This window comes from Pleurodeles waltl, chromosome 8 (genome assembly GCF_031143425.1).
Source record: "Pleurodeles waltl isolate 20211129_DDA chromosome 8, aPleWal1.hap1.20221129, whole genome shotgun sequence".
NCBI lineage: Eukaryota > Metazoa > Chordata > Amphibia > Caudata > Salamandridae > Pleurodeles > Pleurodeles waltl.
In genome coordinates, this window is record NC_090447.1 from 1407482861 (window position 1) to 1407627039 (window position 144179).

A 144179-nucleotide genomic window follows, 5' to 3' on the forward strand; every position below is an offset into this window, starting at 1 on the left:
GGTACTTGACATCTGCCAAGCGGCAACGTGGGCCTTGTTGCACACGTTTGCGAGACACTACTGCCTGAATAGCCAGGTGAAGAGAGAGGGGCATTTTGCCTGCTCGGTCCTGCAGGACTTCCTGGTATGAAATATATCCTCAAGACCCACCACCAGGAGTTATAGCTTGGCTATCTATTCTAAGGTAAGGAATCTGCTGCTAGAAGTCTATCAGATGAACAAGTTACTTACCTTTGTTAACAAATTATTTGGGATAGACAATCTAGCTGCAGATTTCTTACACCCACCCAAGCCTTCCCGCTCTGCGGATGGATATATATAAATAAATATAATTTTTTTTTTTGGGGGGGGTATTTTTTGCCTTTAAGGGCATGTCTTTTCCTTCAAACAATCAAGTGAAAAAACTAAATGCTGTTGGTTCTTCCATGACTGTGCTTCTGGCGTGGAAAGTTGTGGAAAAAGAACGGACGTACACGCGCCGAGGTGGCATCTATATAGACAACCGTGACATCAGACGGCTCCAACGACGCCACGCGATGGCGCGCGCAGGATACTGGCCAGCAGAAAAATTCCGGATTCTTAGCGGACACCAGGGAGTTCTAAGGTAAGGAATCTGCAGCTAGATAGAGTCTCTACCAGATAATTTGTTACCAAAGGTGAGTAACTTGTTCATTGTGTGCATGAAGGAGAGAAATGTGACGATCAAGAAAATATTATTGAATTGGAGAATGGTAATATTTTGAACAATGAAAAAAATAAGGATTGGGTCAGTAAAGTTATTGATAGTGTTGGAATATACACTGATCCTTATGTTCCACCAGAATGTGAAATTTCTATTAATGGAAAACATGTAAGGGTTATGGCAGATTCAGGCTCACCATATACCATATTATCAGATCTGTTTTTTTTTTTTCTTTCCAAAAAGTGAAATGACAAAAAATTGGAACCCCGTGATGTCAAAGTATATGGTTTTTGTGGTAAAGCAATGGTTATGCTTGGATTTTTGATAGCAAAGATTACATTTCAAAATATATCTATAATTTGGAAAGTGTATATTCTAATAGATGGATTACAAGTTATAGGTTGGCGTCATCAAGGAAAGATGGGAATGCTTTTTAATCCTAATGTTAAGAACCTTGTTTACATTGCTGAAAACATACAACTTGGGCAGCATGATAGTGATGGTTATGATCGATTAGAAACTTTATTAGAAAAACACACATTTGTTTTGCAAAGAATTGGGTAAAGTATTGGGATTCTCTCATCATATTCAAGTTAAAGACAATGCTGTCCCAATGAAGCACTAGTTAAGACATGCACCCTTATCTGTTAGTAAAGAGTTATCCGAGATATTGATGGATATGTGCAAAGAAGGTGTGTTAGAAGCAGTAGATGCTGCTGAATGGTTATCTCTCCTATTGTTTTGGTTAATTAAAAAAAAAAAAAAAAAAAACACAATTTGGTGGATTGTCATCCTTTGTCATATATTCAAGAGTTGTTTACCAAATTGGATGGATCACATTTTTTTTCTCATAGATTTAAAGGCGGCATATCATCAGGTGGAGTTAACTCCAGAATCTCGTCACATTACCACTTTTGTCACACTTGATAGCAGTCACGGCTCGTAGCGCTAAAAAGAGGCGGGCGAGTGCAGCACAAAGGCGGGGGGGGAGAATGGGGTACATTTCATTATTTAAAAAAAAAAAATACAAACTCTCCTTTCCATCGTTGCTGCAGGCACAGGTTCCCAGCCTGCCCTGCGGCCAATCCTGACGCTGCTCAGTGCAGCGTCAGGATTGGCTGGGAGTGCCCAGCCAGGGCACTCCCAGGCAGACTGGGAGCCTGTGCAGGCTCTCTCCAGCCCGGCTGGCCAAACACACATGCACGGGGGGAGGGAAATGCTGTGCACTCCCCCTCACTGCTAGTCGCCCCCATGGCCCGCCCCTTTCAGAACAAAAGGATAATAAACATAGTTTATTATCCTTTCGTTCTCAAAGGTTTGCAGCTTCTGCTGCGGGGGAGGGGGGAGGAGGGGCGACACTCCTCTGCCCTAACGAAGGAGCGGCCCCTGCTTGATGGTGCTTTTCATTACACACGTATGTCCTTTGGATTGGCATCCGCCATCTCGGTATTCCAAAAGCTTATGTTTTGTTGTAATAGGAATATGAAAAATGTGGTGGCATTTGAAGATGACATTTTGATACATTCAGATTCAGAGGAAGAACACTATAAAACTTTGGATAAAGTAACGTCAGTATTGAATGACAAAGGAATGACAATTTGTGTGGTTAAATGTACATTTCTTGCAAAAGAAATAGATTATTTAGGTTACCGGATTTCCAAAAAGGGTATTGCACCGAAAAATAATTCTCTAACTACAATTCAAAATATTGTGGAGCTGAAAAACAAAGATCAGATCTGCTCATTTTTAGGATTGTGCGAGTACTATTCGAGCTTTGTAAATATTTTTTATGAAATAGCCATGCCATTACGCTTGTTACTAAAAAAAAAGGGGTGAAATTTACATAGTCCCATGAACATGTCAATGCATTCAACAGGTTAATAAAATGAAATTATAGAATCGAAACCAGTATCATGTTTTTCTAGTGACACCCTAAGCAGTCTCAGTGGATGCAAGTTCAACAGGGTTAGGTGCAGTTTTAAGTCAGACCAAAGAAAATGTAGAACATACTATTGCTTTTGCATCCAGACCCTTAACTGAAGCGGACAGTAAATATTCAACCATTGAACATGAGGCTCTAGCTTGGGTGTGTTCTGTTCAGCATTTCAAAATGTACTGGGGGAGGGGGACAGGGGGGGAGTGGGAAAATTAACTTGAGAACAGATCACAATCCGCTCATTGCTTTGTTACCTAAAAATGGAATGGGTAAGGCATTTTCGAGGCAGATACAGATTTTGGCAAAATTTTAGGAGTACAATTTTAGTGTAAGATATTTACCAGGTGCAAGTGATGTAAGAGCAGATTGCTTGTCAAGATTAACTGGTAATGATGATGTCACAAAAAATGGAGGATTTTGATGAATGTGTAGTGGCTAGTGTGAAATATGTGTTATCAGTAGAAGTGATTTCTGAAGTTGATTGGTTGACAGCGTCTAGTAATGATGAAACACTGACAACAGTTAAGGAGTATGTTATGAATGGTTGGCCACTGGAAAAATTTCTGACCAAAGTTTTTTGGAAAGTTAAAAATGAATTATCCATAGAAAAATGACATTTTGTTGAAAGGTGAATGCTTTGTACCCCCTATGGACGTAAATTAATTTCTGTAGCTCTTATTGGACACATGGGTCTGTCAGGTACCATCAAAAAGTTGAGATGTTTTTTTGGTTGCTGAAGTTGTAATGTATATCAAAAGTTGTACTTTGTGTTGCAGAAAGGTGAGGTCATTATGAAAAGTTTGCCTGAACAACCATGGAAAGAATTAGCTATAGATTTGTTGGGTCCGTATGAAGGAATTTGGTCAGGAAAAATTGAATATGTTGGTTGTTATTGATCATTTTTCAAAATGGGTAGAATATAAGTGGATTGTACGACCTAGCACTGATGAAGTGATTAGGTTTCTGAATTAATGTTTCCTAATAACATTACTTCTGATAATGAAGCACAGTTTACCTCATCTAAATTTCAGAATTTCCACAAGTGTGGGTGTTAAGCATAGACTTACAGCATTCTATTGACCGAATATGAATGGATTAGTAGAAAGGTTCAAGAATACTTTGGTAGAAGCAATACAATTGGCAATTAAAGCATAAATTGATGTAAAAACTGTCAAACTGATTTGGTCTTTCCATTGTACACCTAATTGTACCACTAAATTGTCAACATTTCTCTTTTTAAAAGGGAGCAAACCTAGACAAGTTCTAAATCAGAGTTGGTTACAAAGTAAGTCTCCTAATGTTGACATGAATAAAATTTACATGGAAGCAAGGAAAAATGCATTTATAAAAAACAAAGTGACAGGCATTAAAAGTAAACAAAAGTTGCATAGTTTATGCGAGGGAGATTGGGTTAAGATCAAGTTATAGTGTAATATTCTGAAAGGAAATTCAAAATTCTCAAAGCCTTGGAGAATAGTCAAGATTGGCAGAACATCCAATTACCATTAAATAATGAGTCATGGTGGAATTGTTCTAGGTTAGCACGAGTTAACAACAATATTTCTTCTGATCCCTTTAATGTGTGTAATCCTGATTTAGCAAGTGAGTCAATTGGAAAACAGGTTGTCAACAGAACAAGGAATTATAATGAACAATTATCCATGCATAAGAAAACAATTCAACTTTCTACAATGTGTGTATTTTACACTAGAGCTACTAGAACTGTAAATCTGCCAAAGAAATATGATGATTTTCTAATGTATTATTTTAATTTTTAATTTTTTGAGTCTCATTAGTTTTTACTTACCTTTCATTCAATCAATCAGTAATTTTTTAAAGCGCGCTACTCACCCGGAAGGGTCTCAAGGTGCTGGGGGGAAAAGGGGGTTGCTACTGTTCGAAGAGCCAGGTCTTGAGGCGCTTCCTGAAGGTCAGGAGGTCCTGGGTCATACGTAGGTTGACTGGGAGGGAGTTCCAGGTTTTGGCGGCAAGGTGGGAGAAGGATCTGCCGCCGGTTGTAGTATGGTGAATGCGGGGGACGGATGCAAGGGCGAAGTGGGCGGAGCAGAGCTGGCGTGTCGGGACATGGCAGTTGAAACGTTCGTTGAGGTAGGCCGGTCCGGCGGCGTGGAGAGCTTTGTGGGCGTGGATTAGGTGTTTGAAGACGATCCTTTTGTTGACGGGTAGCCAGTGGAGGTCCTTGAGGTGGGCTGAGATGTATGCATGGCGAGGGAGGTTAAGGATGAGTCATGCTGAGGCGTTCTGAATGCGCTGGAGTTTCTTCTGGAGCTTGGCCGTTGTTCCCGCGTAGAGGGCGTTGCCGTAGTCCAGTCTGCTGCTGACGAGGGGATGGGTGACCGTTCTGATTTCTACGGGAATCCATCTGAAGGTCTTGGGAAGCATTCGAAGGGTGTTGAAGCATGAGGATGAAATGGCGTTGACTTGTTGGGTCATAGAGAGCGAAGAGTCCAGTATGAAGCAGAGGTTGCGTGCGTGAGTGGTTGGCGTTGGGGCTGACCCTAGAGTGGCAGGCCACCATGAGTCGTCCCATGCTGATCTGTTGGGGCCGAAGATGATGACCTCAGTCTTCTCAGAGTTCAGCTTGAGGCGGCTTGCTTTTATCCAGTTGGCAATGACATTTTGTGTTAAAGCATTATTGTGATCATTTATCTTCTAAATATAACAATCATTTACAATGCAATTGGTCTAGTGTTTGCTTGAGTTAGAGCTAATGGCGTTGTAAATGGATGACTGGACTTTTCTTGCCACATAATTCGAGTGGCCTTGTATATAACCAAAGGGCTAGCAGCACTGGAAAAGTCAATAGGTCTACGTTGGCTACCAGAAAAATTGTTTTGTCAATGCTGATTTTTTGATGTTTTTTGCAAATTTATTGTAGGGGGAAACTGCTTGGCACCTCAGTCAAAACAAGCAATGAGATTATCAAGGATCAGAAACACAGAGGGCCCTGAAGCACATTTTGAATGCAGTGAGTTCCTGCTGCACTGGAGTCCTCATAGATGGATTCCATTGTGGTAGCGTCATAAGATAGTTGCAAAAGGGAATGAGTGCAACACGTTCGAACGAGGCTGGAGACGCCCCAAACTCGCTCCACATAGAGGAGCAAAATGCACTGTGATTGAATATGGAAGAAAAGCGATCACCAACAAATAAGCAGATGGTGGCAATTACAAAGTCTACACCAACCCAAATAGATGCCTAAGTCATTATGCAGAGATAAAAATATTTGCCTGATTATGCACACCAAGAAAAGAAAAAGGTTGTAACTGAGCATCGGAAAATATCCCTCAAAAATATAGGGTGGTTTTGTTAACATAAACACAATGTAATTGTCACACGAGAGACATCTATATCACACAAAAAGCATGCTTTACAAACCCACGCACCAAAAAAATAAACCTACATCCCCTGATTCAGAATGAATAGTATAGAAGCTAAAGGGGTGAAGAAAGTGTTTAATATGAGCAATGTACATACAAAACTTGAGACATGCTATGAATAATTATTTCAAACACGGGAGCAGCGCACCCTGGATCTTAAATGGCAATGTGTGACCTTCCACAGCGTGAAACAGACTACTGGAAAAGTCTCGACATTCAGCTGCAGTTGATGCAGACACTCATATGTGAGCATCAGCACAGAGAGCAGGCATCAGACAAGAAAGGCCCTGAAAATAGCAGCACCCTCTGGACAATGAGCAGGATGAGTTCAGCAGGTCATCAAGATAGGGTGCACATAACGTTTCCTTTCCAAACACTTCAGAAAACATGTTAAAATGCCCTGCTATGACAGCCAAAAACTCACTGCGTGCATTCCTGCTCTAACTAGCGCTGTTCTATGTTAATTTGTTCCATAATGACCTCAAAATGCTTCCAGCAGGTAACTTTTTTTTTTTTTTTTTAAATCGTAAACACAAAATGAACTGTCAATCTCCTATTTTTAAAGCACCGTGCAGCACAGAGCTAATATGTCAACCTGAGGCATAAACAATGCGCATGCAGTACGTTCCATTACCATATTGCCACTGTAAGTGTTTGAGCAACTTGTCAAAGATGAGGGCAATCCTGTTACTGGAGTTATGGTAGTGTTCCTGCGAACACACCACCCGATTCTGAATGGGAGTGATCGGAATGTGAAGAGACTGGGGAAGAAACTGTTCATAAAAATAAGAAAAAATTAAGCATTTCGGCTCTTCTGCCGCCATGGAGCGCGAAGGGGAGAGACAAAAGAAAGAAGTGGTGTTTGAGCAACTCGTCAAAGATGAGGGCGCTCCTGTTACTGGAGTTACGATAGTGTTCCTGCAAACATGCCGTCCGCCTCTGATTCTGGATGGGAGTTACCAGAATGTGGAGAGACTCTGGGGGAGAAACTGTTAATTAAAAAAAAAAATAATAATAATAAAAAAATTTTTTTTTTTTAAAAACACACCACACAAAGCAAAGCATTTTGGCTATCCCGTCGTCACGAAGCATGAAGGGGAGGGACAAAAGAAGTGGTTCTCATGCAAAGCGCTCCAATACCGCAGATGGAGTTCAAGGTGTATGAAACTTCAAAGCTCCCTAAAGCGCGAAGGGGACGGACAAAAGAAAAAAGTTGTTTGCCCACACGAAAACATATCGGCAAACGTGCAGTTATCCATGTAACAGGGTCAGTCTGCAGGGCAGGACAAACGTAAAGCATTTACCAATGACATCAAGATATTTTTGCAAGGCAATTCCAGAGACAAATGAAAGCGATGGACGTGGTTAAAGCCCAGAATAGATTACAACACATTGGAAAAGCAGCACTTGCGCTCAGTTATGCTCAACCTAAAAAGGGGAGGTGTGTTATAGTTTCATATTACTGTACTTATTTCTGGAATAGCCTGGAAGTTTCAATCTAATGTGCTGCAAATGTTATTGCTCACATTCCATGTTAACTGATTTGATAGAGTATAAACGTAGTTAAGGTTTGAGTCTGTTGGAGCTAGAGGGTACAAGTGCTTCAATAAACCTAAGCTGAATTTTACTTCTCTCAGTACTGTTTTATTATTACAACATGCTGGTTATTCAATCAACTGAAGTACAAAGCTCTCCTTTGACAGAATGCAATCTTTTTTTTTTTTTTTTTAAAGATTGATTTATTGGTTTATCAGTGGTATCCGAGACATTACATAGTAGCACGAAATACGGAAATCAATCACTGCCACAAGCAGCGCCAATCTGTATACATCAAAGCAGAGTGTAATTGATATTCTTTCAAAGGCAGTCTCAAGGAACAAGCGTGCAGTCATCATTGTCAAACAATTAACGGTTATGCATAAATCAAGAAGCTCATGGATCTAGTGAGTTGTGGAGGGATGGGTCATCTGTGATTAAGGAATGTGCCTGGGCCAGGGATTTCAAAGGGCATGAGGGTTAAGCCGAAGCAGAGTACCCGAAGAGAAGTACTAATCTTCAGAGTAAAGTGAAGCAGTTATCCTAGAGTGTCCCCTCTTTCATGGAGGGTGGAGATCGTTTTTGGCCTCTACATCTAATACCAGGAGCTCCCAGCAGTCCCCATCGTGACTGATAATTCTGCGTGTCCGCAGCCATTGAATGTAGTGTGCTTCCGCCTGTGCCAAAGTTAGCAGGTCTCATAGCCACTGCTGAATAGCTGGGGACACCGGAGATTTCCATTCAATGGCTATCCTATGTTTGAGTAACACGAAAGCAAGATCAATGAATCTATGTAGATATTTGTTTCCTTTTTTGCGAGGGCAAAGACCCAATAGGTGGGTGTGAGGGGAAAGGGGTATGTAGTCAATTCTGTTACAATCTCTGTGACCTTCCATGTACACCAGGTACTCCCATATCATATGATAAAAACCTGCTTAGGGCAAGGTGCATCGTGGGCATCCAGGGGTCAGTAAAGGAAACATGCGTTGAATGCGATGAGGATCCAGATAGGCCAGATGTACATAGTTGAATTGTGTAAATCTAAATCTAGGATTCCATGATATCCACTTTACTAGCTGTAAAGCTCTGGCCCATTCTGTGTCAGCGGCTGTGGCCACACTGCATCCAATTTAGCACGTGTCGTCACCATGAGAGCTGGCCCTGGTGTGTGGAGCGCTGTATATAGGGTAGTGATGGCGTGTCGTGTGCCCTCATCCAGAAGTATGGTGTGTAACACCTGTGATGTGGGCGGTTCCCTTTCCGCAGTGCCCCAGGAAACCCACATGGCATGCAGCAATGTATAATAGGTGAGAAATTGCCCGGGCGCCATTGCATACGTTTCGGTGACGCCCTAGAATGTCATAAGTGGGCTTTCTAAGTATAGATCTCCCACTCGGGTGACCCCTGTATCTATCCACCTGTCACAATCAATAGCTCGTGTCTTTTCCCTTATCTTAGGTAAATCCCATATGGGAATCTCCGGTGAAAATGGAATGTGGGGCCCTTTAGAATGTATAAAGTGGCGTCCGTATATGTGAGCCACTCATCTGTTGTGAAACTTTGTTTGTAAGGACCAAGGGAGTCCGATAGCCAAGTGTACACCTTAACTCTCCCTAGCCTCACCTGGACAGAGGGCAGTCAGACGAAGATAATTAGGCCAACGGCCATTGCAATTGTGCTGCCGCATAGTACAATTCAAAATTTGGAGCTCCCAGCCCGCCCACTGTTATCGGTCTCTGGAGCTTGTACAGGGCCACCCTATGGCATCCATCACGCCAAATAAGTTTGAGGAGCAGGCAGTCGAGCATCTGAAAGAAGGCTCGTGACACCACTATGGGTAGCTGTTAGAAATAGGGTCTCTAGTTGGAAGTCAATTTTAACCCTGTCCAAGTAGGATCCCTCACTCTAGTCAGGATAAGGGATATACCCACTCAGATAACCCCTACTCACCCCCTTGGTAGCTTGGCACGAGCAGTCAGGCTTATCGCAGAAGCAATGTGTAAAGCATCTGCACATATTACACAGTAATACAGTGAAAACACTACAAAAGGACACCACACCAGTTTTAGAAAAATAGCCAATATTTATCTGTGTAAAACAAGAAAAATCCAACATACAGTGCTAAAGATATGAATTTTATAAGATTTAACTGAAAAATAAAATTCCTTAAAATCAATAGCTCCACCTGGGGCTATCACGGCGTCGTAATCAACAAAACCAACAGTTCAGGCTTGCCGCGGCATCACAGGCCAGCTACGGTGTCGGAAAGACCCGCAAACAGTACCTGGGATTTGCAAGGAGTTGTGATTCTCGCGGTGAGCTCCGGAGAGTGGCGTCGCAGTGTCAGTTCTGGAGTCAGTGCGGTGCCCACAGGTCTCGGTGACAGTCATCCAGTGGCGGTGAGAACAGGGCTGCGGCATGAAGCGGGGTAGTGCGACGTACGGTGTCACCAGGTCACGGTGCAGGCAGCGCGGTCGTCATAAGGCCCAAGATGACAGTGCGGCGTGGGACGGCTCCGGGCGGCGGTGCAGACCGGGGACGTCTGGTGATGACACTTGAGTCGATGGTGCTGGCGTCTGCGGACCGGGGCTGCAGTGCGGGACCCAGTTGACCAATAACCCAGAGGCATCCCCAAAGGTCTCTAGAAGTTGCATATGGTCAGGGAGTGTGACACGCACATCACGAAGATATATAAGGGCATCATCTGCATTCAGAGAAATGACAAGGGAATATCCCAGTTCTGGGACTCCAAGCCCCAGCACTTCGCGCAGGTAGCAAGCAAGCAGTTCCATTGCCAAAGCAAAGAGAATCGGTGACCATGGACACCCCTGGTGTGTCCCTCTGTGGAAAGAGGAGCTGTCTGATATCACCTGACCCGTTTTTACTCTGGCCAATGGTTCTGCGTACAGTATTTGAACCCATCACAGAAATTAAGGCCCAAATCACCTGGCCTTGAAGGCCGAGAATAGGAAATCCCAGCCCAAAGGCTTTCTCAATGTCCAGTGACACTGCCACCTGGTCAAGGGCGTCCAGTGGGGAGTTGTGGATTAGCCGCAACAGGCATACAGATGCAATCTTATATAGCTTTGATCTTCTGTTGGAACTTCCAGCCTGGCCTACATCCTTGTTTTCATGCCATGCATACTGAAATGTAGATACAACTCGTGGGTGAGCAGATAGTAGTGGGCAGCACACAGTCCTTAAAGTGTATGGTCTCATTGATAGTGGTGTTTAGAGGGTGTTGGTGCGATTCCATCGGGGGCGTCTCATTGCTATATTGATATCCGCGGCTTGAGATGGGGCTGGCAGTCCAGTAGTTCATCAATGAAATCTATTTTCGTTTTTTTTTTCTTCACAACAGAATATCTATGAAGCAGCCTTGTTTTCACTAATTACTTCAGCAGAACCTCTAGTCAATCTAGTTGGATTGCAAGTAGCTTTGTTTGTACAACGATTATTTTGAAGTAGCGTAAACAAATGCAATAGCTTTGTCATTTTAAGATCGATAGCGTTAACATGGTCTATGCCGGTTGTTCAGGTATGTAGCATTGTAACAAAAAACAAAGCTGACTGAACTACATCCCATTATGCCCGCCTCCTCACCCAAAGAAAAAAGTAAGCGTTCCTTTGTGCCACTTCACAAATCACGTGAAATATATATATATTTTTACACACACACACACACAGAAAACAAAAAGGTACAAGGGCGTTATAGTTAAGAAATAGAATTTTTAAAAACATAGAAATTCACTTAAAAAACAAATGTTACAGGAACATTATAGTTGGGTTCTGAATTTACACACAAAACCATAGAAATTCAGCAGTTATGGGTATCTGTAGTAACTAACTTGTGCCCTCGCCATGCACAGTTTTCTCCTCAATTTTACTGCAAATATTACATCAATATTATCAATAATGTTGTCAAAGATGTCCTGAGTGTTGTAATATGTGGGGTAATTAGCAATGCATGGTGAGGGCGCAAGTTATAGTTACCTTAGGGTAACTGCAGTAGCTATCAATGGTGCAGCACGTGCAGTGGCATGGGGCCCAGAGGTGGGTGGGGTAGCTTTGAACCTTAAATATTGCTGTAATTTACTATCCAAAGAGAAAATAGGGGCCTGTTTTATTATATTGCACTGGGATCCATGACACCTTTGCTACGCCTCTGCAGGTATCACCTCTACTGTTATGTCACTCAGTTCAGGGTACATGTGCAACGGACAGTGAAGGCAGCACAATCGCCCTCTCTCCCCGTGCCACCCACATCAGTGTCTCTGTGCAGCAATCATCAGTGGGGGTAGCTGCCAGCTCCAATGCATGTGTCCCTTCCTGAGGGGGCATCACTCAGTACAGCTGTCACCCCTGTCCCCTATGTTCCCCGCCTAGGGGTAATTGTAAGGCAGGCTTCACCTTGCATAGCGGCTACCAACCATTTCCCCATGTGTTCCCTGCCTCGAGGTAACTGCACTGCAGGTATTAGTGCAGACATCCACAGCTTCTGCCCCCAAACCCACCCCCTGCCACCAGTTCACTGTTACTTTCCTTACAACTTTAGAATGCCAAGAAAATGGAGGGAGTGAGTGGCTGCCAGCACCCCTCTGATCCCCCTCAGCTGGCTGTCTAGGAGTGCATGCAGGTTTGCACTCTACTGAACAGACACTTGCAGGAGTGCCTTCTAATCTGCCTCCTAGTCAGTCTGATTCTGGGCAAATCTTGTTTTTTTTGTTTGTTTAACAGAATTGTGTCACTTTATTCTTGTGCTCAGAATTGGAACTGTCCAGTATTTATATCTAGTATTTGGGCATAAGAATGCCATTGGCGGGGGCCCTGGGTTTTGCTTTTTATACTGAGCATGCCCCCAGGACCTGGCCCACCTTGGAGCTACATTACGAACAAGCGCAGCGGACTGTGTTTGTTGTTTTAGTTTTTTTTTTTGGGGGGGGGGGGGGGGGGGGGAAATTTGCTGTTCCTCCCCAAATTTCACTGAAAAGGCCAGGGTGTTAAAGGTATTTCTACCCTACTCCATTTTCTTTTTGCATTTTTTTGGTGACTAGGCTGCAGCAGAGTCTCAAAATGGCTGCCAACACTTCCTAGTTGAAGTGTTGGCAGCCAATCAGATCTCAGCCTGAGATATTCGGATCCTTGGAGCCTCCACGTTCCTATATATCTATATTTCTTTTCCCTTTAATATCTGTAAAACTACTGAAGGGATTTACACCAAATCACTAAAAAGCACGCTCTCTGAACCAAGAACATGTTCAAAATCCCTATGGGAATTAACATGGGAAATAAACTCCTCCTCCCTCCCCCACCCCTTTTTTTTCCCCTCAGCCCCCACTTGATGAATCACCCTGAAAATTAACAGGTACAATAAAGGTGCAATAAGACACTTTTTTGGGAAAGTTGTGTGAAGATTTGTCATACGGCGACAAAGTTCTAGGCAAATAAAAAAAAAAAAAAACACAACACTCTTTTCCTATTGAAACTAGGTCCTAACTATAACTACCTAGTGGTGACGGCCAGTAGGTAGTATGTATAAATTATTTTGTATATTTATTTTTATTATGTGCTCAAGGTACTTTATAACACAAATCAGATCCAGGTGAGTAGCAAAGCCCTTTCTATTTTGGTAATTGAGAGTTACATTTTCAACCAAAAATATAAAATGAACACAGATAAACGAGATAACTTTTTCTGTTGTGGGGGTTAAAAATCAGAACATATAATGTCATTGATTATTCTGTACATTTAGAATCCATTACATCAGTCATTGGGACCGCTCACAATATCTGGTGCCAGTGTGCAGGTTATAAGGATAAGTGACATACAGATATTTCAGTTCTTTATGAAAGGGTTGATGGTACAATCAGAAAAATAAGTGACTGAGAAACAAACATTTTCGCTCTTGAAGAATGTGTAGGATTGGTTGGTTCTGGAAGCTTGTGCAATGGAGTTCTATGCCTTGGACATACTCTCAGCAAAAGGCTGCTTAGGTGTTTTTTTCCTTTCTGCAGAATGGTTATTGAAGCTTTGAAGTTGATGCTCTATTACAAGGGCAGAGGCTTATGACAAATTCAGTGTAAACTACAGAAACATGAGAAATAGTTTTAATATAGAATGATGTAAAGTTAGATTTAAGACTAGTCTAATGCTTTTATAATACACGATTCAGCAATCCCTGTATTAAAACACCAGTCTCTAATTTCTTTATAATCGTCGACTTGTGACACACCCACTCATCGATTATAAAGAAAAGATGTCAGAACTTGACTATTGTAAGTTAATACAGCCTGATATCACAATGCCTGCTGCCAGAGCCAGCTGCCGAGGTAAAAGGCAGGTCAGATCACATTTCAGAATTGAAACAGCTGTTTAAAGCAACAATAACAGAACATTGCTTTTCTTTCTCGCTTGCAATGACAACCAAAGGGAACATGCTTATTTTTTGCTCACCTTAGATAGTTAGAGAAAAGCTAGAATCTTTCTGCATGCTTCTATTCATTGAGCTACTGCAGTCGTTTTGTAAAAAAAAAAAAAAAAAAAAAAAAAAAGAAATGACTTGCATTGAATCATGTCTAATATCTGTTTGCCACAATTATCTAACAGGTGTTTGAGGTGTTTAATGTTGCACAAGGTTTTATTTTTATTCTTCATATTTACAAACATGCTTGCTCTTTCATATGAAAGAGCTATACACCATAGCTTTAATTGGTTTGTGAGAAAGGTGATGGTGTGACCTAATATTATATGGGATGAAGTACCCCCTGGCATATATGATGGGGATATTGCAAGCCACCTCGGAGTTTCATACCTTATAAAGGAACTGGCTTTCAGCTTCATTCCTCTACATGTTTATGGAACTGCTGTGTGGCTTGCAATATCCTTATAGTGCACGGCAGGGAGCATTTTATCCCTTATATGATATCCACAAGACATCCAGAGAAGGGAAAGGCTTGGGTCTCCACAGCTTTTCTAATAAAATGGGCTTCAAATATAAATCCCAAATTTGTTCCTAATCCATCAGTACCACCTTTCCAGTGTGGCATAAGAAACAGGCATAAACGCCTTCTTTAAAGATTAAAAACGGAGAAGTCAAACAAGGACGGAAAGCAGCAATCTGTGCTTCTTGATACCTTAAAAGTATCACACAGTCTTCTATAACTTGGGTATAATACCAAAGTAGATAATATATACATATATAAAAGTAAGCCCCACTTTAGAGAAAGATCGGTTACCAACATCAAGGATTTAGACATCAGTAACTCTGCAGTTGAAAATTAGACACAGTAGCATTATTGTGCTAAACTTTGCTTTAAAGAAAGATACTAGTTGTCCTGCCAATTCAAAAGACGATCCAGGATCAACTTGATATCCAGTAGATCAGAGTAGGCTTGTAAGGTACCTCCAGGTGGATAAAATGTAGGGCTGTACACACCAGAAAACGACTAACGTTTAACAAGAATGCCATCAGCTGAAATAGCAGACCTGAATGCATTGATAGTTTTATAGACCTTGCTGCTTGAACACAGCAAAACAATTTTCACACTCAACTGGAGACACAGAAATAGGATTAATATGATTTTCTATACACCAGCTAACCTAGACTGACCAACCATACAAGTAATTAGATCTACCATACAAGTAATTTGATCTAGCTGATAGGATCCATGAGTTTCTGATAACCCACCGTGCTTCTTGCAAAAGTCCTCGGACACTCTAGGAACAATTGAAATCCTCAAGGCCCCATCAGTTGAAGAAGTCCCTCAAACATAAGCTTTTGAGGGTCTCCTGTTGTACTGAACAGAAGTGGAGGAAACCATGAAAAGCCATGGAAAATTAAGTTAGAGTTCTAGCACTTGATGGTCCATACCCAACCCAAACAGTGCTATAATACCCGTTTGACCTTGCCCCCACAACCCCCGATATGCACCAAGGTAATGAGAATGCTGACAAATGGAGAACATCCATACCCTTGAAAAGATCGCTGCATTTGGAGAAAATCATAAAATGGCTCCAACAGAAAAATTGAGGAACTTTGCGATTCAGCCTGGAAGTAAAATAGACCTATCCAGAACAGATCCCTAAGAGTGTTGCGATAATGGAACACAGCTGGGTCCAGAATACAGTTGCTCAGATCCTGTACAAACCTGAAGCCCCAATCCACCACTAAATTGGCTAAGCCCAGATGATAGGCTGCTTGAACCATAATTCCTCTGCCCAGGCAGAAGTGCCAGACCTCTTTGGCCAAGCCTGCTAAAGCAAGACACTCCTAGGTTGTTTATACACCTGACCACTGAAATAGTGTCAATGTACAACAGTATACAATGGTTTATCTTGTCCTATGCTAAACATTTTCCTGCAACTTGCCTCCTGTCAAAACATCCTTGCATTTTGCTCCGCAACCTTAGTGCTGGCACCGGACTCTAACTTATTAGAACTAGACCAAAATTAGAACACCCATTTCATGTCTCCATCTGGGTGAGCCATCATCCCACTTCCTCCCTTGAATCAGACGAGAGGTAAACTAAGGCTGAGTACATAAGCCTGGTGTTTAAATGCAGGGTTTTTAAAGGCTGGAGTCCTGGAATGAAGAACAACAGGAAAAAATTGCCCGAATGGATGAGGGCAATAGTCAGGTAATCCAGGCCTGGTCAATCTTCACACAGAAAACCTTTCTACCTTAAGCACAGATCAAACTTCCCCCTTTATTGCTTTGATCTTTGAGATGGAAAGAAAGAGCTAATCTCTCAAATTTGACAAAACCCAAGAACACAATCCTTTGGATGGAACCAATGTTTTTTCTGATCCATCACAAAACCCAAATCCAGTAAAAAGGAGTCATTCTTTTCTGATCCTCTAACAAAGCCTTGTTAATTGTTTCTCAAACGTGTTGTCCAGATACCACCATCTGCAGACCGAGAGACCTCAGCAACACACCTATGCCATTCTTTAAGTGTCTGTACATTACATAACAATGTAATAGCTTGAGCTCGACTACTGGTCAGAACCTCTATCCGTTTTCTGACCAAAAATAGATTGATCAGAAAGCTTTGAATATATGATTCAGCACCCACACTATTGCCCCCTTGAGCAACAATTCCTGAATTTCCTCCCTTTGCACACGCCTCTCTAACTTTGAAGAAAAAAACACACCGGCTCAGAAGGAGCTAAGAGAATTAGTGGAGAGTAGAACTCTATTTAGAAACCCTTAACCATTTCAAAAACCAAAGGAACTGATGTAATCATTGTCCACCTCTTCAGAAAGAGAGCAGGTCTGTTGCGCAACTTTCTTGGAGGAGAGAAAAAATCAGGTCTCACTGCCAATCGGAGCTGATCTCGAACCTGGCCTCAATACACCCCGAATTTCAAGGTCTATTGGTTGACAATGTTGCAAGTGGAGGCCTTTTGGGAGACCATTCTGCATATTTTCAGCACGTTACCAGTTCCCTCTAGTGCACCTTTGGGCCCCCAGGATCCACATGGCTTTCAGTTGAACTTCCGTTGGCTGGTCTAGCCTCACTGCAGTCTGTACACCTCAAACTTGCTTCTCGTTCAGCACCGGCACCACCCTCTGTGCCCGGTTGCACTCAATGTCGAGGCTTTAGTAGCTACAATTGCAATTTTACTGACTACTTGCTATCAAATTTCATGTTGGCTCATCAGTCTCCACTAAAACCAATCACAGTTTGTCACAGGTATCAGGGAGTGGGCAGAGATAACCAGTTGCCTTTCACAGCTAGCCCATAGAAAATATCAAATATATCATACTCAACCTGAGTACTTATTGCAATATAGGCAACTTACAAATCCATTTTACCCTTTTTTTTCAGTCTCAATGATCATCTTTAAATCAGCGGCGACCTTCAATTAGTGAGGCATGACAGCCATGTACAATAGTGTTGAGCAAAAGTATTAACAGACCTGTCAATCACAGCATCCATATGCAAGGTGATCTCGGTCCCCCCCTTGTAAGCAGGGCAGGCTGCTGCCTACCCTAGGAAATATAGATTGGCTGCTTCAAACAATTCGCTGCCCTAGGGCAAGTACCAGTTCATGGCTGCCAAAAGGGCAGCTCATTATCTTCCCGGTAATCGCTTGGCGAACCTAGTTGAAGTTGTGCCCCTGTACAAACAGGGAGAGGCTACTTATGTGCAATATAGCCCTAACAAGAAGAGTGTAGTAATCCGAAGGAGGAGTGAATATCATAACAGTGGTATGCTCATTATATAGAGTTGCTGTTAATTTTGTGGTCACCATTGTGAAACAAAAAGGGCAATCTATGGCAGTTTATCTGCATAACCAGAAAGATCCAGCAAGAGGACTTTCCAGTCCTGATCATAACAGGTTTCATGCAGAAGGGAGATTACCCTCCCATGAACTAAAATCAGTTTTTATGTACTAGTCCTGGGCAGTATTTCAATTGCACAGTAGTAATCAAAATAACTTTGGTAATTCCGCTGTACTCTTTGATGCACAATTAACGATATCATAATCATGCCGGCTCGCGTAATTAACAGTAAAAAAATTTTTTTGGGGGGGGGGGACTACATTGAGAGCACATTTAGTGAATGGCTGCTTGCACTGCTGTTCATGTTCTGATGCATTTAGCACCATTTTCTTAGCGCAGAATGCATCATTGCTTCCATTTTAGTGATGCGCTAAAAATAGTGCTAAATGCTTGGGAATTCATTTGGTTGAAAAATCGTACCCCAAATGCACATTTAGCGAGCACAAGTAGCTCTCCCTGCTCATGTTCCATTTTATTTAGCGCTATTTCGTAGCGCTAAATGCATCACATGAAAGGGCATTAGTGCTAAGTGCAGAATTGCTCTTCTCGCGGTCCTGGAAACCTTGCAGAATATTTAGGTAATTCAGCGTGATGACACTACATAGTATTTCACGATTTTATTACAAGACAGGAGGCTTGTATTATGCTTTTCTTTTCATGCTTTATTTAAACAGCAGCCAAGAACTACAAATCCCAGAATCCCTGGGGAAAAAACTCCAAAACTGCGTCACAATTGGGCCAACCAATCACACAACAAGCCCCATAATAACAATCTTGACTGAGAGCACCAAGCCCTCTTTTCTTGCTGCTCGCAGTCAAGATAAGTACCCTGCTCGCCAATTATATATTTCTATTTGATAGTGTTATTACAGATATTTATCTGTGTAGTACGTTGTAGTTATATATATTTTATGTGTATATTGTTGGTCCTATCGTGCTTTGTGTTTTCCTTTTATGCGCGCTCGCGCCTCCTCATTTGCACTTTCGCACGCAAGGCCAGCTGTCAGAACGTTCTTATCAACGTTCTGAGAGCCGCGCCTGAGTTCTTCTCACCTCGCTCCAATTCACACGCTCGGCTTGGTTCAAGCGGGTTTTCTTCAGTTCAGTCACACGCTCGGCTGCATTTAAAGCGTGTTTACCCTCCGCTTCGGTTCAGCAAGGGTTTTTCCCTTTCGTTCAGAGGTTAGTGGCACGCCCACTACACACCCCCGGCCAGCCTTTCCAAGGCAGTCACTCCCCCTTTTCACAACCAGCATTTTAACCCCTTCCTCACTGGTTTCCTCACGTTTAACAGGATTGCAGCCTGTTTCTCCACTTTTACATTCGTTTTTACCCATTTTTTCCTCTCAAATACTAAATTTTTCCCCCCATTATGTCAGAGGATGATCAAACCCAATCCATTAAGGATAATTTGAAATCCTTTATTAAGGATTCAGTCCAACACGCTGTTTCAGTGTCTATGTTGGACATTTCAAAAAAATTGGAAGCCTCCATTTCTAAAATGCTTCATGCACCTAAGGCTAAACCTCCTTTGAGAGGTAAGAAACGTGTGTCTCATTCACATGAGCTTTCAAAAGGCGTTTCTAACAAGTTTAGGCCTCCAACCCGAGAGGCGAATTCTTCAGGGCTCCCTTCCTCCCCTCTTAATATTCTTCATTTACGGGACACGGACAGTGATGGGGACGATGTCTTACAAGACGCACTAAATGATGACTTATGATGGGCCTCCGGAGAAAAGGCGTAACATTTCTCCTCAGGATAATTCCACTCACTTAGTACCCGAAGATCTTGTTGATCCTGATGGTGACCCCATGTTTGACCCTACTTCCATCCATCATCCCAATTCCTCAGAGTGGTTTCCCTCCTACCATGTTTCGGATTATGTTTCCTTCTATCTCCGCCATCCTCTTGACAAGTCATCCAGAAACAAATTAAAGTCTGAATGTCCCAGACCCTTCCTTCCTTGTAAAGTTACAGACACCCCCGCCATTGACCCTAATAGGTTACTCTTCTTTACTAAATTTGGAAAGGACCCTAAAAAAAACAAATTTTTAAAAAAGGAGTTGACCGGGCCTGGTCAAATGGTCAGGACAGACTTCTAGACCTGGTGGGTCCCCTCACCAGGATTTTTGACCTTGCTGAGGAAGCAAAAATAGAAGGCTCACAAGTGGATCCGGATATCCTTTCCAACTGGGCCCAACGGGCGATTTGTATGCTGGGCAATGCAAACTCCTACATTTCGCAAGAACGTCGCAAAAGCCTTTTCCTTAGGATTAATCCTAAGCTCAGCTCTCTTGCTGGTCTTAATGCTGATGGTCTTTTTGGAGACTCTTTTATAAAGGAGATAAGTAAGTACGTCTCTACCTTCAATTCCTTGGATAAAGCCCATTCCTCTATGAAAATAATTTTTTCCAAACGGGTTTTTGGAAGGGCTGGTAAAGGAAGGAGTCATTTTGCCGGCCGCTTCTCAGCAAGAGGACAATCCCTCAACAGAGGCTCCTACTCCCAAACCAACCAACTCGACGTCTACCAAGGGTACAAACCCCAATTCTATCCCCGCAGGTTCCGCGGTGGCCGCAACAGGGGTTACAAATCCAAAGGAGAACAACTTGCAGGTAAGAACTTTCAGTTCTGGCCTTCCTCCGGTAGGAGGCAGACTAGCTTTGCGTTTAAACGTTTGGTTGTCGATAAATTCTGACCCTTGGGTAATTCAGACCGTCCAAGGTTATTGCATAGATCTTTATCAAACCCCTTGTCAGCCCTTTCTTCCTCGTCCTCTCCTTTTTTCTCGCAATCAGTCTCGCCTCATTCAGGACGAGATACAAGCTTTACTATCAAAACAGGCTAACGAGGAAGTGGTCCTCGATCCTTCCGGTTTTCTCAGCAATATCTTTTTGGTTCAAAAGAAGAACAAAAAACATCGCCCTGTCAAACTTAAAGGAGTTCAACAATTTCGTAGTTTATCACCATTTCAAGATGGAAACTATCCTCCATCTCAGGGATCTCCTCCTTCACAACGACTGGTTAGTTCGCATAGATCTTCAGGACGCCTATCTCTCAGTGCCTGTCCATCCCTCTTTCAGAAAATTTCTTCAATTCCAGTGGGAGAATACTTTCTTTCAATTAAAAAAACTTTTCCCTTCGGTCTTTCCTCCGCCCCTTGGTGTTTCACCAAGATACTCAAACCTGTGGTAGCCTTCCTCAGGGCTCAGACTTATCGTCTATCTCGACGCCTTCCTTATTATGGCTCAGGACAAGTCTTCCCTTGTAACTCAACTAAATCCTTGTAAAGACCTTTTTTCTCGACTGGGCTTCCTTATAAATCTCCAAAAGTCTCCTCTAATTCCTTCACGAACTCTCAAGTTCCTGGGGTTCCTATTCAACACTACAGAGTCGATTCTCCAGCTTCCTCAATACAAAGTCTCCTTAATAAAGAAAACAAATTCGTCATGCCTTGTCTCTCCCTTGTTCTTCCCTCAGAGCACTGGCTCGTCTCGTAGGCCTCCTTTCTTCTTCCATCCAGGCCATTTTCCCAGGCCCTCTTCATTACAGAGCCCTCCAGAGGCTCAAGATCCGTCATCTTCAACAAGGTCTGTCGTATTCAGATCAGGTTGTCCTAGATGCAGAGTCCAGGGAAGAACTCACATGGTGGATGAGTAATTTAGACACCTGGAACGGGAGAACAATTTTCTCTGCCGCCCCAGATCTGGTCTTAGAGTCAGATGCAAGTCTGACAGGTTGGGGCGCAAGATGTGGTCCACACTCGACTGGGGGACCATGGCCCGTTCAGGAGTCGTCAATGCACAAACTATTTAGAGATGCTTGCAGGTTCCTTTGCCATCCAGTCCTTTACAAAAGACAGAGTAAAATGCTCCATTCTTCTCAGAATGGACAATTTATCTGCCGTAACATACATAAATCGCCTGGGCGGAACAAGGGCCAAACCTTTGGCTCTCTTGGCCAAGAGTCTCTGGGAGTTTTGTCTTCACAAAAACATTTCAGTCAGGGCAGAATACCTCCCAGGCAATCTGAATGTATTGGCAGATTGGTTCTCAAGACACTCCCAGGATTCAAGCGATTGGCAGCTTCACCCTTCCATATTCAATCGACTTTCTTCTATCTTCGGTACGATGTCCATGGACCTTTTTGCCTCAAGGCTCAACTCCCAACTTCCGAACTTCTTCAGTTGGAGATCAGATCCTTTGGCTTTGGCTACCAACGCCTTTCTTCAAGTGTGGCCTCCTTCCCTTCTGTATGCCTTTCCCCCCTTCCTTTTTATTGCTCGGGTCCTGGCACACGTTCACCGACAATGTTCTTCTCTAGTTCTAGTCACCCCATTCTGGCAGTCTCAACCTTGGTATCCGACCCTCTTAGAACTCTCGTCAGATCTTCCAGTCCTGATCCCTCCTTTCCCCGATCTTCTTTTGAATCCCCAGGGTCTTCCCCACAATCTCGTATTACAAGGTTCCCTGTATCTCATAGCTTGGAGGATTTCGGGGCTTCCTGGAGAACCCCAGGAATTTCGGAACAGGCTGACCAATTCATCCAACAATCCTGGGCTCCAGGTATTTCAAGGGTCTACCGTTCCGTCTAGTCAGTATGGTGTAGCTGGTGTGTGGACAGGAATTCCAATCCCGTTTCAGCTGACGTTACCTTAGTTGTAAAATTCCTAGCTTCTCAAGGCAAAGCTTACCGTACTGTCAATACCTATAGGTCCGCAATCTCTTCAGAACATGTCAAGGTGGATGGTAGACCAGTAGGAGAACACCCTTAAGTTTGTCGTCTTCTAAAAGGAGTACGTTTTTCCAAACCTCCAGCCCCCAAATACAATTCTATGTGGGATGTGAACTCCGTCCTTCGTCTTCTTATTTCTTGGCCCGATAATCCTGATCTATCTTTGAAATATTTGTCTGCTAAGCTCACTATGCTCCTCTGTCTTGTTTCTATAAAACGTGTTTCAGATGTAAAGGCTCTGGATGTTTCCTACTTTCATTTTTCCACCTTAGGTGTGCGTTTCAATGTATCTAGACGTACCAAGACCAATTTGTCTTCTGTCCTTTATCCCTTTTTTCCCTCTCAACCCACATTGTGTGTTGGTAATTGCTTGAAAACTTAGGTTTCACGAACTGCAGATCTCAGGGTTCCTTCCTCATCTCAGTTGTTGATTACCTTTCAGAAGCCCCACAAACCTGTCTCATCTCCCACTTTGGCTCGTTGGGTTAAGTGGCTGATGTCTTTGGCTGGGGTCCCTACCAATATTTATGGCGCCCATTCCGTTAGAGGAGCTACGGCTTCTCATGCCTTTTGGTCTGGTGCTAGTTTGCATGATATCCTTAGATCTGCAGATTGGTCTAACGTTAGTACATTTAGAACCTTCTATTGTAAACCTGTTGATCATCCTTTGCACACGGTTTTTTCATTGCTTTGAACAAGCATAATACGAGCCTCCTGTCTTGTAATAAAATTTAGATTTTCCTAGCCTTGGTGTCAGAAAGGCTAGATTTTATTAAAGACAAGGAGGCGAGTATTATCCCTCCTCATCTAACCCTCCCTGTTCTTTTTTTCCAGTTGCCTCAACCAGCAACACAGCTTCTGGCTGACCACTTTCCATCGGCTCCTCGTTCTGGACCTTCACCTGAATCATCCGGATCTACAGTGGTTTATCCTTTCCTTAAGGCCTTCTGCAAAGACTTCCTCTCTGCCCTTTTGACTCTATGGTTTATTATGGCTTTATTCAAATTACTCCATTGACTGACATTCACAAAAAAAGAGGGCTTGGTGCTCTCAGTCAAGATTGTTATTATGGGGCTCGTTGTGTGATTGGTTGGCCCCATTGTGATGCAGTTTTGTAGTTTTTTTTCCCGGGGATTCTGGGATTTGTAGTTCTTGGCTGCTGTTTAAATAAAGCATGAAAAGAAAAGCATAATACTCGCCTTCTTGTCTTTAATAAAATCTAGCCTTTCTGCCACCAAGGCTAGGAAAATCTCAATTTACGGCCACCCCTAATATGTACCTGTAGCTGAACCATACATCCTGGCTCTGTTGAGACTCGATTACATTTTGCTGAATATTTTTTTCCGACTCAAGGACCTTTTACAGGGTGAATTAGTTGGATTCTGCTAATCATCCCAATGTAAGGATCATAGGAAGTGTATAAACCTTTGCTCCTTTAGGTCTGTAAATAGTTGGTTTATGGTACTGAAGAAACAAAGATAAGGGCTAATAAAACTCCAGTCTTTCTCCCAACAGTGACTTCCTCTCAGTTATGACTCTACACAAACTTACATGTGAAAGCCTCCTTACACTAAGCAGTTATTGCCCTCCAAATTCATGGAGAAGTTGGCGACAGCACAGAAACCGAACATGCCGACAAGAAGGATCTACTGGATTTCTAGCAATTCAGGATTTAAACCAAGCATAGTATGGTGTGTATGATGTTTTGGCAATTGCATTCCTGCGTCTTCCATTACGCTCATAGTAACGGATCCATTGGCTCCCTTCAACATGGTAGCTCACGGTACCCTATTGTGGAGTTGGTTGCCGAGACAACAGGACATATTTTTCAACCTTCTCATAAACAGAGAGGGAAGAGCATGGCTTTTCATCACCCCTGAAGTAGCTGCGGGTGGTGGGAGCTGCGGGTGGTGGGGGTGGGGTTGGGGTAACAGCCTCCTCTTATGTTCAGTATCTACATTAATCCAGGCACATTGATGTCAAAGGTGTGTTCTAAAGAATATCAAACTAGTATATATGGTAGGAAGGTGCATGGTCATAAAGATGTGAAGAGATTGGTGTCGAGTGTGAGGGCCTGTCATGACATTATGGCTGATCATGCAGGTGGGAAATATAGGTGTATTAGATAGCACAGGAGATGCACTTTGTGGTCAACCTGGAATGACGCCTAGCAAATGAGTGCAGAGAAGGCTACAGTATTCCTTGGTCAATGAATAGGCAGATCACAAGTTCCAAATGCCTGAAATTGCCCTACTGCAGAACTAAACCATCCCACTGATACATAATCACATCTTCCTTTGCACCACACCTCAGCGATAGCAATGCTATCCAGGCCATCCTCTGGCATCAGCGTCCCCCGATAAGGGTATGCATTACCCAGGTGCTTAAATAACACTGTAAAATAGGTATTTCCATTGGAAACCGCCTTTCTTTTCTGTCCTTTGCTACCTTCTTCGTTCTGGTTGTTATCAGTGACAGGACTGGATTCGGACCATCAGTGAACGGAGGGCCATAAACTGAATATACCTGCAACCAACATCAATGTTAGGCGTTTAACCCCAGAAAAAAAAAAATCACTGCAGAATCAAAAAGGTTTTGAAGAACACGGTTGATGCAGTATCAAAGTTTGCGGCCAAAAGCGCACACCGATGGCTCCTCGCTTTGCACCTGAAATCTGGACCGATGGCACAGCAGACTAATGCTGCAGAGGCCACTGTGTAACCAAAGGGTCACACACTGATTGCCAGAGGGTCTGCTCAGCCTCTCATCTACTCGAAATTGATAAAATGAGCACCAGTGATTTGGGAAACAACCCTCTTAACAAAAAGAAGTCCCTGCATGGAGTTGTATTTGAGCTAACCATATCAATCAATCAATCAATCAATCAGTCATTTGTAAAGCGCGCTACTCACCCGGAGGGTCTCAAGGCACTGGGGGAGGGGGGGACCGCTACTGCTCGAACAGCCAGGTCTTGAGTTGCTTCCTGAAGGAGAGGTGGTCTTGGGTCAGACGGAGGTGGATGGGGAGGGAGTTCCAAGTCTTGGCTGCCAGGCAGGAGAAGGATCTTCCTCCCGCGGTGGCTTTCCTGATGCGTGGAACGGCGGCGAGGGCGCGGCTGATCGATCGTAGCTGGCGGGTGGGAGTGTAGAAGGTCAGGCGGTTGTTGAGGTACCTGGGGCCCATGTCGTGGAGGGCCTTGTGTGCGTTGGTGAGGAGACGGAACGTGATTCTCTTGCTGACGGGGAGCCAGTGCAGGTCTCAGGTGTCTGGAGATGTGGCTGTGTCGAGGGATGTTGAGGATGAGGCGTGCGGAGGCGTTCTGGATGCGTTGGAGTCTTTTCTGTAGTTTGGCCGTGGTTCCGGTGTAAAGGGTGTTTCCGTAGTCCAGTCGACTGGTGACGAGTGCCTGGGTGACCGTCTTCCTGGTTTCGGTGGGGATCCATCAGAAGATCTTTCGGAGCATGCGTAGGATGTTGAAGCATGATGATGAAACAGCGTTGACTTGTTTGGTCATCGAGAGGGAGGAGTCCAGGATGAAGCCCAGGTTGCGTGCGTGGTCCGTTGGTTTGGGTGCGCTGCCCAGTGCAGGGGGCCACCAGGAGTAGTCCCAGGCAGAGGGTGATGATCCCAGGATGAGGACTTCCGTCTTGTCTGCGTTCAGCTTCAGGCGGCTATTCATCATCCACTCGGCTACGTCTTTCATCCCTTCGTGCAGATTGGTTCTGGCGGTGGCTGGGTCATTGGTGAGGGAGAGGATCAGCTGGGTGTCGTCGGAGTAGGAGATGATGTTGAGGTTGTGTTGGCGTGTGATGGCTGCGAGGGGGCTCATGTAGACGTTGAATAGGGTGGGGCTGAGTGACGATCCTTGTGGTACGCCGCAGAGGACTTTGGTGGCCTCGGAACTGAACGGGGGAGGCGGACTCTCTGGGTTCTTCCGGTGAGGAACGAGATGATCCACTCTAGTGCCTTCTCTTGGATTCCGATGTTGCTGAGGCGTTGCACTAGGGTGTGGTGGCAGACAGTGTTGAACGCTGCGGAGAGGTCCAGGAGGATGAGTGCCGCTGTTTCCCCGTTGTCGAGCAGGGCTCGGATGTCGTCAGTGGCTGCGATGAGGGCGGTCTCGGTGCTGTGGTTGGCACGGAAGCCGGACTGCGAGTGGTCGAGGGATCCGTTAGTCTCGAGGAAGGTGGCTAGCTGTCTGTTGACGGTCTTCTCGATGACTTTGGCAGGGAACGGGAGGAGCGAGATGGGGCGGTAGTTCTTGAGGTCGGTGGGGTCGGCTGCGGGTTTCTTCAGGAGGGCGCTGAGTTCGGCATGCTTCCAGCTCTCCGGGAAGGTGGCGGTGTTGAAGGAGCAGTTAATGATGTCCCGGAGATGGGGTGCGATGATGCAGTCGGCCTTGTTGAAGACGTGGTGGGGGCATGGGTCGGTCGGAGATCCGGAATGGATGGTGTTCATCGTGTGGATAGTGTCTTCGGTGCTGACCGGGGTCCAGGCACGGAGGGTGGTGTTGGGGGGGCGTTGGTTTGGTGGTTGGGTGCGTGGTCTGGGCGCCGAGGCTGTTGTGTATGTCGGCTATCTTGTGGTGAAAGAACGAGGCGAGTGAGTCGCAGAGGTCTTGTGAGGGCATGATGTCGTTGTTTCGGGCGCTGGGGTTGGAGAGCTCTTTGACGATGTTGAAGAGTTCCTTGCTGTTGTGTGCGTTGTCGTCTAGTCGTTCTTTGAATGCTGTCTTCTTGGTGGTGCGGATCAGCTGGTGGTGTTTGCGGAAGGCGTGCTTGAGGGCGGTCATGTTGTCTGTAGTTGTTTTTTTTTCGCCAGGTTTTCTCGAGGGTGCGGCAGTTCTTCTTGGAGTTCTTGAGGTCGCTGTTGAACCAGGGGGCTTTCTTGTTGTTGGGTCTGGTGGGATGGCTTTTCAGCGGTGCAAGGTGGTTGGCGCAGTTGGTGATCCACTGTGTGAGGTTGTTGGCTGCTTGGTTGGGGTCCGTTGAGCTGCCGGGGGGGTTCAGGCTCAGTGATGTGGAGAGCTGGTTGGTGGTGATCTTGTTCCAGTTCCTGCGGGGGGCCTGTTGTGGGTGGTGGTGAGTCGTGGTTCTTCTGAAGCTGAAGTGGACACAGCTGTGGTCTGTCCAGTGGAGTCCGGTGGAGTGGCTGAAGGAGATTTACTTGCTGGAGGTGAAGACTGGGTCCAGCGTGTGTCTGGCGTAGTGGGTGGGGGTGTTCACCAGTTGCTTGAGTCAGAGGTTGGTGAGGTTGTCCAGCAGGGTGGTGGTGGTGTTGTTGTCGTTGTTGTTCTCCAGGTGGAAGTTGAGGTCCCCTAGGAGGATGTAGTCAGCGGAGAGGAGGGCGTGTGGGCTGATGAAGTCTGCGAGGTCTTCGCTGAATTGTGTGCGGGGTCCTGGGGGTCTGTAGATGAGAGTGCCTCTGAGTGTGGTCTTGGGGTCGGTGTGTATCTGGAAGTGAAGGTGTTCGGCGGCTGTGAGGGTGTCGTCGGAATTGGTCGTGATGCGGATGGTGTTCTTGTGGACGATGGCGATGCCTCCTCCTGTTTGGTTGACGCGGTCCCTCCGGGTGATCTTGTATCCGTCCGGGATGGCGATGTCGGGCGCTGAGGAGGCGTTCATCCAGGTTTCTGTGAGGAAGGCGACGTCTGGAGATGTGGTGTCGAGCAAGTTCCAGAGTTCCACGGCGTGTCTGTGGACGGAGCGGGTGTTGAGCAGGATGCACTTCAGATGGTTGCTGCTGGTGCTTGGTTTGGCGGGTGCGGTGCGGGTTTGGATGCAGGAGAACTTGCAGGATTGGCAGGTGAAGGGTCCATGGATGCGTGTTGGGGCGGCTCGGCAGCACCCAGGGATCCGGCCGGTGTTGAGTGCGATGAGGGTGGCGGCTTCGTAGGTCCGGCGGGTAGGCTCGCAGCGGAGGGGGCCAGGGGGTCTGGCGCTGGGCACGGTCCAGGCGCAGACGGGCTTGCCTTTGGCGCGCCAGCGGCGCGGCCGCTGCGCGGCCTCCATATGAGGGGAAGAGGGAGGGAGGAGCAGGTGGGAGCGGGGCGGCCAATGGGGAGCAAGGGGGCAGAGCTACCGGAGTGTAGCGGTGGGAAAAAAACGGGCGGCGATGGGGTGACGCGGCGAGGCTGGAAGAAAAAAGAACACAGTAAGGGCAAAAAGGTAAAATGTACAGTGGAACAATACCAGGGGCACAGGCACTCGGGGTACAGAAGAAAGAGCGGACATAGGCACTCGGGCACAAAACGAAGAGGACGCTGGCGCTAGGTCACTGGAGGCGGGAAAAGGCAGTCAGGGCACAGGAGCGAGAGCGGTCACACAGGAGGCTGCGTGGCGGTGAGGGGAGCGACCTGCCTGAGAACCAGGGTCAGAGGTCGCGCTCTCTATCGCTGCGCGGCCTCCATATGAGGGGAAGAGGGAGGGAGGAGCAGCTGGGAGGTGGGAGCGGGGCGGCCAATGGGGAGCAAGGGGGCGGAGCTACCGGAGTGTAGCGGCGGGGAAAAAAAACGGGCGGCGATGGGGTGACGCGACGAGGCTGGAAGAAAAAAGAACACAGTAAGGGCAAAAAGGTAAAATGTACAGTGGAACAATACCAGGGGCACAGGCACTCTGGGTACAGAAGAAAGAGCGGACACAGGCACAAAACGAAGAGGACGCTGGCGCTAGGTCACTGGAGGCGGGAAAAGGCAGTCAGGGCACAGGAGCGAGAGCGGTCACACTGGAGGCTGCGTGGCGGTGAGGGGAGCGACCTGCCTGAGAACCAGGGTCAGAGGTCGCTCTCTCTATCGCTGCGCGGCCTCCATATGAGGGGAAGAGGGAGGGAGGAGCAGCTGGGAGGTGGGAGCGGGGCAGCCATTGGGGAGCAAGGGGGCGGAGCTACCGGAGTGTAGTGGCGGGAAAAAAACGGGCGGCGATGGGGTGACGCGGCGAGGCTGGAAGAAAAAAGAACACAGTAAGGGCAAAAAGGTAAAATGTACAGTGGAACAATACCAGGGGCACAGGCACTCGGGGTACAGAAGAAAGAGTGGACACAGGCACTCGGGCACAAAACGAAGAGGACGCTGGCGCTAGGTCACTGGAGGCGGGAAAAGGCAGTCAGGGCACAGGAGCGAGAGCGGTCACACTGGAGGCTGCGTGGCGGTGAGGGGAGCGACCTGCCTGAGAACCAGGGTCAGAGGAACTGTGAGCAGAACTGTGTCACTGTCAGTCGCATACATTAGTTTTAAAATACAAAAGGCTTTTCGAAATGTGTATTTAGTCAAAATGGTAGACTTCTGTGTATTTATACACTTCAGTTGTTCTTGTTGTACCAAAATTGCAAAGGAACGTGTATATGGTGATCTAAGAAAACAGAAAATATAGATTGTTTAAAAAAACAGTACAAGAGTGGAGCACATCCATCAGTGATGCCTTACACTGAAGTACGTGCACATTAGAGTATCATACACTTATTTCTACCTTCTAGTTCACCTCTGGCAGAAATGACCTCCGATATATTGTAATAGGTTATATTTCCATCTAAAAATTAAAAGGCAGGTGAATAAGTGAGAAACGTGTTATTCATACCCATGGTGTGACAGGAGCACAGGTTTCTTCCTTGGAGAAAGAAGAACGGACTAGCAGGAGCAGCTGCATGTAGGTTTGTGCTGGTGAAACAGCCGAAATCTATTAGAAAAAACAGGTATGTGATTTCTGTACAGAGGCAGGTATGCTGCGGAAAGGAAGACACATATTTCTATTTAGAGAAGAGAGCCTTCCATGTCCTGAAGTGGTCTCCCTAATGGTTTAGTGCAATTATATGGTAGCTTTATAAAAGGTCCAGGCTGAGGAGTCGAACACAAACTGTAAAAGGGATTGATGTGTGGACACCATTTGTTCCCAGACAAGGGTGGTCGTGAACTACAAGCGAGCTCCCTCGAGGGAAAGCGGAGTGCGCTGAATGACTGAGCACGTTAGAATCAAGGTGATTACTGCAGACTGACTTGATTAGGAGCCACTGAAGAGTGATTGAGTTCCAGGTCAACTGAGATTGGATCATGGCTCACAGCAGGTCAATCTCACTAGCTGTACAAACTTTAAAAGTAATGACCTGGCTAATGTATGCTTTTTGACTATAAAACGAATTTAAATCCTTTAAAAATTGCGTAAAATAGTAAATTGCTTTTATGGAAACGGTGTTTATTTTGTAAACCAATAAATAAAGTAAGTCTGGAGATCACGGCTGCCTAGAAGATCTACCCCTTTTTGTTGTCCTGCCAGAGTGACAGAGGTACACGCATGATTGTCACTGACCATCAGATAACCCAATCCCAGCCCCACCAAATGCCATCACACCCCTTCACAGATCAAAAGGAGAAAAGCTAGAAAAAAGCTTTCCACCAGAAAGAGGCCCTCGTGGCCATTCCACCAAGTAGGATTGAGCCCGGATGAAGAGACACCTTCTCTTTACTCAGACAGTGTTCTGTCTGCCCTCACTTCACAGCCTGCAACCTCAACATCTCTGAAAGAAACCACACCTCCAGATCTCAAAGGGAGATGTGTCAGAGGTACAGAGTAGAGACTGTCACTCCTCCAAGCAGTGTTGAGCCAGTGACTTCAGATCACAAAAGGTCCTCCTCCCCTTTAACACCTGCACTAAACCTGGCATCATATATCACCAGAACTGCACTTGTGGGCAGCCTGCCAACACTGTCCTGGAGACCGACTTTACTCCAAGTTTTCTACCAGGAAACACGAGCTTCTCTTGCTCCACAGAACTCTAACAACATAGTTTGAATTTATTGAATTTATTAGCATTTATTTATATTGGTTAATTGTGATACAGCATTTTATAAGCTCTGTGTCATTTGGTTTCTTTTTTTTAAGTGGTAGAAGTGCTTAGGAACTTTGATAGTTTCACTGAGTAAGTGTTCATTCACTCCCTCTCTTAGCAGGCCACACAAAGACATCTCCAAAATTTCCTCTATTATACTAAGTACAGCTGCATCAGGGTGTAATGAAAACATTCTTCGCTCTGCACAGGAGCCAAAAGTCTATGAACATTTCTAAAAATTAGATGTTTGTGCATCACGTGCATTGTAGAAAAACAAATAACTGTAAAGAGTGAAATCATGTAAAATTGAACTTGTGGCACAAAAATGTAAAGTGATGGTGTATGCAATCGTACTACTACTCCTCAAGCGTGTGACTAACGACAATGGGAGTACACCACTGTGGTTGGATGGCTACAGTAAAATACACTCTAAAGTGTCCAAATCACCATGTGAGTTCAGTGAGACCTTCTACACCAGTGATTTAGTACTGCTGTCCGGGCTGTATAAGAGAGTTCTCATGTTTACGCTGGAGATCGGAGTACTGGTGCCTTGGCTGAGTTGGTTGGGTTCCATGAACGTAAAGACAGCATCCGACCCATTTCCAGAGTGAACCGGTGGAGAACTGGCAAACATGGAGAAGGTATCACACGATGATGGGGAGCTAACTGGTAGAGAACTGCTGCATTCCATATTCTCCAGTGCTTTCGCCATTTGCTGAACCAAGGTTGTATCCTGATGCTCTGCTTTGACATTATAAACCATGAAGACGTGGTCATCCGGCTTGTTTTCCAACATAGTATTCAGTGTCATTAATGTCTTTAGGATAATAAAAATCCCAATCAGTCCAAAGACATACAGCCCATCGCCAATGAATGCCTGTATTGGATATTTAATGCCAGTCTGGTTCTTCGAGACAGTGGAAACCCTCTGGTTAAAGCAACTCAAGAGTGTGGGAGTCAAAGTGGTTTTATTCTTTGCATCCATCTTCCAAAAGCATCTAAATCCCAAGCTGAAAAGAGAGATAGAAGTAAACTATTATATTACTTACTTGCTATGCAAAAGGTTTACTGGTGGCATTTTATAGGCAGGTGTTTTTTTTTTTTTTTTTTTTTTTTTTTAAACGAAAAGCATCTTTAGCAAATGAAACGATTATTGACAATGCCAATGGGTCTTGCCTATAAAATACCTGTTGGGTTTGTTAATGTTTTTTTTAACTGTGTTGCACGGCAGAGTGGCAGCTGACCAACACAGCTGAAAGTTAAACAAAACAAAAAAAAAATGAAAAAGTATGAAGCAGTCAACACTTGCCACATCATAGTGATTTTTTAATTTTTTTTTAACTTTCAGCCATGTTGCAGTGTGGCCACGCTGCTATATCAACTTGATGAGAAAATATTGAAAAAGACAATAGATCTTGTATAGGTTAGACCTTTTGAATTTGCCAATGCGTGTTTACCTTTCCCCCAATCCTCCCAACCTTTTGAGGTGACTTGAAGAGTGCAAAAAGCACTGCATAATATCATATGAACATGTACAAACACTACACTTATCACAGAATCTCAGCAATGCCACCAAAACTGGACTGTCCCAAGTCTACAACTGTTTGACATCAGAATACCGAAAATGAGTGAAGTACACACAGCATTTATATGCAATTCATAAACAAGCATTTGCAATGCAATAGGTCTCGCATTTTCTTGAGTTATAGCTATTGGCACTGTAAATTCACAACTGGACTTTTCTGGCTACATAAATTAGTCAACCCTGCCTCATAATTTCTTCTTTTCCTACCACATAATTCCAGTGGCCTAGCATATAACTAAAGCACTTCCATTTACCTTCTTCCTCTATCTCCAGCAAAAATTGAAAATGTTGCTATTTAGCAGCGTTTAATTGGGCAGAGCTTAATTGAAGCACGCTAACGTGTTTACTGAAGGCAAACATGCGCTTACAAAATACAGGATTTCCACTTGAACACTTATCAACCCACGGAACACATTGGCCTCACGGAAAACAAATACGATTTTTTTTTAAAGCTATTGCCTGCATATTAATACAATTGTGTCTTAATATTTATGTTTACATATTGCTTTACTGGTGTGTGCCATGTGGTGTCAGGCTGCAATTTACACTGTGTAGGGGCAATTCACTCAGCTTCTGATAACTTTGCTTCTGTCTACAGAGCAATCCAGCAAGCCAGTCTCTTACACTCTTTCATGCGGCTGATGGTGTCCTTTCAGGAACACTTGCTAATGTTTCTGCTGAGACAGTTTATGTTCATTTTCTGTATTTCACAGAGTTTATGAGTAAAGAGTAATTCACATCCTGGTCTTCAAAAATGTTTTCTACAACATGACAACATCTCGCTGTTTAAACTTCCAGCCTGGGAGCTTGTTTATAGTTTGGAGCGTAAGCACATTTTCACATGTTGGAGTTTGCATTCCTAATAAAGGATTGTTTTTGCCCACAGTAAATGCTCAGACAGAAAAGCAACAACTGATTGCTCTTCAACAAAAATTGTTTGGGCCCTGCATCTTAACACACTTTCTCAAATTAAGCACTGCAAATGTAAAATATACTCTAATTTAGTAGACTGGTCTGCACGCAGGAGAGCTACTTGCAGGTAGCTGGAGAGCTACAGTAGCACACGAGGTACCCATTGTGAAGCCTGACAGTGTGTCTACTTCGTAAAACATCAACAAAAAACGGTACGATATTTGGGTGCTCCCTTTCTATATTTGAGAACTGGTAAAATTAAAGAAACCTACATTTGCTACTGGATGAATAGACTAATCGGCAGACTTTGTGATACTTGCGGATAAAATGCAGAGTTGTTTCCCTTGGTCATTCAGTAACTGACTATAACAGTCATTCCATTAGTGGAAACGATAGGAACTTGAGACATCCTGACGAATTCTGTGTGCTATGAAAAACAAGTTATCACATCACAACTCGTCTCACTCTGGAAAGCCAGTATTACACTTACGGATACCTTCTTATTCATAATTTTCAATTATAACAACGTCATGTTTTATATTTTGACTGCCACTGTTCTTTTTTGTTCGAAGATGTACTAAATAACTTCTTAAAAGTTTAATCCTTTGAGTAAATGAAGAAATGCTGCTTAAATATTACCACTTTGCATTTCATTTACCAGACATTTCTTATTATAACTTAATTTAGATCCAGACAGCTGGATGTGTATATTATTGCCTTTTCCTACCTGCTTGCTGCCTAAGCTTCAGCTCATTTCACAATTCCCTTCTGGACCCCTCAGTTTAGACTAAACTTTAGTGCCCTTCTCGTTTTAAAAAAACGCTGGTCCTCATCCCCAGCCGCCTCACCTACCCAATGTATGTTTTAGCCTGCAAAGTCAAAAAGACCCCCAAGCAGCCATAAAGAAACCAGTCACAAACAGCGCGCTAGGGCAACTCTGGATTACGTTTAAGAGCAAAGTTGAGATCTGGATAAACGGCGTGAGAAAGAGGATATCCACATTTCAAATTCATTTTTTTTTTTTTTTAATCTGACAAGCAATGTGAAACACGGAAAGAAGTTAGGGTTGGGAGACTGCCACGAACACTGGCAGGGGCAGAGCTAGGAATGATAAACAGCAACCGAGCAGCTCTCCTTCAGGGCATTGTGCAAAGGGTCATGGACAGTCACAGCTTGTGCAATGCCGCCCCCTAAAGGGTGTCCAAGAATTGGGGATGGGGAGCGAAGGCTACTCCATGTATATAGTTAAAACTCAGGCTTCCGCTGAGACATAGGTACCGCCGTGACCATGAAACTAGAAGCCCACCTGACAGTATACAGCCTCCATTTAAGAGCCAGAAGGGAACATTCTCCAATTTCACTACCCTGCGCTTCCGACATCTTGTTCCCTGCCGCTCTCACTCAGAAGATGAATAGACAAGTGATAACCGGCCTGCTCTGCAGTCGGCTGGAAGGGGACGCCATGCCGTGAGCTCGGGTACCCTGGAAAACAGAGCTCTAACTCCAGTACTCTGCCAGCGACTGTCGCCGTCACCAAGAAACCGCTCACAGGCTCAGGCAGGCTCCGCAACATTCAGCAGTTTCCGGAAGAGACAACCTAAACACATAACTAGGGCAATACTGCATGAAAAGACACACAAAACACATGTAATTCCGTCAAAAATGTACAAAACAAACCCCACTGGACTTTTCTTGCGACACAAACTGAAAATAATAAGTAAAACAGCTGATATAAGCAAGCCGATTTAAAGTGCCACAGCTGCTGTGAGCGTGTTTGCGACGGAGAGACGGGAAAGGAAAACGAGTTAGAGCTGTTCGCATTGTAAAGAAAAAAACCGCAGCGATCGCGCTATGTAAAATGCAGCGCGATTGCACTGCGTGGAAAGTAAGCAGATAAAGAAATCCGGACCCCAGGCTGAAAACATCGAGCCTCATGTGTTTACAGTAGTTTACCGGTGCTGTGTAGGCGGGCTAAACACCGGAAAAGGCATGACGTATGCATGCCTTTCACAAATGAAAGCAAGCGGATTTTAAAAGGCACGCCCACGAACCAATGTAAGTGACTGACGTGACATGGGCGTGGTTTGAAGCCCAAAGAGAGATTACAGAATGGACGGAGCGCTTTGCGCTCGCCCATAAAAATAAGACAAGGGCACAGCCTATGGGGAGGTAGCTCCCCGCCCCCACGTCACAAATGAAAGCAGATGCAGGCAATGTGCATTACAAAAATTACGGTAATTTGTTCATCCCAGTTTCTGTTGCAACTTTAAAAAGTTGTGAGAGCGATGTAACTGAGCATAAGATACTGTTATTGTTTGGTTTCCTGTGAGATGAATACGATAGCGGTTTGGCAATCCCGTGCATGGGCTCGCCTGCAGTGCCCCTCCTATGCAAATGGAAAACAGCAGCCGCAGTAGGGGACTGCTGGTGGCTGCACACCAAAGCAACTGGGCTTTGAGAGCCAGTGCTGCGAAAACACATCCAAACCCCCGCCATGAAACTACAAAACCTGCCCCGCTCTCAGCTAAATTCTTCCACATTGAAGACACTGCAAAAGCCAACCTGGATGTCTGTATTACTACTCAGTGTGCAGAAATGCGCCCTAACGCCCACATTTTCCTTCTACCAATCACAGGCAGAACGGACAGCAGATGCATTCTAGGCGTGGGGGTTATTTTAGTTATTCCATGCACAATCCCACTTGGGGGGGGGGGGGGGTAATGCACGTTTCTGCTGACAGGGATAAGGCAGTGCATACAGGCAAACTTTTTTTTTGTTTCTGTAATTGGCTCGCTCTTTTCTAAATTGAGTAAAACGACTCATCTTGTAAAAACAGACGAGCCCACAAGAGCACCGCAGTCAATGCAGACGTGTGTATTTATTGTTAAAAATAAACTGTGAATGCTGTGTGTGTTCTCCAAATAATCACTGGCAAGAGATGCATTCAAGGCGTGGGGCTTACATCAGTTATTCTCTGCACAATACCACTGGGGAAAGATAATGCACGCTTCTGCTGATGGAGATAAGGTGGTCTATATCGGGAAACGTGTTTTTTTTTTTTTTTTTTTACAAATATATATATACACATACATACATATATACACACACACACACACACACACACACACACACACACACTGTTGTAAAATGGAGTGAAATGACTCACCTTGTAAGCCTTAGGGAGAACAGCAGTGAATGCACACTTGTGTATTTAATGTTAAAAAATGCTGTGAATGTCAGCAAAGCACATTTGTTTCTACAAGACAAAAGACAACATTCTGAAAACCTGAGCCACGGCAGGAAAAAAAAAAAAAAAGAAAGTAGTGCATGAAAGTTACTTAAATGACCAGAAGCGAAATGAGACATGTAACAAGGCAAGTCGCATGGGAGGAAACAACACACCCAAAGAAGGGACAAATAGCACTGACGGACCACTAAAAAGCAAATAATTTCTAAAGGCGCATGAAGAAACAAATGAAGAGGTGGTAAGGGTGAAAGCCCACAGATATAAAACAGCATGTCTCGAAGACAGGTGAGACCTACAAATGAAACATGTTCCCCAACATCACCACCACAATGATCATAAAAAGCAGCACAGACTTTCCCGCTAGTGTGCATTTATGAAAACCTTTTTGTCCACTGCATGATTTGATGCAACTACTAGAGCAGAAATATTTATTTTAAGGCATAGAAAACAGTAACGTTTAAGGTTTTCTTTAAAAAAAAAGAAGAAAAATCCACTCTCTCAAAATTTGTATTGAAGTTGTAGGTTCTATTCACTAAAGCCACGTTACTTCCTGTAGCATTGTCTATGCACTGAAAATAAAACCATTAGAAGGTATAATCAAGCTACAGAAGACAAAAGTGGGTAGTTTGGAGTCAGTTTTGTGGCTCGAAATTAGCCCAACTGAGGCAAAAGGGTTACACTCCCATTTTTTGACTGATTGTAAACAGTTATTGAGAGTTGAGGATCTTTGGGCTAATAATCTATCAAAGTCACTTTTTAAATTTGGTATTAAAAAGAGTGTTCAACATTGGTCATTCCATTCGGATCGAGCTCTCCTTGCCAAACAAACATGCCTGGGCGATAATCAAAATGTTTCAGCTAGCCACCCCAGCAGCCACCATAGCTGGTGATTGGGCTTTCTAGAAGCCTTTACCCACTTGGCTGCTCAACCCTGGGGAGGCTGTAATGTGTAGGGGTTGTGGTAGCTGGGAAGAATCTTTTGAACACGTAGTTTATCCGTGTTCAGCTTTGCAGAAGGAGCTTAGATCCTTGCCTCAGAACAAGTCGAATGAATTGGTGGTCCGCTTCTGCCGGCAGGCAGTCATTAATTACAGAATAATTACAAATGCATGCATGTTGACAGCCCAAAAAGGAGTAACTGAAGAGACAATAATAATGGCTATGAGCCTGAAGAAACGGTCTCCTACATAAAGATGGTCAAAAGCTAAATTCTAAAAGATGGAGAGAAAGGTTTTATGACTGAGAAACTGTCCTAATATCCATGTTAGATCCGACAGCCTTAGGGTGGATTCCTCCATTTTTGTGCCTGCCTCGCTCCATTTTTCTGACCTGGTTTTAGGACTTTGTGCACTTTAAAGTGCTTGTGTTCTCTACCCTAAACATGCCAATATTGTCTCAAACCCAATTGGCATATTTAATGTACTTTTAAGTCCCTAGAAAATTGCACTACATGTGCCCAGGGCCTGTAAATTAAATGCTACTAGTGGGCCTGCAGCACTATTTGTGCCATCCACATAAATAGCCCCTTAACCAAGACTCAGTCCGACCATTGCAGGGCCTGTGCATGCAGTTTACTTGCACTTTGACTTTGCATTTAAAACCCTTGCCAAGTCTTACACTCACCTTTTCTTACATAAAAGTCACCCCTAAGGTGGGGTGCTATGTAGCTAAATGTAGGACATGTACATTCAAGATTTGCATGTCCTGGTAGTGAAAAACTCAGTCATTTTATTACTACTGTGAGGCCTGCTCCTCTCCTAGGTTCACATTGGGAATTCCTTAATGCACTTTTAAGTGTTAATTCCTGATTGAGAAGGAGTAGCTATGTTGTGCTTCATGTCTTTGGAATGGTGATGACAAATCCTCTTTACTAGTAAAGTCAGATTTAACATTACTATTTTAGAAATGCCGCTTTTAGAAAGTGGACATGTCTCTGCTCTTATAGCGCTGTGTGCCTGCAACCTGTTTCCTATACACGTCTGGGATAGGTAATAGCTACACTTTGTGCATTCCCCCTTAGATAGCCACAAACACAGGACAATTAGATGCATCCGAGTACATGTCTGCATTCTGATAGCCCTTCATGAGCAGTAGGGGATGACAGACCTCAATAGGCAGTACCTGTCCCCACACAAAGGGCCGGTTACTACCCCACCCAAGTCTGGAGCCAGTACTGGAAAGAAAGGGCCTCCATGCACTTCAGCGACTCTTCTTTGAAGTCTCCGCTACTTCAAAGGCACAACTGCGTATACGTTCTGGGTTTCTGACCCCACCAAATCAGACAATTCTGGACCTACAACTGGACTCAGTCAGGAGAACTGCTGTGCTGCAACAATGACTGCTACTGTGCTGGACTGCTGACCAGGAAGAACCACTGTACTGCCCCTCTTCTCTCTGACCATGCTGAGAGAGAGTTTGAATCTGTCTTGCATCACAAGTGATCTCCAAGGGTGTGCTGGCTTGCCTCCTGTTGCTTGAGACTCAGAGATATCAAAGTCTCTACCCCTGCTTCTGCATCTCGTTCACTAGAATTGGACCCAGATATTTGCTTCTCAGAAATAGAAACTTCTCTTGTCTGCATGTAGCAGAACCAGTGCATCGCCCTGGTTGCAGGAGCACAATTTGCACATCCCTCTTGAATCCAACAAATTACCTTGAGACCCCGATTAAAGGGAACTGCGATTTGCCGCCACAGTTGACTACACGAAAAAACCCTGCACATGTCACTTCGGAACGAATGCATCACGGCTCCAGAGATTCTTTTCAGAACAGATGCATTGCTATCAGTGCAATGGACAGATCCACTCATCACCATATCTGAGAAGACCCGATAAACAACTCACCATGCATCTCGCTGTTGAGACCAGAAAAGGTACTTTGTTCCCAAGGCCTGCATGGGTCCTGCAGCCAGCATGCACTTCATTGCAGTTGGCACAAACTAACTTTGCCGCAGTCCAGCACCACCTAAATCCCCTAAAAGCGCTATTTGCTTTGAAGCGCTATTTTGCATTTATTCTTTAAAAAGTCATCGCTTGACATCTACACATCAGATTTGTCATTCTAGTTTTATTTTATTCATGAAATCATAATCTATTTTTCTAACCTGGTGTGCAGCCTTTTGTGGTGTTTTCACTGTATTACTGTACGAGTTATTGTCATAAAATAACTTACACATTGCCTTGTAAGTTAATCCTGCCTGCTCTGTGCCAAACTACCAGAGACTAAGCACAGGATAATTTAGGTTGTGCTGTGACTTACCCTGACTAAGATTGGGATTCCTACTTGGACAGAGTGCATATCTCTGCAACTAGAAACTCAATTTCTAACAGTCCTCTAAAATGTCATAATAGCCGTACCCTGTAGTCTATGTACAGAATCTGCATAAACTGCTCCACAAGAAATTAGAGTACCATGGTAATACCTGTGAAAGGGATTCCATCCCTGGAAGGATTCCACTGCTGAAAAACGACTAAAGATCTGTCAGATTCCATTGCTGATAACTGATTAAATGCAATCTATAGCTCTCAGGAGAGTCATGGACTTGAAAGATCCACCCTAGTAAGATAGTCCTGAATGTTTATGGAGAGGAGAAACCAAGTAAGCAAGGGAACCTCTGCTCTTACAGAACCAACATCAGTCTCAGCTATAAGTGTCTCAAAGCATCATTACAGTAAGCATCAGGCGGTCCTCGGCAGAAGAGGACTCAAAAAACAAAGTCGCGTGAGCTTCATTGGTCCTAGTGCCAGGATCTCAGTGGGAGGGAACACAATCAATACAATAATCAGATTGGGGGTTGCACACACCTCTGACAACTACTAGTAGTTGGATGGCATCTGTTGCCTATGTAGTAATATCACAGAACTATTTAGCACCCTAGTAGTGCCATCACTCCCAGACCTCACAGATCCATTGCAATGAAGATGCAAGGAGAGTGTAATGAAAGAAAATCTGCAACAGGAAGAACCCAGTGTAGGGGAAGCAGCAATATTTGCCAGATACAATGCTTTCATTCGAAGAACTGGAAGAGTTCGGCTAAGTTGCATTTGAAGCAAATTTAGTGTTGGAGACCCAACAAGGTTGTTCAACAAAGAAGGTTTTGTCTCCTAGTTGATAAGAAAAACTGTGCAAAAGTCAAAAGTATCTCTTCAAGCCGTGATTAACAGTGAACAGTGTGGATCAGAAGGCATGTGGAAATATGCAGACACACTTGAACTATTCTGCAGGTAAATCCCAAGCAAAGAAACAACTTGTGTTAGACAAGTACTCTTATTGTATGTCCTAACTCCGACTCATGCTAACGAACCATCTTATTTTAAGGTCTAGAGGGTATAATAATGTATATCAACACCAGAACACAAAGGGGTATTGAAGCACTCCAAACACAGGGATATAAAAAAGGTAAAACTATTTTCCAAGAATTCAGAGTTAATACCACACACTGTATTCCAGTACGGAGCCCACCCTGTCAAACATCTTTGTAGTCAGACTGTTAACCGTAATAGAGTCAAAGCCTCAATGGTCCTAGGAAATAGGTAAAATTAATTATGTAACATAGCGATCAAATGCCTTCAATGCAGAAGACAAGAAAAAAAAAAAAAAAAAAAAAAAAAAAACTTTGCTCAGTAACTGACAGAACATCACAACAGCCAATGCCCTAAAAGCAACAGCATGGGCACCCTTAGAAATAGGACTTTAACATGGTTAAAGGACAAGATGTACTGATGGTCGTCTGGCAACATGCTCTGAAAGTTTTAAAATGCTTTGGATCACAAAAGGGAATACTCAAAATAATGCACCTATATTTACTGTTGAAAGAGCAGGAACAAGGCACCAAACTGCAGGCATTGGTTGTAGAAAGAGCCATGGGCGCTGGAAGTATGGATGCCTTTAATTTTGTTGCCTGGTCACGCTTGCTATGCATTCAAAGGCAAAGGTCAAATTTCAGGGCATGTCCTCAGACAAATCCCTGTTCATTCATTTAACATGGGGCTTAGTGTTTACTTTTCTTTCACCAGCTACAAAGTAAGAGGATTTTGTAAAGGGGACTATGTGAAAATCATGCTGGAGTACAGAGTATGAAGGGAAATGCTGTAGGGCGTCACTTTTTTTATTTTTAAGAACACAAAGTTTTGAATTCCTGTAAATGAAGTGTACCAACGTTTCAGAATATATCAGCAGGTACAAAAGCATTTTGGGGGTGGGGTGGTGAAAGTTAAGATCATTGGCAGAACTAGCAAAACATTCTGGGAGTTTTGCATACAAAGGAAACTCTGGCCAAGTGCAATACTGTCCAGGCAACCTAAGCACAATTGCGGATTGGTGCTCCAGACACATTCAAGATTTGAGCGATTGGCGTCTTCACCCTTCAATTTTCAGAAAGCTTTCTTCCAGGTAGGGTCCCTTTTCAATTGACCTCTTTGCCTTTTGTTTATACACCCACCCACCTTTCTTTTACAGTTGGAGTCCAGACCCTCGGGCAATAGGCAATTTTCTCCAAGACTGGTTCATCCCAGAAGCCTCATTAGTGCTTTCGACCCATATATGGCAAGCCCAACCTACCATTCTGGAGCAGTCAATTCACCAGTACTAATCCTATCTTTTCTTAGTCTACCTCTGTAGACATAGAGGCAATTTTATAAAATGATCCTCAGTCAGTCCATAGTTTTGGCAGCTTGGAACATTTTGGGTCCACCTGGAGAACCCCAGGATCCTCTAACCATGGGGCCTGGACACAATCAAAGCCGATCAATCCACTTGGATTGTATGGAATAGCCGGTGTCTGGACAGGGGTTCAGGTCCCTTTTCAGCAGATGTAATTGTGATTTTTTTTAGCCTCTTGTTACCCAAGCGAAGGAATACAGGCCCATAAATACCTACAAGTCAAGCATTTCTGCAGAACGCGAGAGTGGATGGTAGACTGGACGGAGGAGATTTTCCAATTTCCTCAAGAGGCGCTATGGCTACTAAATAATTTTGTGCTTGAGCTGGTTTAGACAACATTCTCTGATCAGTGAACTGGTCTAATGTTTCAACTTTCATGACATTTTACTGTAAAGCTATTTGTCACGTAGCCAAGTCTGTTGTGGCTATGCTTTAAAACTAGCATAATAGGAGTCTCTGGTCTTGTAATAAAATGGACATGTTCCTAGCTTTAGGAAAGTCTTGATTTTGTTAAAGCCACAGAAGTGAGTATTATACCACCTCTGTTTGTATTTTGTTAATGAGCTCTCTTTGTTCTTTTAGTGCTTTCCATAACTACTCCCTAATCGGTTTGATGCAAGATTCCACCTAATAACTTAGAGCTATCTTGGTGTTGTAGGGAGAGATGTTCCTCTTCAAAGAAACTACCTCACGGCTTGACTCACACCATCAGAGAACTACATTAATGGCCTGTTATTTGGATCTCGCTAAAGACCTCTTTCCTTTATTGATAGCTTTGCAATTGTTTGGTTACACTCAAGTGAGGCACAAATATGCCAACCTCTTTGAAAAGGTTTTGAATGCGCGTGCAGTGAATGCCTTGCCACTCCTGCCTCAGTGTTGCAAAAGCTGAGGGCTGACACTGAGAACCGAGGACTTGCACTGCTCTTCCGAATTTCCTAAAACCAGTCAAGGCAATATAGAAGAAGTGTTGGTACTCATTGTCCCCACTACCTTTCAGCTGTTGAGAAGAGCCAGTACTCTCACCTCTATTTTAAAGAAGTGGAAGTATTGAGTACCTGGCAATCACTGCTCATTTAAAGCATTGGATAAAACGGACTTGCAGAGCACCCAGTATGAAAGATGTACGAAGGTCTGTTCTCTTAAAGTGCATATATGCAGATCTCCAGTTATGAATGGCTGCTATGCTTACTGAGCAGGCAGCACTGGAGAAGGAGGGCCTCGAAGACGCGAGTCAGAGTGGTGGACAACATATTGGCCCTTCACCACCTGTGTCCCATACCCCTCCCCAGGACCTACTTAATGGTGGCTGCAGCGCGGGTCTATTCCGTGGGCGCGCTGCTGGGATGCCAAAGGCAAGCCCATCTGAACTCATCCGCATCCAGTGCCAGGAACCCTGCTCCTCCCAAACTAAATGCTACCCTGCTGCGTACAACCCCTGCCACCACTCACTGCAGCTATGCTGAAGGAGCATTCACATGTGCCTCTTGCAAGTTCTTATGCACTCTCCCACACCCTACACCCACCATTCCTGTACCTACAGCACCCGATTCGCTCCCACAAGCCAGCCACCCGTTCAAGCTCACACAGATTAACACCCACACAACACTCCACACTCGCAGGCATGCTACTCAACGCCGGCTTGCCCACCAAATCCACCACGGAGATATGGGAACTATTTCACAACCACACTCCGGATCTGCTCTTCCTCATGGAAGCATGGCTAAACCAAAGCCACCCCCATGCAGTTGTGTTTGGGACATGGAAACCTCACTCGAGTCCCAGTCAGCGTGATGCTCTCCAAATTTTAATTTTTCCTTTTTGTAGTTTTATATAGCGCAAACTTGGAATGTGGGCACTACAGCTCTCTACATGAGTACCAGAAAATGTTAAACAATACATATTAAGCTTTTTTTTTTTTTGTAGGCATAGGGAAATTAAGTGATTTTCCAAGATTCACAGCACAGTGACCAAAGGATGGAGGTGGGATTCAAAACGAATTCCCCAGTTCCCAAGGTCATTTCTACACTCACCAGAAACAGCAAGAAAGTCAGCACCAACCCTCAGGATAAGATTTGTTTAAGGCAAATTAAAAACAAAAACCTTGCACCATAAACGAGATGCTGAGAGAAAACAGAACATGGCTGGTTCCTCCTACAATGGCTCAAGACAGAGACCAAGTCAAGTTATACACACAAATATAACAGTACTAGAGGGTTTCCTCGCAGCTAAAAAATACATATTTTTATAAAAATTGTTGTTAAATGTTTTTGTATTTACTCTAGCACTGAGGCACCTACACAAAACAGATATAGTGTCGTTTCCTTATGCAGTGGCGTAACGAAAATGAAGAACTCCCCTACCCCTGACACAAAATGGAGGGGGCCCCCTCCGAACTCACTCAGGCCAGGTGCTGTCCTGAGGGTCCCCTCCTCAGCAATGCGGGGGCTGCCGGGGCCTTCGTTGCGTTCCTGTCCTTATGATGTGGGCAAAGGCTGCAATGAGGTCGTTCTTACACGTGATTTGCCCATCGCCTCCTTAAGTCTTTTGTTGGCCACAACAGGAACATTTCTCGTTGATGCTCAGCCATTTTGAGTATTGTTTTAACACCAAAGACATGCCAGATCTCTGCCAGGCAGCGACTTTTTTATCGACTTTTTTTTTAATTACCTAGAATACCCCAAACCTTAATGGGAAAAACAATAGGAGCATTTTATTGGAACAACCTATAAGAATTGTATACATATTCGTTATGTTTTTAAATTACCTGAACAATACATTTGTCATTCGTGGATTCACTCAGGGCCAGAGTCTGCCATCTCCACGCCCACTTACAACTCGCACAGTAACCTGGTCCGGTAGTGACCAGAAACATTAACTGTGAAAATCCACAAACATTACGTAGAGAATAGGAGCTACTGCCAGAGCAGGTGAGCAACGATATCAAAGCAGATGGCGCCACCATGTGGTTAGCCGAGTCCAAGCAATGGCGTTCATATGTGTGAGCTGGAGCGCTTAAGTAGTACCAGACTAGGACCGGACATACACAGGCACAATTGCGACGTGATGTCTTTCTCAGACATGTGCCTCAGGGTCATCCTGTTATTCAGTAAAAGTTCCACACAAGCTCAATTTTCCACTGTTGTCAAGAGCAGTGCAATGCATAAATGCAGTAGCAGTTCTACCATACTGGTTTCTTGTTAATCTGGTGTACTGTTTAAATCATCTATATTCCATTTACACACATCTGAAGTTGATCAACTGCTTCGAGGGGAAACAACACACAGACGGATTTAAGAAATTAGAAGTGCGGAATTACTGAAATTACTCCGGTGGAATTGTCATGTTTTCTCCAACCCTTTTACCTAGTCCACAGGCAGGCAGAATTTCAGCAAAGGCCAGGGCAGCTCTTCTCGCTTTTTCTTAGCAGGTGAAGCAGATAGGTTCCTCCTGTCTTGGCTTCTACTGAGGAGAAGTCCGTGCAGAATGAGATTTTAAAGAAGATATGAACCAGGGGGGCTGCAGCCCCAACACTTTATTGAAAACCCAGCAAAATGCAACAATTGACCCATTATAGAACCTCTAAATCAAGTTTTCAGTGTGTGTTGACTATTATGGAAACTCGGTATTATAGAAAACGGCAAAGTCTACTATGTGTGGAGCTCTGCAGACGTACATGTTCTAGCAGGGTACTTTAGAAACGTGTAAAGTGCTCCCTCTGCAGATGCAATTACAAGACAATACAGTGTCCTGCCTCGGGCACTAGGGGACTTTGGCAAGAGTACGAACGAGGGACATTATGGAAGCTTCCAAGGAAGAATATCACACGCATCATGAAAACCTGTACCTTGAAAGTTGTACCAACATTGGTTTGTGGCCCCGCGCTTCTGCCAATTTGGACTAATTTGGCCTATTTGTGCAACGATGGGTTAACAATGTTTGAACCTAAACGCACCGACTCCATTTATGGTATACAATGCTCTCGGCACTCTTGAAGATCTGTTACCAATGCTCTGCTCTATCTGCGGACCTTGTGATGACCTTTTCATTGTTTTTACTTGTGGTAATTCTGATGTACTCTTTGAAAAACACTGGTTTGCGGCATCCCTACTTGCTAAAGCCGTCATTCTTGGTCTCGTGGCCAAGCTCTTGGATTTGAAACCAGGATAATGTGATTCAAACGGCAGTTACGGAGTTTGACTGGGATTAGTGTGATACTGGCCAAAACACAATCTCTCTGCCTAAAAATTTAAATTTGTGAATTGTAGTTCAATTCAAAATGTGAAATGTAAAACATTAGCGGACCCCTCCCCCAAACATTCCTTGTACCCAGAATTCAGGGGTTAACGCTTTTTTGCAATGTTAATGACAAAATGACACTTGGAAAGCATCATTTGTGGCTACATTTCCTAAAGAAACAATTGAGCGATGTCACATTCCCTTTTAGTAATTAGTCTCTAAACCTGTTCATTTTTCACCCAGTTACTGATCTATTGTGCTTCAAAACCAGATTGTGGTAAAACGTATTCCAGGATCTTAGGAGGAGAACCCCAAATCTTCAAAGCCTGACATATTTTGCCCTTTTAGGCCTTAACATGTACAAATTGCCATAATTTTACAAACACCCAGTTAATAATAACTTTGGCCCCTGTCAGATTGATTTTGAAGTCAAATTTCAAATCAATCAGTGTTCCTGTTCTGCACTATATTTAAACAAAAAAAAGAATGTTGTACTGTATTATAAGTAAAATGTTGCCATTGTTTCAATCATTTACCAGTTTTGTTGTGGTTCAGTTTTTGCTCATCATTACATTTCACACTCAAAAGTCACTAATCACCTAACAAAGGTTGGAGTCCCTGGTATACTGATAATCTGTTTTTTGAGGGTGGGTGAAAACCAGTCGTAAGAGCTAAACAAAAGTCGCTTTATCCATTAGAAGGAATGTTACATAAAATAAATAAACTTTCTCTTTTTATAGCTTCACCTATTTAAAGTCTTCAATCGTCGAATTCTAAATGACGCTCAATTCCAAGTTTCCCCAGCCACCTACTTCTTTCAGTCCTAAAATTTAAATATAAGATGTGTCAGTAGAACCTTCGGGGTAGAATGGACTTTTTTTTTTTTTTTTTTTGCAATAAACTTGCTCCTTTTAGATAATTGTGAGCTGTGGCCGCTCCTCCGATATGGCTGAGGAGCGTTGCATCCCCGACCCCTGCAAGCAGCAGAAGCTCCAAAGCTTTCTCAACAAAGGGACAATAAACTATTTATCCCCTTGTTGAAAGTGGGGGCGGCGCGCACCAAGAAGAGTGCGCTGTGCACTCCCCACAGAGCACATGTGTGTTTGGCCAGCCATTTTAGGCTGGCCAAACACACATGCGCAGTGTGCTCTCTCCAGCCTGGCCAGGGCACTCCCAGCCAATCCTGATGCTGCTCTGAGCAGCGTCAGGATTGGCCACAGGGTAGGCTGTGAGCCTGCACTACAAGACTGAGGAGCGGCGGCGCAGGAGCAGCGGAGGTAAGTTTTTATTTTAAAGTTTATTTAAATTTCTTCACTCCATCCCCCTGCATGTGCCCCACCCCCTGTAACCCTTGCCAGCTGCAACTGATTGTGAGAGAACCTTCCCTTTTCAGCTTCTGCATCAAGCTGAAAACCCAGTTACTTTCCAGTTTTGATAAGCAGGCACTTCTCTGAGATGGATTGGTTTATCTGCCTCAGTCTTATCATTAAGGGCTTATTCTATTGCACCAAGAGACTCCTGGCTGTACTAAGTTATATGCCATAATAAATAAATAGGCAGATGTTCTTTGGACCGCTTGAAATTCCATATATTGATAACCTCGCCAGAATAACATTTCGAGAAGCTCATAGAATAATTTTATAGCTTGAGAAAGAACTCTACTTTTGGTAAAAAGCTCAAACCAACATCATTTAAAATTAATCACCATATGAGCTTTAGTAAATTCATGCACACCATTCACAAAAGGGTGTGCACACAGATGCATTTGTCCAGCATCTTTTCAACTCGTGTTAGTACTTTGGTCGCAAACAATCTATGTAAGAGTATGGATACAGAACAAGAGTAATCATTTCCATTACTGGCTGTTTTTGGAATAAAGGATATAAAAGTATCTTCTCATTATAAACTTATCACTACCATGACGTCAATCACACTCCAAGGTCATCATAAAGTTCAAACTGAAAGCTATGGAGGCCTCGTGACTTGCTGGTACTCGACAACATGACTGACTCAACTTTTTCACTTTGTGTTACTAACACATTCTTGTCAAATCTGGTCTCTTCCTGTTCCCTGGGTAAAGCAAAGTCACATCAATATTTCCAAAATCTGCAACGTGTGTATTACCTCAATCTCAATGAAGTGATTAATATCCTTATCAATTTTCATACCAACACTGTTGTCTTTTCCACGCTACAATTATTGCTCGGCAAGTTAAAACCCTACTAGTTATGCCATCTATTTCCAGTAAGTTTGGCTTACTCACAGGGAAAGGACAGCTTTGCCTCCCAGTTAAAGCTTTGACTAACATTCAAGTTCTTCTAAGAGCCTGCCTGACCATGACTGGCTGTACAGTTCTCACAAATCTGGGCTTTGTGAATGATACTTTTAGGTATGTGTTCTTGAATGCATCTCTTTTTTACAACACACTGTTTTTGCTGATGCCAACCTACATTCCTATTTCTCACACTTCCGTGGGCTCACATAGCACAGTGCAAGTATCCACTTAACTTATATTCCTTTGTTTTTTATTTTATCTATGCCCTCATTATTATTTCACGAAGATATTAAATGTTCTCATGTGTTCTGCTTGGTTAACCATGCAAGAGTACATCTAAACATCTATATATGCATGACAGGAAACAACTATACTATCAATATTTGATTCTCGTCAATTCAGAATCAATGTCTTCTAAATGAAAATCCAAGCTATCCTCATTATGAAATACCCTGAGGAACATAAAATATCTTCTAAACTCTAATGTTCTGTTAGCATAGGAAATCCATCTATAAAATAGTAATCTCGCCCTAAATGACTTTGCCCTATGTTAAGAAGTCACCTCACAAACCTGTGGTGTCTAGTTTATACTAGAGCTTGATGTAAATCCTAAACAAACATCTTTATTTGATTGTGCTCTGATGCATAAATACGGAATAAAAGATGCAACATTCCTAGTATTTTCATTTTCACAGTATCCCCTGGAACAAAAAAAATACGCCACATATCTTTCTTTGCAAGACAACAGGTTTTTATCCCTTTAAAGAGTGCATTATTCCAGTTGCTGTGACTCGACTCGAAACAGTAGCTTTATAGTTGCAAGAGCACCTCTATCTTCCAAACATCCTCCAGGACACCAATCAGGGTTTTAGTCCCACTATGTTAGAGACTACCACAACCCAGAGAGTGTATGACATTCTATCAATAACACGGATAAATATCTTGTGGTGCACCTTGCACTGCCAGTGGAGTTTGAGACTGATGACAACCATGTTCTACTTGAAACTTTCCATTAACTTATTGGCAACACCAGTGCAGTCTTGAATGGGTCCACCCCACGCCTCTTCAGTAGAGCACGACTGGAACAGATACAGGGGGTCATTCTTACTTCGGCTGGTGGCCTCCCCCGCCACAACACCGCTGCGCTGCGCGGTCAAAAGACCGCAGCAGTGATTCTGACTTTCCCGCTGGGCGGGTGGGCGACCGCCAAAAGGCCGCCCGCCCGCCCAGCGGGAAAGCACCAGCAACGAGGAAGCCGGCTCCGAATGGAGCCGGCGGAGTTGCTGGTGTGCGACGGGTGCAGTTGCACCCGTCGCGATTTTCAGTGTCTGCCACGCAGACACTGAAAATCTATGTGGGGCCCTGTTAGGGGGACCCTGCAGTGCCCATGCCAGTGGCATGGGCACTGCAGGGGCCCCACGACACCCGTTCCCGCCAGCCAGGTTCTGGCGGTGAAACCGCCAGAACCAGGCTGGCGGGAAGGGGGTCGGAATCCCCATGGCGGCACTGCTTGCAGCGCCGCCGTGGAGGATTCCCTGGGGCAGCGGGAAGCCGGCAGGAAACCGCCGGCTTCCCTTTTCTGACCGCGGCGTCAGAATGCCCCCGGAAGCACCGCCAGCCTGTTGGCGGTGCTTCCTCCGTCACCTACCCTGGCGGTCATAGACCGCCAGGGTAGGAATGACCCCTACAATTCCTTTGCTTCCCACCAACTCCTGTCTCCTGTGGATTTTCACACCCCTTCTCACTCTCAGGTTACACCTGTACATGCAAGTACAACGTAACCAGCATAATACGGCTATCCTTCGAAACACTGATGGCACTTAACTAGAGGTATGAATAACATCAGCTAATAACACTGATGAACTTAGATGTTGCCTGCATTTCATTTAAAGTTGGGGATTGGCTCAGTGAGCTGAAAAAAGCTTGCTGCTGAGAAATGCAGTGATCTGAAGTTCACAAGTTTGAATCCTGGGGTGACAGACTCAGATATATCTTTTCGAGGTTGACAAATTCAGTACCAACAAATTGGGAAATACTAACCCCTTTTATATGCAATGGTAATTAATGACAGATGTGTGGTAAGACATGCTCTATAAAAATAAGTTATGATCATGTTTTATATATCTGCAACCTATGTGAAATTCAGCAAAGTCTGGAGTTGTCTTCATAAACGTCAGAGCCCTTAAGGCACTCAGCCAGTAGTAGCTCAATCACGTGAACTTAGAAGGCCTTCTTCCCAGTGTCATCCTCTGCTATATCCTTGGACCTTCATACCAACTATTCACTGCCCCATATCAAGAATAAAGAACTAAAAGTATAGACAAGGTAAAGCCCTCTCTTCCTCAAGGTTCTGAGCCACAGTCTATCCTTAGTCTCATCACTCTTCATCGGAAGCTAATCACTACTCACTGGTCTCCCAGGGACATTACTAAGACCAATCAAAGATGTTTCAGCTCAACGAATCACATAACAAAGAAAGCTGAGTGGAGGAAACTGTTCTTGTTGAGGTAACACCACCCCCCACACACACTTTTTGCCCGATATGGATGCTGACTTGACAGAGTGTGCTGGGATCCTGTTAACCAGGCCCCAGCCTGAGTGTTCACTGTACCATTTTTTCCACCATGGGCACACCTCTGGCACATAGATAAGTCCCTTGTAAAGGGTACCAGTGGCACAAAGGGCCCTGTGCCCAGGGAGGGTTCCTAAGGGCTGCAGCATGTGTTCTGCCACCCCAAGGGACTCCTCACCAAACACATGCACACTGCCATTGCAGACAGTGTGTGTTGGTGGGGGGGAAAGGCAAAATTGACATATCATCCCTCTCAGGGTGCCATGCTCACCAAACACTACCTGTGGCGTAGGTATATCACCCCTCTAGCAGGCCTTACAGCACTAAGGCAGGGTGCATTATACCACTGGTGAGGGAATAGCTGCATGAGCAGTATGCCCCTACAGTGTCTAAATCCATTCTTAGACATAGTAAGTGCAGTGTGCCATATTAAGTATATGATCTGGGAGCTTGTCATTACGAACTTGACAGCTCCATAATGGCTTCACTGAATACTGGGACGTTTGGTATCAAACTTCTCAGCACAATAAACCTACACTGATGCCAGTGTTGGATTTATTCAAAAAAGCACGCAGAGGGCATCTTAACCCCTTCGCTGCCAGGCCTTTTCCCCCTCCTGTGCCGAGCCTTTTTTTGACTATTTGGGGCAGTTCACACCCCAAATAACTTTTTGTTCACATAAGCTACCCGTGCCAAATTTGCGTCCTTTTTTTCCAACATCCTAGGGATTCTAGAGGTACCCAGACTTTGTGGGTTCCCCTGAAGGAGACCAAGAAATTAGCCAAAATACGGTGAAAATGTAGTTTTTTTAAAAAAATGGGGAAAAAGGGCTGCAGAAGGCAGCTCGTGGTTTTTTCCCTGAAAATGGCATCAACAAAGGGTTTGCGTTGGCAAGATCACCATCTTCCCAGCGTTCAGGAACAGGCAGACTTGAATTGGAAAACCCAATTTTTCAATACAATTTTGACATTTTACTGGGACATACCCCATTTTTTCTATTTTTTGTGCTTTCAGCCTCCTTCCAGTTAGTGACCGAAATGGGTAAGAAACCAATGCTGGATCACAGAAAGCTAAACATTTCTGAAAAGTAGACAAAATTCTGAATTCAGCAAGGGGTCATTTGTGTACATCCTACAAGTGTTTCCTACAGAAAATAACAGCTGAAATAAAAAAATATTGAAATTGAGGTGAAAAAAAAAAACCCATTTTTCTCCACGTTTTACTCTGTAACTTTTTCCTGCTATGTCAGATTTTTTAAAGCAATATACCGTTACGTCAACTGGACTCTTTTGGTTACCGGGATATATACGGCTTGTAGGTTCATCAAGAACTCTAGGTACCCAGAGCCAATAAATGAGCTGCACCTTGCAATGGGTTTTTATTCTATACCGGGTATACAGCAATTCATTTGCAGAAATATGAAAAGTGAAAAATAGGTATCAAGAAAACCTTTGTATTTCCACAATGGCCACAAGATAAGGTGTTGAGAAGCAGTGGTTATTTGCACATCTCTGAATTCCGGGGTGACCATACTAGCATGTGAATTACAGGGCATTTCTCAAATAGACGTCTTTTTTACACACTGCCTTACATTTGGAAGGAAAAAATGTAGAGAAAGACAAGGGGCAATAACACTTGTTTTGCTATTCTGTGTTCCCCCAAGTCTCCCGATAAAAATGGTACCTCACTTGTGTGGGTAGGCCTAGCGCCCAAAGAAAAGAAATGGCTCAAAACACAACGTGGACACATCACATTTTTTCACAGAAAACAGAGGTGTTTTTTGCAAAGTGCCTACCTGTGGATTTTGGCCTGTAGCTCAGCCGGCACCTGGGGAAACCTAGCAAACCAGTGCATTTTTAAAAACTAGACACCTAGGGGAATCTAAGATGGGGTGACTTGTGGGGCTCTGACCAGGTTCTGTTACCCACAATTCTTGACAAACCTCAAAATTTGACCAAAAAAACACTTTTTCCTCTCATTTCGGTGACAGAAAGTTCTGGAATCTAAGAGGAACCACAAATTTCCTTCCACCCAACGTTCCCCTAAGTCTCCCGATAAAAATGGTACCTCACTGGTGTGGGTAGGCCTAGCGCCCACAAAAGGAAATGGCTCAAAACACAACGTGGACACATCAGATTTTTTTCACAGAAAACAGAGGTGTTTTTTTACAAAGTGCCTACCTGTGGATTTTAGCCTCTAGCTCAGCCGGCACCTGGGGAAACCTGGTAAACCAGCGCATTTGTGAAAACTAGACACCTAGGGGAATCCAAGATGGGGTGACTTGTGGGGCTCTGACCAGGTTCTGTTACCCAGAATCCCTTGCAAACCTCAAAACTTGACCAAAAAAACACTTTTTCCTCTCATTTCGGTGACATAAAAATATGGAATCTGAGAGGACCAACAAATTTCCTTCCACCCAGCGTTCCCCCAAGTCTCCCGATAGAAATGGTACCTCACTGGTGTGGGTAGGCCTAGAGCCCACAAACGGAAATGGCCCAAAACACAACGTGGACTCACCACATTTTTTCACAGAAAACAGAGGTGTTTTTTACAAAGTGCCTACCTGTGGATTTTGGCCTCTAGCTCAGCCGGCAGCTGGGGAAACCTAGCAAACTAGCGCCTTTTTGAAAACTAGACACCTATTGTAATCCAAGATAGGGTGACTTGTGGGGCTCTGACCAGGTTCTGTTACCCAGAATCCTTTGCAAACCTCAAAATTTGACCAATAAAACACTTTTTCCTCTCATTTCGGTGACAGAAAGTTCTGGAATCTGAGAGGAGCCACAAATTTCCTTCCACCCAGCGTTCCCCCAAATCTCCCGATAAAAATGGTACCTCACTGGTGTGGGTAGGCCTAGCACCCACGAAAGGAAATGGGCCAAAACACAATGTGGACAAATCACATTTTTTCAGAGAAAACAGACGTGTTTTTTGCAAAGTGCCTGCCTGTGGATTTTGGCCTCTAGCTCAGCCGGCCCCAGGGGAGGCAGAAAAGGCCTAAAATAAATTTGCCCTCCCAACCCCCCCGGGGAGCGACCCTTGTCTACAGGGTCGCTCCCCTTGCGTGACGTTTGCGCAAAAAAAAAAAGATCCCTGGTGCCTAGTGGTTTCTGCCCTGACCCAAAATCCACTGATCTGAATGGTCTAAATACAATTTTCCCCCCAGGGGAGCGACCCTTGCCTAATGGGTCACTCCCCATCTCTGAAAAAACAAACAAACAAAAATAAAACACACAAATTATTTGCCTTGGCGCCTAGAGGTCTCTGCCCCCCCGGGGGCAGATCGGCCTAACAACAATAGGCTGATCTGCCCCCGGGGGTGCAGAAATGGCCTAAAATAAATTTGCCCCCCGTCCCCCCACCCCGCCGGGGGGCAACCCTTGCCTATGGGGTCGCTCCTCTTGCGTGACGTTGGTGCAAAAAAAAAGATCCCCGGTGCCTAGTGGTTTCTGCCCCCCTTGGGGGGCAGATTGACCTAAAATTGGCTGATCTGCCCCCAAAGGGGGCAGAACTGGCCTAAATACAATTTGCCCCTCCAGGGGAGCGACCCTTGCCTAAGGGGTCGCTCCCCATCTGTAAAACAACAACAAAAAATCCCCGGTGCCTAGTGGTTTCGGCCTAATTAAAATAGGCTGATCTGCTCCCCAGGCGGGCAGATATGGCCTAAAATAAATTTGCCCCCAGGGAAACGACCCTTCCCTAAGGCGTCGTGCCCCTTGCGTGAAATTCTCGGGAAAAAAAACTCCCTGGTGTCTAGTGGTTTCTGTCCCCATTGGGGGCAGATTGGCCTCATAAAAATATGCCAATCTGCCCCCCTTGGGGGTAGAAATGGCCTGAATATAATTTGCCCCCTAGGGGAGCGACCCTTGCCTAAGGGGTCGCTCCCAGCCTCAAAAAAAAAAAAAAAAAAATGGGTTCTGCCCCCCCCCCCCCCCCCCTCGGGGCAGAAAAGGCCTTCCCTCATGCCAATTACATAAAAATAAAAAATCCCTGGTGTCTAGTGGGCGTTTTAGCAGCCGGATTGCTTGCAATCCGGCTGCTGAAATGCTGAGAGAGACTTCAAAGTGAAGGAAATAACTTTCCTTCCCTTTGAAGTCTCTCGGCCTCCTCCACGTGATCAGAAGAGAAATGCTTTTGCATTTCTCTTCCGATCGCGCTGGAAGCTCAGAGGAGGCCTCTGTGACAATCAGCGCGCAATCGTCCCCTTCCACCCCTGCCTTGGGGGAACCCTAGCGCTCCCTCTGGGCTCTGTGCCCAGGACGTAATGGTTGCATCCTGGGCACACAAGCACTGTGCCTCAGGACGTAACCATTTCGTCCTGGGCACAGAAGGGGTTAAAGATGCCCCCTGTATCCTCTAATGTACAGCTGGCTGGTCTGTGCCAGCCTGCCACTAGCAGACAAGTTTCTGACCCCATGGGGCTAGGGCCTTTGTGCTTTCTGAGGCCAGAAACAAAGCCTGCTCTGGGTGGAGGTGCTTCACACCTCCCCCCTGCGGGAACTATAACATCTGGTGGTGAGCCTCAAAGCTTCAGGCCTCCCGATTACTGTGCCCCAGGGAACTCCAGCTAGTTAGTCAGATTCCTGGTGACCTCACAAGAAAGAAGGACTGCTTAGCTGAAACCCCAGCAGAGAAGAAAGACGACGAAAACTGACTTGGCCCCAGCCCTACCGGCCTGTCTTCTGCTTCAAAGAGCCCTGCAAAAGAAAGCGATGCATCCTGCGGGTCAAGCGACCTCTAACAAGCCGCCAGAGGACTACCCGCATCACCGAGGACCAAGAACTCCTGTGGACAGTGTTAACACTGAATTTTACTAATAAATATCCATGTATTCGGAGTGTTGAATTTGCATAGAAAAATGAACGTAGAGAAAATAATGCACACATTTGGAGTTGTGCCAACTTGAGTGGACGCCAATGTTCAGGAAGTGTACTTATTAATGTAAAATGTTGCGCTTATGTTTGGATTAATGTAGTAGTATGCCATATTAAAGGTTATGTATTTGTTTTATTAATCCTAGGCCTTAGTTTAGCAAGGTCTTGGGCCTAGTTGCACGGCCTCATGTCAAGCTTCATTTCTTAGACAAACTATAAAATGGCTGCTTAGAGAATTAAATTGTGATTTTCCACTGCATTGACAAAATGCTAGTAGATGAAATTCTCTCTCATGAGAACTACTTGCTAGAATGTGCTGTACTAGTTAGGGATACGATGTATGACTTAGTGTGTGTAAAGGTGACCTTCCCAGGAGAAGACGATGGATGCACTGACTGGAGTATAAGCCGATACAATATTGATACCGGACCAGCCCAATGATAAGAACCAGAGAACAGGACCCAATCAATCATCGACATGCGAACTGCTTGCTAGTAAATTCTTAGATTTTAAGTTCTCCTTTCATTGGACTGAATGTAAACGTACGATTCTTTTACCAATAACAATGTGGGAAGTAGTTTTAGGAAATCTAACTTAGCCAGACTGCACCAAGAGGAGATATGCCATTTGCCCTTTTTTCCGAACCATCCTGAGCGTTTAGCGATTATTCATTTCTGAACTGCATAAAGAGACTTCACTTTCTTGAATTTTAATGCTGAATTCCGATGCCTTGCTGACCGAACTGATGTCCAGTTGACGAAGACCGTCACAGCTTGCTGAACATAGTGAGGCAAGGTATAAGACAATGTTAATGACTTATGTCTATTTGCTTTTGTCCCTAGGTAGCAACAGCTAATTTTGATCGAGCCATAGTTAGATGTTTTCCAAATTTGTGATGACTAAATTGATTTTGCATGAAGCCCAAACGTGCTATTCTAATCTAATGCTGGCTACATGTAATAACAGTTGGTCTTTCTTTTGCTGAATCTAAATGTACACCATTTCATTTGTGCAGTTATTCTTGCTATTGATTTCTACTTTAACCTTAGAATGTGTAGTGGTCCAAGCTTTGATTAAATTGCGATTGTGGCAGGCAGTATTTTGTTTGTATGTTTAACGTTTGATTTTGAGTCTAAGTTACGTGTCATTAGCATTGTTAATATAGGGAAATAAACATTCTACAGGTTTGTTAGAAATGGGGTTTTTGGTTGGCAGTCAGGTTGCCCTCTGTCCAAGCAAGAACCCTCACTCTAGTCAGGGTAAGTCACACACAATCCAAAATCAGCCTGTGCCCACCCTCTGGTAGCTTGGCACGAGCAGTCAGGCTTAACTTAGAAGGCAATGTGTAAAGCATTTGTGCAATAAATCATACAACACCATAGTATAACACCACAAAAATACACCACACAGTGTTTAGAAAAATATATAATATTTATCTGGGTATTTTCAGGTCAAAACGATCAAAGTTGCAATATGAATTTGTAAAGATATCACTGAAAAGTGATATAAAGTGTCTTAAGTCTTTAGAAAGCAAACAAAGGGGGTTATTCTAACTTTGGAGGAGTGTTAATCCGTCCCAAAAGTGACGGTAAAGTGACGGATATACCACCAGCCGTATTACGAGTTCCATAGGATATAATGGACTCGTAATACGGCTGGTGGTAAATCCGTCACTTTTCCGTCACTTTTGGGACGGATTAACACCTCCTCCAAAGTTAGAATAACCCCCAAAGTCTCTTTCAAACACAAAGTACCTGGTTTCTGGTGGAAAATCTCCTCAGAGGGCCACAGGAGAAGAGATACGTGGAAAACTGGTGTGTGCGTCGATTTCTCCTCAGCACACCCGGACTTGCATCGTTATTTTCCACGCGGGGAGTCGTGCGTCGTTTCCGGCGCGTGGACAGTCTCTTTCTGTGGTTCGCGGGGAGTACCAGATGTCCCGGGTCTGTGCGTGGATTTTCCTGCTTGTTTTCCGGCTGCGCGTCGTTCTGCGGGGCTGCGCGTCGAAGTTTCGATCTCACGGCAGGTGTCGCGTCGATTTCTCCTGGGGAGTCGGGCGGCGTTGTCCTTGCGAGGCCGTGCGTCAAAGTTTTGATCTCACGGCAGGCATCGCGTCGATTTCTCCTGGGAAGTCGGGCGGCGTTGTCCTTGCGAGGCCGTGCGTCAAAGTTTCGGTCGTCCCGAAGGCGTCGCGTCGATGCGCAGCATTTATCTTGCCGCAGAACAAGCTGTGCGTCGAAAATTTCGGCGCACGGAGCGTCCAAGTGGAAGAGAAAAGTCTTTTTGGTCCTGAGACTTCAGGGAACAGGAGGCAAGCTCTATCCAAGCCCTTGGAGAGCACTGTTACAGCCATACAAGAGTTCAGCAAGGCAGCAGTCCTTCGTAGAAAAGCAGACAGGTGAGTCCTTTGAGCAGCCAGGCAGTTCTTCTTGGCAGGAGGTAGTTTCTGGTTCGGGTTTCTTCTCCAGCAAGTGTCTGATGAGGTAGGGCAGAGGCCCTGTTTTATACTAAGTTGTGCCTTTGAAGTGGGGGTGACTTCAAAGAGTGTCTAAGAAATGCACCAAGCCACCTTTCAGTTCAATCCTGTCTGCCAGAGTCCCAGTAGGGGGTGTGGCAGTCCTTTGTGTGAGGGCAGGCCCTCCACCCTCCCAGCCCAGGAAGAACCATTCAAAATGCAGATGTATGCAAGTGAGGCTGAGTACCCTGTGTTTGGGGTGTATGAGTGAATGCACAAGGAGCTGTCAACTAAACCTAGCCAGATGTGGATTGAAGGGCACTGCAAGATTTTAGTGCAAACAAATGCTCACTTTCTAAAAGTGCCATTTCTAGAATAGTAATATTAAATCCGACTTCACCAGTCAGCAGGACTTTATATTACCATTCTGGCCATACTAAATATGACCTTCCTGCTCCTTTCAGATCAGCAGCTGCCACTTCAACAGTGTATGAGGGCAGCCCCAATGTTAGCCTATGAAGGGAGCAGGCCTCACAGTAGTGTAAAAACGAATTTAGGAGTTTTACACTACCAGGACATATAACTAAACAGGTACATGTCCTGCCTTTTACCTACACAGCACCCTGCTCTAGGGGTTACCTAGGTCACACATTAGGGATGACATATGTAGAAAAAGGGGAGTTCTAGGCTTGGCAAGTACTTTTAAATGCCAAGTCGAAGTGGCAGTGAAACTGCACGCACAGGCCTTGCAATGGCAGGTCTGAGACAGGGTTAAGGGGCTACTGGGTGGCCCAACCAGTGCTGCAGGCCCACTAGCAGCATTTAATCTACAGGCCCTAGGCACATATAGTGCACTCTACTAGGGACTTATAAGTAAATTAAATAGCCAATCATGGATAAACCAATCAGTAGTACCATTTACACAGAGAGCATATGCACTTTAGCACTGGTTAGCAGTGGTAAAGTGCCCAGAGGTCAAAAGCCAACAACAACAGGTCAGAAAAAAAGAGGAGGAAGGAGGCAAAAAGTTTGGGGATGACCCTGTCAAAAAGCCAGGTCCAACATGACCCCCCACCAGCCTAAAGCCAGGGGAGAACAATCACTATCCTGATGTACTTCCCTGTTTGAGGCGACAGAACAAGGACCCAGGCCCACAACAGCAGGGGCATGCTCCAGTTCTTCACCTTCCTGACTCCAATTGGATCCCTCTGTCCATACTCTCAGGGCCCACTAAGCCAACCCATGGGGAACCTTTCTCCTTACCTGCGGATCCCATCTGTGCAGCCCCTAACCTTACTTTGCTCACAGATGTATCCCAGGAGCAGGATAGTACCACCATGACCAACACAGTGGTGTTGCCCACTCTACCCCCGGGGTGAGACACTTGTCCTCTCCCCAGGGATAACTCTGTCCACCCGGACAGCAAGCCACAGTGGTTACTGACAGCTGCCAGGGATGAGAGCCAGTCCCCAGGCCTCTCAAAGCTCTCCCACCACTGTGGCTGTGGAGAGTGGGGGGCGGTAGCCCCAGGTGCTGGGCACCCTTTAACAACTCTCCCTTCCACCAGGTCAGGGATGACAGCCTGAACCTGGTCCTCCCCTCTGGGGCTCTGTACCCTCCCTCCTGGAGCGGTATCCCCATAGTCCAACATGGTCAGGGTGCTTATAGAAGTCGCCCTGTACCATTCCTCCACTAGTGTAGGGCTGTTAACCTGCAACTGGCCCTCCAACCTGGGGTCTGTACCTTCAGGTTGGACTAGGGCCCGGGGTGAGGCTTCCCTCCCCCTGCCCTCCCTTCTGGGGTCCAGCACCCTCCAACTAGGAGTGGCCTCCTCAGAAGACAACATGGTAGGGGCACTGTTATCAGTAGCCCCTCCCTCCAGGTCCGGGGGGACACCCTGAACCTGGTCTTCCATCCCAGGGTCTGTACCCTCAGACTGGATCACTGCCTGGCAAACCAGGACTTTCTGGGAGGCACACCTACCCCCCACCAGGTCAGAGTTTAACCTCTGCACCGGACCATTCAACTCAGTCACCACCCTGAAGTTGAACAATTGCCTGGCACGCCAGGACTTCCTGGAGGGCACACTGACCCTCCACCAGGTCAGAGTTTAACCTCTGAACCAGGTTCTCCAACCTAGGGTCACCACCCTGAGGTTGGGCAACTGCCTGGCACACCAGGACTTTCTGGGAGGCACACCTACCTCCCACCAGGTCAGAGGTTAACCTCTGAACCTGGGTATCCAACCCAGAGTCACCACCCTGAGGTTGAACCATTGCCTGGCATACCAGGACTTTCTGGGGGGCACCTCTACCCCCCAACAGGTCAGAGTTTATCCTCTGAACCTGGTTAGCCAACCCAGAGTCACCACCCTGAGGTTGAACCATTGCCTGGCAGGCCAGGACTTCCAGGGAGGCATACCTACCTCCCACCAGGTCAGAGTTTAACCTCTGAGCCTGGTTCTCCAACCCAGGGTCACCACCCTGAGGTTGGGCAATTGCCTGGCACACCAGGACTTTCTGGGAGGCACACCTACCTCCCACCATGTTAGAGTTTAACCTCTGAACCTGGGTATCCAACCCAGAGTCACCACCCTGAGGTTGAATCTTTGCCTGGCATGCCAGGACTTCCTGGGGGGCACTCTCACACCCCACAAGGGACACACCGTCCCCAAGGGCCACACAAGAGTCTGGTTGGCGCAGGTCTCCCGACCTCTGCCCATCCGGCAGAGTCTGGGTTTCCCCCAAACCAGAAACGGTTTCACCTGGGTCATTCCTGGGGGGCTCTGCTCTCAGAGCTGACCCCTGACTCTCAAGGTCCTCCACTGGGGTCTGCAACCCCCTCTCAACCCTATGTCTGGACTTCTGCACCCCCTCACTAGGAGGGGTACCGCCAGACACCAGACCTGTTGGGATGCTGGCTACAGTCACCCCCCCCCCCCCAAGTTCTTCTGACACTGCGGGGCTTCCCTCAAAAGGTGGCCCTACGGTACAGGCTAGGCTTCCCTCCTGGTGTTCCTCATGGAACCCTCTTGGACCTGGGACCTACCTGGGACACTACAATCCTTTCCCACCTCACTCGGTTGGGAACCACCTAGACCACTCCCTTCAGGAGCACCCCCAAATGCCTCTTCAGACTCTCTGGTACTCACCCAGAAGTCTGCCTCCATTGTAAGTTCCCTGGGGTCAGAGATCTCACACTCCACCTGGTGTTGGCGTAGCTCTGGAAAATAAGGACCAGACATATGCTCTCCAGCAATGACATCACTCTGCCCTTCACATGTATTAACCACAGTACCCTTCACCCAACCATCCAGTGACTCAACCTTGAAAAAGCACTCTACATCACCCCTCTGAGACTGGTGAGACAGTATCTGACTGTCCCTGACACTCAACCCATACTCTTCTTGGATGTCTCTACACTCTATATCCAGGACGTCCACCAGGGGGGAACCCTTTTCTCTGTCACTCTCTGCTAGAGTCAGTAAAGTGTCCCTCCCCCCAATAGGAATATGACTCCCTGTGCCAGTTTCCCAATCCTTCTCAGGGACCCTGTGCATAACGGGAACTACCTCATACCCTTGAACCGCCTGGGGTGTGTCAACTCCCTTCTTCAAGTTGGGCACCACATCTCTGGGCTTGTGCCCTTCTTCAGCAGTACTAGATGCAAGATTTTTGCTGCCATCATCTGAACTGGACTCAGCCCTTCCGGCTTCCAGTTTCAGCTCTTTACAGCTCAGCTCTTGAGCTGCAATCTTTTCTTCTTCCAGGGCTAAGAGACTTGCTGCTTCAGCCCTTTCAAGCTGCTCATCTAGCTCTTCCATACACCGCTCTAGAGCTAGGAGCCATTCATCTCTCACTGGTTCTCTTTCCTCATCTGAGTAGTCTTCCTCCTCATTTGAGCAGTCCCCCTCCTCATCTGAGGGTTACATAGTCATTTGGTTTTTTTCTGCCTCTCTCTCTGCCCATCTTTCTTCCCCCCAGACTATGTAGGCATGTAGCATTTCCATCTTAGTAGATCTCCTTGATACAGGAAGGCCCCATTTTCTGCAAAGCCTCCTTAGGTCAGCCTTAGTGAGGTGGTCAGTAGGCACAAAGAGTGAGTAGGTAAGCAATCTCATTGTTGATAAGGTCTTACCGGCAAAAACCAAAATCCAAAGTCCAAAATCTCAATAGTATATCCAGGAGGACATCAGAGAACCAAAAGCAAAAAAGATGAAAAATCAAGTTGACCTTCAACTGTGGGTAGGTAGTGAAATACTTAGCTACTGTATGTCACTGCACAAACACAAGTCCTATCCTCACCGCTGATCACCAATGTTAGAAATGGGGTTTTTGGTTGGCAGTCAGGTTGCCTTCCGTCCAAGCAAGAACCCTCACTCTAGTCAGGGTAAGTCACACACAATCCAAAATCAGCCTGTGCCCACCCTCTGGTAGCTTGGCACGAGCAGTCAGGCTTAACTTAGAAGGCAATGTGTAAAGCATTTGTGCAATAAATCATACAACACCATAGTATAACACCACAAAAATACACCACACAGTGTTTAGAAAAATATATAATATTTATCTGGGTATTTTCAGGTCAAAACGATCAAAGTTGCAATATGAATTTTAAAGATATCACTGAAAAGTGATAAAGTGTCTTAAGTCTTTAGAAAGCAAACAAAGTCTCTTTCAAACACAAAGTACCTGGTTTCTGGTGGAAAATCTCCTCAGAGGGCCACAGGAGAAGAGGTACGTGGGAAAACTGGTGTGTGCGTCGATTTCTCCTCAGCACACCCGGACTTGCGTCGTTATTTTCCACGCGGGGAGTCGTGCGTCGTTTTCAGGCGCGCGGACAGTCTCTTTCTGTTGTTCGCAGGGAGTACCAGATGTCCTGGGTCTGTGCGTGGATTTTCCTGCTTGTTTTCTGGCTGCGCGTCGTTCTGCGGGGCTGCGCGTCAAAGTTTCGATTTCACGGCAGGCGTCGCGTCGATATCTCCTGGGGAGTCGGGCGGCGTTTTCCTTGCGAGGCCGTGTGTCAAAGTTTCAGTCGTCCCGAAGGCGTTGCGTCGATGTGCGGCATTTTTCTTGCCGCGGAACAAGCTGTGCGTCGAAAATTTTGGCGCACGGAGCGTCCAAGTGGAAGAGAGAAGTCTTTTTGGTCCTGAGACTTCAGGGAACAGGAGGCAAGCTCTATCCAAGCCCTTGGAGAGCACTTTTACAGCCAGACAAGAGTTCAGCAAGGCAGCAGGCCAGCAGCAAGGCAGCAGTCCTTTGTAGAAAAGCAGACAGGTGAGTCCTTTGAGCAGCCAGGCAGTTCTTCTTGGCAGGATGTAGTTTCTGGTTCAGGTTTCTTCTCCAGCAAGTGTCTGATGAGGTAGGGCAGAGGCCCTGTTTTATACTAAGTTGTGCCTTTGAAGTGGGGGTGACTTCAAAGAGTGTCAAAGAAATGCACCAAGCCCCCTTTCAGTTCAATCCTGTCTGCCAGAGTCCCAGTAGGGGGTGTGGCAGTCCTTTGTGTGAGGGCAGGCCCTCCACCCTCCCAGCCCAGGAAGACCCATTCAAAATGCAGATGTATGCAAGTGAGGCTGAGTACCCTGTGTTTGGGGTGTGTCTGAGTGAATGCACAAGGAGCTGTCAACTAAACCTAGCCAGACATGGATTGAAGGGCACAACAAGATTTTAGTGCAAAGAAATGCTCACTTTCTAAAAGTGGCATTTCTAGAATAGTAATATTGAATCCGACGTCACCAGGACTTTATATTACCATTCTGGCAATACTAAATATGACCTTCCTGCTCCTTTCAGATCAGCAGCTGCCACTTCAACAGTGTATGAGGTCAGCCCCAATGTTAGCCTATGAAAGGAGCAGGCCTCACAGTAGTGTAAAAACGAATTTAGGAGTTTTACACTACCAGGACATATAACTAAACAGGTACATGTCCTGCCTTTTACCTATGCAGCACCCTGCTCTAGGGGTTACCTAGGGCACACAATAGGGATGACTTATATGTAGAAAAAGGGGAGTTCTAGGCTTGGCAAGTACTTTTAAATGCCAAGTCGAAGTGGCAGTGAAAATGCACGCACAGGCCTTGCAATGGCAGGCCTGAGACAGGGTTAAGGGGCTACTGAAGTGGGTGGCACAACCAGTGCTGCAGGCCCACTAGCAGCATTTAATCTACAGGCCCTAGGAACATATAGTGCACTCTACTAGGGACTTATAAGTAAATTAAATAGCCAATCATGGATAAACCAATCAGTAGAACCATTTACACAGAGAACAACATGTCAGAAAAAAAATAGGAGGAAGGAGGCAAAAGGTTTGGGGATGACCCTGTCAAAAAGCCAGGTCCAACAAGGTTACATAAAAGGTGTGGTTATTCATGGCCGAGAGGTCATGGTGTGTGGAAATTACTGACTCCTATTGATGTCATTGATTGCTACTGCTATTGATTTGTATTGGTACGGGGTTACATGGTGGGAACTACTCGGAGCACAGTCAAAAGGTCCATCGACCTACAATGCATCCCCTTATAAATTAACCAACTAAAAGGTCAGACGCGCTAACAGAGGCCCTGTTCACGAAGAAACTACAGCTAAGGACTCCAGAGCCTTCCCGGATCAACGAGTCCTGACCACTCTGCACCAGACACCCGCTGCCCGTGTCCAGATGGCCCAACCAACTAGACAGGATCCCCAGGAGATTCCGAGCAAGTGCCCACCCTGAGTTGACCTCTCCTGTCAACCATGACGATGCCTGCAAGTGAATCCAGAGGACCCCCTGACCGCAAAAGCTCTGGACAAAGATACCAGCCGCCAAAAGGTACACTGCACCTGCATCCCCCTGGTCTTAGGGAACCAGACATCCAGTGCAGCAACGTTCAGCAGGCGGCCCTCCTACTTGTCCAGCCTGTGGTTTTCTGAAACCGACCCTCAGGACCCAGCCCGCAGCATCTAAGAGACCCCCGGAGTACCCTCATAGGAAAGCATTGGGGGGCCTGACGCTGTGTTTGCACCCTGCACCTGGCCACCCCTGTGCTGCTGAGGGTGTGTGTTTGGTGCTTACCTGTGGTCCTCCCTCCCCCAGTGCTCCTCTAAGCTCTCCAGGTCTGCCCTCTGAAGACACAGGTACTTACCTACAAGCAGATCTGAAACAGTGCCCCCAGTCTCCATAGGAGCCCATGTTAACTTTGCCTCAAATTTGACTTCTGCATTCAGCCAGCCCAGTGTTGCTGGTGATGTGTGTTTGGGGTTTACTTGAACCCCAACCTGTGGACTTCCTAACCCCCGGGGACTGGAACTGTAAGTTGTGTACTTACCTGTAAAACATACTAACTTTTCTTCCTTCAAGGAACGGTTTCTGAAAATTGCACTGTGAACTTTCAAAACAGATTATTGCCATTTATTCAAAATCTGTATGACTTGCAAATTTGAATCAAAGTAATATTGATACATATCTGAAATATTTATTTATTGATGTACTTACCTGCAACTTGAATCTTGTGGTTCTAGAAATAAACAAAAGATATTTTTTCGATATAAAAAAAAAAAAAAAATTGGTCTGGAGTTAAGTCATTGAGTGTGTGCTTCTTCTAGTGTGTGTCTACACACAACAAATGCTTTGCACTACCCTCTGAGAAGCCTAACTGCTCGACCAGACTACCACAAAAGAGAGCATTAGTATTATCTACTTTTGCCTTTGGGGAACCCATGGACTTGGTCACACTACATCTCATTTTGATATAGTATTTAGAGAGCCAGCTTCCTATACTGAGCAAATCATCTCTACTGTTAGACCTGACAGCCTTAGGGTGGTCACCCCTAACTTTTTGCCTGCCCCCCACCCCCACTTTTTAGATACTGTTTTTGCCGGTTTTAAGACTCTGTGCGCTTTACTACTGCTACCCAGTGCTAAAGTGCATATGCTCTCTCCCTTTAAACATGACAACATTGGATTACTTAATTTACTTATAAGACCCTAGTAAAGTTCACTATATGTGCCCAGGGCCTGTAGATTAAATGCCACTAGTTGGCCTGCAGCACTGATTGTGTCACCCACTTAAGTAGCTCTTTAACCTGGTCTCAGGTCTGCCATTGCAAGGCCTGTTTGTGCAGTTTCACTGCCAATTCGACTTGGCATGTAGAAGTACTTGCCAAGCCTAACCCCCCCCCTTTTCTACATATAAGACACCCCTAAGTTATGCCGTAAGTAGCCCATAGGGCAGGGTGCTGGGTAGGCAAAATTACCTGTGTAGTTTACATGTCCTGGTAGTGTAAAACTCCTAAATTCGTTTTTATACTGCTGTGAGGCCTGCTCCCTTCATAAGCTAACATTGGGTCCACCCTCATATACTGTTTGAGTGGTAGCTGCTGATCTGAAAGGAGTAGGAAGGTAATATTTAGTATGGCCAGAATGGTGATACAAAATCCTGGTGACTGGTGAAGTTGGATTTAATATTACTATTTTAGAAATGCCACTTTTAGAAAGTGAGCATTTCTCTGCACTTAAATCCTTCTGTGCCTTACAATCCACATCTGGCCGGGTTCAGCTGACAGCTCCCTTGTGCATTCACTCAGACACACCCCAAACACAGGATACTCAGACTCACTTGCATTCATCTGCATTTTGAATGGGTCTTCCTGGGCTGGGAGAGTGGAGGGTCTGACACTTGTATGTCAAAGGACAGTAGCCTGCCCTCTCACAAAGGACTGCCACACCCCCTACTGGGACCCTGGCAGACAGGATTGAACTGAAAGGGGACCTTGTGCACTTCTAAGCCACTCTTTGAAGTCTCCCCCACTTCAAAGGCACATTTGGATATTTAAACAGGGCCTCTTCCCCTACCAACTCAGACACTTCTGAGGTAGATACTCTACCTGACAAGACACTTCCTTGAGAAGAGAACCTGAACCAGAATCTGCAACCCACCCAGAGGAACTGCATGGCTGCCCAAAAGAATCACCTGACTGCTTTCTGTGAAGGACTGCTGCCCTGCTGCTTCGCTGCTCTCTGGCCGTGCTGAGAAGTGCTCTCCAAGGGCTTGGATCGAGCTTGCCTTCTGTTCCCTGAAGTCTCAGGACCAAAAAGACTTCATCTCTACAAGAAGGACTCCTTGTGCAGCGAAAATCAAGGCACAGCCTGCATCGCAGCGAAAAATTCACTGCACGCAGAACTGGAACGACACAGCCCAGCTTCGCAATGAGACAACAGATGCAGCGCCAGCGTAGCAACCAGACATTTGACACACGGCCCACTGGATGGATCAACGCAGAGCTAAGCCAGAACGAAGCAGCCCGACTTCCAGATAAGAATCGGTGCAGTGCCTGCCGTGCGGTAGAAATTTCCACGCAACGCCCACCGGATCGACGCAGCACCTGTGGCTTCGTCCTGTCAGCGCCAGAAATCCACACATCATCCCCGGGGCATCCGAAAACCTCACAATTCAAAGAGGATCCACAACCCAGCGCCGGAAATAGACACAGCCGTCCCTGCTTGAAAACTAAACAACGCATCACTGTGTGCAGCCCGAGAAATCCACGCACACCCTTGTTTTCCATGCATCTCGTCCTTTACGGTTCTTTGCGGAGATTCTGAATGCAAACCAGGTAGTTTGTGCTTGAAAGGAGACATTTATTGCTTTATAAAAAGAGACTAAAAACACTTTATATCTCTTTTTACAGTGATCTCAACATATACTTATTGCATTTTGATCGTTTTGACCTGCATGTTATCAGATAAATATTATATCTTTTTCCAAACACTGTGTGGTGTATTTTTGTGGTGCTATACTGCGTTAATGCATGATTTATTGCACAAATACTTTACACATTGCCTTCTAAGTTAAGCCAGACTGCTCAGTGCCAAGCTACCAGAGGGTGGGCACAGGATAATTTGGATTGTGTGCGACTTACCCTGACTAGAGTGAGGGTCCTTGCTTAGACAAGGGGTAACCTGACTGCCAACCAAAGACCCCATTTCTAACATCTACCTTTAAAGTGATGCACGGGCTCACTCTATGAGCCAGAACTTGATTCAAAACAGGTTTATGATCCATGAGACATTCCAGTGGTGCAGGCACATTTTTCAGAGTGGGGGTGCTGCCACCATTGTGATGTTGCCAAAGTCAAAGGGATTGGGAAAAATCCAAGCTTCACACAGAGAACAAGTGTGGCACGCTAGCCGTGCCCATTCAGTATGAAGAGTGGTATGGGTGTGGTATGTAGCAAGTGGTGCATTTTGGAGCACACTGTTGCTAAGATATTACTAAGCCATTGTATGGTAGCACACTGCTATTTGCCGACAGCACATTTTTCATTGAAATGGCCACTAAATTTTCACAGATGAGAAGCTTTACTGATAAAAACTTTATAGCACACAAATATTAGTGTGTGGAAATCGGGTTCCAGGGACTAATTACCATTTGCATATAAGTAAGTAAAGTGTTTTGATTTTATTCAAATTCTTGGCTTCCATCACACTTCAGAACTATAAAACAAAACTAATATAAAGAAATTCTTCAGTTGTGATTTCTTAAGTGTTTGACTATTTTGAAATATTTGCCCAATACCTAAATTTACATTTTACTGTGTTAAAAACATTACATCCTACAGCCTTTATTTTCACATTACCAAGATTGCCTCACTTTGCTGGGACAAAAAGAGAAGTAAATACCAATCACTGTTTTAACTAAATAAGCAGCAATTTGTTACAAGATAGCCTAAAATGTGACATCTGCCTTCAAAAACACAGCAAATGTAACAAGAAAGAAAAAAAATGTCAAGACATCTTAATTGCTCATTTGCCTTTGGAAATCCAGAATGGTTATTTTTGGGGGGTGCTGCAGCATCCCTAGCACTCCTACTTGTAGCTCCTTTGGCAGGGTCATTTTAAGGATTTTTGGGGGACTGGACAAGACATTTTGACCACCTCCGTTCATAACAACTTTTAATTTTATCACCCACTTTTGTGGTAATTGTAGCATAAGAGCAGTTGAAATGTTGTTGGAGGGTGGGTCATTAGTTGTGTGGCCTGCACAAGTAATGGGTCCACACTCGACTGCCACTGGCAACCAAACACCCCGTTGCAGCTCTGGACTTTTATAGGATAGCGTTGCAGAGCAGTCCAAGGCTTACTCAAGGGAGATGGTGTGGGCTAGTAATCACCATTCACAAGCACACAAGAAGAACACTCAATAAATGATTATCCATTCTGTGATTTTTCTTTTTATACAGTAAAAGTACATTTATTACACACACACACACACACACACTACTCAACACTATGTAACAGTTCACAAATATACACAAGCTGATGGAATTACTTTTGGATGACGTTGCCTAATCATTCTAGTCTCTTCCAAAGGGAGATATAAACCAACAACCTACACGGCAGAACACTCACTTGTAGTCTGATGCAATTTTTGACTGTAACTTGGGAGTGAAAGCACCTGATACTAGCAATAGAATACATCTACTTTAATCACTAGTGGCTGTCAGACTAATTACTCAAATAATGAGCATTAACAAGGAACATGTCTAACACCCCTAAAGAGCGTGGGCCAAGGTTCGTCATAATCCACATTGAATTATTCGATGTAAAAATGATACACAGCTGACAGCCCCTAAAGGACTTTACTTGCTTGTTAATCAAGATGCAATGCCATCTTTCACCCCTAGAGGGTGCCTTTTTATATGACACTACACAAATCATACCATTGGTCTCAACACTGTAGCCATACATTTTTAAAACACATTTAGCATAACATGCTACCATTTGAACCATAGTCCCTAAAGGCCTTCATTACTGTGAAAACACCTGTCAGCCTTTCACCCCCAGAGGGTGTTCACCATTAATAACAATCCTGTTAACACCATTCAGGCCACAAGGACTGCAGCCATGATTTTTGCCCCTATAGGGTGTAGTTCCACCACACCCATACAAAAGCTCCAGCTGGGACTTGGTCAGAAAACACATTGGAACCCTTGAGGGGTTATCCTTCCCAAGTCCCCTGAAACTTAGGTTGGGGACAGTTGATGACTCCTTGGGGGCAGGCTGCGCTCCTCCTGCAGTGACCCCTGCACATTTGTTTCCATTTGGTGGTGACCCCATCCTCCGGGGGTCACCACGAGCTGAAAACGAGCAATTTCCACTGAGAGATGTGATGAGGCCCCTCAGGGCATCAGGGGGCGCTCCCTCTAGAGGCTGAATATTTTATTAGTGGCTCTCCCAATGTGCAGGGGAGAGCCTCATTGCTGCCTGAGTGAGATCACTGCCCACGCAGACACCCCGCATACAAGGTAAGGGTTTGCTTGGGAGCAGCAGAGGGAGCCCACATCTGGCAGTTCCCACCGGCTCCCTGCATGGTCAGCACCTTCCCGTGCTGCTACTGGAGCCGGCTCCTGGACGTGCGTCTGCCAGCTCCAGTGGACAAACATTTGGAGCTGCAGCCGAGTGGCCTGCATAGGGGGAGTGTAAGGAAATGCCTCCTTGGCATGGTTACCCCCTGACTTTTTGCCTTTGCTGATGCCAAGTTATGATTTGAAAGTGTGCTGAGGCCTGCTAATCAGGCCCCAGCGTTCTTTCCCTAACCTGTACCTTTGTTTCCACAATTGGCACACCCTGGCATCCAGGTAAGTCCCTTGTAACTGGTACCAAGGGCCCTGATGCCAGGGAAGGTCTCTAAGGGACGCAGCATGTCTTATGCCACCCTGGAGACCCCTCACGCAGCACAGACACACTGCTTGCCAGCTTGTGTGTTCTGGTGGGGAGAAAATGACTAAGTCGACATGGCACTCCTCTCAGGGTGCCATGCCAACCTCACACTGATGCCAGTGTACATTTTATTGTAAAATATACCCCAGAGGGCATCTTAGAGATACTCCCGAAACCATACCCGACCACCAGTGTGGGCTGACTAGTTTTAGCAGCCTGCCACACACCAGACATGTTGCTGTCCATTTGGGGAGAGCGCCTTTGTCACTCTATGGCTAGTAACAAAGCCTGTACTGGGTGGAGGTGCTTCTCACCTCCCCCTGCAGGAACTGTAAACACCTGGCGGTGAGCCTCAAAAGCTCACCCCCTTTGTTACAGCACCCCAGGGCACTCCAGCTAGTGGAGTTGCCCGCCCCTTCCGGGCGCTGCCCCACTTTTGGCAGCAAGGCCGGAGGAGATAATGAGAAAAACAAGGAGGAGTCACTGGCCAGTCAGGACAGCCCCTAAGGTGTCCTGAGGTGACTGACTTTTAGAAATCCTCCATCTTTCAGATGGAGGATTCCCCCAATAGGAATAGGGATGTGCCCCCCTCCCCTCAGGGAGGAGGCACAAAGAGGGTGTAGTGACCCTCAGGGCTAGTAGCCATTGGCTACTAACGCCCCAGACCTAAACACACCCCTAAGTCGAGTATTTAGGGGCTCCCAGAACCTAGCAAGATAGATTCCTGCAACCTAAGACGAAGAAGGACTGCTGACCTGAAAGCCCTGCAGAGAAGACGGAGACACCAACTGCTTTGGCCCCAGCTCTACCGGCCTGTCTCCCCACTTCAAGAAAAACTGCAACAGCAACGCGCTCCACAGGGTCCAGCGACCTCTGAAGCCTCAGAGGACTACCCTGCATCTAAAGGGACCAAGAACTCCAGAGGACAGCGGCTCTGCTCCAAAGAAGAAACATCTTTGCAACAAAGAAGCAACTTTTAAAGAACACACGTTTCCCGCTGGAAGCGTGCGACTTTGCACTCGGCACCCGACGCCCCCGGCTCGACTTGTGGAGAAACAACGCTACAGGGAGGACTCCCCGGCGACTACGACCCTGTGAGTAGCCTGAGGTGACCCCCAGCGACACCTGCAGAGGGAATCCAGAGGCTCCCCCTGACCGCGACTGCCTGCTTCAAAGAACCCGACGCCTGGTAAAGACACTGCACCCGCAGCCCCCAGGACCTGAAGGATCTGACCTCCAGTGCAGAAGCGACCCCCAGGTGGCCCTCTCCCTTGCCCAGGTAGTGGCTTCCCCGAGGAGCCCCCCCCCTTGCCTGCCTGCTTCGCTGAAGAGACCCCTGGGTCTCCCATTGAACTACATTGCAAACCCGACGCCTGTTTGCACACTGCACCCGGCCGCCCCCGTGCCGCTGAGGGTATACTTTTTGTGCTAACTTGTGTTCCCCCCACTCCCCGGTGCCCTACAAAACCCCCCTGGTCTGCCCTCCGAAGACGCGGGTACTTACCTGCTGGCAGACTGGAACCGTGGCACCCCCTTCTCCATTGAAGCCTATGCGTTTTGGGCACCACTTTGACCTCTGCACCTGACCGGCCCTGAGCTGCTGGTGTGGTAACTTTGAGGTTGCTCTGAACCCCCAACGGTGGGCTACCTTGGACCCAACTTTGAACCCTGTAGGTGGTTTACTTACCTGCAAAACTAACAAACACTTACCTCCCCCAGGAACTGTTGAAAATTGCATTGTGTCCAGTTTTAAAATAGCTTATTGCCATTTGTGTGAAAACTGTATATGCTATTTTGCGAAGTCAACGTTCCTAATTGAAATACCTTTCATTTAAAGTATTGTTTGTAAATCTTGAACCTGTGGTTCTTAAAATAAACAAAGAAAATATATTTTTATATATAAAAACCTATTGGCCTGGAATTGTCTGAGTGTGTGTTCCTCATTTATTGCCTCTGTGTGTACAACAAATGCTTAACACTACCCTCTGATAAGCCTACTGCTCGACCACACTACCACAAAATAGAGCATTAGTATTATCTCTTTCTGCCACTATCAACCTCTAAGGGGAACCCTTGGACTCTGTGCATGCTATTTCTTACTTTGAAATAGTACATACAGAGCCAACTTCCTACATTGGTGGCAGCGGCACCCCCCCCCCCTACCTTCTCTGCACCCGGGGGTGGTGGGGGTCCTGGGCCCAACCTCCATCTTCACTGGGAGCGTGAAAGCGTGGGATGGGGTCAGAGGCCCCTCTGACCATCTTCATGGGATGCGCGACGGCATCCCTCATCTTTGATGCTGAGTGGGGCCCAGGGAAGAGGTCCAGGGCCCCTCAACATTCTTCACAGGGAGTGACGGCGCTACCTGGCTTCTTCGGCTGCCAGCCCCACCCTCATCCAGCAGCCTGCATGGTCCTTCTGCACCAGGCTACCTTAATGCAGTTCTTTGGCTGCGCATGCAGCCCTCATACAGGTGCACACATGATCACATGTAACCAGCCCTGGGCCTCCTACCCTTTCTGTGTTACAGTAGCCTTTGCTTAAAGCAGCACCGGTGGTAAACACGCGCAGACCATTTTACCATGAGTTTACTGTGGACGAGTCCCAATCTATGAGGCTCCCTCCCAGTAAAAGGTCAAAAAACAGGTGATTTCAAAACAAAAATCAAGGCGGACCAGATAGAACCTTCCTCTCACATAGGTCTTTCCCGGAACCTCACAAGTCTCTAACCTGACACTGCGCAAAGAAGCAGGGAGGAGAATAGAGGTTCAGATATAGACGAGGAACTCAGTGAGCGAGGAAGGAATACAATTTACTTTCACATGGGGGCCCTTGAAAGGTGGGGACCCTGGGCAACTGCCAACTTTGCCTATGCCTTAATGTCTGTGCCCTTTGGGACATTACACTTACGTAAATTATCTTCCATCCGAACTCAACATCTGTTCATGTAAATACATCTTACACACATAAATGGACTGATTACCGGTGCAAAGTTATCATATATAAAATGTGCACTTATAAATTAAATTATTTTGCACAATATTACTCAAGGTAGTGCGCACGAGTAACTCCCACTCCAAGGGTGGGAGTGAGTGTTCAGAGGACAGGATCTTCTGAAAAGTTTGGGAAGACTGAATTTTTGATTGTACATGCAGGTTTCCTTCTGTCCTGTTCGCGCCCTGGAAGCAGTTGGAAATATACTCCTATATGTGAGCAGGAGTACACTGCTCCCAGTGCAGGGGTGGGCATGTAGTACTCCGAAAATCGTTGGGGACATGAGATTTTCGGGAAAACTGTGTGAAAAAAAGTAAAGCATTTGAAAAAAATAAAGGGGCATTGCACAAAGACAACAGCACTTCCTAATATCTGCGTGCGGGAATGCCTCCATTTTAGCAAGTGCAGATTCACAACGTTTTTCCGGAAGTACGCATGCAACCCTATCCTATGGCCGTTGCAGGATTCCAGGCATAGCCTGGGAAACCTTCGTGAATTCCTTACCGAGTACATAGGAGAGAACTGATTTCCAAATGTTAATTAGATTGAGGCCCAGCGCACGCTCTCAATCCGGAGGCGAAGGTAGCCACCCCTGGCACGTGTACTACAGTATGTGAACATAATTTCCTTTCTAGAAAGTATCTTATACTTAGGTTTATGAGCGATAGCTTTCCACTACCTGGACTTTCGTTTTACATATTGTTTTCAGATTTGAGGCTCGGGCTGTTCAAGGGAACTAACCAAGACCACAATTCCCAGAGTACACGAGGATGGTAATTAGAAAGTATGGAACCGACGAGCAAGATGCCATGGAATAGGCAGTGACCCCTGCGGTCCTGCCCTCCCCCCCTCTCAGCACATCACCCTGACCTGAGAACACCTGAGTTAGTCCGGAGGAGGGGGTGGGGGCTCCATGTGCATAGCAGGGGCACCCCCTCACGTTTCGTTACGATACTGATAATGAAGTCATAGTATCACTGGTTGTTTCAAGGAAAATAAACAGGTACAAAATTCTGCTTACCGCCAATAACACTCATACAAGTATAAAGAAAATTGACGACATTATATGCGAAAATAAGAGCAAGTAGCTGCGTGTGTTGGACCCCCGTTAATTAAATGTGGTTGTTGTTAAAAACAAAATAAGAAACTGCAAATTCTGCAAAAATGTCATGTGACACAACAGAGACATTGCCTATGTATGACCAGCTAGTACTGAACCCCAGGCCTTTTCTTACTTGTTTTGCTTTCCGGAACTAGTGCTTTCGTTTGGCCCATTATCAACACAGCAGAAGTCCCAGACAGCAGAGCAAAAAATAAATGAAGGCGGGATTAGAAAAGATGGGCACAAATGGGACACTTGGTAAATGCTCCACAGCTGTCCATTAGCTTTAAACATCAGTGACTAACGCCGCAGCTCGGTGAATAGGCTTGTGGGATGCAAAGTGTATTGTCTTTTTAAGAAATACTTCCCTCCATCTTAACACACAAACCCAGCCCGATCTTTCCATCAACGCGAGCCACCAGCAGTGTTTTCCACATTAGAAAGCGGAGCAAACGGGGCAGATAAACAGCTTTACTCGGGGTCGGCTTTAGTGCGGTGCGACCGGTGCGGCGCCACCGGGTGCTGATCGGTATAGTGAGGTGTTGTGTTCAACAATAACTTACGAAACTTGCGATTTAAAAGCACCTGCTGAAAAGTTCCTTGTGCGTCCAGCTTTCAGGAAGCAATTAAGCTGTCGAGATACCTCTTGTGATTACTGTTCTTGCTAGAGAGAGAGAGAGAGAGACGGCGTTTTGTCCAGGGGCATTTTTTAGTCTCGATAAAGTAGTACAGATGGTTAATACGCCTGCTGCAAAGAACAGACGTGTACTCTATGTGGATGGCCGAGTGGATTAATAAAGCCAGCATTTACAAATGACATGTGGAGGGAGGGACTATGGAGAGATGAGAGGCACTTTTGCGTGTGGTAGTGAGTGAACCCGAAGAGTTGGTCACGGGGGGCGCCACCAGCGCTAAAGCCGGCCCTGGCTTTACGGTAGTTGCACTCGCTTGTAAGAGAGTGAACGTTTTTACTAAACGTCACCCATTTCAGAGGACGCAAAAGCCGGGCTTTATGCGTCAGACAGGATCCACTGTAGATATGACCCCCTTGTTACAAAAGAGGTACTCACAAGCGCCAGGTAATCCAACATAAGCCTTCGGCCTCACGCCACGCCTCTCCTCCTCCTCCCAGGACCTAGATTTTAGGCTGCCCCCCGCAGCGCCACTCACCCCTTTATCAGGTGAGCCTCACGCTCTCATCACAGGTTGGCGGAAACCGAGGCGACTTCCTGTTTCATTGTCAGTATGCAATTAATCCTGCTAGTCTCAGCTCCATTTAAATGTCATTGACGGCCACGCACACCACCTCAGGGGAAGTACCCCAGACGTTTCTATTAGCGTAGTGTCCTGGAAGCCCTCTTTGATGCGTGGCTCCTTCACCCATCCTGTTCTCCTACCCAAAAGTTCTCTCAAAAGTCTCACATTTTCAGATTCATGCGGGAGTGGCTTACCCAGCTCTGGGTTGCTCTTCTAATTCCAGGACTTGTAGTACTTTTTTGAAAGTGGGGGGAACTACTGCAAATCCCAGAATGCAAAGAAGAAATCTTGGGCAGAACGATTTGAGAGTTTTGAGTTTACTCTGCCTTATGGGACTTGAAGTTTCACATTTCCCCTTTCATTTCACATTACAAGTATACACTTTACGGTACCCAGCTGGGGTGGGTGGGATTATGTTTAGCATTTCCTGTTTTGAACCTGTCCTTAGAAATGGTGACATTCCTCATATAGAATTGACTGGGCCGAATATGAGGAACGTAGATGCAATGCAGAGCTCTAAAGTAACACTTGCATGTCTCAATCTCACACAGAGATATATCTCACCATGCTGGCACATATGTATTTATAATAAACACAACTATGTGTGAAAGAACACAAAAAAACATTGCATGTGCCACATATGCATTCTCGCCAGGTTTCCAAGATCCGTGGTCCATTCCAGTTTTTACACAATCCATGGACCTGGGAAACATGGCAGCTATGCACATTTATGCTCAGACATGATAACTCTCCCGTGTCCCTGTCATCTGTGAGGCTTCAGCCCAGTCCCGAGTTATAAACTCATAGCTCTTTTCAATATGGTATTTGTAGTCTGCTGGGTAAAGCAAAAGTACAAATCCCAAGCTGTTATATAGTTTTAGCTTAAAAATCCGTGCTGTATGATAAAGTGCCACCTGGGGCCTATGCCTGTTAATCACCCTAATGTAATTTGTGAAAAACAACTAAATCCAAGCTGTAATTCAATATGTTTCCGATACCAAATAGTTCTGCTACAAGTTACTTAATTTTTTCTTGTTGTTAGTGCTCTCGTCTGATGTACCTTTGATGTAGCTTTGGCAGAATTCTCACTCCTTTCCCTGCCCAGTTTGAGGACTTCTCCACTTCTGTTTTTCTCAGGATTCACTCTACCTAACGTTTTGCTTTCTAGTTGGGAATTAATACCAATGTCTGAAGAAAGCTGATCCCTTGTCCCATGCAGTGTGCTGTGGTGGACAACATGTAAATAGAATTTGAACAGGCCAAAACATGAAAATAATTGATCCAAAGTTCTTTTTTTATGTGAAAGTGATGTATTTTTTATTTATGTTTTTTTCAATTAAGCAGCTAGAGAGACAGCTATCTAGGTCTCTAAGTAGCACCTAAGGTACTGATTTGTGAATGCAATGTATGGACGATATAAATAATTACATGTGTAACGTCAGGGAACTTTTCAGTTGTAAAATAGTCCCTTTGTATACCAACAGAGGCAGAAAGTACACCTGAGCAGCCAAGAAAAAGAAGGCAGTACTAGCATACTACTGTTGGCTAATCCAAAATACCACTGACAATGTCACAAGCCAGTGGCTAAGGGCCGCTGAGCTAAAGAAGCCAATTGTTGAAGGAGGCTGAATCAAATCCCTTTTTATTATATATAGGATACAATATATTCCACAAGACTGGTGCAAGCACTTTTAAATGTCAAACCTAAAAACAGGACGGCATATGCAACTTGCAATTTGCCTGGGGTGTATCTCAGTGTAGGAAAGTAGCCTCTTTCTAGCATGGTTACCCCCACATTTTGCCTGTTTGACTGCGTTCACTGGGATCCTGATAACCAGGACCCAAGTGATTATGCTTTTAAACATGGTTGCTGGAACCTTTTTCACCCCACATTTGGCATACTGGTGCCCCCATGTAAGTCCCTAGTATATGGTACCTAGGTACCCAGGGTAACGGGATCTCCATGAGCTGCAGCGTGTATTATGCCACCCATGCGGAGCACATTAAAAGTGTTCTTCGGGCCTGCCATAGCAGCCTGCGTGAAAGGGCACATACAGTGCCGGCTTTTGGGCGGTGCGAGCGGTGTGACCGCACCGGGCGCTGACCTCAGGGGGGTGCTGTGTTTAGCAATAACTTTGAAACTTGTGATTTAAAAGCACCTGCTGAAAAGTTCATTGTGCCTTTAGCCTTTCAAGAAACAATTAAAATTGTCAAGTTACATCTTGTGATTGATGTTACTGCTAGAGAGAGAGGGATGGGAGTTTTGCCTACTGGCAGCTTTGACTCAACATAAGTAGCATAGAGGGTTAATATGCCTGCTGCAAAAAACAGAACTATAGGGCATTTTTAAGAAAAGTGGCGCCGCACGCAGTGCAGAAGCACTTTTCTTGCACCCCTTAGCACCTCCTAACGCCACCACGTGTGCATCATATTTAAAATACGGTGCATCATGGTGGTAGTTAGAGGACTAGCGTCAGAATTTTTTTACGTTAGTCTGGTGCTTTGCAGGTATATGATGCTAATCTTTCAAAGCACCCAGAGGACCATTGTAACCAATGGAAGCCTCCTTTTAATGCCTGCTCTGAGGAGGCGTTAAAAGTGTCGGAAAAAAATGACGTAAAGAACTCTGATAGATTTCTTTGTGTCATTTTGTTGGCCCTCCCCTGACGGGGGGATGCCCCCTTTGCATACATTATGCCTGGCGCAGGCATAATGTAGCGCAAAGGGTTACAAAGTGGTGCAATGCATGCATTGCGCCTCTTTGTAAATATGGAGCAGTGTTTTTGGTCATCTAATGCCACATTAGTGTAAAAAAAATGACACTAATGTGGCGTTCGAATGGCACTCGGGGCTCTTAAATATGCCCCTATGGCAGTGCTTAATTTGTGCTTGTTGTTTCCGCTGCGGGGCACAGGCACTTATATTTGAGGGCCAGCGCTTATTTTTCTGCCTCCTAGCCCAGAGGGCAGGGTACAAGAACCTGTGTGTGAGGGCACCCCATGCACTAGCAGAGATGCCCCCACGAACTCCAGTGCCATTTTTCATGGACTTCATGAGTGTGCGGACGCCATTCTATGTGTGTACTGGACATAGGCCACTACCTATGTCCAGCTACATAACGGTAACTCCGGACCTATGCATGTTTGGTATCAAACATGTCGGAATCATTCCCCAATACTGTTGCAAGTATTGGAAGTATGATTCCATGCACTTTGGGGGCTCCTAAGAGGAACCCTAGCATTGCTACCACCAGTCTTACAGGGTTTTCCGGGCAGCCCAAGCTGCTACCACCCCACAGACAGGTTTCTGCCTCCTGCTGCTTGATCTGATCAAGCTCAGGAAGGAAGAACACAGGATTTCGTTTGGGAGGGGGAGGTAACACCCTCTCCTGTTGGAAATAGGTATAACTGGTTTGGGAGGGGTAGCCTCTCAAAGCCACTGGTTGTACTCCATGCATAAACGAGTCCACACAGGTGTAGGGGCACCTAGTCACTACAGAATACATTAATTGGGGTGGTGTAATATCCCTTTTGAAGCTACACCCTTGCACGTTGCATGGGGCAGACTAATGCTTCAAATAATGTTCTTTAAAATTTTAACCTTACCATTGTCAATTTGGTATTGCCTTAATGGTTTGCTAACCCGAAAAGTAACTATCTGAATGAAGAGAACTTGCGTAGCTGGTAACTGGCCAAATGCCAGCTGGCTTCAACTAGTCTAGGGTTTGCAGTCAACAGCACTAAGCATGCTGACAAATTTACCATCATCTTAGACCTCACAACCTTAGGGTGGTCTTCCCCCAAACGTTTTACCAGTTTATCTTACCATTTTGCTGATTTCTTTATGTTGCCTTAGGACTCTGAGCACTTTACCACTGTTGAACAGTGCTAAAGTGTATGTGCTCTCTCCCTTAAACAGGGTTTGATTGATACATCAACAATTGGCATATTTAATTTACTTATAAGACCCTAGTAAAGTACACTCTGGGGGTTATTACAACTTTGGAGGAGGTGTTAATCCGTCCCAAATGTGGAAGATATACCACCGTCCGTATTACGAGTTCCATAGGATATAATGGACTTGTAATACTGCTGGTGGTATATCCGTCACTTTACCGTCACTTTTGGGACGGATTAACACCTCCTCCAAAGTTGTAATAACCCCTCTGTGTCCCCAAGACCTCTAAACTAAATGGTATTAGTGGGACTGCAGGACTGCTTGTGTCACGCACTCAAGAAGCCCTTAAACCTGTCTCAGACCTGCCATTGCAGAGCCTGTATGTGCAGTTACTCTGCTATGTCGACTTGGCATTTAAAACCTCTTGCTAATCCTCAAACTAACCTAAGGTAGGCCCTAGGCAGCCCATAGGACAGAGTGCTATGTAATCTCAAGGCAGGATCTATACTTTTAAGTTATACATATGCTGGTAGTGAAAAACTCCCAAATTCATTTTTCACTACTGTGAGTCCTAACTCTCTCATAGGTTATCATTGCTTTAACAGGCTTTAACATTGGGATGCCTTATTACATTTAATAAGCTGTAATTCCTAATTGAGACGGAGTAGAGATGCCATGTTTCGTACCTATGAAAATGTCATAATAAAACCTCTTTGTTACAATTTTGAAAATGCCACAGTTAAGAAGTTGTCAGTTTCCTGCTCTTAACCCTGTGTGGCTGCAGCCTGTCTCCAATACACGGCTGGGCTGAGTGACAGCTGGACTTTGTAAATTCCCTCTAGACAGCCACACACAAAGGGAGCTTAGGTGTGACTGATGGGCCATCAACATCCTGATGGGACATCCTGGACAGGATGGGAGGGAGGAGCTGACACTTAGACCTGAATAGGCAGTGTTCTGCGTCAGCACAAAGGTTTGCATATCCCCCTGCAGTGAGTTTGGACCCAGAGCAGGAATACCCTTCTTTGAAGTTACCCTCACTTCAAAGCAAGGGTGGCGCCTCCGCTATGGTGGGAGAGTGTCACCCCTCCCCCACCAGCAGTAGGACCTGCAAACCTTTAAAAATAAAATGACAATAAACCATATTTATTATCGTTTTATTTTTAAAAGGGCGAGGCCCTGGGGGTGACGAACAGTGAGAGGAGTGCACAGACCACTCCCCTCAGTGTGCATGTATGTTTGGTCGGCTGTCTCGCGCCAGCACACAAGGGCTCTCCTCAACCCGTCACTGTGTTGCTGGGTTGGAGAGAGCAAGCCCTGGCTCCCAATCTCTATTGGAGCGCCCAGCCAGGACGCTCCAGCCAATCATAACGCTGCTTTGAGCAGCATCATGATTGGTCGCAGGGCAGACTGGGAGCCTGCAGTGCAGCAGAGAGTGGCGGTGAGGTTCAGGTAAGTTTTCTTTTAATTTATTTTTTATTTTAATTTTATTCTCCCCTCCCCGCCACTTTTCCCAGTTGCCGACTGCAATTGCTTCAGAGGCACAACTGGGTATAAGTATTGAACCTCTGACCATACCAAATCAGTACACTACTGGACATTTAAAGAACTCTGCCATGAGGAAGGACTGCTGTGCTTCTACAAGGACTGCCTCTCTGGACTGCTGCTCTGGAAGAACTGCTTTTCTTTTGTGCTGCCCTGCTGCCTACTGCCCTCTGCCCTGCTGAAGAGGGACTGGGCCCATCTCACTTGAACCCAGATTGACTCCAAGGGCTTGCTAGCTTGCCTCCTGTTCTCTGAGACACAAAAGACTTTGACTCATCATCACCTACAGCACCTGGACTTTGTGTGCTGCAAGTCTTGCCCTGCGAAGTGGTGGCAATCAAGTGCTGGGCCCTTGGAAATGGGTATAAGGTCCTGCAACTGCCAGAACCTGTGCATCAATGCTGTTGCGCCAATCGGAGCCGGCTCAGCTGCATCGAGGATTGTGCAGCACACATCGAAGGAGAAAAATGCCTCAGAGGATTATTTTTGTGAATGGAGGTGCCCCTTCCTGCACAGAGGCAATCAGGGTGTCTGCTTTGGTACAAAGCAGGACATTGTGCACCAGCGCAAGGAAAGTACAGGATTATGCTATATCCTGTCAAATATGGCACATTCCTGCCCTTTCCATTTCACGGAGTACAGCATAGGAAGGTGAATACTGATAAATCTGCCCCTTTGTATCTGAGAACTCCAGACTACCTGATCCACCCACCACCCACAGATGCAAAATGCTACTTCTGAATCTTCCACCAAACACCACAGTCCCGTATGAGCCGAATGAACTCCGGTGAGAAGCGCTCAGCCTTTGAATCACTTTGTATGTCCATAAAACATAAATGATCAATCTGTCTGCAAGCCAGATTTCGCTCCTTTCTTCCCTCCTGGACCTAGCAGTGCTCCTCCTGAGGCCATACCTGTGTTCCTGCCATTAAGAGAGTCATCTTGGTAGTCGTGTATTCTCTTCCCTGGCCAGTAAACACTGGAACTTTCTTCCGGCTCAAGTTGCCTGATCACCATTATTTATGTATTTTCAGAAAAAATGAAAACCTGACGTTTTAACTCTATCTAGATTCCAGCTGCTGCCTGCTCCTTAGCACCAGTATACTTATGGGGTTAATTGTCGCGCTTTACAGATCCATAAATAACAACAAAAATGGGACCCTGTACTAGACTTTGAAATCAGACAAACATTGACAGAGCCAAAAAACATAATTGTTTTAAAAGTGAAAGTGAGTTATTTGTTTTGTTGTGTGGATGGATGAATGTGAGACAAAGTCGATGGTTGAATGAGTGAATGAATGGGTCGCTGGATGCATTATGAATGGGTTAATGAGTTAATGAATAGTTGATTAAGTGATAGCATCGCTGGGTGACACAGTGAGTGTATGGATGGATTAATGGAAGAGGGATGGGCGGACGTAGACAGGTTACACCTATTTTACAATTAGAGGCCTCAGACAGCAATAGTCACAAATTTATAAAATTGCCAAGAATTACCGATATTATGCCTGTTCAAGTAGTACACTAGTGTTGGGCACCATTGTGCCAAGAGGGCCCACAATATATAAAGAATTACCCCTATTATGGTGGTGTAAGCATGACAGTAGGGGTGGGTACTCTCATGGCAAGACTGCCTGAAAGTCCAGAATAACATAATTATTATTAATTTGAGATGGACATATGAGACTACAGTTTCATCCATGCTGACGTTTGTTTCTGAGTTTACGTCATGTTAGAAATTTGAAACAAAATGTGAGAAAACTGAAGTTCAATTTTGGATTAGCCCGCTAGGTCTGCAGGGACCATTGTCTGTCCGGTTGGGCCAAGTGGGATTAACAAACATTTATGTGAGGATATTATGAGAACAGCTATTGAGTGCAAAGACGGCCTATGAGGACGGTATTTTTCAATGAATTACGAGAAGACTCTAAATCATTTTATACATGTATTGTTAATTTTAGTCATGCTATATTAAAATCAAATCTCGTTGAAGATCGAGTTCAGGATATGAATAATGCATGCACTAAGGTAGAGCTCAATAATCTGTAAATTATGCCTAGTTACACAACATGATGTCTCCTGTTAAAAGATGCATCGACTATCATTACTGTTGAACTCCTAATACAGGGAAATCACACCTACGCCATCAATATTTTGGTGAAATATAATTTTGGAGATTTTATCTTAATTTATGCTACGGGGAAGGAGATGGGGTGCCCCTAAAAGTGAACCAGGGAGGATGGAACATTATTCCTTAAATAGTTATCTAAAAAGGACCTGCAAACTAAGCAGTTTTATAATTCAAGATCTTAAGCATGTCCTATTTGTTGGTACGCATTTGTTGCCTTTTAGGAGGATCTCTTTACATGGGAAGTATTTGGATGTAACAACATACAGAACTTGAAGACTGGTCTAAACTTAATATTTTCACCTACTTCATCTCAGTTACCTGTAAAGTTTTAAAATATATTCAATATGTTATAGTTGTAAACTGAAATGAATAGAAGTTTATATGTATTGGATGAAATTCAGTATATATGATATATGGTAATACGACTAGCAGTAACCTTAACAGTTAACAATAATCTGTGAATGTCTTTATCAAAGTGTGGGGGGTCCTCCTTCCAGATCTATTGGTTAGTATTACATATCCCTTCCACTGTTGAACAGTAAGATGCATGCATATTTAATAATTGTGCCTCTAAATGTCAATGGTATGCCACATTTAATCAAATAAAGAACGTTTTGCATTGTTTGCACTCTAAATGAACAGAAATTGCAATTATACAAGAGACACATTTATCCCGTGATGAGTTTCGAAAGCTTTGGGACAGTGGTAAGCAGCAGCAGAATGGTAGAAACACAAAGGGACTCCTCCCACTCCAGAACCTGAATCAAGAAGTGTGGGGTCGCAATTTTCGTTAATAAGAGACTCACAGAGTCCTTAAGACGTGGGTAGGTGAGGAGGGTTGGTACTTTTATGTGCAGCTGAGAATAATGGATAGGAATGTGGTATTTGCGTCAACATATGCCCCTAAAGTAAACAATCAGCATTTTCTGGCACGACTGTCACGATCTTTGGTGGAGTTTGGAAGGATGCCGGTGCAAGTGGGCATGGACTGGAATCTTCCCTTAGATCCTCTTCTGGATAGATCAGGACACACAGAAGTTTACAACGCCAAAGACAGAGTGATACTACATGATCTGAGAGGTGATCATGGTTTAAGAGACATCTGGGGTTTCAAAGATTATACTTTCTTTTCTTGCCACTGTGGTACACTATGGCATATAGTTCCCTTCTTGTTACAAGGGTGATTGCTATCAGATGTAACCCGCTGCAAGATTCTTAAGAGTGGTATAACTGCTCGCAGCCCAATACAACTGGTCTTAGACTTTGGTGACGTTGTATCACCTCTGGACAGATGGAATATTAAAGCGATGGCATATTGGTATGCCTCGGAGTACAGAAATGCTACATCATCACATAGTACGTATTTATAAAACAATAAAGGGTTACCCTCATGAAATGCTATAATATGGACTGTAGGTAAGACGATGTGGCATGGTCAACTTATGCAAGACTCTGCAGTGACCAGGCACAGTGCTGTTCTGAGCAATTGGCATTGGAGGCCACAATACTACACCTTACAAAAAATATGTCAGATCCATCCTGAATGGCTAAATGGTGACAAGAGATGGCCTCGCTTCAGCTTCATTCCTTTTATAATGAGGCAGCAGAGAGGACACTGCTTAGACTCCGACAGCTGCATTATGAGTATGGGGAAAAGGCTGGGATATACTTGCAGCACAACTCAAGCAGCAATTATCTCAAATGGCCATTGCTGCCATAGGTGACGGTGATGGTAGTGAAAGAGTGTAAATTTTAGCTCTGCCCCTCATGTCACTGAAGTCAGGAGACTGTGAAAAGTTAAGCTCTTGAAGGTAAATCAGAGCAAAACTAACATAGAAAGCTGCACGGACACACATTTTAAATGGGCAATTTGCTCACATTCACAGTTCAATATCGGTGCCTTTTTAGATAAATCACATGCCAGAAGGTTAAAGTTGATGTTAAATATAATTTAGACTCTACGCTAATAGCCAATGTCGAAATGAATTAAGATTTCTTGTGTTTTATGAAAAATTCATGATTTTGATGTTATGTGCAAGTGAGAAAAATGCCCTTCACTGTTATACTTAATGTAATGCAACAACAAAGCTTCTCCATTATAAATGAAATGTTTTACGTATACTGATGAAATATTATTAATGCTGAATTTATTAATTTGCCTATTGTGTGTTTTATTAACAAGCATTATTCAAATGCATTTTATATTTCTCTTGTGTTAGCATACCTAAGGCCTACAGAGCTTGCATTTCACAGTCATGTAAAAGTGTTGAGTTATTTTTTCATAATGTGAAATCTCTTTTCAGATTTCGTTCCCAGGAGAAGCAAAGTCCCATTTGTTAAAAGTCTTTTGTTTAACTGTAGAGAAACTGTACCCAGTTGGCCTTGAACGTTTTATAATGCAGGAACATGGACTGAAATCATGTACAAATGATTCAACCCATTGGAGTCACATGGAATTTTTTTTTCCATGACAGACTTAGGAAAATGTCGAACTGTTGTATCCTGAAGTATGCCGATAATTTATGATTGATGATGCCCCTTTAGCATAACATGAAGTGACATGAGAGGCAGATCGGAACATTTCATGTGGATTAATATACTGTTGAATGATCAAACTTTGCTCAGAGAGGAGACCGGAGCAGCCCTGTCTTGGTCAGAGACAGACACTTTCCTGATGCTTGTAGATTCCTTGCTGACTTGATGCTTTGCTGATGAAGATTCCCTGAATGCTGTGTCCCATGGAGAGGTATTTTCCTATCTGCCATTTGCCCTTACCCCTTGAAATGCCCTTTTTAAGTTAGAAACTCCACCATGCTTACTATTTAATTTTTCCCTTTTAGTGAGTGACCTGTAATCCGAGTTCCTTTTTGTAGTTTTGTATTTTGTCCGCATGTGTTTCTCCCAAACATGTATTTCCCTAATTTGGTTAGCCGTAAGGTTGACCTATGCCCATCCAAAGATTGTTGGCAATTGAATTTGAATTGACTAAGTTGTTGTGAAATCTGAGCACTGTGTGATTTCTGTGTCTCCGATATTTTTGTTTACTATAATTCTTCTTGAATGCTTAATTTTATTGATGTTAGTATGTCTGAACCTATTTCATCGCTTTAGGCAAACCTTAGTGATTATGTATCTCTATAACTTGGTTTTGTGCATAGTCTACATGACTTTGAGCTTATGTTTGTTGGGGTGGTGTTGAAGTTATTGTTGATGGTTCACCACACATCTTTCTTGGTCCAAAGGTCCGTCGACCTTGTTGTGCATTTGATTCCTGCAATGGATAAAAAATGCGCCCACAGTAGGATTCTGGTGCACCTCCTTGACACTACTGAACACTCTGCATCCTACAATGAATCCCTGTACCATCCAAAACATAAGGCCACACATACTCAGATGGACACATGCATGCAGCCCTCCTTCTTCCCACATTATCAGGAGATTGAGGTCTGCACTTAGAGGGAAAGATCCTGAAGGAGGAGATTACAGAAGCTATCTCTGAACTGCAAATATGTAAATCACTGGGAGAGGATGAACAGTCCAATGAATTTTACAAAACATTACTGGTATATAATATTTTACCATGTACTTAAGGAGGCTGCATCAAATAAGGCAAAGATTACCCCTAATCCCCAAAAAGCTACGGACCTCTGGACTGCTCCAATTATTGTTCTGTATCCTTACTAAATGCTGCCTTAAATTATTGGTTAAAGTCTTGGCAAAGTGGCTCTGCAGAGTCATGCATACTTTGGTAGTTCACAGGTGGACTTTGTTCCGGGCTAGTTGTGCCCACAATCTTTGCACGTTGACGCATGTTTTATGGTAAACTAAGCTTGAGGAGACTGAAGTTCTTGTCATCTCCTGCCATGCCAAGAAGGCGATCGATCATGTAGAATGGGATTACTTTTTAATATACTAACTAGAACAGACATGGAAGAGGATTTCATTATATGTACTCTGCCATGGCAGATATCAACTCCGGGCCTTCCTGTCCAAGAGGATTCATATCAAAAGCACACCCAACATGGATGCTTATTGTCCATGCTTCTATTCTTACTGGCTCTAGAGCTATTTTCTGCATCCACTAGCCAGTCCTAGGAGGTACTGCGAGTTCAGACAGAGGCCAGACACATTTTTTTTATTTTTCTTTGCAGACAACATATCACTTACCTTAACCAACCCCAAGATTTCGTCCCAGCAGTCGCCACTTATTGACAGTTTCACTTTTATCACTGGTTATAAGGTCAACCGTAGTAAGTGTAAGGCTTACCCGATGTCCCAGATTACCACTAAAGGCAGCCTTTATAGCTACAATATGTGATGGGTGCCCAAGGGACTCCGTTACTCGGGTATTTACATTAATTGATGACTGACACATATGTTGGAGGATAACCTACTACCTTTAAAATACTAAACTAAAAAGCAATGTTAAAAATCGAGATACCTAGATTTATCATTGCAGGGCAGAGTGCGAACAAATAAAATGACTATAGCACCCTGCTTCAATTATATCTTTGCCATGCCACCAATCCAGTTACGCAGACGACTCCTAATATAGATAGGTTCTGACGGTAGAGCCTACATATGAAGCAGCTGTAGGTGAAGCCTGAATGCGGTTAAACTATGGGCAAATACTATTTGTAGGAGGTGTCCGGATGCCTCATATGCTATGACATAGCCTAGCCTTCCATTCATCACAACTTATACACTTCATGCAAGGCCTGGGGGAGGTACCGTCATGGGTGGCATTAAAACTTTGTAATACACTATAACTCATTTATACCAGTACACAGAATAATATGGGTAACCCAATAATTAAGACCATCATAGGGGCACGAAAGGGGCCCGTAGGTTGAGTGGGTAGTCCCCTTTTGAAAAAAGAAAGCTCCACTGTAAAGTAGTTATATTGAGATGGGCACTTCATGAGCTAAGAACCAAATATGATTTACATTGACAGACTATAGGTAGTATTATAAATGGAGACACTGCCTTCCAGCCGGTTGGGGGCGCTGCTGATTGAGCTGGCCCGTCACAGAATACTTACGTACTTTGGGGGCGTGGTCTCGGGTATAGATTGGGCTTGTGTTAAATCACTTTACTCAGGAGCGATCCTCTGCTCCTCTAGATTAACCGTGCAGACTCTTTTGAGGAAAGAGTAGGAACCCGATGATTGGGCAAACTTATTACAAGATCACAATAGGGTGCATAGGGAATCTAAACTGAAATTGCAGTATTTTAAATTGTTAAATGTCTGGTTTTTGGCGCCTCAAAAATTGGAGCGTGCTAAATGACTACCTCATGATCTGCGTTAGAGGCTGCTACACCCTGCCTAGCACTGATTGACCCCTTTTTGGAAGGCTGTCTGGCTTCAGTTGCAAACCCTTAGCTTGTCTGTTAGACCGGCCTCCTCAGCCCTTACAATTGTAAGTGATGTATTAGATATTTGAGACCTTACGGTACATACTCACAGGTGGTTGGCCACTTCGCTGGCGGCTGCCAAACTTTGTTGGTTACAGCATTAGTGGCAGACATCCTCTCACCCCTGTGACAAATGGCTACTTGAGTTACATAGGATTGCACACTGTGAAAGGGCCATGTGCAAAGTCAACAACAAATTAGAGATGTTTAGGTAGCTTTCTTAGAACTACATCCTGGGAATAGTTAGAGATCTTGTGAAAGTGCGGAAGTCAGGGCTGGAGGAAAGGCCCCAGCCAAGGACCTGAGGGCAGGGTGATCAAGGTTGAATGTGACAAGGAGGACTCCTTACATTGTGTTCTTTTTAGAACCAAGTGGATATTAGTGAGACATGGGGTTATCCTTGACCAAGTCTTGTGCTACAGGTTTGATACGCCTGAGGGCGTGATGGCCACTTTTGCCTTCAACACTGCATTTACCTTCTTTCTTTCCTTCTTTCTTTCTTTCCTTCTTTCTTTCTTTCCTTCCGTCTTTTCTTTCTCTTACACTTTGACTTGAAAGATACTACACGGCGTTGGTCTTTGCAACACAGTGGCTAGATTTAATGCCATTTATGTATACATCTCAGCAAGCACCGGGTTGCCACGATGGCTCTATTTATTTCGCCATGTAATAATTTAAATCTCACAATGGGACAGCATCAGAGATACTTTGAATACAAAGTTTGTGCCCTTGTACTACATAATGCTATTGTGTGTCAAAAAGCTCCACAAAAGCAGACTTGGAGAAAAAAAAGCTTCATACATTTTCCATCTTGGCTGGAATTGATTACAGCGAAAATTATCTACCCCTTGAAAATGATATGAATAAGAAAAGAGCAAACTTCGACCAGTTGAAGCTAAACCTGGAAACTACAGCAACTGAAAAACATGCAAAGCATTGCAAGCAAAATAGAAAAAGTTCCACATTTTTATTTAACTTCTCGTCAATAATATTTACTACGTTCACACAACAGACGTAGAATATAACTCCCACAATAATAAAAAAAAAAAAAATATATCAAAAAAAAAATTCATCCAGTACATGTCCAATCCCCATGGACGTGCACTTTTATATTGTTAAAGTTAAATATTAGTATTAATGCTTAATATTAAGAAAGAGCAGCAGGTCCCCTTTGATATAAAGAATGACTTCTCAATAGCAAGAAGTCTGTTAGTACAACACCAGAAATTCGGGAACAAAGCACTGCACACGAAGTTGCTGCGTAAACTGAGCTCTTCAAGGTTTGTTTTCACACCCATGGGAGGCACCAGTGATGTTATTCCAATGCACCAGTGCTGAATGTAAAAGACAGGTAACGCAGAACCCGATCCAATTTATAAATGAGGTGGTGTCAATGCTTTTGGGTTACTAACAGGGAGCAGTGGTAATTCAAATGATTGTTCATTAATGATTTATACACTCAAGATCACTAGAAACCGAATATGTATTTCAACATAATTATTTTAAAATAGTTATTATAAAATATCTGGATCTAGTGCACATAATATTGGTAACATCACAGACGATAATAAAAAGCAACTAAGATTTTCAATGTCAGTGAAAACAGGGAAAATCATAATATCACAATTTAAAGCCCTCAAACCCTCATTGTGCTCTCTCTAAGCGCTATGCTAGTTCTAGCAGATAAATAAAAATTAGGTCTAAGTTTCGGAGGTGATAGGCTTAACTGGACAACAGGGTCTGTTGTCTGTCTGCAATAGCCTGTCATCTATTTTGAGCAGAAGGCCAAGAGCTAAGAGATTGTGTCCACAAGAGAACACAATCCTGGCTCCAGTTCGTGAAGGCAGAATGAAATGTGTTGTACATCATTATAGACTACATTATTTGAGTTATGGTTGTTATAAGGCCTTGAAAAAGGCACTTGTCCCAAACAGATGTCGCACTGGGTGTTTTGGTGATGTCTATATCTGAATGAAGTGACACTTTCACAAGTCTTGGAAAGATAGGCACAGAGGACTTCTGTGTCAAAGGCCGAAATGTTGCTGATTCTGAATAATTTGAGGAAAAATAGCAGCCTCCATTGTCAAAGATGACAGTCTCCATGATTTAAGATGGCAGACTCCATTGTGTAGAAGAGATTTGGGACCAAAGACAAATAAGCTGGACAGGTTAACTAAAATGGAGTGTTGTAGGACTCTTATCATAGGGAAGAGATATGATTTTGGGTGGCAGCGCCACTATTTGTGGTGGACTGAGCCTTATTCTACACGTCTGATAGCTGTTGGCCTAGCCCTTTCGAATAGCTAGCAGCACCTCACCAGAACCCAAGAGTAAAGGTGATTTGTGGCAGTCTGACACATGACACTCTATGACTTCTCTGGAAAGTTGTGGTGGAACCAATCTTACCCCCATCTCTCAGTTACACAAGTCTCATGCATGTAAAAGATAAACAGAAGCAGGATTTGGTTCAATACATTTTATTGAAGCAACTGCGTTCTTTGTAAAAAAGGCATGAATTGCGATTATTAGGATAATAAAATACACTATTATTGAGGTGACCAGAAAAGTGAAACAGACAAAAAGTCCTAACTTTCTGTCACAATAGTGAGTCTAAAATCCCTACCTGCACCACAAAAAATCTACATGAGAGCAATAGCAGTGTTAGCCATAATCTGCCCATAATAGTTTCTCTAAGGAAAGCCCATCCCCATACCTAAGTTATTGGTTGGAGGGGGGGTCTGCTGGTCTGCTGGCAGTCCTCCCAAGTAATGGGGGAGAAGACGCCAGGTTCAGCAGGGCTGCAACACCATGATACAGCATAAGATGGCTGGCTGACTAGAATATCCCCTCTGCCTTAGTTTGGGCAGCATGTTGTTTTATAGTAAACATATTGTTGTTCTATAAACTGCCCAGATGTGATAACACTAATACTCAGTAAATAATCATGTACAGCCTTGGGCTGAGCACAAGATGAAATGTCCTGCAAAAGAACTAATACATTCTGTGTGAAAGACAACTGATAAAAATAACAAAACATCTCCAGTAACATGAAGCCTTGCTAAAATAATAAAAGGAATAAAATGAAATGCAGCTAGGTGAAAAGGCGTAGGCCTGAGGCCTAGAGCTAAAATAAATGTGGCCTTGCGAAGGGCTAAAATAACCCCACTACACCCTCCCCAATGTCAGTGCAAGAGTGCAGAGGTCTATGTTAAAAACCTTATTCTAAAATCACTATTCCCACAATATGTATCTAAAAAGCAAGATAAAAAGTACATAAAAGAGATAAAAATGTCCATGTTGACAAGCAGGACAGACCAAAATTGAGCAAAATTAAAATGGGTTATTTAGAATTTCATAAAAACTCAGATGCAAATTAAGGCCAACTGTCAATGTTCAGCAATAATTGTGATCCCACAAAAAATTACCAACATCATTAACAGTGATAGAATCCAAGAAAGATCCGATTCCAGCAGGCGATAAGTTAATCCTCTGGCCTAGGAGGCAGCATTCTATGTACTGCCAGGTGTTATAGCATCAGGAGCCACTAGATCCACAAAGGGCGGCTCTTAGGAAGCATCCTGCAGCAACCGTAATCTCAATGGATACGTCTGCCAATGATCCCTCAGCGAGAACACAATCAGACCTGCATCCAAAGAAGGTATGCACGCATTGCATAGCAAGACACCCTTCCGGAGCATGTTCGAATGGGCACTACAAGCATCGAAAGACGGGTTGCACTCAATTCAAAACTGGTCTGAATGACAATGACCAGTTAGACTCCAGTTCTTCCAGGAGTGGTACTCCAAAGTACTGTATCATGGCTTCATGACAAAGTTGGGCTGGTCGAAGCACCATCATTTCTCTTTGTTGTTATGGGGAAGCCACTGCAAATGAAAAACAGCAACAGCAGAATACCGCCAATTAATGCCAAAGTTATTGCAAATCCACCAAAGACCCCCAAAAATAGTGAATGTATGGCTGAAAGTATTACCCCAAAGAGTTTGGAAGGTGCTGACAAAACCAGAACCGAACAGCTATAAAAAAAAGTGTACACTCCCAGTGGTGTTGGATGTACTAAAAATGCATCAAATCAATTCACCAAAATGTTCTGGAAAGTTTGAATTTAAAAGGGACTGTGTATCTGCAGATGACCTTGCCACTTGCAGATCATAGGTCTTGCGGACAGATGTATGCGCCATGTGTTTTTGCACCAAAAGAGCCTTCAGTCTGCTTAGCTTGTCAAAAATGTAATTCGAATTAGCAATCAATGAGGCCATATGTCAGCTACTTTTATCTCTCGTGTGTGGGGGAAAAGCACATTTCTGTAACAATTCACAAATTGGGAGACCGAAACCATGTAGGTGATTCCGGACCGCATACCACAGCATCCTTCATTGTTCAGCATCACATAACTCCATTCAAGAGCACCTGGAATGCTGAGCGAATCAAAGGGACAAGAGCACCTTTCAGATAACCAGTTAAGTTTGCTACTGAAGCATTACAATCTGCGTGCTGCAAGAACAGCTGTTGCAAATCATCAAATGGCTCACAGAAGTCTCGCATTCGCTGCCACTAAGAAAGACCTCCTTAAAGCCATTGAAACATTTGTATGCAAAGGGTGGCTCCCACACCTCTGCACTCAAATCTGCCTACTGGGATGTGTTTCAAGCATGAAGTGAACTGAAATGTTGAAATTGGCAGATTAATTACTCCGTGTATTAATCCTACTGCTGATGGCATTTCCGCCACAGTGAAAAGCAACTTTTCTAACTTTTCAATGTTAAGCATGATGTAAGTAGCTTCTTTCTTAGCCATTATCTGTTGTCTGCATGTCAAATTAAAACCAGCAGATAACTAAGCAGAGTAAGTGTATTGTCAAGGCACATGACCACTTTTCAGAACTTGTAACATCCAACCTAACTGCATAAATGGATCTAAGTTGACTGTGCCCTTGATGCAAAAATGACATGTCATTCTGAATAATGTCAATTGCAGATGACACAATATTATTTAGTGTGTAAATGCAGTTGGACAATGTGTTCATACCATTATCAACAACGGCTGAAGTTATTTGCAATTTTTCCTGGTCTATTTGTCTTAACCAGGCAGCAGCTTGTTTTTGGGAAAGCTTCCAAAGTTCATGATATATTGCCTATATCGGAAGCACATTGTGCATGGTTTTCTAGGATCTAACAAGAAATCATGTAAGTCTATTTCATCTCACAGGAGACTGACCTGTTCTTTAACGGCTTTTAGTGTGGGAAATTTTAACCATTGTTCACATAGTTTCCCCACACTATGGCCCTCATTACAACCCTGGCGGTCGGTGATAAGCGGCGATAATACCGCCAACAAGCCGGCGGTAAAAAAAATGGGATTATGACCACGGCGGAAACTGCCCACACAGACAGCCACTTTAACACACCGACCACCACGGCGGTAGCAACAAGCACTGTGGCGGTAACCACCAACAGCCAGGCGGAAGACAATGTACCACCCACAGTATTACAAGAGGCCTATCGCCACCTTTTCCAGGGTGGTACCAACGACATCAAAAGCATGGTGTAAACAGATCTCAGAAGTCAATGGACTCACCTCTGGAGACCCAGGGAAGAACCACGCCGCCATGGAGCCCGAACTGCAGGTGTTCCCCATGCTGGTCTACCTCCTCCTACACCAGGAATACCAGCGCCGCCGCCGCCGACCACGGTGAGTACTGCCGCCTAGCACACAGGGGAAGGGGAGGAAAAAGAGAGTGACCCACACACGCAACACCCCCAACACCACCCCCAACAGCATACACACAAACAGATGCAACAACATTACACATCCACCCCGTACCCCTCAGGAATAATGCAAGGACAAAAGGAAGTGATTGAAGTGAGTGTAATAAGATAAAATACTAGAAATACATCCTCAAAAATCAAATCAGTATTTACATATATACAAATGGAGGGACACTGCCCAGTCCATAATGTCTGTTGGCCACAGGGCTACATCACATAGGCCGAGGCCCCATCTTACTATTGCATCAACACGAAGAGAACACTGCAGGGGCACCAGGTCGAAAATACACAGGCACCTCAGGGGGACGGAAAATGGGGGGCACCTCAGTCAGAAGATGGTACAACACCACTTGTCCTTGAGGGGCATGGTCCTTGTCCTGTGCTCGGTCCTGGGGAGTGCAAAGCCACAGTCTCTCTAGTGGGTGGTTTGCCCACTTTTTGGTCCTGGGAAGTGCAAAGCCAAAGTCTCTCTAGTGGGTGGTTGGCCCACTGTTTGGTCCTGGAGAGTGCAAAGCCACAGTCTCTCAAGTGGGTGGTTTGCCCACTGCTTGGTCCTGGGGAGTGCAAGGCCACAGTCTCTCAAGTGGGTGGGTTGGCCACTGGTTGGTCCTGGGGAGTGCAAAGCCACAGTCTCTCTAGTGGGTGGTTTGCCCACTGCTTGGTCCTGGGGAGTGCAAGGCCACAGTCTCTGAAGTGGATGGCTTCTCCACTGGTTCTGGAGGGGGCCTTGTGCCCAGTGTGCTTCATCCTGGCAAGGAGGGGGTGAGTGGATGGCTTATTCCACTGGATCTGGAGGGGGCCTTGTGCCAAGTGTTCTTCATCCCGGCATGGAGGGGGTGAGTAGACCTTCTTCCACTGGTTCTGGAGGGGGCTTTGTGCCCTGTGTTGCAGCATTCGGGGAGTGCAAGGTCACAGTCACTCACCTGGGTGTCAGACCCACATGCTTTACAGTGGTCAGGATGCACTACAGTCCATGAAGGCAGGACTACACACTGCCCACAGGCGGCGACGGTTGCTCAGTGGTGGCAGGGCCGGTGCTAGTGTCGGTGATGCCAGTGGTGGGGGGAGGCTCCAGCCCTTCCCCTGCAGCCTCGGACGGCTGCCCACTAGGGCTGCTGCTACTGGTGGCGGTGCAGGTGGCGGTGCTGGTGGCGGTGCTGGTGTCGGTGCTGCCAGTGGTGGGGGGAGGCTCCAGTCCTTCCCCTGAAGCCTCGGTCAGCTGCCCACTGGGGCTGCTGCTGCTGGCAGTGGTGCTGGTGCAGGCAGTGGTGGGGGGAGGCTCCAGCCCTTCCCCTGCAGCCTCGGATGGCTGAAGTACCATGGTTGGTGTTGGGGGCTCAGATTCAGTCCCAGCACCAGGCCTCCTGTCCTTCCTGCCTGCAGGGGCAGGCCCTTTGCCCTTGCCCTTGCCATCTGGAGGTGCCTCCTTGACCTTGCACTGGTGGTGCCTCCTTGCCCTTGCCATCTGGTGGTGCCTCCTTGCCCGTGCCCTTGCCATCTGGTGGTGCCTCCTTGCCAGCTGGTGGTGCCTCCTTGCCCTTCGCCTTGTAAGCCGGTGGTGCCTCCTTGCCACCTGGTGGCACATCCTTGCCCTTCCCCTTGGCAGCTGGTGGTACATCCTTGCCCTTGCCCTTGGCAGCTAGTGCAGGCACACTGTCAGTGCTGATGGGTGTTTCCTTGGAGCCTCTCACACCTGCATTAGCTGCCAAAACTACTCTGGCCGTGGACTGGTTGGCTGAGGTGCTAGCCTGGGTTCTGCCCACCCGGGCCGATGCGAAGGACGGGGAGGAAGGGGGGAGAAGTAGGGAAGAGGTCAACAGTGGAGAGGAAAAGCTTCTTAGGGACACTGGGGTGGGAAGAGGGTGAAGGTTTGGGAGTGGAGAATAAGGGGGTGGTTGTTGGAGGTGTCTGTCTGCTGTGTTTGGGTGCAGGTGCATGGGCTGGATGCTGTTGTGAGGTGAATGGCTGTTGGGTGTCTGAGTGCTTGCGTTTGTGTACTTTGGGCGGAGGGGTTACAGACACAGTGGGAGAGGACACAGGGGACTTGTGCATGGATGTAAGGGTGGTGACTGCAAGTGAGGGGCGTGTAGTGATAGACGTGATGGTGATGGAGGTAGTGGGTGTGGATGTAGTGCATGAAGGTGTGAGTGGAGACGCTACTGGGAGGGAGGTGGAGGAGGAGGGGGACACAGTGGAGGCAGTGGATGCTGGTGTGTCTGCATCTGGATGGTGTTTGTGTGAGTGCCTGTGGGATGATGTGTGGTGCTTGTGTTGGCCTGAGCCACTCCTGTGTGTTGTCTTGGGTGCATGCTGGTCTGAATGTGTGCTTGGGATGGGTTGGGGTTGAGGGAAATGGGACTGGGCAGAGGAAGTTGGAGGGGGGAGGCTAGAGACAGGAACAATGGCTGCCATCAGGGAGGAGGCCAGAGCCTGGAATGATCTCTTTTGGGCCGCCATGCCAGAGGGAATGCCCTTCAGGAATGCATTTGTTTGTTGCAAATGCCCTGCCAGCCCCTGGATGGCATTCACTAAGGTTGACTGCCCAACAGAGATGGATCTCAGGAGGTCAATAGCCTCCTCACTCAGGGCAGCAGGGCTAACTGGGGCAGGGCCTGAGGTGCCTGGGGCGAAGGAGATGCCCACCCTCCTGGGTGAGCGGCATAGGAAACTCGCTGAGGGGCTGCTGGGAGGGCGGTGCTGGTACGAGGTGGCTGCTGTACCTGTAGTTGGGGTGGCCACAGAGCTGTCCGCCACCACTAGGAAGCTTCCATCGGAGGAGGTATCACTTTCAGAACTGTCCCCTCCTGTCTCCGCTGTGGTGCTCCACTCACCCTCTGTCCCACTGGTGCCCTCACCGTCAGTGGATTTGGCCTCATGGGCCCTGTGGGATGCAGCTCCCTCCGTTGCCGGTGCCTCTGCTCCTCCGCCAGATGATGCTAATGTACATAAGGACAGGGTGACAAAACAAAAAGGGGGGAAGAGACAGAGGATACACTTGGTCAATGGCAGCAACAACACCACCATTGGCGTACACAACACACAGGGAACAGCCCTACGCACTAGGCAATGCACTAACAGTCAGAATGCTAGTCACCGTGCCAAGGACAGTAATACCTAACGCCAATTGCAGCATACCTGAGACCCACAGAGCCCTGCCCAATAGTGGATGCCCACTAGCTTGGTTGGAGGTGGAGTTCATCAGCCCCTGCCCAACAAGGTACCTACCCTGCAATGTCTGGCCTGGCCTAGGGGCACCAACAGGCCCACCCCACCACCCAGAGACCACCCCACCACGTGCAAGTAGTATATTGGGAAACTGTACTCACCCCCTTGTGGCTGCTGTGATGGCCTCAAGCACCCATACAGCTCCGGATAGGCCACCGCCAGTAAGTGGAACATCAGGGGGGTCAGGGTTCGACAGGCACCCCTTCCTCGTTGGGAGGCCATCCCCAGCTGGGCCTCCGCCGTCTTCCATGCCCAGCGTCTCAGGTCCTCCCACCGTTTGCGACAGTGGGTGCTCCGCCTGCTGTAGACCCCCAGGGTCCGCACATCCTTGGTGATGGCACGCGATATACCCTTTTTCTGATGGGTGCTGACCTACAGAGGAAATACACATAGAAAAATGGCGTCAGTCATACCGTCCGGCCAGTTACACTAATCGCCCACCATATCCCTCCCATCCCCTTACACACATACATTGCCCACCATACATGTAGCACGCTGCCCAGGACCCTTCAACCACCCACCCTCTTACACGAGGCCCTCACATACAGCACTCAATGCATTCATGACCCATGCATCGTGCTCACAGTGTACTCACCTGTTGGTCTGGAGGCCCATACAGCACTCGGTACTGGGGTAGGATCCCATCCACCAGTCTCTCCAACTCTGCAGCGGTGAAAGCAGGGGCCCTTTCTCCAGTGACACAAACCATGGTCGGTTCCAGACACAGGTCACAGCAGCACATGCAGTGTAGGTCCTCTCCTGTTGAAGGTCAGGTAGCAAGTGAGAGAACAGATAGAAAATGGAGATCACGTCCGCCGCGGTGCGTACCGTCACAGCCTGCGTACATCACCATTGGCTACTGTAACCCATAGGGCCCATTGACAACCAATGAGGAGTTGCACAGCGGTACTCGACCGCCTTCCGCAACGGCACACAACGTCAGTGGCATTACCTCATTTCCACCTGTCCATCCACACAGGACAGGCGGACGCCATTTCGGGGGGAGGCAGGTCATGGCACCTAACTGCGTCACAGCACACATAGGCACCACTTGGGCCTATAAAACAACATACTATTTCTGTCACAACATGCAATGCACTGTACATTTTGGAAATGTTGAATACTGACCAGATGCTAATCGTTTTGCCCCCTAGATTACAACCGCTGAGGGTGAATAGGAGATGAAGACATCCTCCTGTGTACAGACCCCTGGTGGACTTGGCAACAATGGAGGACAGGCACATTATCCTCACCTACAGACTTGACAGGGCCACAATCCAAGAACTGTGTGCCCAATTGGAGCCAGACCTGATCTCTGCTATCCGTCACTCCACTGGGATCACCCCTCTTGTGTAAGTCCTATCTGTGCTCCATTTCTTAGCAACTCTCTCCTTCCAAGTGACAGTGGGCTTGGCAGCAGGAATGTCTCAGCCAATGTTCTCAATAGTGCTGACCAGAGTGTTGTCTGCCCTGATGAAACACATGCGCAGCTACATTGTTTTCCCTCAGGTGGAGGATTTGGCCACAGTGAAAGCTGACTTCTATGCAATGGGACATATCCCCAACATCAATGGGGCAATTGATGGTGCACATATTGCGTTTGTCCCCCCCACTGGAGAAATTAACAGGTGTTCAGAAATCGAAAGAGCTTTCACTCGATGAATGTGCAGATAGTGTGCCTGGAGGACCAGTACATCTCCCATGCCAATGCAAAGTATCCTGGGTCTGTGCATGATGCCTTTTGCTTGAGGAATATCAGCATCCCATATGTGATGGCTCACCTCCAGAGGCACAGGGTGTGGCTAATAGGTGAGTCCATGGTCCCCATCCATTATATGTTGGTGTATGGGGTTTGCCCTAAGGGTTAGTGTCTGGCTAACAGATATCCCTCGGTATTTGCAGGTGACTCTGGTTACCCCAACTTCTCATGGCTACTGACCCCAGTGAGGAATCCCAGGACAAGGGCAGAGGAACATTACAATGAGGCACATGGGCGAACAAGAAGAATTATAGAGTGAACCTTCGGCTTCCTGAAGGCCAGGTTTTGGTGCCTCCATCTAACAGGTGGTTCCCTGTACTACTCACCCAAAAAGGTGTGCCAGATCACCGTGGCATGTTGCATGTTGCACAACCGTGCCTTATTTTGCCAGGTGCCTTTTCTGCAGGAGGGCGAGGCTGGAGATGGGCGAGTGGCAGCGGTGGAGCCTGTGGACAGTGACGAAGATGAGGCAGAGGATGAGGATGTGGTCAATAGAACATCAGTCATACGACAGTACTTCCAGTGACACACAGGGAAGACACTGTAACTTCACCTTCCATTGCATTTTCGTATTGTAAATTTTCACTGGCAGGCTGAGATTCCTACTACTATGACCACTTACTGTACCCTTTGACATGTCTATCTACAGATATCTGTGCCCCACTCTGGCTCCTGGTATATTGACTGCAGCAAAATACAGGTCATACCTACGTATACATTACTGTACAGTTGAATTGCAATGTCTACAGATTGTTAAACGAATACATAGTTCTATCACTTGACAGACTCAATACTTGTATTTTTTACAAGGATGTTTATTTATGTGCTAATAAGTGGATGGGGTATTGCTATAGGCTGGGGGGTGGTGGAGGAGAGTCCAGGTAAGAGTTCCAGTCCATTTGTATCACAGGTGCATTGTCCAAGGGAGCATGGGAAGTGGAGCAATGGCAGTTGAAGGTGGACAGGGTGACAGAGTGGGACACAAGGGTGACAATCAGGAGAGTCTTATTTCCGGGTGGGTGTCTTGGCAATGTTCTCTGGTTTCTGCCTGGATCGCAGGGACCGTTTGCAGGGTGGTTCTCCTTCTGCAGGGGGTGGGGTGCTGGTGACCTGTTGTTCCTGTGGCAGGGTCTCCTGTCCACTAGCGTCAGCGGAGGTGGAGGGCTGTTCATTGGTGTGGCTAGTATCAGGGGCCCGTTGGTGTGCCACTGCCTCCCTCATGGTGTTGGCCATGTCTGCCAGCACCTGTCAACATCAGGACAGTGCGCGCTCTACTAGTGACAAAAATGCAAAAACCCAGCCTTTATGCAAGAGCATAATTCATGCATTGTGTTTAAATGCAGTATACTAACCTTTTGCATTGCAGACCTTAACCTTGAAAAACACTATTTATGGTGTTTGCAATAACTGTTCATTTGTAAGGTATTGCTGCAGACTGAGTGTGGTCCCTTTCTAGGACCTTCTAGAAACTTTCTCTGCAGCATGACTGGGTGTGGTTTGTGGGCTGGGCCAGACTCTACATAAGGGAGCCAGCCCAGCTCCACGTGCTCACTATTCAGAGGTCCCGGTGCAGAGCAGCAGCAATTTCCTGAGCTCCTGTTCCGGAGGCCTACCTTGATGTTCCAGGCCTGCCCCGCATTATCTTGGTGATCCCTGAGCAAGGTGGTTAGACGGAGGTCGGGCTGGGCCCGACCCCGTTCTAAAAGACTCTTGAGTTTTGGTCCTACTCGTGAAACTTTCAGAGTATGCGAATCATTGCTCCAATGTAAATCTTGATGTTCAGATCGACAAAGGCTTGCGCGATCATTTCTTGGCATTTGCATATTCTTGTTAGAATCGGCAGTGAGCGCGATTCATTTACCACATGTAAATCTTGGTGTTCAGATCGGCAAAGGCTTGCGCGATCATTTCTTGGCATTTGCATATTCTTGTTAGAATCGGCAGTGAGCGCAATTCATTTACCACAAGTAAATCTTGGTGTTCAGATCGACAAAGGCTTGCACGATCATTTCTTGGCATTTGCATATTCTTGTTAGAATCGGAAGTGTGCGCGATTCATTTCCCGCAAGTAAAACTTGGTGTGCAGATCGGCAACAGTGTGCGCGATCATTTCATGGCATTTACATATTCTTGTTAGAATCGGCAGTGTGCACGATTCATTTCCTGCATGTAAAACTTGGTGTTTAGATTGGCAAGTGTGCGCGATCATTTCATGACAAGTAAAACCTTTGATGTGTAATGTTTGTTGAAGTACACACATTTATCCTGAGCCTATGGGTTTCCTGTGAAGATGATAAATTCAGAATGTGAATGTTTCAGATTGTTTTGTCCTCATGTTAAAAATGCAGCGTTTGTTCTAAAACAGTATTCTAGAAAGTTCTTGTATTTCTAGACATTATGTGACATTTTATGAATAGCTAATAGGAAACATTGCATTAATCATTCTTGATTTGTTCCAGGTTCCTAGAGCTCTTGAGATCTAGTTAAAGTCACTTCTTACATTATCCATGGTAACTGTAAGACAATGCTTAGTACCATAGTCTAGTGAAAGTCAATGTGATTATATTCTGATATTGTGTTGTTTAACCTTTTGCTTCCTACAGGTCTCCTTCCCAGCTGTTCCCTACCTAATCCCCTTTTCCCCACTTGGACTCTCTTAGGCTCTGTGATATTTCTATCAGAGTTTTGGAGCTGTCTTGTGGTGGACATGTTGGGAACGTGCGCCGACCCCGAGGATCTGGTCTCCCTGACAGCACCCCTACAATGGTGACCAGGGTGGTGTGGATGTCCCTCAGGTCCTCACTGATCCCCAGGTACTGGGTCTCCTGCAACTTGGCCAGTATCTGGCCCATCGTCTCCTGGGAATGGTGGTATGCTCCCAGGATGTTGGTGAGTGCCTTGTAGAGAGTCGGTTCCCTGGGCCTGTCCTCCCCCTGTCGCACAGCAGTCCTCCCAGCTTCCCTCTTGTCCTGTGCCTCTGTCCCCTGAACCGTGTGCCCACTGCCACTGACCCCAGGTCCCTGATCATCCTGTGTTTGTGGGGTGGCCTGGGATCCCTGTAGTGGTGGACACAGTGGTGATTGACGTGTCCTGGGGCAGAGGTATGGGTCTGCTTAGTGGGTACAGTGGTGGTGTACCCTGAGGGAGGAGGCTCTGTGGTCGTATGGGACTGTGCCTGGGTAACCGACTGTCTGGAGGTCCCTGCTGGGCCAGGTTGGTCATCCTGATCCAGGCGTGCAGAGCTGCTGTCATCACTGTGGGCCTCTTCTGTGGGGGGACTGGATGTTGCTGGCAGCTCCTCTCCGGTGATGTTGGATGGGGGACCTGTGTGGATGTAAATGCAGTGTTATATGTGTGTGCCATCTTGTGCATGGGTGTGTTGCCCTGTATGGTTGTGATTGCCAGGCAGCTTAGGCTTGTGCGAGTAGTAGTTTTGGTTGGATAGGTGATTGTCTCAAGTGTGCATGCTTTGGTGATGGGTGTCCATGCAGGTCTGTGATGGGTGTCCATGCATTGGTGTTGCATGCAGGGCTTGCTAGTGGGAGGGGTAGATTGTGATGGTGAGGGTGGGGGTATATGATGTCCTGCAGCTAGGGGGGTGACAGTAATAGAGATTTGACTTACCAGAGTCCAGTCCTCCTGCTACTCCTGCCAGGCCCTCAGGATGCAGTATTGCCGAGACTGGCTCCTCCCATATTGTTAGTTGTGGGGGGAGGAGGTGGGGGATCCACCTCCAGTCCTCTGTACTGCTATCTGGTGTCTTGCAACCACGAAACGCACCTACCCCGTAGGTCATTCCACCTCTTCCTGATGTCATAACTTGTTCTGGGGTGCTGTCCCATGGCATTGACCCTGTCCACGATTCTCCGCCATAGCTCCATCTTCCTAGCAATGGATGTCTGCTGTGATCCGAATAGCTGTGGCTCTACCCGGATGATTTCCTCCACCATGACCCTTAGCTACTCCTCTGAGAACCTGGGATGTCTTTGTGGTGCAATGGGTGTAGTGTGAGTGGTGTATGTGAGGGTGTGTGTGGTGATGTGTTGGGGTGTGTGCTGTGAGGTGCCTGGATGGTGTATGGGTGATGGTGTTCTGTGGCTCTCGTGGTGTGGGTGCTCTTGCTGTATCTCCCTCTAGTGGCAATTGTTTTGAGTCATAAAGGGTTGTGGGTAATGTGTGTGTGTGTGTGTGTTTTATAGTGGTGTGGGTGTGTGGGTGTGGTGTGTGTATGGATGTCAGGTGTGTGTTATTCAAATTGTGCAATGTGGTGGTGTTTTGTATGTATGTGTGTATTTTGAGTGCGGCAGTATGTACCGCCAATGATTTACCGCGGTTGAATGTCTGCCGCGGTGATTCGTGGGTCATAATGCTGTGGGCGTAGTTCTGTTGGCATAACGGTGTGGGTTTGGATACCGCCAGTATATCACTGACCTTTGGGCTGGCGGACTTGTGTGTGTGTCTGTATAGTGACGGATTGCTATGTGTGTGTCATAATATGGGAAGCGGTAAACCGTGGCGGCGGCGGTATGTTGGCGGCAGTCAGCATGGCAGTAAGCAGGACTTACCACCAATGTCATAATGAGGGCCAATATATGGTGATGATACCAGAGTGTAGTGTACTGACATTACAAAGGGTCAGGTCAGCTCCCTCTAAAACCCTGCATGGAGTTTACAAATTGCGCATGACAACCATTTGTGTCTACTAGCCGCAATAACCACCTGACGGGACCTGAAAGTGCTGAATTAAAGGTGCCATTCTGGACCCACCCATTAAGCTGTTCTTCAGTGACATTTAAAATATTTTGCCATTTTTCAAATTTAGCTGGTGAGGGAATACTAAGCACATTCAAATCCTCAATTTTTACCAAGGGTAAGCAATTTGTTTATTGTACAGTTTCACTGAGAAATATAATTTGTAACAGAATATGGCATGCTCTAAATAAAGCTTTCCTACCATGTATTTACCAATCTCTAGTTCCTCACACTCTTTTTAAGTCAATCGACTTCAACCAATGTTCGTAGCCTTCTATAGCCCACTGGGAAATAAAGGAATCAGACTAAATCAATTTTGTGTTAGTTAACAAGATGTTGGCAAATTTGAAGGTGGCAATTTAAAATAATAAGACCCAGCATTTCTGACATCATGCCAAGTAAAATATGAAAGCATTTCTACGTATGTTTTGTAACTCTCCACTGGCTGAGTCAGAGAATGTTGCCATTGCATGTAATTAAAACAGTTCTCAGGGTGCTGACTTTGTGCAGAAAATATTGTCCATAATGATGCTAACAGAACATTTTCCCAATAGTCGTCATATAAACATAGTTTCTTTCGAACACAGTATAATATTCAAGCTCAGAAAGCATAGAATCAACTGTTTTTACATCCCAATCTTCGGAAACAACCCCTGGTGTTATAATATCAGTCGTGGATACTTTAAATAAATATGGAATTTGAATCATTTCTGTAGGACTGAAGATATCAAATGGAACTTTATCCCGAACAATCCCATCAGGAATCGGAATAGCTGAAATGTTCACTAGGGACAAGTTGCTTCGGACCTTATGTGAGGACAGGTATTGTTTTAAAACATCATCCACCAGTTCAACAGCGGAGATAATGAACAGAAACAAAGCAACGACAAAAGGAATCCAAAGAAGGAAGGCAAACAAAGTCAGAAATATCAACAGATAGTACGATGGGCGAATCAAATACTTTTAAGCCAGTTGAAAACCTTACATGCTGTTGAAACAGGTATTGCAGACGATGCTGAAGAATTTGAAAATTAGTCATTGATGTCGGCAAAGTGTAATCAGAAGCAGTTCATGCAAGGACTCGAGCTGCTTTGGGGTGAAGAAGAACTGGCAGATGTTTCCCTTTGTGGTTTGTAGTAAAAAAATTCCATCCGTTTGAGTTGAATTTGAATAATATAAATGAGCATTTTGGACATTTCTTGTTGAAGATCTACTAACAAGGACTAATGAACATTCATTTTCCATCCTCCCCAGTCTCAGTGTCCTCATTGTTTAATGTTTGTGTAGGTACATCTTGATTGACAGTGAGAGGGGTACGGAAACTACCCAGGAGTTCTCATGGTCTGCTGTGCAGGACTAGCCACATGGAGTAACTTGACATTGTTATGAGAAAACAGGGCTGATTGCAGAGGCCCCCTAACTTTTTGCCCCAATTTTCACTTTTTGCTGGTGTTTTCCTGACTATGATGGTATTCTGGTACAGCTAACCAGTCCCAGGGCCTGTGCTCTGTGTAAAATGAGTATGTAAATTTGGCCAATTATAATTGATTACATCAACCTACCTATAAGTCCCTATTATATGGTAGGGCGTGTAGGTTTAGGGACCCCAGCATAGGCAGTGCACCCACAGGTGCACTGCTGAGGTGCCCAGGGTCATTTTAAAGGCAGACCTGCCTTGCTGGCTGCTTTTAAATTAATGTTACATGCATATTCGACTTTGGAATTAAAAGTACTTTCAAAGTCTTAAACTGCCTTATTTTTACATATAAAGCACCCCTAAGGTGAGCCCCATGTGCCCCTAGGGTTGAGTGCCATTTAACCATATGCAGGGACCTTATAAAAATAGTTTTGGTGAGGTAAAATAGCCAAAGTCGTTTTTCCCCCACTGTAGTGAATGGCCTCCATAGGCTAAAATGAGGAAACTTTATTTTAATAAACAAAGTCCCCATAAGTGCCAGATACCTTGAGTTTGGTATCAAATTATTTTTTATAATAAATCCCACAATGTACAATTGTTGGAATTAATATAACTAGTTCAGGTAAAGAGTCTTAAAACTCTACCTGAAAGTTGCCAACTTCAGCTCTGTGGTGCCCTTCTCTGATTGGCCAGCCTCTGGCAGCCTGGCCAGGCCTGCCTTGATGAGATGTAAAGTGGCTGTGACTGACCACAAAGGTTGTGCCTGCGGGAGGGGATCTGCCTCAGCAGATGGTGAAACAGCATGGGGGAGAGCAGCCAAACTAGTCTTCAAAGGCAGAGGAGGACATTTGTAGCAGCTCAGGACCTCCCCCACTTCCTGCAACCCCAGACAATTAGGTGCCCTCTGATTAGATTAGGAGAGGGGTGTGTTTAGGATTTTTAGCCACACCAGTGTGTGGGCTCAGCCAGATGTCACCTCCTAAAAATCACTTTCAGCCTTGTTGGATTTTTGAAGAATGTTGCTCCCTGGGATTGATTTTTGCCACACTTCCTATGAAGTGGTCATCAAAGGGGGACGGAGCCTGCCTGTGATTGGTCAACCAGGACCCTCTTGCTTTCCACCCAGGAGCAAGGATAAATATGGCAGAGCTGCACCACACCTCAGATCCCTACAAGGAAAAATACAAAGAAGAAGAAGGAATGTCCTGCTGGACTCCTGGCCTGCACCTGGGCACTGTACTCACAAGGATTGCACCAGCTGCACACTTTGGGCTTCAACAAGAAAAGGACTTTGTCTGTCTTCTACTGCTTCAAGAAGGGACTCCATGTTTGCTACAGGTACAAAGGGGTGGCCCAGAGTCCCCTGCATCAAGTCCTGAAAGCTAAGCCCAGCTGACTAGCATCCAGTGGCCATTTAAGGATTCTGACGAGGTACATTCTGGGAATTGTAGTCCCAACTCCCAGGGAGCAACTAAGAGCTTCTGGAATCTTGGATCAAGTTGTGGACACTTCAAGGTTCCCAAAAGGAGCCTTGGGAGAAGATCAAGAAGTTTGGAGACGTTTGGAACAACTCTATAAGTTGAAGAGGTACATTGTGGGAGTTGTAGTCCCAGACCCAAAGAAGCAAACCAGAGCCTCTGAACCCTTGGCTGGTGCTGTGCACCACTTTCCTGAATCAAGAAACACTTCTGAAAGTAAGTGAGACAGTGTTACCACGTGGGTGGCTTGAACTCTGAACTTTGTCCCTTTCCAGTTTGACCTTTTATTTAACCCTTTGAGTGCTAGTTGCTTCTAAACACTCGAAAACATAAAGGGGGTTATTCTAACTTTGGAGGAGTGTTAATCCGTCCCAAAAGTGACGGTAAAATGACGGATATACCACCAGCCGTATTACGAGTTCCATAGGATATAATGGACTCGTAATACGGCTGGTGGTAAATCCGTCACTTTCCCGTCACTTTTGGGACGGATTAACACCTCCTCCAAAGTTAGAATAACCCCCAAAATGTTTAAAATGACATATCTTCAGTTCGCCTTATCTGATTGTAATCATTTTGGTGTCATTTTAAAGTTAAAAATGTAATCTATTTCCCTAAATTGGTGTTGGACTTCTATTGTGTTTTGTGTTTTAGGTATTTACTGTTTTGTGATTTTTAAATGCTTTACACACTTGTCTCTCAAGTTAAGCCTTGTCGCTTGTTGCCAAGCTACCAAGGGTTGAGCTGGGTTTAATTTATTGAGACCTAACTAGACCTAAGTGGGGGTTAGAGTCATATTGCTCGGTGTAGGTCCTTCCCTTCCCTTACCAATAATCCATTTTCCAACAATTGTCAATTGAAAGAAAATGGTTTTCTTTAGAACCTGGCACTAGTGGTAGAACGACAGTTCTGGTACCATGTATTCCCAAAACTGGGGTCTGTGCTCTATATGATGGGCCAAATTCCTTCTTCAGAGCAATTTTTTATCACACTACATCCACAACCTTTTTGGAACCCAGCCAGTTGATTTTGTTGGCAAATTCCTCATTCCCACGGTGGTGGCATGTGAAGATTAGGTTTCATCATGGAGATAGTGTAATTCCTGCAAGACAGTGATACGTTCATTTATGTCAAACAGTGTTTTTGCCGCCACCGCACCAGAGCCATCAAGATCTGGGACTTACATAGGTATGCCAAACAGAACCTTGTATGTGGTATGCCCTTACAACGACCTTCTGGACAGATTATTTTGTGCTCTCTGGACTCCATACAGGTGGTTAAGCTAACTAATACCCGTAACTAGCACTCTCACTGTTAAATATTGTTTTAAGTCTCGGTTTTTCTGCTTCACAACCGCATTTCCCTTGGGATAGTATGGAGACGAGAAATGGAGTTGAACACCCGTCATCACCATGGTGTCCTTGAATGCCCTGGAGCAAAGGCAGGGCCCTCATACAAATGAAATGCTGCAACTGCATATGTTCGAATAAAGACTTGCAAATCTTTAATAACAGTTTGAGTGTCAGCAGATTGTTGTGGCCATACCCCTGGAAATCTGGAGCATGAATTCATAGTGACTAAAATATATCTGCATGCACCGCCAGGTGTTAAGGGACCACAATGGTCCAGGTACACACCTTGTAGTGATTTGTTGGAAATTAAGAGAGGTGTCTGCAGTAGATATTTGACGGTGGACTCTTTGATTTGTTGGCAGATGTCACAATTCCCCAGGTGTCTAGCTTAACATTTTTTTTACACAATTGCTAGGTTTACTTAGGTGCCAGCTGTGCTAGGACCCAAAGTCCACAATTAAGCACATTACAAAAAAGGGTCAGTTTTAAGTGGGAAAATGTGATGTGTCCACAATGTGTTTTGGGGTGTTTCCTGTTGTGGGCATTAGGCCTACCCACACAAGTGAGGTACCATTTGTACTGGGAGACTCGCGAAAATGCTGAGTGGAAGGAAATGTGTGGCTCCCCTCAGATTCCAGAATTTAGCATCACAGAAATGTGAGAGAAATGTGTTTTATTAGACACATTTTGAGGTTTGCAAGGGATTCTGAGTAACAGAAACTGGTGAGAGACACACAAGGCACCCCATCCTGGATGTCCCTAGGTGTCTAGTTTTAAAAAATGTACAGGTTTGCTAGGTTTCCTGAGGTGCTGGCTGTGCTAGGGCCCAAAATCCACAGCTAGACACATTGCAAAAAACATGTCCATTTTCAATGGAAAAATGTGTTGTGTCCATGTTCCATTTTGGGCCATTTCCTGTTGCAGGCATTAGGCCTACCTACACAAGTGAGGTACCATTTTTATCGGGAGACTTGGGGGAAAGCTGGATGGAAGGAAGTGTGTGGCTCTCCTCAGATTCCAGAGTATTCCATCACAGGAATGTGAGGAAAATGTGATTTTTTAGATACATTTTCAGGTTTGCAAGGGATTCTGGGTAATGGAACCTCGTTAGAGCCACACAACTTATCCCATACTGGGTTCCCCTAAGTATTTAGTTTTAAAAAAATGTACAGGTTTCCATGGTTTCCTTAGGTGCTGGCTGTGATAGGGCCCAAAATCCACAGCAAGGGACATTGCAAAAACAAGTCAGTTTTGAGTGGAAAAATGTGATGTGTCTATGTTGTGTTTTAGGCCGTTTCCTGTTGTGGGCACTAGGCCTACCCACACAAGTAAGGTATCTTTTTTATTGGAAGATGTGAGGGAATGCTGGGTGGAAGGACGTTTGTGGCTCCCCTCATATTCCAGAACTTTCCATCACAGAAATGTAAGGAACATTTGTTTTTATTAGACAAATGATGAGGTTTACAAGGGATTCTGGGTAACAAAACTTGGTGCGGGCCACACAAGTCACCCCATCCTGGATTCCACTAGGTGTCTAGTTTTGAAAAATGTACAAGTTTGCTAGGTTTACTTAGGCGCCAGCTGTGCTAGGACCCACAATCCACAGATTGGAACATTGCAAAAAACAGTTTTCAGTGTACAAATGTTATGTGTCCACGTTGTGTTTTGGGGTGTTTCCTGTTGTGGGTATTAGGCCTACCTACTCAAGTGAGGTACCATTTATACTGGGAGACTTGGGTTAATGCTGGGTGGAAAGAAGTTTGCGGCTTCCCTCAGATTCCAGAACTTTCCATCACAGAAGAGGAAGATATTTTTCTAGACACATTTTCATGTTTCCCAAGGATTCTGGGTAAGAGAACCTGGGGAGAGCCACACATGTCACCCCATCCTGATTTCTCCTAGATGTCCAGTTTTAAAAAATGTGCAGGTTTTCTAGGTTTCCCTAGGTGCCGGCTGTGCTGGGGCCCAAAATCCACAGCTAGGCAAAATTATTCAGTTTTCAGTGGAAAAATGAGATGTGACCACGTTGTGTTTTGGCACATTTCCTGTTGTGGGCACTAAACCTACCCACACAAGTGAGGTACCATTTTTATTGGGAGACTTGTGGGAATACAGAATAGTAGAAAAAGTGTCATAAAATGTCTTTCTCTGCAGAAGTAATTTTAAGAAATACCCTTTACTTTACATTTTAGTATGAGTACCCCTAAGTTCAGAGATGTGCACATAACCACTGCTTCTAAACTCCATATCGTGTGCCCATTTCAGAAATACATCAGTTTCCTTGATACCTACTCTTCACTTTTGATATTTTACCAAATAAACTGCTGTATACTCGGGTCACAATGAAAAACCTTTCCAAGGTGCAGCTCAGTTATTGGCTCTGGGTAGCTTGGGTCCTTGGTGAACCTACAAGCCCTATAAATGCCTGAAACCAGAAGGGTCCAGTGGACATAACAGTATATTGCTTTTGAAAATATGTCATCCTTAAAAGTTACAGATGAAATGTATAGCTTTCCAGGATCTACCATTGGATTCTCACCCATTTTCGTCACTAACTGGAAGGAGGTTGAAAACACAAAAAAGGGAAAATTGGGTATGTCCCAGTAAAATGCCAAAACTGTGTTGAAAAGTTGGCCTTCTTGTTCTAGTCTGCGTATTCCTGGATGCTGGGAAGATGGTGATTTTAGCACTTCAAACTCTCTGTTGATGCCATTTGCAGAGAAAAAAACAGATGCTTTCTTCTGTATTACGTTTTCCCCATTTTTCCCCAAAAACAAAATTTACCTCCATTTTGGCTAATTTACCAGTCCCCTCCAGAGGAATCTACAGGGCACGTTGGAAAAAAAGGATGCAAATTTGATGTTGATAGCTTATGTGGACAAAATGTAATGGGGGCCTAAGCAAGATCTACCCCAAATAGCCCAAAAAAGGCTTTGCACTGGGGTGAGGGAAAGGCTTAGCATCTAAGGGGTTAAGATCTGCTACCTTCCCCTACAAAAATTTGTGTTTGATGGTGTTCCCTTTTGAATCTTTGAACCCATTTTCGTGTCAATAATCCAGATATTCACTGAAAGACTGGACACAGTAGTACGAATCACACACAATCAATGTAGAAAGTTCAGGATCCATGTGTTCCAGTGCCAAATTTAGAGCCCTAAGCTCTCCTCTTAAGCTCTGCAAGTTGTGCAGTCCCCTAGCGTCTGCGCTGTGGTATTTTGAGGGAGGAATTTGCGGTCCCTCATTACCCCGCTCACTACTGCACAAGTGGCGGATTATTGCTGTTTGGTACCTACAACTGGTTAAGCTGAACCATCAGTGAAAATTATTATCTGATATTGATCAAGAGGCAAAATGTTTGTAGGCATTGGATATTCAAGTTCATATTGAAGGAATTTTTGTGTCTGAAGTTTTCGATGGAAAACTTAATCCACATCAGTGGCCGTCTGAGACTTGCCCATTGGATCCAATTTGGATTTAATGCTTCTGTGTTTGGGACACTTGCTTTTGTAACAGCCTCTACTGCTGATATTAGAGTCACAACAAGGATGCGTTTCCCCTGGGCCAGTGGTCTCTCTTTTATGACAGCCATATGAACAGCAGTAAGATTGTTTTCAGTGGGAGCAAAGCACTGTTCAGCGTTGTGGTACAAATGTGATTTGTATGCTATTGGTATGGTGCCAACCTCATTGAATTTTACATAGTTGAACCCGATGGCACCAGCAATTATTCTGAAGACCAAGTTTGTTTTGTTATCTTGTTTGTGTAAGTGTTTAGCTTCGAGCATGTCTTGCTGCAAAGCTATAAGAAAGCGTGTATGTTCAGGTTTACAATGTTTGCCTGAAAAATCTTGATGTATTTATTCAGAAAGTATGTATGTTCTACCAAAATTGAAAAAAAACAACAATGATTGTAGCTTTTTGATTGTATTTGGAGGTTGTAACTGTGCGCACTTTCCTAGAAAGTGGGGCGCCAGATTCTTTCCGTCACCTGATAACTCGTATCCTAAAAATAGGGCACTGAGAAAAGCCATTTTTGTTTTCTTGAAATTAAATTTGTATCCCAATTCAGCAAATCCCACAACAATGCGGACCACCAATTTTAGGTAAGTTCTGAAGTCGTCATCTGTGACGTAGATGTCATCTACATAGGGCAAGGTCTCACAGTCAATATCATGTAATATTGATGTTACACAGGCTGAGAACAAGTCTGGACTGTTGGCAACATTCTCTTTGAGGGCCAAGTCCAATGAAGGCACTCAAATACCAACTTTCGGGTGCTAGATTTTGGCAGAAAAAACTTTGGAAATATCCAAGGTTGTTTTGTATTTTTTTCATGCTAAATTGTTAATAAGTGATGTGCTGTGTGCATTTTGTATTGCAAATGTGTGTGTGTGTGTGTGTGTGTGACTGTTAACCTGTCTGTAATCTAAGACTTTTCTAAATGAATGGTCCGGATTAGCAACGGGAAAGAATAGGTTATTCATTGGTGATACACAAGGTTCAACTACTCCCTGGTACTCAAGTTGTGAGAGTATTTCTCTCACTGTTTTTTTTAGCCTCATGTTTAATGGGGTATTGTGGCTGAACCTGTGGTGTAAATCTAATTGGTTGTAGTACAGCGCTGGAGTCTGCACCAATGCCCAATCTATGGGGTAAGCTTCTCTTAATACATCAGGAAAAAGGCTTAAGAAAGATGGCAAGATGACATCTTCCCCTCGTGGGAAATTAAAGACAAATTTAGGTGGCCAGTCTTTTTCTGCCAGGAGGATATCATAACTGAGTGTTAATGTTCTCTAAAATAAAACTTTAATTGTGTGCTGTATATCTCCTTCTATTTGTAGTTTCATTTTGTAAACCCTGGCGGGTGGGGAGTTGTGCCTGTCTGCAGTTTCGAGCTCAGAAAGTCATTAGTTGCTGTCACGTCCAGAATCTCCTGAAGATTCTGGGGAACTTTAGTGACCTCTGCCGTGCTGTCTAGCAGAGTCACTGCTGACGTCCTGTTCTTCAGTAAAGTTCTCAATATCTGCCGCATTTTTCGCCGATATAGTTGTAACCTTTTTCTTTTTAAATTGGGGATTTTGTTGTGGAAGTTTCTCTTCCTTTTTTATTGAAACTCCAGATGAACGTTGTGAATATTTTCACATACTTGATTCAGTGTTCTGACCGCCCTCCTCTCTCGCTGTGTTTGTTGGGTGAGTCCTGATAGGAACAAGATTAGCGAGTGTCAGTATATTGGTATCTATCAGGAGATTTTAAAGTTTCCCTATTTCTAAGATTACAACGTTTCTCAGAGGTCTCCGAAGATGGAGATTCTCCTCATTGTTTTGGACTGTCTTTTCAGTGTTTTTTAGAACCCTCTTGTGCTTGTTTGATAGAATCCTTATTAGATTTACCTTGTAATTGTGGTTTACGAGGTCTGGCTCCCAGACTATCACTACTTATACTAGCATAGTTTTTTGGGGATAATCTTTGGCAGCTCATGTTCTTGATCCTGTGCAGGAATGTCTCGGAGCTGCTGGTGTACTGCCAGTGCTACTGCCCCTCCTTCAAGATTACTTAATGTTATTGAGGATACCATGGCAAAATTGCCCATTAATTGCATCTACAAGTCCAGAGCCGGGACAGCCCCATATTAATCTTAAATCTGCTTTAGCACTTCCGGAAGGCTTGCAAGTGTTGCTGTTTAAGGTCCGCATTACAAATTGTATTAAACATCTATATATTTCTAGTTTAGGTGGCATATTTCCACTACCTCCATGGTACCTGCATTTAAGTGTTAAGTAGCCAATTCTGGCAATGTAGGAATGTCATTACTAATTTAACATTTTGTGTATGTGGCAGGGCACCATCAAGCCAATTTTGGTGTTCTTGATAACATAGTGGTATTTCCAAATACGCGTATGGTCTGTATTGTGCAGGTGTATTTGCTATAGTATAATGGTGAAATGTATGTGTGTTCTCATCTGCTGCTGGAAAGGTGACCCAAGAATAGAACATTTCAGTTCTGTATGCTTCGTGAGCCTCAACAACTAATGTAAGCCCCTCCCTCATCTGTGAAGCCATGATTTTTTAAATGTGTTGTGAGGAGGAGTCTCATGTTTGCTGCAATTGCTACCCGATGAGGGTCTGCCATATTTAAAAACTGGTCAGTTCAGAGATAGAAACACCAATTTGGAGACATCTGTTTTTAAGGTTCAAGCTTGAACACCCTACATCCTAGAATAGATACTACCAACTTAGCTAAGAAGGATATTCACTAATACCATGGACAACTCCGTATAATGTAATTAGGGTGTCTTTAGCACATGATGAGATTTGAGAGATCCGTAAAGTTAGTGCCTAACCAAAGTTGGTGGCGCCATGTCATAGGTCTCTCATCATGGGGATGACCCTGCTGGTTTCAGGTGGCAGCACCACCGCGCATGAGGGACCGAGCCTTATCCCACAGTGTCTGATAGCTGTCGGCCTAACCCTTTTATATAGCTGGCAGCATCTCACCAAAACCCAAGAGTAAAGATGATTTGTGGCAGCCGGACACATTACACTCCATGACTTCTCTGGGAAGTCGTGGTGGAACAGATCTTAACCCTTTCTCTCAGTTACACAAGTCTCATGCATGCTAAAGATAAACAGAAGCAGAATTTGGTTCAATACATTTTATTGAAGCAACTGTGTTCTTTCTAAAAAGGCATGTATTGCAATTATTAGCATAATAAAACACAACAGTGTTATTGCGGTAACCAGAAAAGTGAAACAGATAAAAAGTCCCAACATTCTGTCACAATAGTGAATCTAAAATCCCTACCTCCACTACTAAAAATCTACATCAGAGCAATAGCAGTGTTAGCCCTAACCTGCCCATAATAGTCTCTTCAATGAAACCCCATCCCCATACCTGAGCTATTAGCAGGAGCGGACCTGTTGATCTACTGGCATTCCTCACAAGTAGATGGAGAGAAGATGCCGTATTCAGCAGGGCTGCGACGACATGGTACTGCATAAGATGGCTGGCTGACTTGAAATGTCCCCTTAATTTGGGCAGGGTATTATTTTATAATAAACATGTTGTTGTTTCGAGAACTGCTTTGACCTGATAATGCTTCTTTTCTGTGTGAGGTAGACATTGTACCATTTGTACTGGCAATATTCAGTAAATAATCACGTACAGACTTGGGCCGACCACAAGATGAAATGTTGTGAACTAATAACAAATAATGCATGAAAGGGCAACTGATAAAAATAATAAAACATGCCTCATGCCTAGAGCTAAAATAAATGTTCCCACGCAAAGCACTAAAATAACGCCACGACAGGAGACTACAGCTAAAATGGAACCTGTCCTGCATGTGTTTAAGAACCTAGAACTAAAAGAAAGATGCCTAAAATTAAGTGATTAAAATAGATAAAATAATAGAATTATGGAGGGAAACAATCATAAGCTTTGTGACCTTCCTGGAATACTTTCTAAGCTAAATAGTTACCACTAAATTATTACTGGATGTGTTTTGATTGATCCTGCTTAGCAGACATATTCATTATATATTTACGGAATGGAAGTACATGCCAGAAATGTGCATTTGATAAAATAGAAATTCAACACTTGGTGCATGATCAGTAACACATGTCTTCAAACTGAAATGAAAATTGGGTCTCTGTGCTGGAAGACATGATCCTTACAACAAATTTAGTTGCCATATTTTTTAATTAGCTTGCAGCCCTGGTGGGCGTCATGGCAGAGTGCCTACTCATTTGATTCCTGGCCTTAGGCCATCAGTTGATGCTATTGAAAGCTCTCCCTCAAAGGACAGGGTGATATGCTTCCACATATCCCCATCTGTCCTGGGCTACCTCACAATTCAACCGACCAAATGAAATAAAAAAATCAGTGATGTTATTTGAGATGGTATTAGTGATGTCACTGAACATGTCATGAGGGATATAACGTGAGGTCTTAAGCAGTGCATTGCTGGGGACATATATGTATATATTTGCCACCAGTTCTCTTGCAGTTGCAGCTTGCGTCTTCAAAGCAATGCACATACTTCAACTGTAGCTTTGAGGCAGCAATAAAAAAGTCAAGTAACTCTTGTGATCATGGTTTTGCTACAGAAGTATCTGACTTTTTTCTAGCTGCAGTTTTGATGCCATAAAGTAGTGCAGAAGATGTATATGCCTGCTGCAAAGATCAAATCTGTGTATTATGTAAATAGCTGAGTGGATTAGTAAAGCCAGCCATTACCTGCGCTATAATACAAATGAAATGTATGTGCAAGGGGGGCTATGGAGAGATGAAGGGCACTTTTGCTGGGTAGTAGTGAGGGAATCCAAGGAGGAGGTCATGGGAGTGGGAGCACCAATAATGATTGTTGGACTGGGCGCCAAAGGCGCTAAAGACTGTGACGATGGATATGTGACAAGGTGAAGTAATAGCGTCTCTTTTTTGTTTTTATGAGTGTCTTGAGAGACTGTGCTGATTGAGGGAAGAAGCGAAGATAAGGTGACTGACCTTTAATGTTACACGCATCACACACACACCCACCAGCAATTTTGTGACTGTCTACGTAGGCTACTGTTTTAGAGCGACAGTTTAGCCTGTAGCAGAGATGGCGTCACGTTGGATGACTGCTTCTAAAGCCCTAACTCCGGTTATAGAGGACAGCTCTGATGTAGGATCAGAGACTGTGACAGCAGATACTGAGAAAGCATCTGTGGGATAGGACAATGGCGCAGACTCTGGGAGTGATTTTTCCAACATCTCCTCTTCCAGTGATTTTGAGGGACGTGATGAGGACAGTCCTGCTGTCCCTTTGCAAGCACAATCTGTGCAGCTGGACAATAATGGGTTAGCCCAACCCAAAGAGCAGGTGCATGTGGTGGCAAGCACAGAGAGAGTTCGCTCTTGGGAGCTCTCCAATTTAGTTCAGCCCCAAATTCCACCACCCTGATCGTATTGTGGAGACATCAAAATCATCTATCACAAAACAACCTGGTTTTGTAAGGCAGGCACCTGCGTTTTTGGTCCCGGTCTCAGTGGCCATATAGGAAAACCTACCAAACCCAGACATTTCTGGAAACTAGACACCCAGAAGAGTCCATTGAGGTGTGACTTGTGTGGATTCCCCAAAGTTTTCTTACACAGAAAACCCTGCAATGTGAAATGTTGAATAAAAACACAATTTTTTATTGCACTTCTACAGGAATATGCTGGGATCCACAAAATTCTACCACCCAGTGTTTCCCCATCTGTCCTGATAAAAACGCTACCCCACTTGAGTGCCTGTACCTAGTGCATGCATCAGGAATGGATCACCGCAGGGTCAACATTTGCCCTCATGTAAGGACTAACATTGACCGTTGTGTGATCCATCCCTGACACAGGCACTAAGCCTACCCACACAAATCAGGTACCGTTTTTATCAGGAGACTTGGGGGAGCGCTGGGAAATTTGTGGCTCCTATCAGATTCCAGAACTTTCTATCAGTGAAATGTGAGGAAAAAGTGTTTTTTTTTGTGCTAAATATTGAGGTTTGCAAAAGGTTCTGGGTAACAGAGCCTGGTGAGAGCCTCACAAATCACCCCATCCTGGATTCCCATAGATGTCTAATTTTAAAAAATGCACAGGTTTGGTAGGTTTCGCTAGGTGCCGGCTGAGTGAGAGGCCAAAATTCACAACTAGGCACTTTCCAATAACCGTGTCAGATTTCAATGTAAAAATGTGATGTGTCCAGGTTGCGTTTCCTGTCACGGGCAGTTTTCCTACCCACACAAGTGAGGTACCATTTTTATCAGGAGATTTGGGGGAACACAGAATAGAAGAATAAGTGTTATTGCCCCTGGTCTTTCTCTACATTTTGTCCTTCCAAATGTAAGACAGTGTGTAAAAAATAAGGTTTTTTTTAGACATGGTCTGTAATTCACATGTTAGCATGGGGACCCCGGGATTCAGAGATGTGCAAATACCCACTGCTTCTCAACACCTTATCTTGTATCAATTTTGGAAATACAAAGGTTTCCTTGATACCTATTTTTGACTCTTTATATTTCACCTAATGAATTGCTGTATACCCGGTATATAATGAAAACCCATTCCAAGCAATGTGCAGCTCATTTTTGGCTCTGGGTACCTAGGGTTTTTGATGAACCTACAAGCCCTATATATCCCCGAAACCAGAAGAGTCCAGCAGATGAAATGATATATTGCTTTGAAACATCCTCCATAGCTGGAAAAATTTATAGAAGAAAACATGGACAGAAATGGCTCTTTTTTCACCTCAATTTCAATATATTTTTATTTTAGCTGTTACATTCTGTAGGAAAACCTTGTAGGATCTACCCTTGCTGAATTCAGAATTTTGTCTACTTTTCACAAATGTTTAGCTGTCTGGGATCCAGCATTGGTTTCACACCCATTTCTGTCACTAACTGGAAGGAGGATAAAAGCAAAACAAATAATAATAATGTGGTATGTCCCAGTAAAATGCCAAAATTGTGTTGAAAATGTGTTTTTCTGATTCAAGTCTGCCTGTTCCTGAAAGCTGGGAAGATGGTAATTTTAGCACCGCAAACCCTTTGTTGATGCCATTTTCAGGGGAAAAACACACATGCTTTCGTCTACAGCCCTTTTTTCAAATTTTTCTGGAAAAAGCCAAATTTTAGCTGTATTGGGGCAAATTTCTTGGTCTCCTTCAGGGGAACCCACAAACTCTGGGTACCTTTAGAATCCCTAGGATGTTGGAAAAAAGGACGCAAATTTGGCATGGATAGCTTATGCGGACAAAAGGTTAAAAAGGGCTCAGCACTGGGGGAGGGAGGGAAAGGCCCAGCAGCTCAGGGGTTAATGTAAATTAAAATACTGCTAACATACCAAACTGTATATAGTAGGCCCTTTGCTATTCAAATAGGCTTGAGTATGCGGAGGTAGTGAGTTCTCCATACAAAGTTGCACAGAGAGCACAGCCTCTCTGCAGTAGTAGCTCGCCCACCTATTTTGACTTGGGTGTCTGAAGTGAGTAGGCGCTCCATGAACAGCAGCACAAAGTGAGCAGGCTGTGTGTAGTGGGGGCTTGTTCATCTAAGGGAATTTGGGTGTCTGGAGGGAGTGGACTGCACGCAAAGCTGCACATTGAGAGCCCACTGTGTGTAGTAGTTGCTTTCCACCTAATGGGGCTGGATCCCTGGAGGGAGTGGGCTCTACACACAGTCTGTGCACTGAGCGCAATCTCTGCAAAGTACGGCTTCCCCACTTAATGGGGCTTGGGTCTCTGGTGGGAGTGGACTCAGTGCACAATCTGCACATTGAGTGCAGACTGTGCATAGTAGGAATTTGCCCACCTGATGGGACTTGTGTCTCTGGAGGGAGTGGGCTCTATGCACAGTCTGTATACTGAACACTGACTGTGCATAATAGGTCCTTGCCCACCTAATGGGCCTTACCTCTGTTCAGGGAGTGCACTTTATGCACAGTCTGTGCACTGTGTGCATAATGTGCATAGTAGGAGCTTGCCAACTTAATGAAGCTTAGGGCTCTGGAGGGAGTAGGCTCTATGCATAGTCTGGCCACGCAGTGCTGACTGTGCATAGTTGGTGCTTGCCCAGCTAGTAGCCCTTGCATGTCTGAATTGAGTGGGCTGCATGCATATTCTGCACACATACTGTGCATAGTAGGGTCTTACCAACTAACAGGTCTTTGATCTCTGAGGGTGTGGTCTCTGTGCACTGCCTGTGCACTCAGCTCTGACTGTGCATTGTTGGGACTTGCCAACCTAATACTTCTTGCTTGTTTGGGGAAAGTGGACTCCATGCACAGTCAGTACACTTAGCCCAGTCTGTGCATAGTAAGGCTTGCCAGCTAATGGAGCTTAGGTCTCTGAAGGGTGTGGGCTCTGCCACAGTCTCTGCACTGAGGGCAGACTGTGCATATTAGGTGTTTGCCTACAAAATGAGACTTCATAGAACATTTGTACTGCACTCTTCCGTGACGACATTTACATTTTATTTTTACATTACAGTTCTTTGGGGTCTGTCTGGGGCCTACGAGATCAGGGTAACCCACATTGTCCCCTTATGTCCTTTTCTATGTTTTTTCATATTTCAGGCCAAGTCCCCAAGTGCTGTAATGTTGAGCATGGGATTTTCCTTCATGGTGCAGCCACCAATCAGGTCCTTTAGTCCCCTGGGACTCCAGCACAACCAGGGAGTCAGATGTCTTTTAAGGGTGGGTGAGCCACTGAAATCTCGAGCTGGGCTCGAGTTTAAAGCCTGGATATGCCTAAACTTTAGGTCCTGTGTGAGCCTCAAGCACATCACAAGCCAAGCTTCCATGAAGCTTCAGCTTGCCCCCTCACTGAACTCTCAAGCACAAAGAGGTAAAAACAAAACAATGAAATCTGAGGTAAAAAGAAGAGACAAATAGATACTCATTTAGTGGCTTGTTAGTACAAAGTGAAGTCAGAAAACCTGGATTAATTGTGGCTTTCGCGCTTAATTAAATTGTCTTATTTGAGGCAAATATTTTAATTAACCCTTCTTCCTTTTTCTTCATTATCGCATATGAAAGAACTTTCAAATATGTGAGTGCAGAATACCAGCTGTCAAAAAACGTATTGTGTTTGTTTAATAGACTATAATGTTGCTCTATCTATAAGGATCAGGGCCACAAGCATGGGCGATATGATAACCCTTCTTGGCTCGTCACTAATGGCACTTTCACCAGGATGGCTTTGGGGCAGGAATGGTTCTAAATTTATGTTTAAAAATTATCACTTGTAATAAGAACACCTCAGTACACTGCTATAATGTGACATATTAATGTCAAAGCTTCAAAATGGTACCTTTTTGAATTTTGAAGAGACGTTGTCATATTTTACATAATGCTTATTGTATGATTTACATGGTCTAATTTTTAGGGCTTGGCTTGTGCACAGGCTCTAAGAGCCAAGCCAGACTCTTGGCTCGGCTCTGCTCTCCCGGTAATTTGTTGGCTCTCCCATCTCTGATATCTATATATTTTGAATCTTAATTTCTCCAAAATGGCTAAACAGATTTGCACCAAATCACAAAAAGCATGCTTTCTGGGTAAAAATCTAGCTTTCTGTCAAATTTGGTGAAATTATTTTAAGCCATTTGTTCTGTATCTTTGTCCAAATTTTCTTATAAGAATTGCATGGAGAAAAACTGTTTGGGGACCTCCAGTTTTTGTCAGACCCCATTTGATAGATCACCCTAAACTTTCTAGGAAGCTGCTGATGTGGATGGCCTTTTTTGGGAACGTTTTACAGAGATGTAACAGCTCCAAAGTTATTAATGAAACAAAAAACACTCTTCCAATGGAAAGTTTGCCTTAACTATAACTACACTGTGCAACCATAACTCATGCCTCTGCCATGCACAGTTATATTATCAATGATGTCAAAGAAAATGTCATGAATGTTGTAATATGTAAGGTAATTAGCAGTGCATGGCGACGGTGCAAGTTATACTTACCTTAAAGCATGAGTTATAGTTACTTGAGATAACTCTAACTTGTGAATTTCAGTGTTTTCTTACAGTTTAAAATGTTATCTTGCTACTGAACATTTCTCCTAACTATAATGTTACTTTAACCTTTTTTTGCAGTGAATTTCCAGGCGTGAAATAGCGTATAGCAGAGTGGCAGAAAATAGAGTTGCAAATAGAGGAACAGCTCAGAGTTGAACAGTGTAGAGTTGAGTGGCGAATTGTGGAGTGTCATAGACTGGAGCGGCAAAAACTGGAGTGGTGTAGAGTAGAGTGGCATATATTGGAGTGTTGTAGAGTACAATGGGGTAGAGTGTAGTGACATATAGTTTAATAGCATAGAGTGGCGTAGAGTGAAGTGGGGTTGAGTGGAGTGGCGCAGAGTGGAATAGCATAGATTGTAGTGGCATAGAGTGGAGTGCCAAAGAGTGGAGTGGAGTCAGTGGAGTAGCATAGATTGGAGCTGTGTAGAGTGCAATTGCATTGAGTGTAGTGGTCTACAGTGGAGTGGTGTACAGTGGAGTGACAAAAAGAGAAATAGCGTAGAGTAGAGTAAATACAGTGGAATGGCATCGAGTGGAATAGCATAGAGTAGAGAAGTGTAGGATGGAGTGGTATACATTGGAGTGGTGTATATGGGACTGGCGTAAACAGGAGTCATTTGGGGCCAGTTGTAGGTAGGTTCCGATTTGCGACTTGCAAATTGCGAGTCAGAGCGACTCGCAATTTGCGAGTCGCAAATCGGAATGTAGGATGGTGTCCCTGACACCATCTGCGACTCGCAAGGGGGTCGCAAATGCCCACCTCATGTATATTCATGAGGTGGGTCGCAATTTGTGACCCCCTTGAGACTCGCGGCACTCACAGGAATGGTGGCCTGCTGGAGACAGCAGACCACCATGTCTGTGACTGCTTTTAAATAAAGCAGTTTTTTTTTGTTGTAATGCAGCCCGTTTTCCTCAAAGGAAAATGAGATGCATTACAAAACTAAAAAATGAAACGTTTTTGTTTCTTTTTTTCAGAGCAGGCTCTGGAGAAATGCTTTTAATGCCATTCACAAAGGGGAAGGGGTCCCATTGGGACCCCTTCCCTTTTGCGAATGGGTTAGCACCCATTTGAAATGGGTGCTAACTGCGATTGTTTTGCGACCGCGTTCGCGGTCACAAAACAATACAACATTGTGCTGCGACTCGCAATTAGGAAGGGAACACCCCTTCCTAATTGCGAATCGCAATCCCGTTTTGCGATTCGGTATCCAGGTTACCGAATCGCAAAACGGGGTTTGGGAATCACAATGTGCTTTTTGCACGTCGCAAACAGCAACTTTCGCTGTTTACGACGTGCAAAAAGTTTAGTACATGTGGCCCATCGAGTGAAGTAGTGTGTCAGCGTGCCATGGTCTATAGTGCAGTAGCGAACAGTGGAGTAGAATAGTGTGGCATGTCATACAATAGAATAGATAAGACTGTAGTGGCATAAAGTGGAATAGCACAGAGTGGAGTGGCATAAAGGGGAATGGCATACAGTGGAGTAGAGTAGACTGGAATGTCATAGAACAGAGTGGTGTAGAGTGTAATGGCATACAGTGGAATGGTGTAGAGAGAAGTGGTGTAGAGTGGAGTGGTGTACAGTGGATTAGCATAGAGTGGGGTGATATATAATGGAGTGACAGAGTGAAGTTACGTAGTGTGGAATATCGTACAGTGGAGTGGCGTAGAGTGGAGTAGCATAGAGTAGAGTGGCATAGAGTGGAGTGTGGTATTTTAAACAGGCATTGTGTGAAAGTGGGTGAGCAGATGCAGATGTAATGTGGCAGGACTTTAGATTATGGGGTATAAATGGTAATTTTTGATAATTTGTGCAAATAGTATAAGTAGTTTTAAAGTTCTGTCTCAAAGTACTAATATATTGTGCCGCAATGTACCCGGATATCTTTGGGGCATTCTGGAAAGCCAATATGCCAAAATCCGATATGCCGATGACAAGACAGTATATCATTGGCTAATGGCTTTCTTTACAAATTGTACAAGGCAGCCAAGTAGTTTTCAGCATATTTTGGCTGTGTTCTGGGATAGGGACTTGGATATAGGTAAGTAGTAGGTTTTATTGTTGTTATCTACCTATTACCACTTTATTAAAGTTGTAATAGGTAGTGAAATGTATCTATATTTTTCAAGATATTTTTTAAAAAGTTTACAGAGAGCCATGCTAGTACTTACAAGGTCCCTGAACCTCCCTTGTTGCCCATTCTGCAGGTTTCCCAACTCTGCCACTCGTATTCCTCTCCTGCCCCCTGCCATGTCAGCCTGTAATCGTTAACTTTGTTATTCTGTTTAGCCGTATTTAGCTGTGTGATTGCCAATTGTTAGGCATTTTGTTTAGCCCTGCCACTGTTCCTTTTTTATTTCCTTTGTTAATTTCATTGCCTCTTGTCTGTTAATTTTTCAATTGCTTTATTAGTTTCAGTGCCCTCATTGTACTCTGTTTGTTGTTCTCCTTTAGCTCCTGTTGCTCAGTGTCTGTTTTGTTGACAGGTCCACCTTGCGACGTGTTTTTTCTTCCCGTCCACTCCATTGCTACCACTTCCCGCCACCCAGCAGCCCTCACCCCAGGTCCTACTTAATCTCGGCCATAGCGCGGGTGTGTAGCTGACATGTGCAGCGGGCATGTCGCTGGTGCACAAAAGGCAAGCTCGTCTGCACCTGTCCGTGCCTGAACCACACCCAGCTCTAGGAACCCTGGTCCTACCACCACATGCAGCTACACTGCCACCGAACTCCGGGCCCTGGGCCCCAAAATCTGTAACAATAATTGCACCCCACTTCACCTTGATCAATGGTAGGACCTTCCACCTGCGGTCACTGTATTTTCTCCTGCAACACTGGAACACCCGCCAGAGCAACTACCACCTTGACTCCCTCAGAACAGCTCCACTGAATCCCGCTCAACATACGATCACTCTGCAAACACACCACCGAGATCTGGGACATCATCACCTCCCTCATCCCAATGTCATCTTTCTCATAGATACCTTTCTTAATCCCGCTTCCACTCCAGACTTCGCCACATAACTCCTGACAGCTACAAAATAGCATACCGGGAATGCACCAACAAACACAGAGGCGGAATTGCCATCATCCACAAAGAAACCATCCACTGCACCAACACCGCAGACGACACCACAACCATCATAAAACACCTCAACTTCCGACTCCAAACCAATGGCAACACCACCATCAATGGCACCTTCACATACAAACCTCCAGGACCATGCTTCAGTTTCTGCAACACCATCCCTTACTTCATCACCCTGCACGCCATTGAGTCCAAACACTACATCTTCCTCAGAGACCTCAGTTTTCACCTCAACAAATCTCAACCACACCAACACCACCAACCTCATCAAAAGCATGAACAACATTGGCCTCAGCCAACTAGTCAACAAACCCACACAGCGAAGGACACATTCTTGACCCCATCTTCACGACTAGTGATAGAGTCAAGTGCAGTCATGTCACCGAGCTCACCTGGAGAAACCACCCCATCATGTCGCGCCGCGTGGTGCGGCGCAAGCCGAATGTTCGGCACAAGTCGGGCGTTCGGCTGGGGCCGCACAGCGCGTTTCTAAAACGCGGCGCGCCCCCAGCCTTTCATGCACTTTTCGAGGCCCCAGGCATTGCATGGGGCCTCGCTCTGTCGTTTTCCACCGCCTTGCTGGGGTCTCCTGACCCCTCTTACCTGTTCTTCTCTCTTCTTTCTTGTCCTCTTTCTTTTCTTCTTTCTTGGGTCTTTTTGTTGTACTTTTTTTATGTCTTCTTCCCTTCCCAGGTTATCTTTCTTTTCCCAGCATTCATTGTTCCCTATTCTCTATGGTTTCTATTCTGTTTTGTTCTATGTACCTCTCCCTGTCTAATATGGTGTCCTTTTACTTCCTGTGGGTCACTTCCTGTCTTTTGGTATATAAGGGCTGTGTTTTCTTCATTTCCTTGCGCTGCAACACTTTCTGCTCAGTTAGTGTCTTCGCTCCTGATTTCCTCTCCTGTAGGTTCTGGATTTCAGCATTCTGTGTTTCCTGACTTTTGCTCCTTTTGGATTCCAGTTTGTTTGTTCTTGTTTTTTCCAGGAATCTTCCTGTTGGAGGTTTTTCCCCTTTTTCTAAGGGTTTTTTTCCTCTGGCGCTATTTTCTGAAGGGCACGGTCTGTTCTTGGCGTCTCCATTGCCTACAGCACCGTGGCTACCAGAAAGAGTCGCCCCTTTTTGGGCCAAAGCCGAACATTGAAGATCCACGCCACCCGGTCTGCAAATTCCAGGCGCAAGCAGCACGTGAGTCGTGACAGATTGCAGCGCCTAACCATTCCGACGTCCTCAAACACCATGGATGACACAGTGGCGGCTGCTGCAGATCCGGAACAATCTCTTTTGACCACGATTCAGCAACAAGCTCAGGAATTGCAACAACTACGCAATGAAAATGCTGCGTTACGACAGGCTTTGGCTCTCCGCACCAGTGATGTTCCAACTATCTCCGCTTCTACCCCTTGTTTCTCTGGTGAACCAACCAAGCTTCGCGAGTTCCTGGATGCATTAACAGTGTACTTCGCCTTCCGACCTACCCAATTCTCCCACGACAGGACCAAGGTGGGTTATCTTATCAGTGCCTTATCCGGTCCAGCCTTGGCCTGGGCAACCCCGATGGTGTCCTCCAACGATCCTGTATTGTCGGACTATTCCACCTTTGTGAGTCGCTTCAAACAGATGTTTAGCCGTTCTGGATTGGAAGCCTCTGCCGAAGAAGCCTTATGTGATATCCAACAAGGCTCGCAAGACGTCTTGCAATATATAACCCGTTTTCGTCAGCTGGCGGCAGAGACCACTTGGGTGGAACGTACTCTGGTAACTTTATTTCGTAGAGGACTCAAAGAAGAAATAAAGGATGAACTAGTACATTCTACCAGAGCGGAAGATCTTCGTGGCCTGATGGATCAAGCACTGTCCATCGAATATCGTCTTCAGGAACGGAGATCGGAAAAGAAAAGGAGTAGAGGGTTTTCCCAGCCAAGTAGCTCACGAGCTTGCCTGCAGCGTTCCGAGGAACCTCGCACTCCTGCTAGAGACATCGAAGGGGAACCCATGCAGGTGGATACTACCCGAGGTCCGCTCTCTGCTAGTGAACGAGAGGACAGACGCAAGAGAGGGTTGTGCCTGTACTGTGGTTCTGCTGGTCACATGCTTCGTACCTGTCCTCTACGTCCACCCAGGCCTTCCGGAAACGCCACCTCCCGTCCTCTGTAAGAAGGGAGGGGACGGGATCTACTGCTATACCTTCCATCAGCTCCTTTGATGACAATACAACCGCCTTGTTCATTTTTCCTGTCCTGTTACAACTTCCTGACGGTCGTCAAGAAAAGACTATGGCATTACTAGATTGTGGTGCTAGTGGTATATACATGGACAAGACGTGGGCTGATGCTCACCAAGTTCCCACACAAGCAAAAGAAGTACCCGAACAGGTACACACCGTGGATGGATCCTTGATATCCTCTGGTCCTGTAGACACCACTACCCTGATGTTAAGTCTACAGGTGGGAAACCATCAAGAACACATCTCCTTCGATCTTATCACGTCCCCCAACCATACCATCATTCTTGGAATTCCGTGGTTTATCAGACATAACCCGTATATAAATTGGGTAACCCGGACAGTTTCTTTGTCTTCGCAATTTTGTCATGAGAACTGTTTTACTTCCGACAAGTATTGGTCTCCGAAAAGATCCTTAGATACTGAAGGTGCCACTGGTATGTCCATTAATACGGTCCAAGGGGTCCCAGACCACTATTTGGAGTTTCAGGATGTTTTCCAAAAACCGTCGAAACCTGTGCTACCTCCTCATCGAGAATATGATTGTGCTATTCCATTGGAACCCGGCACAATTGTTCCTTTTGGGAGGATGTACTCTCTCACGGAACCCGAAAAGGAAGTTCTAAAAGAGTATCTGGACGAAAATATACAGAGTGGTCTTATTGTTCCATCATCGTCTCCGGCTGGGGCTCCTCTCTTTTTTGTCCCCAAGAAGACAAAGGATCTTCGTCCTTGCCTGGATTTTCGAGGTCTGAATAAAATAACAATTAAAGACCGTTATCCTTTGCCTCTCATCAGGGACATACTAGAAGCTATCAGAGGGGCTCAACGTTTTACTAAATTAGATTTACGAGGAGCTTACCACCTTTTACGCATAAAAGAAGGCGACGAATGGAAGACAGCTTTCAGGACTCCATTTGGCCATTTTGAATATAGGGTTATGCCGTTTGGTCTCACTAACGCCCCCGCAATCTTCCAGAGGTTTATGGACTCAGGTGGTCATTCTGACCTCGGCAGTAAAAGGCGCCTACCGCCGGTCAGAAATCCTCCATAATTCCGCCGCGGTCGCGGTAACCCGCCACGGTCATTCTGACCCGCAGCAGCCAAACCTCTGAAAATCCGACAGCCACAACAGACCGCCAGACCAGCGGTCGGCGGAAAAGTGGAGGTGACCAAACCTCCACCGTCACGCCAACAGAAATACGCCCATGCCATTACGACCCACGAATCCACGCGGCGGTCATTCAAACTCGGTTTTCCATTGGCGGTACACACCGCCGCGGTCAGAATACACACAAACGAACAAAACTCAGCCACATTGGCCGATTTGAATTCCACACACCTGATACACATACACACACCACTCCCACACACACAATACAATATAAAACACACACCCACATCACCCACAAACCCCTACGACAAAAAATTCAGAAAGAAGCACTGAGAGACACATCAGCGATCACAGAATACCATCACACAGAGGCACACTACACCATCACCCACACAATATCCACACACAAAACAACACACACCACCACACTCAACACACTTAACTACACATACTCCGCCCCACACATCATACACACCACTCCATGGCACCCCAAAGACAGCCCCGCTTCTCAGACGAAGAACTCAGGGTCATGGTGGAGGAAATCGTTCGGGTAGAGCCCCAGCTCTTCGGCACACAGGTCCAATACACCAGCATTGCCCGTAGGACGGAGCTATGGCAGAGGATTGTCGACAGGGTCAACGCTGTGGGATAGCACCCCAGAAATCGGGAAGACATCAGGAAGCGATGGAACGACCTACGGGGGAAGGTGCGTTCCATGGTATCCAGGCACAACATCGCCGTGCAGAAGACTGGCGGAGGACCCCCACCTCAACCCCCACAATTTACAACATGGGAGGAGGAAGTCTTGAACATCCTGCATCCTGACGGCCTCGCAGGAGTCGGCGGAGGAATGGACACTGGTAAGTTGAAGCTTCACTACTGCTTCCCCCCCACCTGCATGCCAAATCATACCCCAACCCTCACCCCCATCCTCGAACCCCACCCTCACCCCACCCCCATCCTCACCCCCACCCTCACCCTCACCCCCACCACCATCCTCACCCCCACCACCATCCTCACCCCCACCACCATCCTCACCCCCACCCCCAGCACACCTATTCCCTGCCAATGTCTCACCATCACAACCCACACATCCCAAAACCTAGGCCTGCATGCGTCCACTAAGCATGGACACCCATCACCAAAGCATGCCCAATGCATATACACATCCCCCCCACAAGCCACCCTCACCAAAGCCCCCACACACGAATGCCAGCACTTGGGGACACGGGAACCCACAGATACACCCATATGGCACACATTGAAACTATAACCATACCTCTATACCCCTGCAGGACCCGACCGCCAACACACCGCCACGGAGGGCCCAGAATTCTCCACACCCCCCACCCAAGAGGCCGTCAGCGATGACAGCAGCTCTGTCGACCTGGACACCGATGACCAGCCCGGACCATCGGGGACCTCTGGACAGTCGGTTCCCCTCAGACAGCCACAGGCCACTACAGACCCAAACCCCTCTGGGAACACCAGCACAGCTCCCACCCAGCGGGCCCATGCCTCTGTCTCCAGGGCGTGTCAATCGGCGGTGTGTCTACCACTACAGGGCACCCAGGATAACCCACCACCCCAACAACAACAGGGACCTGGGGGCAGTGGTAGTGGGCACACCGGCCAGGGGGCAGAGGCCCAGGGAAACAGGGCAACTCGGAGGGCAGCTGTGCGACAGGGGGGGGACGGGCCCAGGGAACCCACTCTCCACGAGGCCCTCACCACCATCATGGGAGCATACAACCGCTCCCAGGAGACGATGGCGACGGTACTGGCCCGGTTCCAGGAGATCCAGGTACTGCAGGAGGAACACTATCGGGGGTACAGGGAGGACATCAGAGCCCTCACCTCCACCCTGGTTACCATGGTCGGGCTGCTGCAGGACCTCATCAACACCAGGACGGACACTCAACAACAACAAAGGGCCCCTGCCACTAGCCTGGACCAAGAACAGCCAACCACCTCCGCCGGCGCTAGTGGTCAGGAGGCCCCCGCACAACAGCAGCCAACCAGACCCCCACCTCCTGCAGGAGAAGAACCACCCCGCAAGAGGGCCCTGAGATCTCGCAAGAAGACAGAGTAGGATGTCAAGACCCCCGCCAGCAAAGGATACCACCTGATGTCATCCCACTGTCCCACATTGTCACCCTGTCCATCCTTGAACTGCCCATGCTCCATCTCTCCACAGGCCTCTGGACAATGCACCTGTGTGACTGTTACTCTGGACTCTGCCATGGACATTCCTTCACCATAGCCCCCACCCACTTGAAACCACCCATCCCATTTTGAGCACTGAAATAAACACCCATTTAGCACAAAACTATCTGGAGTCTGGCTGTGATTTCAAAATATTGTAATTGACATGACAGTGCAAATATGTCCTTGTACATAGTGAAGTCAACAAACAGCTGCCACAAAGCTGTAGTCCATGGGGAAACGAAGCACAGGACTCGTAGTGGGGACCCCAGATCTGAAATAGGGAGGGAAAAGCCACAACTCAGTCATCATACACTGGGGCAAATAGACAGCCAGCAGAGATGCAGGAGAGTAGTTCACATTCACTAAATTATGTTTGAATTGTTACCTGTGTCCTATTGGAAGTACTGTTCAATGATTCTGTCCCTGTTGTCTGTTTCAGCCCCGTCGTCTTCTTCCTCGTCACTCTCCACAGGTACCACAGCTGCCACTACACCACCGTCTCGACCATCCTCCTGCAGGAAAGGCACCTGGCGGCGCAAAGCCAGGTTGTGAAGCATGCAGCAGGCCACGATGATGTGACACACCTTCTTAGGTGAGTACATTAGGGATCCACTTGTCATATGCAGGCACCTAAACCTGGCCTTTAGGAGGCCAAAGGTGCGTTCGATCACCCTCCTAGTACGCCCATGGGCCTCATTGTACCGTTCCTCTGCCCTGGTCCGGGGATTCCTTACTGGGGTCAGTAGCCACGACAGGTTGGGGTACCCAGAGTCCCCCAATAGCCATACACGGTGTCTCTCTAGCTGTTCCATCACGTAAGGGATGCTGCTATTCCTCAGGATGTAGGCATCATGCACTGACCCAGGGAACTTGGCATTTACATGCGAGATGTACTGGTCAGCCAAACACACCACCTGGATGTTCATGGAATGGTAACTTTTTCTGTTCCTGTACACCTGCTCCCTGTCTCTTGGGGGAACCAAAGCCACATGGGTCCCATCAATGGCACCAATGACGTTGGGAATATGTCCAAGGGCGTAGAAATCACCCTTCACTGTAGCCAATTCGCCCACCTCAGGGAAAATGATGTAGCTCCTCACGTATTTCATCAGGGCAGACAACACTCTGGATAACACCTTCGAAAACATGGGCTGAGACATCCCAGAAGCAATTCCCACTGTTGTCTGAAATGACCCACTTGCCAGGAAATGGAGTACTGACAGGACCTGCACCAGAGGGGGAATCCCTGTGGGTTGGCGGATGGGGGACATCAGGTCGGGCTCCAGCTGGGCACACAGTTCATGTATAGTGGCACGGTCAAGCCGGTAGGTCAGGATAATGTGGCGTTCTTCCATTGTCGACAGGTCCACCAGCGGTCGGTACACGCGAGGATTCATCCGTCTCCTCGCCAAACCCAGCGGACGGTGCCTAGGAAGGACAACATGGAGCACAGAGTCAAGCAACCCACAGGTACGTACTCACAGCTTGCACAGTAAACGATTCTCTATGCAGTGAATGGCGTGTCTGAGTGGCTATGCAAGGCCTAGGCCTGTGTGACGCAGTTGAAATTGAGCCATGTGGACCCTCGAAATGGCGGCTGCCTGACCTGTGAAGTGTGACAATGGGATGTGAGGTCAATGCGCTGGCGTGGCACACTGCGGCGGTCGGCGGGCGAAGACCGCGGCGCGAAGCCGCATTGGTTAACATTGAAGCCTATGGGTTTCAGGAGCCAATGGCGAAGGGCGCCGGCGGTGGCGGTACGCCCCGCCGCGGTACGCACCGCCGCGGACGTGACCGCCATTTCCTATCTACTTATCCACTTGCGACTTGAACTTTCACAGGAGAGGACCTATACTGCAAGTGTTGCTGTGACCTCGGTCTGGAAGGGACAATGGCTGCTGCGACTGGGGAAAGGGCCCCTGCCTTCACTGGAGAGGAGTTGGAGAAACTTGTGGATGGGGTCCTCCCCCAGTATGCGCTACTCTACGGTCCTCCAGACCAACAAGTGAGTTTAATTCAATATGGATTTGGGGCCACTGGCTGGCTTGGGGGCCTGGCGGGGGGCCTGGCGGGGATGGGGGGCATGTTGGGGCTGGCGGGGGGCCTGGCGGGGGGCCTGGCGGGGATGGGGGGCATGTTGGGCCTGGCAGGGGGCCTGGCGGGGATGGGGGGCATGTTGGGCCTGGCGGGGGGCCTGGCGGGGGGCCTGGCGGGGATGGGGTGCATGTTGGGCCTGGCGGGGGGCCTGGCGGGGGGCCTGGCGGGGATGGGGGGCATGTTGGGCCTGGCGGGGGGCCTGGCGGGGGGCCTGGCGGGGATGGGGGGCGTTGGGCCACTGGCAACGAAAATGCAGACAAACTTGAACGTGGTATTTCTCCCTCCCTGTACGTGTCACATAGGTCCGCGCCCATGAGAAGATCGGGATTTGGCATGCCATCGCCAAGGAAGTCCGGACCCTGGGGGTCCACCATCGACGGGGCACCCACTGCCGCAAGAGGTGGGAGGACATCCGCCGCGGGACCAAGAAGACCGCCGAGTCTCTGCTGGGGATGACCTCCCAACGTAGGCGGGGTGCCTGCCTTCAACTGACCCCCCTGATGTTCCGGATCCTGGCGGTGGCCTACCCTGATTTGGATGGGCGCGTGAGGGCAGCACAGCAGACACAAGGGGGTGAGTACAAGCATCATCTACTCTGTTGTCGCGCAGTGGAGGTGTCTGGGTGGGGGAGGAGGGCTGTGGGTCCCCCTAGGCCAGGGCGATATCTGTAGGCTGGGCACCCCCGTAAGCCCCTGTGTCCCCAGCCACCACCCTCAGTAGTGTGTCAGTACAGCCATCCCTAGGCCGTGTCATCCATGGGTGCAGTTGTCAACTCTAGGCGTGTAGGGCATGTTCCACGGAATGCGTAGCGGACCCCAAGTGCGCAACTTAGTGCAGGGGGCATCTGTGTCTGTCATGTCCGCTAACTGTACCGGTGATCCATGTACTCAAAATCTCTTTATTTCTCTCTCCCCCCCCCCTTTTTGTTTGTCTTTCTGTGCTTGTGTGCATCAGCATCATCAGGCGGAGGAGAAGTGGCATCGGGGCAGGAGGGAGCTGCATCTCACATGGCCCAGGAGGGCCATGCCACAGAGTCTGACTGGACCAGTGAGACGGAGGGCGAGGGGAGCTCCACAACGGGGACGACTGGACCCTGCAGCGACACGGACACGTCCTCGGAAGGGAGCTCCCTTGCGGGGGTGGCACCATCCGTGCCCCCCGCCATTACAGGTACAGCCGCCACCCAGCGCACCATCTCCGCCCTCCCAGCAGCCCCTCAGCGTTCACCCCGTGCCCGCTCTGCCAGGAAGCCGGGCATCTCCTTCGCCCCAGGCACCTCAGGCCCTGCCCCTGTTACCCCCGCTGCCCTCAGTGAGGAGGTCATTGACCTCCTCCGAACGCTCATTGTTGGGCAGACTACCCTTTTGAATGCCATCCAGGGGGTGGAGAGGGAGGTTCATCGCAGCAATGCGTACCTGGAGGGCATTCATTTGGGTCAGGCTGCCCATCAGCGATCGTTCCAGGCTCTGGACTCAGCACTGACGGCAGCCATTGTCCCTGTCTCCTGCCTCCCTCTACTAACTCCCTCCTCCCAGTCTCCTGTTCCTCTGCCTGTCCCACCCACACCATCAGACCAGCCTGCACACACCTCAACACCCAAGAGCAGCTCATCCAAACATAAGCACCACAGATCACGCAGACATTCACACAAGCAACATTCCGATGCAGACATGCCAACAGTCACTACCACCTCTGTGACCCCCACCTCCTCGTCTCCCTCCTCCCTCCCTGTGACGTCTACACTCACACCTTCATTCACCTCACCATCAGCCAGTGTTTCCATCACCAGCATACCCTCCACTCCAGTCCGCACACGTGCAGTCACCACCCCCACTGCCATTTACACGTCCCCTGTGTCCTCTCCCACTGTGTCTGTCACCCCCTCTTCCACACCACACAAACGCAGCCACCCACCCACCCAACAGCCATCCACCTCACGACAGCCTCCCGCTCCTGCACCTGCACCCAAAGACAGCAAACTTGTCTCGCCTACAACCACATCCTCTCCCTCCACTCCCATACCCACTGTACCTACCACTCTCCATTGTCCCAAGAAAATCTATCTCTCTACTGCTACCTTCTTTCCTGACCCTGAGCTCCCCCCTCCTTCTCGTCGGGGTAAAAAGAGCACCTCAGCCACCACCAGCCCTGCAGCCCCCTTGACAAGGGTGCAGGGGTATTGGAGCCCACCAGCCCGCAGGTCTGGATCTTCGCCCAGCAGCAAGGGGACAGCCAGCCCACCCCCTGGGAAGAGGAGCAGAAGGCGGAAGGGCCGCCGCCAGAGCCCGGATTCGATATCCCCCCAGGACACTAGCCAGCCACCGTCAACAGCCACAACTCCAAAGGGAGGAAAGGGCCACAGACTCCCGACTAAGGAGGGCAAGGGCAGCAAGGCGGAGAAGTCAGGCAGCAGGCCTGCTGCCCATGGAGGACCCGTCACAGCTGCCCAGGAGGAGCCCGCAACCCCCATAGCCGCTGCCCCGGGAGGAACCGGCACAGCTGCCCCGGGAGAGCCCACCACCCCCATAGCCGCTGCCCAGGGAGGACCCAGCCCAGCTGGCCAGGAGGGCCCCACCACCCACAGCCCAGGTGGGCATTGAAGGAGCACCATCCCCGCTGCCCAGGAGGGCACCACCAGGCAATGAGCAGTTGGCCATAGAATGGCCGCCGACTCCAGCACCGCTCCGCTGGGGACCGCCGTCTCAAGAACCTCTGAACTGGGCCCTTCAAGGCAAGAACCGCTGAACTGGGCCCCGCCGTCTCCAGCACCGCTCCGCTGGGGACCGCCGTCTCAAGAACCGCTGAACTGGGCCCTTCAAGGCAAGAACCGCTGAACTGGGCCCTTCAAGGCAAGAACCACTGAACTGGGCCCTTCAAGGCAAGAACCGCTGAACTGGGCCCCGCCGTCTCCAGCACCGCTCCGCTGGGGACCGCCGTCTCAAGAACCGCTGAACTGGGCCCTTCAAGGCAAGAACCGCTGAACTGGGCCCCGCCGTCTCCAGCACCGCTCCGCTGGGGACCGCCGTCTCAAGAACCGCTGAACTGGGCCCTTCAAGGCAAGAACCGCTGAACTGGGCCCCGCCGACTCCAGCACCGCTCCGCTGGGGCCCGCCGTCTCAAGAACCGCTGAACTGGGCCCTTCAAGGCAAGAACCGCTGAACTGGGCCCTTCAAGGCAAGAACCACTGAACTGGGCCCTTCAAGGCAAGAACCGCTGAACTGGGCCCTTCAAGGCAAGAACCGCTGAACTGGGCCCTTCAAGGCAAGAACCGCTGAACTGGGCCCTTCAAGGCAAGAACCGCTGAACTGGGCCCCGCCGTCTCCAGCACCGCTCCGCTGGGGACCGCCGTCTCAAGAACCGCTGAACTGGGCCCTTCAAGGCAAGAACCACTGAACTGGGCCCTTCAAGGCAAGAACCACTGAACTGGGCCCTTCAAGGCAAGAACCGCTGAACTGGGCCCTTCAAGGCAAGAACCGCTGAACTGGGCCCTTCAAGGCAAGAACCGCTGAACTGGGCCCTTCCAGGCAGGAACCGCTGGCCCTTTGGCAGACGTGGCAGGGCAGGATCTGTCTCGGGCAGGGCTGCAGGATGTCCTCTGGCCAACATGCCTCCTCCAGTGGCAGTGGAGTCTGTTATGGACTGCTTGGACTGTGGCTTTGCTCTCCCCAGGATGGCCCAGTGGGCAGGCCACCCACTGTATGGACTGTATGGACTGTGGCTTGGCTCTCCCCAGGATGGCCCAGTGGGCAGGCCACCCACTGTATGGACTGTTTGGACTGTGGCTTGGCTCTCCCCAGGATGGCCCAGTGGGCAGGCCACCCACTGTATGGACTGTTTGGACTGTGGCTTGGCTCTCCCCAGGATGGCCCAGTGGGCAGGCCACCCACTGTATGGACTGTTTGGACTGTGGCTTTGCTCTCCCCAGGATGGCCCAGTGGGCAGGCCACCCACTGTATGGACTGTTTGGACTGTGGCTTTGCTCTCCCCAGGATGGCCCAGTGGGCAGGCCACCCACTGTATGGACTGTTTGGACTGTGGCTTTGCTCTCCCCAGGATGGGCCAGTGGTCATGGAGTCCCCTCGTGGATCTGGCGTCGTGTACTCAAGTGGCTGAGGTGCCCCCCCTTCCCTTCCCCCTGAGGTGCCTGACCTTTTTTCTTTCTGATGCCCCTGCAGTGTTCTCTCCGTGGAGTTCTTGTCGTGGGACTGGGCCTTGCCCCTTTGCTCAGGACCCCTGTGGTCCACGGACAGTGGTTGGACTACATTTAGTAGCTGTATATATTTTGTACATAGTTTATTTATTTATTTGGATTACTGCTGTCCATTTTTCAATATATCTGCCCGTTTGAGATCTCTTCTTTTGGTCTTTGCATTATTTCGGAAGGGGGGGGTTCGTGGGTTGTGACAGTGATCTGTGGGAATGCATTGATGTGTGTGTTGTAGTGGGTGTGGGTGGGTGGGTGTGTGCCGGTAATCTTTTCCCTCCCCTGTGTCGTAGGTGCAGTACTCACCGATGTCTTCCGCGCCGCCGGGCGTGCTCCTGGTACAGGAGCAGGTATAGGAGTGCGGGGATGACCTGCAACTCGGGTTCCATACTGCCGGAATCTCGCGTGGTGTATGTGGAGGTGAGCGTTTTCCCGTTCGTAGTCTGTTTCTGCCGTGTTTTTATCGGCGGTGCTCCCGCCCCGGAAAAGGTGGCAGATTGGTGGGTCGTGATAGGGTGGGCGGTACATTGTCTGCCGCCTGGCTGTTGGCGGGGACCGCCGCGCTGTTTGTTTGTTCCGCCGTGGCGGGCGGAGTGTTAATGCGGCGGGCTGTGTTGGCGGTTCCCGCCAGGGTCAGAATTGCATATTTTGGACCGCCGGCCTGTTGGCGGGTTGGCCGCCGCTTTATCACCGACCGCCAGGGTCAGAATGAGGGCCTCAGTGTTTTCAGACCTTCTGAATCAGACAGTCGTGATCTACCTAGATGATATTCTTATTTATTCTAGAAATCCGGAACTCCACTCTTCCCATGTGAAACAAGTTCTTCAAAGACTTCGTGCTCATCAACTATTTTGCAAACCAGAAAAATGTGAGTTCGACATGACGGAAGTCAAATATCTGGGCTATCATTTAAGTCCCACCGGCATAGCTATGGATCAAGAAAAGGTACAAGCTATCCTAGAGTGGCCTTCTCCTTCTTCCATAAAAGAAACACAATGTTTCCTAGGGTTAGCAAACTTCTATCGACAATTCATTCTAGACTTTGCCAGACAGACTAGCCACATAACTCACACCTTAAAAAAGGAAAATTTAAAGAAAGGGTTTGTCTGGACTGAGGCGGCTGAAGCAGCCTTTCAAGAGTTAAAGAGAGCCTTCACCCAAGCCCCCATCTTGAGACATCCAGATACCACCAAACAATTTATAGTCGTAACTGATGCTTCTGAGAGAGCCATCGGAGCTGTCTTACTCCAACGACAAGAGGATGATGGTCTTGAACATCCTGTTTTCTACTTGTCTCATATCCTTTCCACAGCTGAACAACACTATTCTGTACTGGAAAGGGAATTATTGGCGCTGAAAACAGCCTGCATTGAGTGGAGACAGTTTCTGATGGGTTCCAAGGAACCATTTGAGGTGAGGACAGACCACCGTAACCTACAATGTTTACGAAATTTTGTATGCCAGAATAGTCGTCAGGCCCGCTGGGCCTTTTTCTTCAGTCAGTACGATTTTTTCATCACATATATTCCTGGATCTCAAAACATTCTGGCTGATGCTCTGTCTCGCCGATATCCAGAGTGTACTCCTTCCTCATCTCAGTATCTTCTGGAACCCAGTAAGATCATTGGAGTGACTCAGTCTTTCCTGGAAGAAGTACAACTGGAATACGCCAACCTATCGGACCACGATATAGAAGAACTAAGACCATTATTACATAAGAAGCAAGGATATTTTTATTATCAAAACCTGATATTCCTCCCTACTAACAAGGTGCAAGAAAAAGCATTACAAATGTGCCATGTTTCACCTGTGGCTGGTCATAGAGGCATCAAGGCCACACAAGAACTTATTTCACGATTTTTCTGGTGGCCTACCTGGAAGCTGGATGTGGAAAGATACGTTCAGGCCTGTCCCATATGTGCCCAAATCAAGATACCCCATACCAGACCTGCAGGATTACTACAGCCTTTGCCTGTTCCACCGGCCCCATGGCATACCATCTCTACTGATTTTATGTGTTCACTCCCACCATCAGCAGGAAACCGGGTTATCATGGTCACTGTGGATTCTTTCACGAAGATGGCTCATTTCACTGCCCTGAAAAGGCTACCTACTTCTCAAGAACTAAGTCAAATATTCATTGATCATATCTTCCGTCTCCATGGACTTCCACATACCATAATATCTGATAGAGGACCTCAGTACATTTCCCGGTTTTGGAGGCATTTTTGTAAAACACTGAATATTAATAGAGCCCTGTCTTCAGGGTTCCATCCTCAGACCAACGGCCAGACCGAGCGTCTGAACCAAGGACTAGAGCAATATCTTCGATGCTTTTGCAATTCTACCCAAAGTAACTGGAACACTTACCTCTCTATAGCTGAATTTTCCTACAATAACTCAGTCCATAGCGCCTCCAAGGTCACTCCCTTTTTCTGTTTTTATGGTTTTCATCCTACCTCTTTTCCTACTTCTCCACAATCCAACTCTCCTCTACCCGCTATTTCCTATTTCTCCAAACGCCTTCTCCAAATCCATAGACTAATTCGATCTAATTTGTTACATACCAAGAGATATATGAAGAAGGCTGCAGACAAGAGACGTGCAACCAATCCAGACTATCATCCGCAAGATAAAGTTTGGCTCTCCTCCAAATTCTTACCCTCACGTCTTTCTCAAAATAAGTTCACACCTCGTTACTATGGGCCTTTCCGTATTCTTCAGTTGGTCAATCCTGTCACTGTCCGTCTTCGCTTACCTCATACTTGGAAAATTCATCCCGTCTTTCATGTTTCCCAGCTCAAACCTTACGTACCTGACCCTTTCTCTCGTCAGTTTCCTTGTCCTCCTCCTGTGTTGGTGAACGATGTTCCTGAATATGAGGTACAGGAAATCTGTGACTCTCGTCTATTTCACAGACGGCTTCAATATCTGATTCATTGGAAGGGTTATCCTCTCAGTGAATGCTCTTGGGAAGATGCATCTTCTGTTCACGCTCCTCTCCTAATTCAACGCTTTCACCGTTTGTTTCCTCTCAAACCTGGGCCTTCGGGAGGGGGACCTACTGTCGCGCCGCGTGGTGCGGCGCGAGCCGAATGTTCGGCACAAGCCGGGCGTTCGGCTGGGGCCGCACAGCGCGTTTCTAAAACGCGGCACGCCCCCAGCCTTTCATGCACTTTTCGAGGCCCCAGGCATTGCATGGGGCCTCGCTCTGTCGTTTTCCACCGCCTTGCTGGGGTCTCCTGACCCCTCTTACCTGTTCTTCTCTCTTCTTTCTTGTCCTCTTTCTTTTCTTCTTTCTTGGGTCTTTTTGTTGTACTTTTTTTATGTCTTCTTCCCTTCCCAGGTTACCTTTCTTTTCCCAGCATTCATTGTTCCCTATTCTCTATGGTTTCTATTCTGTTTTGTTCTATGTACCTCTCCCTGTCTAATATGGTGTCCTTTTACTTCCTGTGGGTCACTTCCTGTCTTTTGGTATATAAGGGCTGTGTTTTCTTCATTTCCTTGCGCTGCAACACTTTCTGCTCAGTTAGTGTCTTCGCTCCTGATTTCCTCTCCTGTAGGTTCTGGATTTCAGCATTCTGTGTTTCCTGACTTTTGCTCCTTTTGGATTCCAGTTTGTTTGTTCTTGTTTTTTCCAGGAATCTTCCTGTTGGAGGTTTTTCCCCTTTTTCTAAGGGGTTTTTTCCTCTGGCGCTATTTTCTGAAGGGCACGGTCTGTTCTTGGCGTCTCCATTGCCTACAGCACCGTGGCTACCAGAAAGAGTCGCCCCTTTTTGGGCCAAAGCCGAACATTGAAGATCCACGCCACCCGGTCTGCAAATTCCAGGCGCAAGCAGCACGTGAGTCGTGACACATCATCCACTTCCTTATCACAAGCCCCCCCGGCACTGCCACCAAGCCACCCAGTACCTCACACCACAACTGGAACAAACTGTGAGACATCCAGCAGACCTTCAACACCTCATACCCTGACACTGCAGTCAACTTAGAACAGGTGGTTGAGAACTTCTTATCTGGATCACTGACTGCTCTGACAGAGTTATCCCCATCAAGCCCACCAAACTCAAGAGATCCACCAAACAGGCCACCTTGTACACCACAGAACTGAGAACCTTAAAACACAACTAAAAGCGACTAGAAAGGAAACGGTGCACCACCAAGGAGCCAAGTTCAAGACAACCCTCAACCAATACTACCAACTCATGAAAGAGACGAAAGGGAGCACTCTGGTTAACCGCATCAAACCCAGCTCCAACCACAGTAAAGAACTCTTCAGCCTTGTCAAAGATTTCTCCAATCACTCAGCCACTGAAAACTTAATCACTTGTTCCCAGGAACTTTGCAACACCATAGCTAACTTCTTCCATGAAGATCTCCACCATCTATAAAAACTTTAAACTCCAACCCACCCCATCCGACCTCTACAGCCTCCTTGCTTCCACAGATGCAAGCCCGACCACCTACTCACCGCTTGGAACAACTCACTATGAAGAACACTACAGCCATCATGAACTGCGCCCACTCAGGAGCACCCACGGGTCCTTGTTCCCAACACTTTTTCAACCACAGAAGCAAGAACATCAGCAGCAAGTTCACCGCCATTTTCAATGCATCCATCACCACGACAACGGTCACTTTCCCTGAAAAACCAAGGCACACTGAAATCAAACCCCTCCTCAAGAAACTGTCTGCCTATCTCAGCAAACTCAAGACCTACTGCCCCATCTCTGTGCGCCCTTTTCATGTACTTAAAATAGCCATCAACTGCCAACTCATGGAACACCTGGAGAACAACAACCTACTAGACACTTCCTGATCCAGGTTCCGCTCCAACCACAGTACCAAAACCACCCTGATTGCTGCCACAGACAACATCCAAACTCTCCTTGACCAGGGAGAATCGGTGGCCCTGATCCTCCTCAACCTCTCAGCAGCGTTCAACACTGTATCCCACCACACCATTATCAAGAGGCTTCATCACATTGGAATCCAAGGAGACGCCCTCAGATTGATCGCCTCCTTCCTCACCGAAAGAATCCAAAGAATCCACCTACCACCATTGACCTTGGAACCCAAGGACATCATCTGTGGCATCCTGCAAGGCTCGTCCATCAGCCCCACATTGTTCAAAACCCACATGACCCCCTGGCCCAATTACTAAACATCATATCCTACGCAGACCACACCCAGCTCATCCTCTCAATATCAAAAGACCCCTCCATCACAAGGACCAAGTTCTGAAGGTGAATGTGAACATCACCGACTGGATGAACAGCAACTGCCTAAAACTCAACACAGACAAAACAGAAGTGCTGATCTTCGGGAACAACACCTCACCATGAAACAACTCTTGGGGGCCCTACGAACTAGGACCCTCACCCACTCTGTCAGACCATGCCCGCAGCTTCAGAATCATCTTGGACAGCAAGCTCTCCATGAAAAGCCAGATCAGGGCAGTGTCTTCTGCCTGCCTCCATACTCTTCATATGCTCCAGAAAATCTTTAAATTGCACCTTGTAGACACCAGACGAACAATCACTCAAGCCCTATACACCAGCCGGCTGGATTATGGCAACGCACTCCATGTAGGAATCACCATTCATCTTCTGAAAGGACTGCAGACAATACAGAACTCGGCTGCCAGGCTCACCCTCAACTTCCCCAAATGGACCCACATCAACCA

The 144179-nt window shown here is 46.1% G+C and overlaps 1 protein-coding gene across 6 annotated transcripts; it reads right to left on the reverse strand.

Annotated features, from left to right (window-relative positions):
* Positions 1-31207: 31207 nt before the first annotated feature.
* LOC138249241 (uncharacterized) lies at positions 31208-77427 on the reverse strand. Of its 6 annotated transcripts, none has more exons than XR_011194804.1 (2): positions 77174-77427; positions 31208-32404 (listed from the first exon to the last, which is right to left on the reverse strand). XR_011194804.1 is itself a non-coding variant. In XM_069203215.1 (2 exons), the coding sequence occupies exons 1-2, from the start codon at positions 35269-35271 to the stop codon at positions 31864-31866; spliced, it is 615 nt and encodes a 204-aa protein (XP_069059316.1). In that variant the 5' UTR covers positions 35272-35409; the 3' UTR covers positions 31229-31863. The 6 variants fall into 6 exon arrangements, 1 of the variants encoding a protein (XP_069059316.1); XR_011194802.1 differs by having other exon boundaries at positions 77074-77175; XR_011194806.1 differs by lacking the exon at positions 77174-77427 and adding an exon at positions 76589-76697.
* Positions 77428-144179: the final 66752 nt, after the last annotated feature.

What these genes read in the sequence shown, in the direction of transcription:
- LOC138249241 (XM_069203215.1), bottom strand. Translation starts at nt 35,271, where the DNA reads ATGTCGGAAGCGCAGGGTAGTGAAATTGGAGAATGTTCCCTTCTGGCT. An exon ending in TGGAGGCTGTATACTGTCAG is followed by an intron (nt 32,405 to 35,197) that starts GTGGGCTTCTAG and finishes CTCTCTTTTCAG; the next exon opens with CTTGGGATTTAGATGCTTTT.